We start from the raw sequence: 144,179 nt of genomic DNA on the forward strand, positions 1-144,179 counted from the left end.
GCACAGGAGGATGAATTGCAAACTTAAGGGATACATTCTCATTCTTAGCTCAGCAATTTGTTTTACTGCTCTTCAGGTATGTCCACAGTTATAGTTTTATATTGAACACATATGGGAGACAGATTTTCTGAAGAAAGGAAATTTTTGTAGAATATGAGATGATTTTAGCATGCTATTATTTTAAAATTTCAAAAAACCTTCAGTTGTTGCACAATCATTAAATTAAAGCATGATATGGGTGAAGAGAAAATCCCCAAACCAAGAGTTTCTGATTTGCATCATGTCCAGGAATTGGCTAACCTAAAAATTTGGTGTGTGGTGAGAATGACAGGAACTAGTAATTTACAGTTATCCTCCAAAAGCCCCAATGGTCTTGGCTCTGTCCTCAACTTAGGGAGTTAAGACATGTTAACATACTTCCTCAGAGAAGGAATATAACCATACAATATAAAGATAGATGTCTATAACCCATAGTTCAGTTTTAAAACAAAAGGCTGGGAAGAATGTTATCATAGTTTTTATCTATGTCCAGAGTGACTAAAGAGTCTTCAAACTGGGGTAAAAGAAAAGCTGGAAAAGAATCAAGAGTTAGACACTGGTGGTCCCTCCCAACTCCAGGCTAAGTCCAAGGTTAGGGTAATAGAGAACTCCAAGGTGGGTTTGAAGATCCTCAGAGAGAACACAGGACTGGCTTGTCCTGGGGAACTGCAGGAGGCAGCAGGATGTCAGCACTGCCCCACAACCAGTGGCCTGGTACAGCAAATGTGACTCTGTGAGCACTGAGCTAGGAGACTCCCTGGGTGTCCCAGTGCTACAATGAGACAATGGGAATGGTGAGTCCCAAAGGGGAAAATAAATAGTTTTTGAAGAACCAGACTTCAGAGGCCTCAAGACTGAAGGGAGCAAAGAGCAGCAAATCTGCTTGGACTGGCCTATAGCTGGACTCTAAGTAGCAATGTGGACATTTCAGCATGGATGGGTGATGGCTGAGGACCAGAGAATTCCTCCTTGTGCCTTACATACCATATGCAGCTGCTCCTCACATAGTTGATATTTTATTTTAATAAAACTTTGTTTTTATTTTTGAGTATCATTACACTTGAATATAATTCTTTGAAACTGAATGTATTTATTTATACTTTGTTAAGCTGTAATTCAAATACCATCAAAGGCACTCTTTAAGGTGTATGATTCAATGGTTTTGAATATATTCACAGGCTTGTGTAACCATTACCATTACTTAATTCTAGAATGTTTCCATCACCCACAAAAGAAATCCCATACCCATTGTGGTCAGCTCTATTTCTCCCTCCCCCTAATTTCTAGGAACCACTGATCTACTTTTTGTCTCTATGAATTTGCCTAATTCTGGATATTTCATATAAATGGAAACATACAATATTTATTCTTCTGTGACTGACTTATTTTTTTTAAGGTTTATCTTAAGGTTTTTAAGGTTTATCTACGTTGTAGCATCTATTACTACATTCTTCATTGTGGCAAAAAAATCCATTGAATTGATCTATCACATTTTCTTTATCTATTTATCAATATTAACATTTGGATTATTTCTACTTTTTGACTATTGTAAATAATATTGTGAATGTCATGGACATTCATGCACAAATTTTTATGTGGATAAATATTTATAATTATTTGGAGCATCACATTAGTTTTCTAAGGCTGCTACAACAAATTGCTATAAATAGTTACTTAAAGAAAAAATGTATTGTCTTATAGTTGCATAGCTTAGAAGTCTGAAATGGATCTCATTGGTTTAAAATCCAGGTGTCAGGAAAGCTTCACTCCTTCCTAGAAGTTCTCTGTTCCTGGCCCTTCCCAGCTCTAAGGATGCCCACATACTTTGGCTTATTGCTCTCTTCTTTTACCATCAAGGCAGAAACTGGACAGAGCTTTGCACATAGCCGTCTCACTGGTCTTTCTTATTCATATCTTCCTCTTATTCTTTTAATATCCCTATGGTTACATTAAGCCCACCCTAATCACCCAGGATAAACTACCTATTTTAAAGTTAGCTGAGTAGCAACCTTAATTTCATCTGCAACCTTAATACCCTGTGCAATTTAACATAACATAGTCACAAATTCCAGAGATTAAGAAGATGTAGAGATCTTTAGGGGGCAATTATTCAGCCCACCACAGGTTGTTACATACATAGGATGGAATTACTGAAGTCTTTTGGTTACTGTATCTTTAATTTTTGAGGAATTACCAAACTGGTTTACTAAGCAGATATACCATTTAACATTCCCACTATCAATATTCCTACAATTTTCCTACATTTTCATTAACACTTATTGTCTGATTTTTTTTATTATAGCCATTCTGGTGGGTGTGGGGTGGTATCACATGGTTTTGATTTGTATTTTCCTAATGACTAATGATTTTGAGCATTTTTCATGGGCATAATTCCATTTGTTAATTTTTGTAGAAATATCCATTCAAATCCTTTGTGTGTGTGTGTGTGTGTTTTTCACTTTCTTCATGTCCTTTGAAGCACAAAAGCTTTTAATTTGATGAAATACAGTTTATATATTTTCAGACTTATTATTTCTTCTGCTTGTAAAAATCTGCTCTTGAGCTCTTTTAGCAAATTTTTTATTTTAGATATTATACTCCATAATTGTATTTGTTTTTTAAATAATACCTATATTTGTATTGCTATTATCTATTTTGTGAACAACTGCTCTCACATTTTTATTATTTAGACATAGTTATCTTTAGTTTTTTAAACATATTTATAATAGCCGACTTAAAGAATTTACTAAGTCTAAAATCTGTCTTCCTTGTGGATTTTTTTCTCCTGTATTTGGGCTACAATTTCCTCTTCACTTTATGTCTCATAATTTTTTGTCAAAAACTGGATATTTTAAATAACATGGCACTTCTGGAAGTCAGATTCTCCTCCCTTTACCATGGTTACTTACTTTTGCTATTTGTGTGTTTAGTGACTTTTCTGGACTAATTATCTAAATGCTATATTACTCATTGCATGCAACCTTTGAATACTCTGCTCAATTAGCTTAGTGTTCAGCTAATGATTAGAGAGTGATTTCCTTAAATGCCTTGAACTAACAAATCACTTAGCCTTTGTTGAAGGGTCTATGTGTATGTTGAAGCATGTCTTCAATACCTGTCCTGAGGGTTGGCCACATGTGAGAGATTTGGGCCTTCTCAGGTATTTTCTGCGTGTGCACACTTCCCTGCATGGCTTACCATATTCACAGGAATATATCAGACCTTTTCAAAGCCTGCTATAGACATCTCCTCCCCAGTTTTTGTTTACAAGGTTTTTCGTCAGCCTCTTGTTAGCCCCAACTGAAAAGCTGTCTCAAGCAGATCCAGTGTTAAGCAATTGTTGTTGGTTGTTTTCAACAAATACTCTAAAAGTAGGGCTGATTCAAAATGTATCTGAATCAGGTAAAATGACTATAATCTCTGAGAATGGAGCCTTTCAGTAAGCTTGAAGAAAGGTCAAATAGGGATGCTTCTCTGAGGTTTTGAACAAGCTCAAAAAACTATTTGCACCCTGCAGTGGCTGCTGGCATTCTGGTTTTCAAGCTATGATACTTGTGAGACTGTCGTTGAAGTCTCACATGTGCTGAGGAAAAAGAGACAAGGCAAGTTAAAAGGCTACAAAGCTCGTGATTCTTCCTGACATTTAACCTTTTTTTAAAAAATAAATATTTCTTGGATTGTTACAAGCCCATAGTTAATTTCCTAATGTCTGAAAAATTTAATTTTAACAGTTTATGCCAGCATCCTTGTTTTTATGGAGAAAGTAGCATTACTCTGGAAGGCCTTAGTCTGTCATTTCAGAAGTATTTTTCTGCAGTTCAGAATTTAAACACAACTCTGGAGAAAAAATGGGGTCAAACCCAGGCTTGACCAGAAATATGGCTTTTCATTAATACAAAGATCTGTTTTTCTTCATATTTTATTTATCTGAAGTTGGAGGGTTTGTTGCATTCACTATTTGCCTGTCAGCAGTCCTGAGAAATTTGTTATTGTATAATTGTGGACATTAAAATTGTTCAATGTGTCAGTACCTTAGAGGAAATCCTGAAGACAACAGTAAAGCACTATTTGAAAAGTGGTGTATCACTATTGTTTCTGATAGTGCAGAGGGCAATTTTGGGTGGAAAAAAAAACATAGAAATTAATGACTCAATAAAAAAGTGATTAAGAGGCTAAAGCATCTGAATATGAATGTTTTAATGATAATGAATATGAATACTCTAAATGATTTGTTTCACTTATATTTTCCTTTTCTGTATATACAAAAATAGTATGTAATAAAAATTTGTGTCTAAATTTTCAACAAGTATAGTGTTTTTAAGTTACTATTGTTTACTGGGAAAATGAGCATAGGTAACATCTTAAATCTTCTAGTAAGCATGTTAAAAATGTGAAAAGGAGGTGAAATTAATTTAAAAATATTTTTATTTAAACCAAGATATCTAAAATATCATTTCAACATATCAATATAAAAATTATGGAGATATTTTACATTCATCTTTTTATACTAGTCCCTAGAAACCCAGGGAGTATATATACACTGCACATCTCAATCTGAGGAGCCATGTCCCAAGTGTTCAATATCCACATGTGGCTTGTGGCTAGAATGTTCAATAATGTACCCCTGAGATGTAAGACTCACATTATAGTTTAATTAGAGCATTTTTTTTTGTAATGGTACACAAATAGAAAGGTGCATCTTATTCTTAATGATGTCTTAGATTCGATGAACTATGATAATTTTTAGCTTGTGCTAGAAAAGGAATTCAAGATAAAAATTAAGTTTAGTTATTAAAAAAATTATCAGATTTCTTACTCATCCCTGCAATGTGTTTAGATGAGAATCCTCCAGAACACCACTGCTGGCTCAGTCTTCCCAGATAAGCTCTGTGAGTCACTCCTACATTGGGGCAGCAGAAACACCATTGCTCCTGGCTCCTCTATGGGGCCCAGAGACTGCCAAGGCCTCTGCACGTCTTCCTCTAAGTTTCCCAGTGTTCTTCTGGGCTCTCTCGAACAGCTTTAATAAACGAGAATAAGAGCAGTTCAAAGAACCCTCCCTAATCTCTTGTGTCAGAATGGTTTTCAAAATAGCCAAGGGGCATGCTGCTATTCTAAGTCCACTCTGTGAATATTTGGAAGTCAGCAAAGACAAGGAGAAAATGTATTTTGCAAAGTTATTGATTTTTCTTTTACTTTGAGTTTTGTGATCAGTTTCTCAGCTGTGTCTTATTTTTCAACTTCAGTACTGGTTTTTTCTACAGCAGGATACAATTTAGTGAAGACAGCAGCTAGGGAGAATGCTTATGAACAGCCAAACGTCCTTCACGTCTACTTCCTTCATGCCATGTCAGCAGTACTTTTCACAAATAGAAAGTGCTTTTCACATCACACAGTACTTATCACATTGTGACTTATCAGATTGTGGCAGGGAGACTGGCTTCTAATAACAAAATAAAATTGTACTTGATTGACACGTGTAGTTCAGATACATTTTAATGTTTGGGAATTTAAAAAACCTGAACAGCCTGTTTTAATCTCAATAGATTTCAAAACACTATTTTTAAAAATATAAAAGTGCAATTAGCCTCCAGAATTGACCCCTTGGAGAATGGTGGGGTATACGATTTTTGAGATCAGAGTAGTGTCTCAGGGAGGGGCTTCTTTAAAAAGCCTCACTTAGTCATTCCAAGAATGAGCTTTGAAGTCAGACAAAGACTGCAAACTTGGCTCTGTTATTTCCCAGCTGTGTGATTGCAGGCTGATGAATTAACCAACCTTTCTGACCCCATCTTTCCAGTAGCTAATATAATTGTCTGTCTTGACAATGGTTGTGTGAGGACAGTATGCACACTACCAGAAGACATGACAAAATAGTTCTTGGTAAATTATACTCGAGGGTTGGTGCACCTTCTCTGCAAAAGGCCAGATAATACATTTTAAGCTTGGCAGGCTCTAGCAGGGATGTTCAACCTTTTGGTGTCTCTGGGGCACACTGAAAAAAGAAGAGTTGTTTTTGGCCACACATTAAATACACAAACACTAACAAAAACTGATGAGCAAAAAAAGGTTCTAAATAAATTTATGATTTTGTGTTGGGCCGTATTCATAGTCTTCCTGGACCTCGGGTTGGACACCCCTATGAGTCTAAGGTCTCTGTCACAAGTAACCGACTCTGCCTTTATGTAGTAGTCATAGACAACATGAAAACAAATGGGTGTAGTTACTTGCTAATAAAGCTTTATTTACAAAAATAGGCTATGGGCTATGAATTGCCAACCCCTGCCATAGGCAGTGGGGAGCCAGTGGAGGTTTAGTGCAGAAGAACCTCCCGAGCCCCCTAGATCTGTATATGATGCTTTCCTGGGCAGCGAACTTCAGTATACAGAGCTGGGTCAACAGATGAGCCTTTAGTCTGGAAGCAGTTTTGTATCTGAATTGATGGTTTTGATATGCAAATGGCACTAATTTTTACTCTATCTCACTTCAGCCTTCCTTTTGCCTACTGGGTCCTTCACCCACCCCCTCACCCTTGCACCTTCCCCTTGCTCCTACTTCATGTCTTTGAGTACTACTTGAAGGGCTTCCATTTGATTTCAGAGGTTGCCCAGGCTGTGTGTACTCCATGTCCAGGCAGGCTCCTCCCAGGCTGTTCTCTGAGTTCCACCTCTGGTCCTTCCCAAATGAGGCCATACAGAGCTTGTGTTTTAATTATCTAGAGGCAAGCAGTCATCTTCCAGGGAAAGAAAAATAACTTGAAGGTGGGGGTAGTCCTCTCTGCTTTAGCACAACTGTCAGAGGTGATTTACAGCTCTCTAATTCCCCAGGTGCTCTGATCAGTCCTCACATCAAACACCTTAATGCTTCATTCTAACCAAGATCCCTAAACATTCTAACCAAGAAGTACAAACACCTGAAATTTCTTTTTAGGATCCTAATTATCTGATTTCCCCTCAAATGGCAAGCATGAAAATAGCAAGGCTAATTTGACATGGCAGTGGTTTGAGGTAATTTCACTGTCTCTAGGCTGTCCTCTAGTAACTTACTTATATTTTTTGACTTAAAGCCCTGTTGAACTGAGAAAGTCTCCCAATGCAATAAATTAATCACAATGCTGGGCTAAGTCAACATCAGGATATGTTAGCCTATCTATGCTTTTTCTGCTGGTTTTGTCACTGCCATTTTCCTGTGAGTGGCAATTAATCCATGGACAAAACCCAGCTGTGTCCATACTCAAACTTGGAAGGCATGTTGTTGCTATTTCTTCTACAGACTTCTAATTAGATTCCAGCTTTGTGCCTTTTTTCTAGGGGTGCTCCTTATTTTCCACTCAGTTATCTGTATGTGCAACTTCTACAAATTAAAACAGAGAAACTTTTAGACAAATGAAAACATGTTTTATTTATAAGAAGTCTGTACACTATATGTACATAAAATATACAAAACCAAAATAGAAAATATCAAAATGTTAAAATGTGACTCCTGGAAAACCTCAAGCCTTAATTAGTTTGAATAGTACATGTTTCATTTTAAAAATTATCATACAAAAAAATTCCCAAAGCTGTTTAAAAAGTTCACTGGTTTCCACCAGAAAAAATTCATAAATATTTTTATCTAGGATAGAACAGGATGTGTGATATTATAAATGTTAGGTCTTAATGCTACCAATGCAGTTAATTTACTTGACACTTACCTAATAAGAAGAGTCTTTTCCATAGAACCAATAACTATTTCTTCCCCTAATCTTGTAAAAGCCATGAGCTATAGATTTCTCATCAAAATTTAGAGTGCAATTAGGCTATCTTCAGGTAGTTGGTCCACCTTCATAGTGACTTTTAAATGTCTAATATACTTGTTAATGCAACCAGGATGTGTAAAAGATGAATGTGTACAAGAGTATATTTTTAACAGAAAGACATATAACATTTACCGTATTTAACCATGTATAATGTGTACTTTTCTTTTTTGCCCAAATTTTTGAGGAAAAAATAAGGATGCTCATTATACATGGGTAGTACTGATTCTGTACCTATATAAATGTTTTTAATTCTTTTCTTTATGCTTATGTGTTAAAAGTATAACCACAGAGAGCAATAATGATATCCATATGTTCAAAAATAAATGCTAAAATTCCTTTACAATACAAAAAACAAGTATCTAAATATAAATAAATAAAAATTGAATTAAAAAATTAAAACAAAAGATTTTTTTCCTGAAAGTTTGGGCCAAAAATGTGGGTGCACATTATACATGGCAAAACAAGGTACTTCTTTCTTTTAAAAATTGGTGTTTGTATAATTAAAATAAAGTGTATCATAAAGGTTTCAGAAATAAGGTTTGATGAAAAAAGACAATAAAAAATCAACTATATGTATAGATATGTGTATATACAATATATAACTATACGCACACTTTCTATGACAAGAGTGAGAACTATATCAATCCTTAAATTCTACTAGCCCAAACTTGTAGAGATATATGCTGGATTATGTGTTTTTTTTTTCTAAAAGGCTTCATTCATTTAATAAAACAAGAATCAGCACTTATATCTTTCTTGAATGGACAGAGAAATACCCTTCATTTACCAATTGTGCAGATTATGCCCCAGTGACAGAAACATGCAGAATATTTTCACAATGGAAACACCCAGAATATAAAACACAATTTGAACTCAGGCACATTTTATGTAAGCAATGCATTTGCAGACGTACTTTCTTCAGCTATGTAACCACTGGGTAGAGTTCTAAACTATCAGAAACTGAGAAGTCAAAACAGATAGTATGATAGAATATATTCTTAGACTATTTGGCCTATATATTTAGTTTTATATTTCTCAATAATTCTCCCACCTCATTTCCCTATTTCTTTCCACAGCTAAGAAGAAATGAGACCAGGTTACTTTGGCCACCAGCCAAACATGCATTGTGCCATGATCTCTAAGAAAGGTTGGAAAGAGAACTTGAATCTTGTCATTTGTTCACACTAAATTCTTTCATCTCATGACACAAGTGAGCTTGATCCTACCTAATGTGGCCCAACTGGGCCTAATTAGTTCAGTGGATGGAAGTGCTGTCACCTACAGCACAAGGTATTAATCTGCTCCACCAGAATGACCTGACTCATAAACATGTAACCCCGTGGTAGCTTCAGCTACTTTTATTTCCCAGTTCTGAAAATGCTAATGATTATTTCAGCACTGTTTTGTCCAGATGCTATGGCTACAAGGACACATGATTACCAGAGAGTCCAGTATCAACTGTCTGCCTGAGACACACAGGAGGTGCTGGTGCTTATGCTGGGTTCCTTGAGCTCTGTGTCCAGGCACACAAGAAAAAGACCCAGTAATTGAAAGATGTGAAAAAGTCCTTCACATGGCCCATTTTAATGTACACCCCTGGTATTGCCTAATGCTCACATACAACTTTTGATTGACCACATCCTGGCTCTGTGCACAGTTCTTGAAAAAAGCAGGCCTGTAAGAACTTACAGGGAGGGTCAGATACACAGGGCCAGCACTGTATTCCATGGAACAGTGAGAATGCTACATATATCTAGCACACCTTACTCTGGTACCTGGTGGAGTGACTGGTGAAAGGAGTTTGAAAGAATGTAGATGATGATGAGTTGTCATTCTTGGCCAACATTTGTTTTTTTGTGATTACAATAATGGGAACAAAAATTATCAAGTGAAATTTATCTTGAAATATACAGCAAAGTGACCTTTGTCAGTCCTGAGAGTGAAGAAAAGAGACACCTAATGGCTTCGGGTAGCTCTGTAAGGACTTTATCAGTGTCCCTTCACAGAAGAGGATGAATGGTATTAGAAGGGGCAAAGCTTGGAAGAAATGCAGTGGGGCACCATTTATTATTAACTATGCCACAAAGGGCCTGTGTATTTACTGCAGTTCAGCATATGTAGCATATAAGGACTTAATTAATGTCTGGCCAAATAATACCAAATTTGGCTAATCCTCAAAGCAGTCATCAATGGTAACACTAACTGCTTAATATTTGGTCAGGCTAAACAATTTAAACTTTTAAATAGAAGAATGCCCAACCTGTGCTCTCTTAATATATATATTTCTGGAATGTTTAACAAATCCTGACTCCCAAGAGTCTTTAAGACCATAACAAATTCAAACAATTTAATTAAATTTTCTCTATACTCTTCAGTCTTTCTTATAATTTCAGTGAAACTGAAAGTAATTTTAAAAGTATATGCATTACAACACTATGCAATTTAAAAATCTCTGAAGTGTTTTCTGGGGCTTTTGAACTTGCATGTTTACACTGACTCCAATAAATTTTCCCTGAACCAATTTCTAATGTCATCAAAGGGGGTTGTCCTGTGTGATAAGGATGTGGTAAAGGAATCCACTAGGATGACTACCAAAGATATTTCAATGTTGTGGGCATTTGAAGGCAGAGCCTGGAAGGTCCAGGGAGAAACAGTACTGCAAGAGGAGTACTCACTCTGCATCACAGCTACCTCACCAGCATTCAGAATTACTGCACTTACTACCCACTAAACATGCAGACAAGACCAAGCTCTTTTGGGAGATAAGAAAGAAAAGTGGCTTGACCATGTCTGCTTGGACATAGCTAATGTATAGGACAGAATTATTGATCCCTTATCATAAATCTAGAAACAAAGCTCTCAAAATGGGCTTTCAGTGGACACTGCCATGTTGAAAACTTTTTTCAGTTACTCCTACTTCACTATTATAATGAGCCATAGGAGATGTCTGTTATCCAACTGGATTTCTGCTGCGTAGATTGATCAAATGGCTATAAATCACTCTTGCTTAAGAAAGTAGTCCTTAGAGAACTCAGGAAAAAAAACAATCCTGGACCAAGAAAACTTTCTATAAACTCTTCTGATATTCACACACTTTTGAGGGAGAGCATATTTGATTAAGCTGCTATGGTCTTTGTGAAGAGTGTTGACCAGAAAGCTGAAATGTGTCTTGGCTATATATTGAAATAATACCATGTTTAATTAAGGTATTTCAAATGTTTCTGTTTCACTATGTTCATATCAAATTTTTTTTCAATGTAACAGTGACAAAAATTAAGATAAACCTCCCCTGAAACTATATACGGCTAAGCATTGGGATGACAATTTCACCTCTATCTGCCTTTCCCTCTGACGCAGATATGTGTTGTCCTTGTTAAAGAGCCATACTTTCACACAATTTTATTTAACTATATGGTGGCTTTGTTATATTGCTGATAAAAATCGTATTCATGAAAACAAGGATGGGATTCCTAAATGTCCAACTGTAGGAAGAATTAGTGTCAGGTTTCCAATAGCTGATATTGACCTGCAAGAAATCCTTATAAAAGACACAAGTGTGCATCCCCAGAAGCACAGGGTTACTGCTCTGCAACCTTTCCTTCTGGATTGGAAGGAGACCTCTCCCACAGGTGTGTTTTCCTTGTCAGTGTGTATAACTATGAAGGCTGTGGGGAGGACTGGCAGAGCAGAAGGTACAAGGTGGGAATGCTGGAGTTGGGACTATCTTGTTCAGGGCCACCCTGCAGCCTCATCATTGTGTTACTTGTCAGTGACGTTGCTTTGGGTAATACTCCTAGTTGAGTAATGAAAATCTGCAGGAAAACCAAGTGTCTCCTCAGAGGTGTTAATCTAGGGTTGGCTTGTTCTTGGACTGTTCAAAATGGGTGCTTTATGATTTTATAAATGTGTCCTGATACAAAGAGCAAATCACTCAGTGCATACTAGGAAGCACAGGTGGTGAATGCAATGGTTTGGAAACACAAGCACCTCACAGGATATTCTAAAGATTTTTGCTGTTAAAATGAATACATCTGAGTGCTAATTCAGACAGCCATCATAAACTCTAGGTTCCTTAATGATGAATGCCCATACAAGTGACACACTAGATGTTATACTGTACCTCAGTGTCACTGTTTTGCAGTATAAACTATTTCTTAATATTAGATGTGTCACGAAACTGACCCAGAAAAGCTTAACATTTTTCTTACACATTTTCCTTTTTTCAGCTATTCTTTTTCTTTTTTGCATCTTTCTTGATCTATTTTTTCCTTTTTAATTCCATTATTATATTCAAAGCAGTAATAAATACTCAATGGCTTAGATAAAGAATTCTTGTGGCCATCACTAAACTACAGTTTAAAAGACTCATGACTACATTGCCTAAAATATATCTTCAAGTATTGTTTTGTGACTTAGAGCACAACACTAGTACCTTATTGCACATTGGTTCCCAAGAGTCACTTTTCATGAGCTGGGGTTGGGGCAGTGCACAGCCCGCAGCCCCGGCAGGACCACCTTCCCTTTATGGCGCAGGTCAGCCCCGGCACCCGTGTTCAGGCGCTGCACAAGCAGCTTCTCGTAGAGCAGTGGGTGATATGCTCCCAGTGTGCAGGCTGCATCGTAGTAGGGCTCGTGGTAGTGGCAGAGCTCTGTCTGCCTGATGGATGGGATGTACTCATACACATGCACCTCACTGCACAAGGACATCATGACGAGGATTCCTGACGTGGAGAGAAAAGTGGAACTTGATGAACTCCAAATGGGAGGGGAATGTTGGGATAGTGGTAGTGGGCAATGACAGTGGCAAAAAACCCTTGCTCTGCACTCTTATCTTTACAACTGCAGGGTTCCAACTTCCAGTAAGTGGGTACACTGGTTCATGGGGTGTGGGGCACATTAAGATGTAATGCTAGCATATGTACTTGTTCAGTTGATTACTGTGGGATAGAAAAATAAAAGACATAGTTACTTAACCTAAAGACCTGCAATCTAGTGAGTGACAGATTTATATCCCCTAAGTTAGAAAGTCATGTATCACATTCCACACTCAGGTCCCATCTGATTTGCAATGGTAGAACTGCTATTTTCCAAAGAAACATGTTAAAAAATTGATTATAAAATAATTGCTTGACTATAAATTAAATATAACATAGTTGTCTGAATGAAAAGAAATGGAGTTGTAAACAGTTTAAGATTCATATTAACACAATTACTTTTCTCACTGGAGCTGTATTAAAGTTGCTTTAATTGCTTTATTTTAATGTTTCAGATAGATAGCTAAAACACGTAATCATCATTGAGCAAATCTAGTTTGTGATCTAGGCTAATGGGCTTTTCTTTCCCAGCACCACCTTGTTAACACCCTTTAAACATGAAAAAAAAATGTGCACATCACTTTAAGGGATACCCCTTAAAAAGGTGTCCCTTGTTATGGAAAAACAAAGTCATGCAGTTAGTTCCTATTATAGGCAATATTTGTCTGTAGAGGATGATCATGTTTCTAGTTAATTAACCCTGTTTGCATCATGAAAATCTTACAACCAGAGAAAATCCTGCATGAGGGATAAGAGAAGAGAAAAGGGCCTAAGAAAGAGGAGCCTGATTTTGCACAGGAGATCCAGAAAGCTTGCCCAGGGGAGGGGAGGCCTGACCTTAAAAGGGCAGCCTGGAAGACAAGGGGTGGAAGGGAAGCAAGAGAAAGGGAGCTGCTCCAGAGATGACAATGGTATCTTGGTTAGAAGACTTTAGAAAATGTGACTGACAGCCACGATACAGGTACTATGGCTGAAAGTAAAACATATTCCTAAGAAAGAAAAGATTACTCTGTTCAAATCTATGAAGTAAATTGTTCCCAAAGGCTAATGTCAAAACTCCCAGTTATTGGTCAGTTCCTCTCTATTCTACTGGATTCCTCCTCTTCTTCCATGGCTGACCTATTGCCCAGCTATGGCCCCTTCCTTGAGCTGGCCAAATGTGATAGTAATTCAGGTGGAGCCCAGAGAGAAACACCAAGGACACCCCCTTTTGAAGTCACAAAGGGAGTGGGTACATGAGTATGCAGCACAGGCTAAAAAGAAGTCCCTCACTCCTTTTTAAAGTATATTTTATTGATTATGCTATTACAGTTTCCCCATTTTTTTCTCCCTTTTATCCCCTCCTTTGCCCTGCACCCACCTGCCCTCCAGCATTCCCTCATCCCCTTAGTCCATGTCCATGTGTTGTACATATAAGTTCTTTGGCTTTTCTGTTTCCTATACTATTCTTAATCTCTCCCCATGTATTTTATGCCTACCAATTATACTTCTTATTCACTATACCTTCCCCCCATTCTCCCTCTCCCTCCCCACTGATAACCCTCCATATGATCTCCATTTCTCTGGTCTGTTCCTGTTCTAGTTTTTTGCTTAGTTTTGTTTTTTAGGTTCAGTTGTTGATAGTTATGAATTTGTTGTCATCTTACTGTTTATGGTTTTGATCTTCTATTTCTTAGATAAGTTCCTTTAACATTTCACATAATAAGGGCTTGTAGTGAACTCCTTTAACTTTACCTTATCTGGAAAGCAGTTTATTTGCCCTTCCATTCTAAATGATAGCTTTGCTGGAGAGAGTAATCTTGGATGTAGGTCCTTGCCTTTCATGACTTGGAATATTTCTTTCTAGCCCCCTTCTTGCCTGCAAAATTTGGAGAAATCAGCTGATAAGCTAATGGGAACTACTTTGTGGGTAACTCTCTCCTTTCTTCTTCCTGCTTTTAAGATTCTCTCCTTATCTTTAATCTTGGCTAATGTAATTATGATGTGCCTTGGTGTGTGCTTCCTTGGGTCCAACTTCTTTGGGATTCTCTGAGCTTCCTGGACTTCCTGGAATTCTATTTCTTCCACCAGATTAGGGAAGTTCTCCTTCATTATTTTTTCAAATAAGTTTTCAATTTCTTGCTCTTCCTCTTCTCCTTCTGGCACCCCTATGATTCAGATGGTAGAGTACTTAAAGTTGTCCCATAGGTTCCTAAGCCTCATCTCATTTTTTTTTTGAACTCTTGTTTGTTCATTCTTTTCCGGTTGAATGTTTATTTCTTCTTTTTGTTCACAATTGTTTATTTGAATCATGGTTTCCTTCCCTTCATTGTTGGTTCCCTGTATATTTTGCTTTATTTCACTTTGGGTAGCCTTCATTTCTTCCTTCATTTTGTGACCAAGCTCATCAGTTCTATGAGCATCCTGATTACCAGTGTTTTGTACTCTGCATCAGATAGGTTGGCTATCCTCTCATCACTTAGCTCTTTTCCTGGGGTTTTGATCTGTTCTTTCATTTGGGCCATTTTTTTTGTTTGTTTAGGTGCCCCTGTTATGTTGTTAGGGGATGGAGCCTTAGGTATTTGCCAGGGCAAGGCGATGCTCTTTGCTGCATTGTCATGCTGTCTGTGGGGGAGGGGTAAGAGAGGGAATAGTGCCACTAGCTTGCTCCATCCTAGCCCCATTTGCCAATGAACTTTTTTGTGAGACTAAGAGTTTCTCTTGCCATCACAACCCCCTCAGTAGTTTACAGCTCAAGGTTTTTAGTCTTTAGTTTCCTGTTTACCCAGCCCTGCTTTGCCTGCTTGGTCCATCGCCTGGCTGCACTTCCTCTCTGTTTAGCTGCCTGTCTCCTATTTCCACCCTTCCTACTGGTCTGGATGAATGTTTCTTTAACTCCTTGGATGTGAAGTTTAATTTTTCTGGCACTTCTGTTGTTTATTGTTTTTAAATTGGTCATCATCCTTCTTTGGGTTGTGTGAGAAAGCAAAGCATTTCTACCTACACCTTCATCTAGGCTGCAGTTCCCAACAGCGCCCGTTGAGTGTCCCAAACAGCTATAGCCCAGCCTCTAGCCCAGAACTCAGAAGAGCTGGTGCTTAATTAAAATTCTTCAAACTTCTTGTAGTAATCATTTGTATTGATTTCAAACTAGTAGAGCCAGGATACAAGGGGCAACAGCAACTGCAGCAACTGAAGAACAAGACAGAAGGCAGAAGTCCCTCCTTCTGAGAAGCAATTACTGCTCTATGAACATTTTTTCTGTTCCTCACAAAATAATCTATAAAGAATTGACACAGAGAATGAGAAAGTTAAGTGTCCAGGGAGAATTAAATTCTTTTATTCCCAGTTACTTTAAACCTGCAACAAACTAGCCCTGTGATGTGTACATTCACTCTCCATGAGGGGGACAGGATCTGTGTCTGTGGACAGAGAATGGCTTCAGTGTTTCCTAGAAGAGCTATGTAACAAGTTCTTTGTCATGGTCCAGCACTGACTACTTCCCTCTCCTGAGCCTGGTATGTGTCTGTGCCAGTGCTGCAAAAGGTGGTCAAGGATTCTAGGATGGGGTCAAGTCCAGCACATTATGCATCAGTACATTATTACCATTTGCCTGCAGATGGCAGTCAAGAGGCCTCAAGGGTGTTTGGCACAAAGGCATCTCATAAACTAGCAGTGGAACTGTACTTAGATACCTACCATGGGGACTGCAGTCAATTGTATATGAGCTGCTTTCTTTGAAACTCTGGTTCTCAAAGTGGCTAGCCTTTAAAAGGTAATGTTGTACTTAAGAAATATGTTAGTCAGTTTGTTGCTCCTTCTCTTAAAGCAATTCTCAAACTTCAGCCTGAAGTGAATGGCTTGGGCAGCTTGTTACAATGAAGATTCCTGGGAATTGCACCCATCACCAGAGATTTAGATCCCATTGGCTTATGTTGGTGTCCAGGAAACTGAATTTTTAACAAGCACTACTAAACTATCTGTGGTGAAAGCCCACTTAAGAAAATTTTAGTCCATAACAGAGCAATGCTTTTGTAAAATACAATAACAATTAATTTTTGGAGAAATGATCACATATTTGGATGACATTCTTTGTCAAATTTCTATAAAGATTTCTAAATACTTTCAATTTCTACATTGATCTAGTTGTAGACCAATAACAAGCATTTCTGGCCCAATGCTGGCCCACTGACCATCTTTGGAGGACCATGCTAGCCTAATACACGCACTCTTTGAAAAACTCTGCCTCCCCAGGGATCCCCAGGCTGCCTCAAAGTAGCTTGACATTCTACGTGATAGGCAGCTAACACACCCAAGAAGAACTCTGGGTGGTTTCCCTAGACATCCTTGATGTCTAATATGTTGGTCTCAAAGGTCTATTCAAAGCATCTATTAGATGCTTGAATCTGATTTTTTTTTTAATTTTCCAGAGGAAATTTTTACTCTTGCTGCTAGTTAGTTACATTTAAAATCATGTGTTTGCTAGATATAGAATATAGCTATTGTTATACATCTAGGCAAAAAGTTATGATTTTTCTGTAAGTAAATAGTACATCTGAGCAATTTCATAAATATTTTATATTTGAAAATATCTTCTAGAGCAATGGTTGCAAACCCACAGATCATGGGCTGTGATTGGCCTAGGATGGCTATGAATGTGGCCCAACATTAATTTGTAAATTTACTTAAAATATTATGAGATTTTTGTGTGTGTGATTATGTGTTGCAATGTATTTACTGTGTAGCCCAAAACAAGCCTTCTTCTTTCAGTGTGGCCCAGAGATGCCAAAAGGTTGGTCACCCCGTTACAGCTTCAGAAATATAAGAACTTGTTACTTCATGATAGTCCAAAATGAAGGCCAATAGAGGTTAAGAAAGGGTGGCTTCTCATCTTGAGTTATCTATATAATTCCTCCTAATTTCTACCTATCTGAAACAGAATTAGCAACAATGGTTTCCCACATCATTTTGTGCACTTATATGAATGTGTGGCTTGCTATAACTAAAGCCTTGGCCAAGTATCCTAAAATTTAAATATTAGCAGAATCTGCTCCAAGTATTTAAATAGCAGCCAAATGATGGCAAAATTAGTATGGTAGTACCTTCAAAAAGAAGGGAAAATTAATTTATAACTCATTGGGTACATGTGAAAAATGAACAAGATTTATGGTACCAAAGGAAGAGAATTTATTTATTATTTTGAACTACTTTTCAGACAGCATGGTAAATTCATTTAGCATATGCATACTCTAATTTTTAATTTATTCAGGGCATTATTGCACATGAATTTGAGTTTAGATCCAGACTTTATTATATAATAAATACTAAAAATTGTTCTTAAATGTGGATAAATGTATACATTAGTTTTCTTAAGAATTATTAATAGCACTTGGAAATACATAAAATCTTCAAGATGAAATTTCTTCTCTGGCACAGTTCTGAGTACGTATGTTAGGGTATAGGGGTGTGGGGAGTAAACACTGCAGGGAGACAGGGTTAGGACAGGATTGGGAAAGACCAGAGCCTTCAAGTACTGTTGGAGACCTCTTTAATTAAATCCAACATTTATTAAACTGGGCACAGTGCTAATCATTGGGAATTTAGAAAATACTTCTTTTTTCTTCTTTTTTTAATACTCACCCAAGGATTATTTTTGATTTTTGATGTATGTATGTATGTATGTATGTATATATGTATGTATGTATTTAGAGAGAGGGACATCAGTTGGTTGCATCCTGTATGCGCCCCAACTGGGGATCAAGCCCACAACTTAGGTATGCGCCCTGACTGTGGATCGAACCTGCACTTTGGTGTATGGGATGATGCTCCAATGAATTGAACCACCAAACCAGGGCTAGAAAATGTTTCATTAAGAAAAGCAATTAGGATCCAAGATGGTGGAAGAATGAGTGGAAGTCACACTAACATCCTCCCAGGACTAATACGGAATTACAACTAAATTGTGGACAAATCATGCTGAATAAACAACTGAAAAATAGTGAGAGAGAAGCCTTATAATTATGGAACAGACAGAAGAAACAGCTTTCATACAATGTGACTGGTATGGAGTGTGGTGGAGATGTGAGAAGGCAGGTTGGGCACCCATGAGTGGCAGCTGAAGTGCTGGAGGGATATCTCATCAGCTGGGAGGATCCCCTTGAGAAATATGGGGCCTAAACTTGAACCTGGGCTCCCCATCCTACAGCACCAGTGCTCAAAAAGTACACAGATAACATCCAGCCTCAAAAAGTTGCAGGGTTTCTCTCTGCTAGAGATGGATGGCTAGAGATGCAAAGAGCCATTTAAAGGACAAACACAAAATTTTGATATGCAGCCACTTACCACGGGCTCCAACAAAGGGGGCCAGAGTGGACTAGAGATGCTTGAGGAGAGACTAGGGATGGTGGGTTTGGGGAAAGAACTGAGAGAGCAGCCACCAAGACCCCAGTGCCGAGTCATCCCCCATACTGGAGGAGCCATCTTGCTCAGGCAGACTACTCGCTTCCAAGTGGCATCAGCCTGAGGGGAAGCAATAGTCCCCCCCCCCCCCACCCCCCAAGATACTCTTCCCCATCCTGTGGAGCTTAAGCCTGTCTGCAGAGTGCAGAGTGACTAGATTAACAACTGAAGGAGACAGCCACAGACAGTAGATCCCTGGTAGTTGCAAACAGGTTTCCTAAGGTCAGACTGGGACACCATCTGACATCACCAGAGGCAGATACAGAAAGAAAAAACAGTGGTAAATACTAGATGCAGCTAAGACAAAATCCACCATGGTCTTCCCCATGATTTGTGATATTTTCTTTCCTGTATAGTTTTTTTTTTTAAACATTCATTGTTTGTCCTTTAAGTTTCTACATATTAAGCCACTAGATTTTACATTACAGTTTATTTCAATTCTCATATTTTGCTCTTTCCTTTTCTTACCTCATTTTACCTTCTTCTTTCCTATTATTATTTTCATTTTAAATTTTGTTTTCTCTCTTGCTACAACTTTCACACTCTTGTTATTTCTCCCCTGTCAAGCCTCTCAAAACCAATTTTCTTATCAATGGTCATCTTACATTGTTTTTCCTGCTCTTAAAATACCTGCGTTCTTTCTCCATCTCTAGTAATTTTTCCTCATTGGTTGTGTACAGGGTAGTTATTGTTGCATTTTTCAATTTTTATCTCCAGATCTTCACTACTCTTATAATTCAAATCTCAAGTGTTACTGTTCCTCTCTCCTACTTCATTCAGCATTCATTCTACCTGTTCTTTTTTGTCTCATATTTTAACTTTTCACTGTCTTAATATTTTTTCTTTTCTATATTTTTTCTTTCATCTAGCCCTTTCTTTTTTTTGTCTCAAATTTTTATTTTTTCCTGCCTTAGCCTGGTTCTTGACTCTTAGTATTTCCTCTTCCTCTATCATCTCAAAATATTTCCCTTTCCTCTAGACATCTTTTAAGCTTTTCTTTCTTTTTTCCCTCTTATTCTCACCCCACCTACATTAATCTTAGTTCATTTGCTGTTGATAATGCTGTGGTGGATCTTTTTCTCCAATTTGATTCCTAATTTTTTAATTTACTTTTAAAAATTCTTTTTCTTTCCTTCTCACATTATTTTTTAAAAATTTTCTTTTTAAACCTAATACTATATATTTCCCTTCTGTTAGTCCATTCTGCCTTCTCAATTTTCTTCTTTATTTATGATATAACTTCTACTTTGTTTCTTTGCATTGCTCTGCTTCCCTACTCTTACTAGTGCTGCTCCCGTTACCCTCTCAATATCATTTTTCTTTCAGTCATCTCATATTTCTGTTTCTTTCTTATAATAGTCTTAATGTCTTTACATCCTTATTAATACTGATTCATTTGTTGTTGATAGTGGGACTGTGGGTGGGAATAATTTTTGCAGATATGGATTTGTTTCCTGGGCTGTGTGGTTTTGTTTTGTTCTCCCTGCACAACAGTATATAAGACATGACGGATGAAGGACTCTTAGTCAGCCATGGTGGATGGAGTGACCATCAGTCAACCAAATTAACAAAGAATGATGCAGCAACAATCAAAACCCAATTATATTCCAGAGAGCCAACATAAAGAGTATAAAAGAAAGAGTATCCTAAGAGTATCAAGTCAGGAGATGAAGGAGACTACACCAGTGAACCCCACAAGTTTCCTACCATAGAAGGTCACACCACAAAGACAAAGCATAGTCAAAGCATATCAATTTGAGAACAGAACAAATAAGAAGAGTCTCCCCTAAAGTGGTGAGAGAAAGAAACAACATTCAATCAAAATGAAAGGAGTAATACCCAGAAAGAGTGCTAAAAGAAATAGAGGTAAGTAAGCTATCAGACACTGAGTTCAAAACAATGGTTATAAGAAAGCTCAATGAGCGCAGTGAGAATTACAAAGAACTACAGGGAAGCTACAAGGAACTTACTGTGAACTGCATCAGCATGAAAAAGGACATAGAAATTAATAATAAGAGCCAGGATGAAATGAAGAATACAATTTCTGAATTGAAGAACACAGTAGAAGGAACTAAAAACATGACAGATGAAGCAGAAGATCAAATCAGCAAACAGGAGCACAAGGTAGAAAACAACTCCCAGACAGAGCAAAAAAATGAAAAAGACTCAAAAATAACAAAGAGGGGTTAAAGGAGCTACAGGACAATGTGAAACATGATAATATCTGTATAATAGCGATTCCAGAAGGAGAAAAACATGAGCAAGAGATAGAAAACCTGTTTGGAAAAAGTAATGATGGAAAATTTCCCTAACTTGATGAGAGAAAAAGTCATGCAAGTCCAGGAAGACCAGAAGGTTTGAATCAAGATAAACCCAAAGAGGCCCACTCCAAGACACATCATAATTAAAATGGCAAACTTTACCCTGGCCTGTGTGGCTCAGTGGCTGAGTGCCAGCCTGTGAATCAAAGGGCCACTGGTTCTATTCCCAGTCTGGAGCACATGCCTGGGTTTATGTGGGCCAGGTCCCCAGTAGAGGGCGTGTGAGAGGCAACGACACATTGCTGTTTCTCTCTCTCTCTTTCTTTCTCCCTTTCTCTCTCTCCAAAAATAAATAAATGAAGTCTTTAAAAAAATGGCAAATTTCAAAGACAAAGAGAGAACTTAAAGGCAGCAAGGGAGAAACAGATATTAATATACAAGGGAGCTCCAATAAGACTAGCAGCTGATTTCTAAACAGAAACAGTAGAAACCAGAAGAGAATGGTAAGAGATATTCCAAGTAATGAAAAGCAAAGGCTTGCAACCAAGACTACTCCACCCAGGAAGGCTCCCATTTAAAATGGAAGGCAAAATAAGGAGTTTCTCTAACTAATGAAGGCTAAAAAAATACATATCCACCAAACCAACATTGCAAGCATGCTAAAGGGACTGCTTTAAGAAGATGAAGAAAAAGAGTGAGAGAGGAACACAGGTATAAAGGAGGAAAATGGCAATGAATAAGTACTTATCAATAACAACCTTAAATGTTACTGGATTAAATGCTCCAATCAAAAGACATAGGTTAGTTGAATGGATAAGAAAACATGCCCCACGCATATGCTGCCTACAAGAGACCTATCCCAGAACAAAGGACCTACACAGACTGAAAGTGAAGGGTTGGAAGAAATTTTTCCAAGAAAATGAACAGGAAATAAAAGCTGGGGTTGCAATACTTACATGAGACAAAGTAGATTTCAAAACAAAGGCCATCAAAAGAGACATAGAAAGACCCTTAATAATAGTCAAGGGTAGACTCCATCAAGAATATATAAACATTATAAACATATATGCACCCATAGGAGCACCCAAATATATAAGGAAATCTCGAAGGATTTAAAGAAAGATAAAGACAGCAACACACTTATAATAGGAAATTCTAACACACCACTGTCAACAATGGACAGATCTTTCAAACAAAGAAGCAACAATGATAGTGTGGCACTGACAGGTGCACTATATAAAATTGATTTAATTGAGGCACAGACCCTTTTACCTCAAATAAGCAAAATACACATTTTTCAAATGCACGTGGAACATTTTCAAAGATAGACCACATGAGAGGACACAAAACAAGCCTCAACAAATTCAAGATAGTTGAAATCATATCAAGCATTTTCTCAGACCACAATGGCTTGAAAATAGAAACCAACCTAAAGGAAAAAACTCAAAAACAGTCAAGTTCATGGAGACTGAATAACATGTTATTAAACAATGAGTGGGTTAACAATGAGATCAAGGAAAACAACAAAAAGTTTGTGGAAACAAATGAAAATGAACACACAACAACCCTAAACTTATGGGACACAATGAAGGCAGTCCTGAGAGGGAAGCTCACAGCAATACAGGACTACCAAAAAAGACAGAAAAGTTTCAAATAAACAACCTAACCCTAAATCTGTAAGAAATGGAGGAACAGCAACTAAGCCCAGGGCAAGTAGAAGGAAGGAAATAATCAGGATCAGAGTAGAAATAAATTACATAGAGACTAAAAGAACAATTCAAAGGATCAATAAATCCAGGAGCTGGCACTTTGAAAAGATAAATGAAATCAACAAGACTTTAACCAGACTCATCAAGGAAGAAGAGAGGACCCAAATAATAAAATAAGAAGTGGGAAATTACAATTGATACCACAGAAACACAAAGGATTATAAGAAATTAGTATGAACAAATATATGCCAAGAAATTTGAAAACTGGGGTGAAATGGACAAATTTCTAGAAGCATATAGTCTTCCAAACCTGAATGAAGAAGAAGCAGAAAGTCTGAACAGACCAATAACAGCTAGTGATATTGAAGCAGTAATCAAAAAATTCCCAGCATACAAAAGCCGTGGACTAGACTATTTTACAGGAGAATTTTACAAAAGATTTAAGGAAGAGCTAACCCCTATTCTTCTCAAACTACTCCAAAAAACCCAAGGAGAGGAAAGAATACCAAACTCTTTTTATGACACCAGCATCTTCCTAATCCCAAAATGAGATAAAGACACAACAAAGAAAGAAAACTACAGGCCAATACCATTGATGAACATAGATGCTAAAATCCTGAAAAAAATATTGGCAAACCTCATCCAGCAATACATTAAAAAGATCATACACCATGAGCAAGTGGGGTTCATTCCAGGGATACAAGGATGGTACAATATTTCTAAACCAATAAACGTAATACATCACATAAACAAAATGAAAGACAGAAATCATATGATCATATCAGTAGATGCTAAAAAAGCATTTGATAAGGTACAACACCCGTTTATGATAAAAAATGCTCAGCAAAGTGGGAATAGAGGGAGCACACCTCAATATAATAAAGGCCGTATTTGAGAAACCTCCAAACATCATACTCAATGGGCAAAATCTAGAAGCTTTGACCCTAAGATGAGGCACAAGACAAGGGTGACCACTTTTACCACTTCTCTTCAACATAGTATTGGAAGTTCTAGCCACAGTGATCAGAAAAGAAAAAGAAATAAAAGGCATCCAAATTGCAAAGAAGGAAGTAAAACTGACATTGTTTGTGGCTGACAGATGGTGTACATAGAAAAACCTATAGACTCCATTGAAAAACTACTCCACCCAGTAAGTGAATTTGGAAAAAATAGCAAGATACAAAGTTAATATGCAGAAATCAAAGGCATTTTTAACACCAACAATGAAATATCAGAAACATAAATTAGGAAAAACATCTTATTTATTATAGAAAGAAGAAAAATAAAGGACCTGGGAATAAACCTAACCAAGGAGGTAGATCTGTACTCAGAAAACTACAGAACACTGAAGAAAGAAATTAAGAAAGACACAAATAAATGGAAGCATACACCATGTTCACAGACTGGAAGAATTAGCATCAGTAAAATGTCCATACGGCCCAAAGCAATTTATATAATCCATGTAATTGCTATTAAAATTCCAGTGACATATTTCACAGATATCAAACAAATATTTAAAAAATATATATGGAACCATAAGTGACTGCAGAGAGCCTCAGCAATTTTGAGAAAGAAGAAAAAATAAACAAATGGGACTGCATTGAATTAAAAAGCTCTGCACAGCTAAAGAAAACATCAGCAAAATAAAAAGGGAACAAATGGTATTGGAAAGCATATTTGTCAACAATACCTTGGACAAGGGTTTGATCTCAAAAATATAGGAAAAATTCATATGACTCCACACCAGGAAGACAAACAATACAGTTAAAAATGGGCAAAGGACCTGAAGAGACACTTCTGTAAGAAGGACATACATATGAAAGGATACTCAGCATCACTAGCCATCAGAGAGATGCAAATTAAAACCACAATGAGATACCACTTCACACCAGTGAGAATGGCCATCATAAACAAATCAACAAACAGCTAGTGGTGGTGAGGCTGTAGAGAAAAGGGAACCCCAGTACACTGTTGGTGGTAATGCAGACTGGTTCAGTCACTGTAGAAAACAGTGTGGAACTTCCTCCCAAAACTAAAAATAGTAATGCCTTTTGACCTGACAATTCCACTGCTGGGATTATACCCTAAAAATTCTGAAACACAATTCAAAAGAACCTATGCACCTCAATGTTCATAACAGCATTATTTACAATAGCTGAATGTTGGAAACAGCCTAAATGCCCATCACTAAATGAGCAGATCAAAAAACTTTAGTACATTTACACAGTGGCATACTATACAGCAGAAAGAAAGAAGAAACTCCTTTTTGTGACAGTATGGATGGAACTGGAGAATATTATGCTACGTGAAATAAGCCAGGTGGTGAAAGACAAATACCGTATGATCTTACCTATATGTGGAACCTTACCAACAAAACATACAAGGGAACAAAATAGAACAAGAGACTTGGAAATAAAGAACAAACTTGACAGTGACCAGAAAGGAGAGGGATGGGGCTACTGGGGCAAAGATGGGGAAGGGTCAAGTCAAGGAACATGTAAAAAGGACCCATGGACAAAGACAATGAGGGGAAGGATTGAATGTGGGAGAGGGATGTTAGCATGGCTGGGGAGAGCAATGGGGAAAAAATGGAGACAACTGTAAACAACAGTAAAAACATTTTCTTTTAAAAGAACAATGTTGGTTTAGAAGATGGAGGCTTTACTCTAGGCAGCGTTTTTCTCAGCTTCTGTGAAGAAGGGGGAAACTCAGGGATCGGTGGAGAAACAGAGCAAGTGGGCTAGGTTACGGAATCACTTTTGAAATCAGGACATCAAAAATTATTGCACTCACTGGAAAACCAGACGGTAAGGAGTCTGCTACAGGACAAAGGGGCCCAGGGATCAGCGCGGGGTCTAGGGGTGTGCAGACCCCAGGCCCGCCCGGTGCTCCGGGGTCTGCCCCAAGGCTCCCGGGAGAGGGAAGTCGCTGCTCCCTCCCTTCCCCCCGAATACAGGGGGATGAGCAACTCCAGGGGAGAACGGGTTGCTAGAAGGAACAGATTGGCCAGTTGGACGGAGAAAAAATCGCCCAGGGAATATGAACACCCGCCCAGAGACTGGGAGAAGTGAGAGCCTCTAGCCAACAGGACTAGGGGCAGCCTCAAAAAGCGCCCGCACCCCTAGCCTGGTGGAAGTGCAGATAGGTGGAGAGTACGAGCCAGGCCGCGCTCGGCTCGCGCCCCATAGGGAGGCCAGAATCTTGTGCTGCGATCCTGGGAGGGACATGGCGCTGGGTGCGTTCCTATAGTAGTGGCCCAGAAATTTCCAGCCAGCCAGACCTGGGGAGCCGGGAAAGGCGCCAACACCCGGTCAGAGTGCGGTTCCACGGCGGCGAACGCGGAGCTGGAAACGGGTGGGCTCGCGCACCGTGCGCCAGTGTGTTCAGGAGCGCCCAGGGTACCTGACAGACTTGCTGAGATCTGGCTGGGAGAGAGAGAAGCATTTCAAAGGCCCCTCAAGCAGCTGAAGCCAGCAAGATCAGAAAAACTGGTCTGGCCAGTTAGAAACCAACAAGAGGTTTTTGTTTGTTTGTTTGTTTGTTTGTTTGGTTTGGTTTGGTTTGGTTTCTCTGGTTGTTGTTGGTTGATTGATTTTATCTTGTGTTTTATGAGACTTTTTTTCAATTCTTATTATTTTTATCTCGCAATCCCTTATGTTTCTCTTCCATTCAACCTAATATTATTCTTTCCACTCCAAATTTAGCTCTCCTGCACTACATCTTCTGCTTTTCTTTCCTTTTTTTAATCTTGTAAGTTAATGTAAATTTGTATTATCTTTTTCTCACTTTTCTGACATTTTTTATTTTAATAATATTTTGGTAATCTTTTTCTTTGCGTATAATCTTCTTTGCTTGGCTGGTTATACTGTCATTTGATAGGTTCCCCCTGGTATCTCAGTCACAAGGTGTTGATAAGTTAGTATCCTTCATCTGTGTTCCATTAATACACCTCTCAAGGTTCTATACTCTTTATTCTTGTTATCTAGACCTCATAGATTCTGCCACAAGACTGTCACTTTACTATTACTGCTAGTAAGACCTAGTCTATACAATTGTAAATGCTTCTCAATACCCCTACATGATCTCAGCCCACTTTGGAATTTCCTGAACTGTACTATTGCGGGGGTTGTCTCTATTCTTTTACTCACTACTCCTATATACTAATCTTCAGTCCAACCCTACCTTAGAAGCTGACCTCCCACAGCCTCACGGCTTTCTAGATCCAACTAACAATCCTCTCTTCCCAAATAAGAGTCTTACCTTCTTTCCATCCTTTCTAAAATGTGGATAGTGGGGTGGAGGATCACGGTTAACACTATAAGGAGCCAAAGGATAACCCATCTCTTCTCTACTGGCTGCTAAAGTAAATATCATAGTATACTGTCTTGCTGTTTTAAACCATTTTGCCTTACTCCTCCAACTGATCACAAAAAAGAGTAGGGGGAAGCTGTGAACACCAGGATACACGAAGGAGATTGCACCACTGAAATGCACAAATATTCTACCACAGAAGTTCACACCATAATTACAGGGAATCAGAACAGTTCAAATTAACAAACAAGAAGAAAAAAGAAGAAACCCACGAACAATGAGAAAACAAAGAAACAACCCTCAATTGAAGGGAAACGAGGAAGCCTCAGGAAAAATGCTAAATGAAATAGAGGCAACTCAACTATCAGATAGTGAGTTCAAAACAATGATTACCAGGAAGTTCAATGAACTCACAATGAGCTTTCAGAAATTAGAGGGAAACTACATCAATCTCACTGCAAACTATATAAACATAAAAAAGGAAATAGAAACTCTCAACAAAGGTCAAGAGGAAATGAAGAATACAATTTCTGAACTGAAGAACACAGTAGAAGGAATGAAAAGCAGGACTGATGAAGCAGAAGATTGGATTAGTGAGCTGGAGGACAAAGCAGAAAACAGCATCCAGAAAGAGCAAGAAAAGGAAAACAGGCTCAGACAGAATGAAGAGGGATTAGGAGAAATGCAAGACAATATGAAACGTAATAATATCCGTATAATAGGGATACCAGAAGGAGAAGAAGAGCAAGGGATAGAAAAACTATTTGAAAAAGTAATGAAGGAGAACTTCCCCAGTTTGATGAGAGAAAAAGTCACACAAATCCAGGAAACACAGAGAATCTCAATCAAGAGGAACCCAAAGAGACCCACCCCAAGGCACATCATAATTAAAATGACAAAATTTCAAGACAAAGAGAGAATCTTAAAGGCAGCAAGGGAGAAAAAGGAAGTAACATACAAGGGAGCCCCAGTAAGGCTAACAGCTGACTTCTCAATGAAAACACTTCAAGCCAGAAGAGAATGGCAAGAAATACTCCAGGTAATGAGAACCAGAGGTCTGCAACCAAGGCTACTATATCCAGCAAGGCTCTCAATCAAGATAGAAGGCCAAATAAGAAGCTTCCCAGAAAAAAGAAGTCTAAAAGAATACACCTCGACCAAACCAGCTCTGCAAGAGATTCTAAAAGGACTGCTTTAAGGAAGGAGAGAAGAAAGAGAGAGAGAGAGAGAGGAACACACATATATAAAAGACAATGAATAAGTACCTATCAATAATAACCTTAAACATAAATGGATTAAATGCTCCAATCAAAAGACATAGAATAGTTGATTGGATAAGAAAAAATGACCCACATAACTGCTGTCTACAAGAGACCCACCTCAGGATAAAAGACCTACACAGGCTGAGAGTGAAGGGCTGGAAACAAATCTTCCAAGCAAATGGACAGGAAAAAAAAGCCGGGGTAGCAATACTCATATCAGACAAAATAGACTTCCAAAAAGGTCCATAAAGAGAGACCCAGAAGGTCACTTCATAATACTCAAGGGAAGAATCCATCAGAAAGACATACACATTGTAAATATATATGCACCCAACATAGGAGCACCCAAATACATAAAGAAAATCTTAGAGGACTTCAAGAAAGATATGGACAGCAACACAATTATAGTGGGAGATTTTAACACCTCACTATCAAAAATGGACAGATCTTTCAAACAAAATATCAACAAAGATATTGTGGCATTGAACAATACCCTCGATGAAATGGACTTTACTGATATATACAGAGCCCTCCATGCAAAAGAAGCTAAATATACATTCTTTTCAAATGTACATGGAACATTCTCAAAGATAGACCACATGATAGGACACAAAACAAGCCTCAAGAATTTCAAGAAAATTGAAATCATACCAAGCATTTTCTCAGACCACAAGGGACTGAAGCTAGAAATCAACCCCAAGGAAAAAAACCCCAAACACTCAAAATCATGGAGATTAAATAGCATGCTATTAAACAATGAATGGGTCAAGAATGATATTAGGAAAGAAATCAAAAGGTTTCTGGAAACAAATGAAAATGAACTCACAACAACCCAAAACTTATGGGACACAGCCAAGGCAGTCTTGAGAGGGAAGTTCATAGCAATACAGGCCCACCTAAAAAGGTTAGAAACATTCCAAACAAACAACCTAACCTTACGTCTACAAGAACTTGAGGAACAACAACAAAGACAGCCCAGAGCAAGCAGAAGGAAGGAAATAACCAAGATCAGAGCAGAATTAAATGACATAGAGACTAAAAGCACAATTCTAAGGATCAGTGAATCCAGCAGCTGGTTGTTTGAAAAGATAAACGAAATCGACAAGCCTTTAAGCAGACTCATCAAGAAAAAAAGAGAGAAGACCCAAATAAACACAATCAGAAATGAAAGAGGAGAGATTACACCAGATACCACAGAAATACAAAGGATTGTAAGAAATTACTATGAAGAACTGTATGCCAAGAAATTTGAAAACCTAGGTGAAATGGACAGATTTCTAGAAAAATATAATCTTCCAAACCTCAATGAAAAAGAAGCAGAAAGTCTGAACAGACCAATAACAACAAAAGAAATTGAAGCGGTAAGAAAAAAACTCCCAACACACAAAAGCCCGGGACCAGATAGTTTCACAGGAGAATTCTACAAAGCATTTAAGGAAGAGCTAACCCCTATCCTTCACAGACTATTCCAAAAAATCCAAAAAGATGGGAGTCTCCCAAACTCTTTTTTATGAGGCCAACATCATCCTAATTCCAAAACCAAATAAAGACACAACAAAGAAAGAAAACTTCAGGCCAATATCACTGATGAACATTGACGCTAAAATCCTCAGCAAAATTCTGGCAAACCGCATCCAACAATACATTAAAAAGATCATACACCATGACCAAGTGGGATTCATTCCAGGGATGCAAGGATGGTTCAATATTCGCAAGTCAGTAAATGTAATACATCACATAATCAAAAGCAAAGACAAAAACCACATGATTATATCAATTGATGCAGAAACAGCATTTGACAAGGTATAGCACCCATTCATGATAAAAACACTCAGCAAAGTGGGAATAGAGGGAGCATTCCTCAACATAATAAAGGCCATATATGAGAGACTTTCAGCCAACATCATTCTCAATGGGCAAAACTTAAAACCTTTTACATTAAGATCAGGAACAAGACAAGGCTGTCCACTTTCACCACTTCTATTCAATATAGTACTGAAAGTTTTAGCCACAGCAATCAGACAAGAAAAAGACATAAAAGGCATTCAAATCGGAAAGGAGGAAACAAAACTGTCACTGTTTGCAGATGACATGATAGTAAACATAGAAAATCCTATAGACTCTACCAAAAAACTGCTTGACCAAATAAATGAATTTGGTAAAACAGTGGGATACAAAGTCAATATCCAGAAATCAAAGGCATTTCTGTACACCAACAATGAAACAGCAGAAGCAGAGATCAAGAAAAAAAATCCCATTTGAAATAGCAAAAAAGAAAAAATAAAATATCTAGGAATAAACCTAACCAAAGAGGTAAAAGACCTGTATTCAGAAAACTACACAACACTGAAGAAAGAAATCAAGGAAGACACAAACAAATGGAAACACATACCGTGTTCATGGATTGGAAGAATTAATATCATCAAAATGTCCATACTACCCAAAGCAATTTACACATTCAATGCAATTCCTATTAAAGTACCAATGGCTTATTTCACAGACATAGAACAAACACTTCAACAATTTATATGGAATTATAAACGACCCCGAATAGCTGCTGCAATTTTGAGAAAGAAGAGTAAAGTAGGAGGGATCACAATACCCGACACTAAACTATACTACAAGGCCACTGTAATCAAAACAGCCTGGTACTGGCCTAAAAACAGGCACATAGACCAATGGAACAGAACAGAGAGCCCAGAAATAAGCCCAAGTCTCTATGGTCAATTAATATTTGACAAAGGAGGCAGCAACATAAAATGGAATAAAAATAGCCTCTTCAACAAATGGTGTTGGGAGAACTGGACAGCCACGTGCAAAAAAATGAAACTTGGGCACCAACTTACACCATATACAAAAATAAATTCAAGGTGGATAAAAGACTTAAATATAAAACATAACACCATTAATGTCCTAGAGGAGAACGTAGGTAGGAAAATCTCAGATATTTCACAAAGAAACTTTTTTACTGACTTGTCCCCTAGAGCAAGGGACATAAAGGAGAGAATAAACAAATGGGACCTCATCAAAATATAAAGCTTCTGCACAGCTAAAGAAAACAGTATCAAAATTAAAAGAGAACTAACTGTATGGGAAAACATATTTGCCAATGATACCTCAGACAATGGTTTAATCTCCAAAATATATAAAGAACTTACAGCCCTTGCTGGCGTAGCTCAGTGGATTGAGCGCGGGCTGGGAACCAAAGTGTCCCAGGTTCGATTCCCAGCCAGGGTACATTCCTGGGTTGCAGGCCATAACCCCCAGCAACCACACATTGATGTTTCTCTCTCTCTCTCTATCTCCCTCCTTTCCCTCTCTAAAAATAAATAAATAAAATATTTAAAAAAAAAGAATTTACAAGACTGCACTCTAAGAAGACAAGGAATCCAATTAAAAAGTGGGCAGAGGACTTGAACAGACACTTCTCCAAGGAGGACATACAGAAAATCCAAAGACACATGAAACGATGTTTAATATCGCTAGCTATCAGAGAGATGCAAATTAAAACCACAATGAGATACCACTTCACACCAGACAGAATGGCCATCATAAACAAAGCAACAAACAACAAGTGTTGGAGAGGTTGTGGAGAAAAGGGGACCCTAGCGCACTGCTGGTGGGACTGCAGACTGGTACAACCATTATGGAAAGCAGTATGGAACTTCCTCAGAAAACTAAAAATGGATCTGCCTTTTGACCCTGCAATTCCACTGCTAGGACTCTATCCTAAGAATACTAAAACACCAATCCAAAAGAACCTATGCATCCCAATGTTCATAGCAGCACAATTTACAATAGCTAGATGCTGGAAGCAACCTAGATGCCCATCAGTAAATGAATGGATCAAAAAACTATGGTACATTTACACAATGGAATTCTATGCAGCAGAAAGAAAGAAGGAGCTCCTACTCTTTGCAACAGCGTGGATGGAGCTGGAAAACATTATGCTTAGCAAAACAAGCCAGGCAGTGAAAGACAAATACAATATGATCTCACCTTTAACAGGAAGCTAAATAACAAAACAAAGAAACAAGCAAAATATAACCAAAGACACTGAAATAGAGGACAGGCTGACGGTGACCGGAGGGGAGAGAAGAGGGAATTTAAGGGGACAGTGGGAAGGGTTCACAGAAACAAACTTAAAGGACACATGGTCATAAACTAAGGGGAGGGTGGTAATGGGAGGGAAATGGGGAGGGTGGCAGGGGGGACTGGAGTGGGAGTAAAAAGGAGAAAACTGTATTTGAACAATGATTAAAAAAAAAAGAACAATGTTGGAGAGAAAATGGGGGATGCAATAATATACTCTTTCTGTAAAGACCACTCTACATTTAGGAAATTAAACATCTTCCAATGTTTAAATTAAAAAGAAACAATCAGCAAATTATACTAAAGAATTAACCTTTAAATTGAAAAACAGAGGTTAAGCCTATAACCTAAATTTCTTAGGATGACTTGAAGGAAGTGTATTAAATATTGTACTGAGAAAAATGTTCGGGTATAACTAGCCTCTCTGCTGAAGTGCTATGGCACTGAGACCTGTCAGCCACAAATGACACAGCTACCAACAACACATGGTTTTCAGATGGTCTCTGAATTATCACCAATAGGGTTCCATGTTGGGAGTCCCCAACCAACCCCTAGGTTTTATGATTGGTTGTGATGACTATACAAGCACATAGTCATACTCAGCTATGATTTATTATGGCAAAAGTGTACAAGGCAATATCAGCAAAGGAAAAGTCACATGGGGAGAAAAGTTCAGGGGAACCAGGAGCAAGCTTCCAGAATCCTTTCCTGGTAGTCACATGGGTTTACATAATTACTTCAGGAACACATGTGAAATGCTGCCAACCAAGAAAGCTTCTTAGTGACTCAGTACTCAAGATTTTCACTGGGAACTGGTCATGTAGGCAGTCTTTGTCTGGCATAAACTAAGATCCAGATTCCCAGGAGGAAAGCAGGCGTTCAGTATAAGCCACATTGCTTAAGTAAACAATCCAGGCACAGTGAACCACTCTTCTCTGATGAGTCATGGGCATGGGAACCCTTCCCACATCCAAGTTCCCAGATGCCAACCTTGGAAGCAGGCCTTCCTAAGCATCAGCAGGCAGGCCTACTATGTCAGATTTTTTCTGCACAGATACCATACATGTATAAATTCAAAGTATCATGTTTGTAATAATTTCCCCATGCCAGATCAACATGGGGAATTCACATTTGGTTATGCTAATAACATTATTACTTTTTTCATTTCCTCTTTTATAACTGCTCAGGATTACCCAAAAAGCAAGAAGAATACAAATTACCTAATGCTGTGCTATTCAGTAAAGAATTTTTTAAAACTACTTAAAGACATTTCATATGAAATAATATTGTTTATTGGCTGCCAAAAAGAAACTGCTCTCATCACTAATAAAATTTTATGGCTTCTATGTAGAGCTGCAGTTTTTGAAGGCAGATTAATATTTAGATACCTTTTCATGTATTTTTACAAGCCAATCAAATGGGCAGGTGGCCAGCTTTTTACAATAATTAAATATAATTCAATTAATGTTACATTTCTTTGGCCAGATTTTACAAATGAGTCCATACTAGGGATTCACTTAAGGAAAAAAAAAAGTGTAAATTTTTCCAGGCAATTATGACTCAAGGCATTCATGTGCCCAACTGCATGTTTTAAAATATTGTATAATGCAATATAATTATCAAACCATTTAAAAAGCATCTCAACTGGTCTTTTAACAAAATGTCACATTATATAACTCAACATAACAAGCAGTATATGTACTTACTTATTTGCTCCAAAATGTGGATAAAAAGCAAACTTCATCCCATGTTCTGATTATCACAAATTCAGAATAAATGAGGTTCCTTCTATAAAAGTCTACTTTGTATATATCAATGTATTTGATGTGTTTTCAGAGTCTAGCATAGTTTAATAATTAAACCTTTAACTTTACTGTGATTACAATAAAATTATCCTGCTTTAGCCAGCAATATTTAAAGTAATATCCAAAATTGTTAAAAATAATAGAATTTTCCCCTTGAAAAATATCATATGATCTCACTTATATGTGGAATCTAGTGAACAAAATAGAACCAGAGACATGGAAACATAGAACAGACTGACAGCTGCCGGGGGGTGGGGACTGGATAAAAGAAGGTAAAGGGATTAGCCAAAGGACATATATGTATAACCCATGGACACAGACAACATTGTGGTGATGGCCAGAGGGATGGTGAGATGAGGACAGGAGACAAGCTGGGGAGAAAATGAGGGCATCTGTAATAGTGTAAACAATAAAAATAAAGAAAAAAATAGAATTTTCTCCTTGATGAACATACTCTTTCAACATGTGGTGAAATAAACTATGTATAAATAGAACATAATGCCAGTGACTGGAAAACTACTGGCTTCTATTACTTCCAGTAGCTACTAAATGCAAATTTTATATCAGGTAAATTAGGAATTTCTGAGATTGACCAATAGGACACTGCAAACATATTTCTTAATGAGTGGTGAGGGTGAAAGGCTACAGGTACTGAATATGCCAGTCTAACGGAAATCTAACAGCTGTTTTGTGGTTTCTCCATAAATTCATTTTAAAATGGAAACTTATGACAACTATATTTAAGACTATTTAAGGAACAAAAGTGTTTTTTTTTAGTGAGATTGCCCCAAAACATCAGTAATTAAAAGGTTGTTTGGAAATTTGAACTTCATATAGTAAAAAAATAATTTAAGAAGCATCTACTATATTAAATAAAATTACATAATGAGAAAAATAATACTTGAAGGACAATTTTTAAATCACTTGTTTGATGGTAACACATTCACAATTCATTATTTATAGGGAAATGCAAGAACTTTTCTAACCTACATAACTATGATGCATTTTACACAGTGATAAATGGATATTTTGTGGCTTATTATTTTGTGTTAGTCATGAGTTTCGATGACATATTGAAAACTCAGAACCCAAAAAGCAGCATAAAACAGAAAAAAGAAAGGAAGCTATGACCTGTTAAGCATATTATTCTTGTGTGTATATTAAATAGGCTGAAATTACAGTATTTGCATCTATGATTTTTATTTTTTAAAGATTTTATTTATTCATTTTTAGAGAGAGGGGAAGGGAGGCAGAGGGAGAAGGAGAGAAATATGGACGTGCAAGAGAAACATCAATCAGTTGTCTCTCGCACACCCCCAACTGGGGATTTGGCCCACAACCCAGGCATGTGCCCTGACCGAGTATTGAACCTGTGACCTTTTGGTTTGCAGGATGGCACAGAACCCACTGTGCCACACCAGGCAGGGCTCTATGAATTTTAGAAATAATACTAATAATCAATAGTGGCTGCCTTTTAAAAGGGTGGGGGGAGGTGATGGTGATTTCTACAATAAAGATACTGTTAATGGTAGATTTTAAGTGAGCCCATCTCAGCACTGCTAGTAGAGTCCTGAGCTCCAGGTCTGTCTGCCTGATGGTGCCTGATGGTGCTCTCTCAGCCTATGAGCCTGGGGAGTAAAGCTGGTGCCTCCTGGCTTGGCCAAATGCCCTACTTCATGCAGGTGGCAACCCAACCCTGCCATGCTTTGTGACTACAGGTAAGTTCACCAATCTTTTATAAAAACATCTGTAGCTATTGTACCAGGCACATGATACTTCAAAGATTATTAGTATCTTCATTTTCTAGTTGAAAAAGCTGAGGCTTGGATACATTCAGTAACTTGCTTAAGATCACATATTTAGTTGGCTGTTTGATTCTGGTTTCTGTAAAACCTGAGGTTTTAACCACATGTAAAATGGTACAGAAGGAGGTAGGTATCCTTTCACATGTGAGACCAGATGAAGTGCAGTTGAGGGTCTGTAAGGTGACATAAGTTACAGCTTCCCATCCTTTTGTTCCTCCCTGCATCCATAAAGCTAACTAACATCTATGGTGCACCTGTTGTGTAATGAACCAATGGAGCCTCATTTATTACATTTAGAATAACTAAATCTAGATGAGGTCAAAATTAACTGCTTTGAAAATAATTCATTAATCATTGTGCAACTGAGTTTGGTTTCTTATTTAATTGCAGTAAATATTCATCTCTTTAACAATACTTCAAAATATTTTGTTTGTTAAAATTGTTTGTGATAATATAATGTTAAAAAGGTAGAAAACATGGTTTAAAAATATTCATTTAGAAATTTGAGATGACTAGTTTTAGTATACATCATAGATATTTAAACTAATATGATTGTATTAACATTAAATAGGCTTAATGATATAAAAGTATAGTTTAATTCATTTAATATTAAAATGTATTTATATTGCATCAATATAAATACACTTATGCATTTTTAATTAAGTTCCATTGTAAAAAGCATAATAAATTATGACAAGGTTCTTCCTCAGTGCTAGGTCAATGTGTTCATCAAATCCTACAACTTGCTGCCCTTTCTCTATGAAAGAGTAGTCTTTATATTTGTAGGTAAAACAAGAATAATACTTGCGCCCAAATCTGATTGTACTAGGACATCTTGTTCAAAAGACATCTTCTCCATAGGAACTCAAAACACATAGATCCCACAGAACCCAGGAAAAGCAAAGCCCTGTGACTCAGGCACTGTGACCAAAACATTACTGCTGCAGAAGCATCTCCAGACCCACTCTCACTAAAAACACACTCCGAAAGGTGCACCAAACAGAAACTGCTTGTAGACTCATCTTCCCTTCAATATTATTTGTTTCCCTTTCCCAGCATACCACCCCCTACCCCGGTTTCTATCCAACGAGGCAAGCCCACAAGATTTGTGTGCCACCATGGAGTATGCTGGTGTCAGGTTGCAGGTTGCTAATGAAGGTGCAAAAGGATGTTATACTTCCTGAACAAAAGGCGCTTGCTGAACCATCTGCTCAAATGTTAGTGAGAGGCTGATTTCCTGAAATCCATGAGGAGTTGAGACCTTGCTTTCTGTTTCCCAAACTTATACCCCACTAATCAGTATACCCAAGAACTTGGTTCCTAAGGTAGAAGTAACCAACCACCCAGACTAACAAAAATCCATGGTAAAAAATTATTTTCATTGATTCTAAAGGGAGAGGGAGTGGTAGGGGAGAGAGAAAGAGAGAGAGACAGAGAGAGAGAGAGAGAGAGAGGAAAGAAACATTGATGTGAGAGGGAAGATCAACAGGCTGCCTCCTACATGTGCCCCAAACAGGGATTGAACCTGCAGCCCAGGCATGTGCCCCAACCTGGAACTGAACTCCCAACCCCCCAGTGCATAGGACAAGATTCCAACCAATTGAGCCACACCAGCCAGGGCAAAAATCCACTTTTAAGAAGGTATTTACAGTCAGCCATTACATACGCCATTTACACTAAGTTTTTAAGACATAAAATGAGTTCATCATAGGAGTAAATTTTATGGCTATGTTTTCAAAGAAACAAAAAAGGATAATGTATTGGTAGAATTCTGGGTTCTCCCACTGAGCCAAATGCCTATCACCTGGATGATATGTCTATCAGTACAGACCCTGTGGACGAGATTTTTAAAATTCCCTCCAACTTCAAAATTCTAAAAAGTCAGAAGAGTGGTTCTGAAAGTGCAGTCTCATCAGTTAGCATGACTTAAAAAGCTGTTAGAAATATAAATTCTTGCAACCTCCAACTACTCAGAAATTTTAGGGGTGGGCGCAGGTGATCCCTTCCCACTTTTTTTTTTGAGAGAGAGAGATAGAGAGAGAGAGAGAGATTTGTTGTTCCACTTATTTATGCATTCATTGGTTACTTCTTGTACATGCCCTGACTGGGGATGAAACCTGCAACCTTCTCATATGAAGACAACACTCTAAACAACAAAGCTATTTAGCCAGACTCAGGCATCCCTTTTAAAACACTGTGGTAGCCAGCTACCAGCATGGCCCCAATGATCAGTACCTGGTATTCACATCTTTGCGTAGTTCCATGTCACAGTAATGAGGCTGATTTGTACAGCAAGCAGAAAGTAACCAATGTGATAGTTTATGACACCATGAAAAGTACTGTGGCCTCCTCCACTCTTGCTCTCTCTCTTGTCTGTCACCCACTGTACTGTCACTTCTGGGAGGCAGGATCTTTGCCTGGCTTCCTCATGACCATAGCCCTGGGACCCAGCCTGTGCTTGGCACATAGGAGGTGCTCAACTAATACCCACTTGTGGATGATGTTTCCCCTCCACCTTCACTGCCTTCTTCCTACACAATGAGTTCAGTCTCCAGGATCAGACCTCTAAATAGTACATAATATTACATTTAAGGGTCCAGGTGTATTCCCCTGGGAATCTAACAGCCACTGTGTTGAGGACCGCCCTGCCTGGTCTCAGGAATCTGTAACTGCCTAGAACTATGGCTGAGTAAGAGGCCTCTGAACCAGGAGACGCTAAAGAGACAAAACTTATTTCCCTGGCACAAATGCTGCCTGTTCATATGCCTCATTCCTTTTCATGCTTGAACGGCAGTCAATGATGGGTGACAATTCTCTTGTATAGAGAATGAATCTAAGACAGACGCGTTCACGAAGGAATGACAGGGACGAGACTCATGGGGCTGTGGAAATAACAGGGTGATCGATATCAACCCCTGCCCCCTCGGCTTTGCCAATGCCTGAGTCCTTGAAAAACCCAAGTCACCCATCTGCCTTTGTCTCCTCTGCCCAACTCAGGCCCGTTGGAAGTAACAGAGGCTGTACAGTCCAGACCAGAAACGGTGGACTTCCGAGGTAATCAGGCCTAAGACATAGAATATGAAAGACCCTATGAAATCTGCTTGCTGGAGGATGTTCTTTAATTAGAATATGAAGTCACAGGCAGGAAACAGAACTAAGCTTTAAGTCCTATAGTCTTTTTAAATGATAAAACCCCCAAATCTCTGGCTTAGGATCCCAGTAGGAAATCTGCCAGCACCTTTCAAAAGCTAACTACTTGTAATTTGCAAACTGTATTGGTATTCAAGAATAAAACCCTGCTTGTTCAGGGGGTGGGGCACTCTCCCCACTTGAGAGAGGGTGGCCATTTTGTCCCGATTCCCCCACAGGACCTGGTTGTCTCTGTGTATGTTTTTCTTGTGTTTTGACGAACCATCCACAGTGTTCCGTGCTCACTGCAGGCAGGTGGGCATGTGTCTGTGCTGGCTAAATTTCCATAAAAAGAAATGTTTTTGTGTTCAAAACAGTCCCTCTAGTCCCTTTTAGAATCTAAACATGTACAGGGAAAATGTGTGCAGTGGGTTTAGAGATATAAGACATTAAATGGGAGACAGTTTCACAGCTGGATGAGCAGCACATCAATGAAGAAAGGGGGTCATCTGCTTTGCCTCCAGGTGGAGCCCTGTGCTATTCAATCAGCAAAGCAGAAAGTCAGGGGGCTGCCATGGGGCTCTTCTCTGATGATGAGTGTCTGCTGACCTGACCGTGCACCTAGCCAAACCCACAACTGTGCACACAAAAACAGCCTAACCTCACTGATGGGCTTGATGATGGCTTCTTTTGTTCAGTAACTGACATCACAGGTTAGACTGTTTGGAAATGATGAGATGGTGAGACAATAAGTCAATAGCTTTTCAATATGACTTAGAACACAAAGGGACATTTGGAGAACACTTTTTCTTTTCTTTTTTTCTTTTTTTTTTTCAATGTGTGGTTGCTGGGGGTCATGGCCTGCAACCCAGGCATATACCCTGACTGGGAATCGAACCTGCGACACTTTGGTTTGCAGCCCATGCTCAATCCACTGAGCTATGCCAGCCAGGGCTTGGAGAACACTTTTTGATAAAAGAAAAAACACACTGATCTTTAAATATTCTTCTGGCAGATACATTAAGATGTGGGTGACATCATTTTACTAATATATAAGAATGTCAGATAAATTACAGAATGGACTCTGGTTCTAGCATATTTCTGAACAAGATCAATGAAGGGGTAGAAAGGTTGTAAGATCAGCAGGAGAGTCAGAGGATGATGGGGCTCTGCTGGACACAGCTTGCCCAGGCTGTATCTCTTGCCCATCTTCAGTGAGGGGCTCACACAGAGATATGACTGGGATAAGAGTGGCATGTGAAGTCAGTGATGTCAGGCCTTGCCCTTTACACACCTGCATCCCCACAGACCTCAACCTGCACAGTGGGACTTAATGATGCCTTATCGACTCTCTCTTTTTCATTCCTTTGTGACTAGCAAAAGTTGACAGTGCTGCCTGCAGAACTTTCTGTGATGATGGAGATGTTCTCTATCTGCACTCCCAACGCAGCAGCCACTGGGAGCACATGGCCCTGAAACCTGAAATGGGGTTAGTGACTGAGGAATTTGAGCTTTCCTCTTATTTAGTCCTAATTGATTTAAATGCATATAGGAATTTATGGCTAACAGCTGTCATGTAGGATAGAGTATTGCTACAAAATAACAGCAATTGCAGATTGACCCACTAACTTATCTTTTCAAAGGTTTTATTATTTGCATTTCACATGAGCATATGGAGGCTCACAGGATTGAGCAACTTGCTCATAATAAGAAAGCTAGTAAATGGTAGAGAAGAATTCATACTCAATCTGTCCAATCCAATGACATTCTTATAAAGACATCAAACTACAATCCCCCTTTTCCATGTAAAAGAAGCCTTAAAGGCAAGTATTAGCTCTGAAAATTCCAAAATCTAAGTAAATAGCTATGGAAGGAAGCTGGCTTTATATACATGGCATGATTAGTTTCAACAAAAACAAATGGGAAAAATTTTTCTCCAGCCGTGACTAACTAACCTGAATATCTCAAAGTACATCATAATAAGTATATCTGACAGGCCCTCACTGTGCCCTAAAACTTTTGCTCTAACAAATATTAGTCAAATGATTTCATGAGAAGGCAACAATAAGAAAAAGGCTTTATTAAACTTGTCATATCTTATTATGCTGTCTAAGCATTATATTATTCTATTCTGTTTACCCTTTGTTGATAAACTAGATTATCCTGTCCACCACCCTCCCCCCGCAAAACAACAGGATGCAATGGAACTGCACAAAAGATAAAGAGCTTAGTATTTTAAAATACTGATTTGGAAATAAAGAGTGTCAAAGACATGACTTAGAAAATAAAGAGAGGGGAGCCATGCTTAAGGAAAATAATATGCAGAGTCATAGTGCAAATTTTGTTTTGAATTCTGTATAAAATAGTCACATTATTACAATACCAGAAAACCCACTCCAACATCTGCAAGCCCCCACTCAGATATTGTGTATGTACCGTGTATCCCATAGGTGGCAAACACAAGGTCCATGGGCCAAATCTGGCTCTTCCCCTTGTTTTATCCGGCCAGGCACTTTGTTTCTATCTGGCAGCAGTGCTGAGCTCCTTGCCCCTAGTTAAGCAGTAGTTACATTTATACAGTCCTAAGATTATATTCGGCCCTTTGAAGGCAACCTTGAGGCTGATGTGGACCCCAGTGAAAATGAATTTGACACTTCTGCTGTATCCATAATAAAACCAGCACTATCTTCTTAAATCTCTCCTTTATTCATAGGGATCCATTATGCAGCCAAAGTTAAGGTGCAGGGTTATACATTCAAAACTAGGGTGAGGAATAGAATAGTTTCTTATGCACAAAACTAATATCCTTTGGTTCTATTATAGCTTTCATATTGCTAAGGATATCTAAGAAATTCTTTAATGTTACTCAACTCAGTAAAATCAAAGAAATAATGGGGCAATAAGCTGAAACATAGGTAAAGAAATAGAGTAAGACCACAAATTTTGAGGATCAAAGCCTGGATGACAAAAATAATAATAAGCCAAGTATTATAATCTTATTATGTAAAATCTATTTTTGGAATAGAGACTCTAGTGGTGAGAATGTATAAGGTGCTGGCATTAGTCTCATCAAAGCCTGAAACAACAAACCTGGTACTATCCTGTGGTCATATATTCAGCTGCCCAGCCTGGCTTCACATGGGCAATGTGCACAAAGATGGCTGAGGTGGGGTCTGTGTGTCCCTGCCTTGAATCTAATAGGACCTTAAATGCTCTGACCAACAAAGCACAGCACAGAGATGCTATGCATGTCTCCAGGCCTTGCCTTAAGAAATTGGCAGCTTCTATTTCCTGTCTTTGGAACAATTGCCAGGAGACCATGTAAGAAATTCAGTTACCCTGAGACCACCATGTAAGAGACCACATGCAACCACAGGTGGAGAGTTCCAGCTGCACTGAGCCTCCTAGCTGTCCCTGCCAAAGGGCCAGATGTGGGAGTGACACCATCCAATGACACAGCTGAATATAACCAAGTGACCCCCATCAATGCCTGTGGAACAATAGAATTGCCCAGACAAGTCCATCCTGACCCACAAAATCATGAGAGAACATAAAGTAGTTCTTGCTTAGACCTTGAAATTTGGGGGTAATAGGTTGCATAGCAACAGAAACTGGAACACAATGTTTCTTCTTTAGTTAGTCTATTTTCCCTCTACAACCACCTATTAATTGCTCTTATTATATAACATGAATATATATTTATTAAGTATCAGGCTTAACCCTCCCTGTGCACCTAATCTTCCCAATTTTCATATATACCTACCAATGAAGCCAGAAGATGGTGGGTTGGGCTGAATCTTCTCCTTAGTGTTCTCCTGGATAATGTCCCAAAGCTGCCATATAAATTTAGGATGAAGAATGTAAAATGGCTGATTTGGGTTTCTCTGACGATGCTGCACATATGGAGTAAACAGGTTGTAATCTGGCTTCTTGTACCACTAAGAGAAAAAAAATCAACACAGTCAAGTACTGAGGACCACACTGTGAAAAAGGCACAGGACAGCACCTGGAGGGAGGGATTCAGAGGTAGAGGAGGGACTGAGTACAAAGAGAGCAGCAGGGTTCTAGCCCCAAGGGACTGACACTATTCTTTAGTAAAGTGAGGGAGCAGTCAGCAGACTTTCTGAATAGGACCAGATAGTAAACATGTTTGCCTTTTTGGGTTATACAGTCTCTGCAGCAAGACTCAACTATGCTGTTGTATTGGGAAAGCAGCCACACAAGATACAAAGTGAATGGCATGACTTTGTTCCCATAAAACTCATCTTACACAAGAAAAAAATTCAAGATAGATTAAAGACTTAAATATTAGACCCAAAACCATAAAAATCCTAGAAGAAAACATAGTAAAATCTTGGACATTGGTCGCAGCAATATTTTATCTGATATATCTACCCAGGTAAGGGAAACAAAAGAAAAACTAATGGGACTACATCAAACTAAAATGTTTTTGCACAGCAAAGAAGACCATCAATAAAATAAGAAGACAACCCATGGAATGGGAAAACATATTTGCCAATAGTTGATGAGGGATCAATATTCAAAATTTATAAAGAACACCAAACAAACAATTAAATTAAAAAAAGGGCAAAGGACTTGAGTAGACACTTCTCCAAAGAGGATACACAGATGGCCAATAGACATATGAAAAGATGCTCAACATCACTAATCATAAGAGAAATGCAAATTAAAATCACAATGAGATATCACCTTGCACCTGTCAGAATGACTATCATCAATAAATCAACAAACAATAAGTGCTGGTGAGGATGTGGAGAAAAGGGAACCTTTTTGCACTGTTGGTGGGAATGCAGACTGGTGCAGCCACTGTGGAAAGCAGTATGGAGATATCTCAAAAAAATTAAAATTGGAACTGCCTTATGATCCAGTGATCCCAGTTCTGGGAATATATCAAAAGAAACCCAAAACACTAATTTGAAGGAACATAAGCACCCCTATGTTCATTGCAGCACTATGTACAGTCACCAAAATATGGAAGCAGCCCAAGGGTCCATCAGTAGATGAATGGATAAAACAACTATGCAATATTTACACAATGGAATTCTACTCGGCTGCAAAAAAGGAAGACAATTTTACCCTTTGTGACAGTATGGATGGACCTGGATAACATTATGTTAAGTGAACAATATCAGTCAGAGAAAGACAAATACCATAAGATTTTACTTATATGTAGAATCTAATGAACAAACTGAACTAACAAGCAAATTACAGACAGACTCATAGATGGAGAGCAGGATGACAGCTCTGGTGGGGGGAGGTTAGGGAGTGGAGGGATTGAGCAAAAAGGAAAAAGGACTCATGGACATGAACAACAGTGTGGTGATCGGGGGGGAAGGGGATACATGGGGTTAAATGGCAGTGGAAAAAATACATTTTTTTAAAAAAGCTTTATTTAAAAAACAGTGTCAGATTTGGCTCACAGCTATAGTTTGCTGACCTCGGGCTAAAAAATAATGTTTTCCAAATCTAATCTATAGTGACAAAACAAATCAGTTAAAGCCTAGGCCTGGGGTTGGGGGTGGGAAGACTGATAGGTGGGGCACAAGGGAACTCTGTGGAGTGATTAAAAAATTCTATTTCTTAATTGTAGGGGTAGATACATGATTATATGTATTTGCTAATACTCATCAAAATGTATACTTACATTGACTGTACATAAATTATGTTATGAAAAAATAAACTATAGGTTTGTTTTAAAAAATGTTTGCAGAAGTGTCTCAGGTGATGCTATGAAATGAAATTTGGAGAAGGTATGGGGGAACAGGCTCAGTTCGAAAGGCTCAGGCCACTTGCTCCCTTCAAACAGATTCTCTGGTCTACTGTAATGTCCCAAAGAATATACAAATGTTGAATGTGTTCTGTTTTTAAAAATGTTGGGAATGACTGGGCCAGATCATCTTAAGTGAACTATGGGCCCAAGCCCTGAGGCAGTGGGAAGGGAGCCAGAGGAATGCGGACTTGCTTCTCCATTCCTCCCAGTCCTGACACAGAAGGATTGAAGGACAGGCCCTGTAGGCAGCAGCCTTGTCACTTAGATTCAGTACCACCACCCATGGGGTTGGACAACTCTGGGCCTTAGGTTTGGATGCTTCCAACAGCTAGAAGCTTTCAGTCTGTCCTCAAACAGCAAGAAAGCTATCAAAACTTAAAGCCAGAGGACCTCAGTCTGGGAAGGAAGCTGAAAAGTTCAAATACCCATTTGATGCTTGATTCTCAATAGAGGGTCCATATGAGAATCAACCAGGCTTCCTAAAAAAACATACATCAATGCTGGATGCTACAGAAATGGGGCTGTGACAGATATAGTTGAAAAATACTCTGCAAATGGTTTTGATTTGCAATCCTGGTGAAAAGCTGGTTGGTAATCAGCTAGGTAAAGGTCCAACCTCAGTGTCAAGGTGAGCATAGACAGAACACTCCTTTCACTCTTGGACAGCTCTCTTAGAAAGCTGCCTTTTGCTGGAGCCAAGAGAGGTTCCATCTGACAAGACTGCATTCTATTGAGTCATAGCAGAACAGGTCAAAAAATGCTCATTGGCGCAGCTGACAGCATCTTTCACAAGGCTAAATAACCATCCATCTTCCCAGCCTTCTTTAAAAAAACACTGATGCTGGCTTTTCACCCAAGTGAAAAGTAATTAGCTGCTTGTTTAGATAGGTAGTGATTTACCAGAAAGTCATGAATATAACTTGCTTACATTTTGATGGCTAGAAATAATTTTGTTTATGGTCTATCATGAGAATAAATAGGTATAGAAGCTGGAGCCAAAGAGGGACACATTCAAGGAAAGCCTGTAACAGGTTCATTTAAATAACAGTAAGCTGTTGATATGCAAGTTTAGATGTTTTTTGCCATGCACTTCCAATTTATTTCAAAAGGTGTTGTAACTTCTTGGAAGGTGATGTAACCCTATCATAATGGGAACATTTTCAGTTTAATTAGCCCAAACTCCAGGATAACTAGGAATTTCTGGACATTAGGACATTTTACATTTAAAAAAAATCCTGCGGAGCAAAGCCCCCTTTAGACAGACAATGTTCACCAAGTATGCTATTAGGAGTAGGTATCAAGATGGTATAAATACACAGGTATTTAAATGGCAATCACAATCAGTTTCATTATCTCTATCAAAGCTTAATCTTTGACTTGCTCCCAGGAGTAATCAATCAAAGGCACCTTCTGACCATTAGGGTTAGGATACAGGCAACAAAGGAAAAACTTACCAGGTTAAGATTTGCAGAATAAGGAGCAGGGTCCCAGGCCACCAAAATGACATTTTTATATAATGAATTTTCAATGAAGTGATGGTTGGGGTTGGTCAGAATCTGCAAATACACAGAAAAATCATTTCAAAGCAAGTGTTTGTTTCTTCAAAATCATATTTTAAAGAGAAATGAAATTTTTTTCCGTGTTCTGACTCATTTTTAAAACATTCCTGACGTTGTTTTCTTCTGGGGGAGGGAAGAGAGGCTGCCATCTTGTGTTAAAGCACTTAAAAGAAATGTCTGGGGAAATGGAATTTTTAAAAAAATTATTTATTTATTTATTTATAGAGAGGGAAGGGAGGGAGAAAGAGAGAGAGAAACATCAATGTGCGGTTGCTGGGGGCCGTAGCCTGCAACCCAGGCATGTGCCCTGACTGGGAATCGAACCTGCGATGCTTTGGTTCACAGCCCATGCTCAATCCACTGAGCTACACCAGCCAGGGGGAAATGGAATTTTTAAAAAATCTACCAGTTCTTAATATTTTTACCAAGCACTGCACTCATATCTAGTGGTTTCGAATCAGCTCCTGAAAGATGTAATCCCCCTGCTAATTCAGGCCCCCACAACCTTCTACAACTGTCTTCATAAGTAATTTGGAGAAAGAGTGGCAGGTGGGGACAAACTGAGTTACAAAGGTGCCTCTAGAGCACCAGCCTCGGGACAAAGGGAACACAGCGAGCCAGTCAACCTGAGTCAGCCCTGGTATAACTGTTCTCCCTCTGCGATCCCATCTAGTTCTGGATGAGTTTTTCAATCTCACCTGCCAATCATATTTTTTTAAAGTACAGTTTTGGGAAAAGTAACGTATTATTTTCCTCAGTTTTAAGGTGCAATATTTTACAGTTTTTTCCTCATATTTTAATGTCTCTGAAGTTAAAGTGTATCTTACAGATGACATCTATTTAATTTGATGGGATTTATCATCTCCTCTCTGAAAAGCTCTTATTAAATGAATGGTGAATCTTATCATCAATGACATCTATAAAATAAGGAAATGCAGTAACTGTTTTTTATCTTGCTGTATGACACCTGGATCAGGGTAATAGGTAGAAATCTAATCTTTTGCAAGCAATTCATCATAAATCATTTATCACCTCATATTTTTCTATATAGTTTGAACCTCTAGAAATTGTTGTAGCTTGTTCTAATTTCGCCACAAGGGAAAACATTAAGAATACAAAGAATAGAGATATTTTCAATTCAACAATCCATTTTAATTTAAAAATTTTTTAAATAACAGACTGAAGTTTTCAAGCTACCATATTGACCTTAAGTTTTGTATCGTGCTTTTCTCTCCTTCATGCCCTGCTTCTTGTGGCCACAACAACTTCTAAGTTTAACAGCTTTTTAAGTCCACAGAATACAACATGGTAAATCTATCTATCTATCTACCTATATGTATATATGAATATATATATACAAATTTTTCCCTTTGATCTTACTCATTTTTCCTGTTCATGTCACACATGAATTCCCATTTCTCTACCTTTTTTCTTCATTAATTCTTTATAATCATAAGATCCGTACAAATAAAGATTATGATCATGGGAAACTAGGTAATTTCTTTTCACTCATCTAGTTAAACTATTTACCTATAGTATGCACATCCATGAAACATTCCATCCATCTTACCTGGGAATTAATGATGCGCACAGTGGTTTTATTTCCAACGTCCTTCTCATAGCCACGTGTAGGAGCAGCATTAAATCTCAAAACTGCATCATGAGAATCTAAGGGCACGTAAATGATAAACTCACTTTTTTTCCCTGTAGAATAAACATAATCTAGCATATCTTAAAGCAAATCTTTCAATATCCAAAGCTAATTAGACACCGACAATTAAGAGATCCATACATATTTTTCAGTACACTGTTTAGAATGAAATCCTGCCTAGGGGCAAATCAACACAGAAATACAAATAGACTCACTTACAATCCTACATCATTTAAGTTATACATCATTTTGGTCCTACATAATTTAAGTTAATAGAGATACTTAGGGGTTCACAATGTTTAAAAGGGGTGTGCTCTTTGCAGCCATTCTTCTAAAGATCCCAAAACATTTTGAAGATGGAATCTATGGGAACAGGCAAGGATGCTATAACCAGGCTGTTCACTGGCAGCTTCTCACTGCTTGTAGATGGAGGCTGCTCCTAGTACTTCTAATGCTGCTCTCTGAACCAAGATCAAGTGTGTCTCTCACACAGTGAGAGCCCCAACCTTCAACGCAACTTTACCACTTCTGTGCATCTCTACATACTGCTGACAATGCCAAGCAGACACATGTGAGAACAATCTTAGGGCATTTTTTGCTTCTAGCAATGGCCTGACTTACTGCCTCAACAGGAGGAAGGGAGAGACCACCAATGATTCAGCTACCAAGGCTATTTATGGTCCATAAGGGCAACCGTGGCTCACAGACGTTCAACCACAACCTAAGTCTATGTCTCTCGTCATTTGACTTGACAAACTTTCTCAACTTCTCCAAGGTCCCAAAAACAAGACATCATAAGGTAGAGGTTGACAAGGGAGACAAGAGCTAGTGGAAGAGGGAAATGGGTTCACCTAACTAAGGGATGAACATGGGAGATATGTTCTCTTGCCACAAAGCAGTCTACATATTGGGTTGGCCAAAAAGTCTGTTTAGTTTTTTTCCATAAAATAAAATACATATTTTTATTTTTACCAATAACTTTATTGATTTGGGTATTTTATGTTGGCTACTCCCACATGGTATAATGTTGACTGCTCTCATTTTATGTCTGAATTTGATTATTATCAACTCAGCTGGACCACACATCCATGGAGCATTGTCCAGGGAGAAATCTCCAGCATGAAACTTTGCAAACCACTCTTGAAATGTTTAATCAGTCACAGCATCTTCTCTGTACACTGCACAAATCTTTTTATGTGTTTCAGTTGCATTTTTACTTTTCTTTAAATAATGAAGCATAATATACTGAAAATGTTGCCTATTTTCTTCCATCTTCAATGTTAAAATGGCCACACAAAAATTCACCATTTTTTTAAATGCACGCTGATATGACACCTGTCACAATACAACCAAACGAAATTGTTTCAAATGAAGTTAAAGACAACTAAGTGCTACTGGAGCCGTCTTATAGAAAACAAACAAACAAACCTTCTGGCTAACCCGATAAATACATATGTGTTGAAATTTCCTGTGTCAGCTCATGGGTTTCTCAGAAACCAGCCTGAAACCAGAGTTAATCATCAATAAGGAAATTTCCATGGGTATCTTTAGCTTCAAAAATTCTATGTACATTTCAAGTTCAACTTGGAGAAATGAAAATACCTGTTTATGAGAATAAGAAGTAAAATTATTCATTTCTGATTTGCCAAAGAACCTTGTGGATACATGCCACACTTACAGTGACCACACTCCACTCAAGTCACTAAAGGAGTTTGCTTTTTGCACCTGAGTCCTGCTATCCCTTCCTGGGGAGCATCCTTTCGAGAGATCTTGGTACTCCCTACGTACTAGAAACTTGGCATGTGTGTCACCATTAAAACCACACTACAAAAGGTGTCTCTCTTAACAAGCACTGAACTCAGAAGAATTCAGATTCCAGATTTGAGAACCAAACTGACGCACTTCTGGAACACATAATGAAGCATACAGGATACCTGGCTATGCCATCAAAAAGTCCTATCAATGTTTTTTTAGGGGAAATTTTGCAATAGTCAGCAAGCTATTACTTGCCACCAGTTTTAGTAAATAAAGCTGTAGGGTAACACAGATATACTTATTTATTTATCTATTGTTTCTAACAGCAGAGTTGAGTTGTGAGACCCTATGGCTCACAGAGCCTAAAACATTGGCTCTTAAAAACAAGAAGTTTGCCACTCTCCAGATTCTTATTTTTTGTTTTCAGGACCCTTTTACATTCTTGAAAATATGACAACTCAAAGACGTTGCATTTATTTGGATGATATCTATTGATATATACTATATTAGAGTGTAAAACAGAAGCAATTTAAATGTTTATTAATTTAAAATAACATTTATTATTAAAATACATTAACGAGTGACTTTTTAGAAGACCGTCGGTTTCTCTCAATTGCTTCTGCATCCAATCTGCTGCAATGTTTTGCTTTAGTTGAAGTACATGAAGACTCAGATGTATCATTGAAAATTGAAGGAATATTTGAAGTCTTTCCAGATTAGTAGGAAGCCTTCTTTGATTCTTCATAAAAAACTTGATAAGTGCTAGTTTTGTAAAAGGTAGTTGCAATGAGGAATGTTACACAATATCAACAAATTTTTCATACTGTTACATCAAAGCCCATTAGTTTATCTGGCTCTTGAAATAGGTAATTCACCTGTGTATAATTTTGTAACACTGCACAATGGTCATCTGGAACTATCACTTTAATAAGTGAACCAGATCTCCCAAATATTGATGTATCTTGTTATAAAATGAATAAAACTCGTGTTTGAAAGCCTGAATTTTATCATTGGCAACAAATAATGTTAGTTATTTTCCTAAAAGTGACAGATTCACTTAATTCCTTTTTGAGAGAATATCTGCCAATGCCCAAGACTGAATAAAGTCCATCAGTCACTTGTTTCAAGTGAAACTTGTGTTTCATGATAAAAATTGCTAGTTCTGCTCACAACTCACACAAATGCTTTTCAGTGGAAAACACTGTGTGTTGGTATGCAGAATGCTTTTCAAGTTATTTTGCCCTCTGTCTTAAAAACGCAGTTACTTATAGACTGAGATTTAATGATACTAACAACTTTTAGTGCTTCATCAAGGGCATCTGTTAACTGAAACTGGCACTTTTTTCTCTTATTGATATGCTTGGCAGTGAAAAATACCATGTCTAGTAGAGTTGGGTCCTGCTGCCTTGATTTATGCTAAGCAGCAATTTTATCTATCATTGCTTTTGTAACATCATTGCAAATGTCAACAGTTAAAAAAACCTTTGAGTATTATAAAAATAGTTTTCACTTTGTGAATCCATGAAAGGGTCTTGGACTCCCCAAGTATAAGCTAACCATCCTGTGTAAACTCTGACCTCAGGCAACCCTGTCTGACAGGGCAGAGCATGAGAAGAGGCTGCAAGCAATGAGGGAAACTGCAGGCACTCAGAGGTAGTCCGGAGGTACTGCCAGTTCTCCCATGAAACCATGCTGCTCTCAGACACAGCTCTGTCTAAGGGTAAGGTGAACAAGCTGAGTACCCTAAGCAGTGGCTGCATTTCAAATTAATTAGGCAATTCTAAATTCATCATACCACTCCTGAAAACTGCACAGCTTTTAAGTGCCAGAGTTCACACCAAGGTGTGTCTTAGGCCTTCAGCAACACCAGAAGGCACTTCTGTGATCTAGCTGACCTCCTTTAGAAGTGGTACAAGTCTGAAGAATTAAAAGGCCAAATTTGTGGTAGAGGCAGGGAGGTAGAGCTGAGGCTGAGTGGATGTAGACTGAAGCTCTTAAAGCTGTCTGTGAGCAGAATCTGGCAAGCCGGGAGGGCAATGTGGGGAGGACTAGTTGAGACTGTGCCCATCAGACAGACTTTTTTTGTAAATGTATGTCTGGTTATGTGTGCACCACCATGATAATGAACCTTAAAAATGAAGCTGTCCATTCACATTTAGAAAAGAAGAAACAGGACAGCAAGCACAAGGGGAATAAAGTAAGGCACCATTTCTGGAAAAGGAATTTATTTCTAGGTTGGAGCCAGTTTATGTTGACTTGAGAACCAAGTCAGTCTAAGTGCACACACTGAAGGAAGATTAAAGCCCTTCAAGGAGCAGTCAGACAGGAAGCCCACAAGCAGTCACTGCCCTGCTGTGAGCACTGTGCCCACGCCCTCTTCCTCCTCTCCTACGCTCAACCAGAAAACAAAATTGGCAAAAGTAAGGTAGCAAAAGCCTGCCTTCCTTAGGGAATTTATCTGTCTTTTGACTCCACCACCCTGGTCTGGCCTGGTCATCTTTCTTGGGACTCCTGCAGTATGACTTACTTTCTTCATGCCATCAAATCTAGGCTCTGGAGTGATCTCTCTAAAATAAAAAGTTGATCCATCACTTGTCTTCCTCAAAGATTGCAATGTCTGTCACCATGAGCCCAGGGGTCAGAGCTGGAGTTTCTGGAGACCCAGATTTGGGTTGGATGAAATCCAGGATCCATCCACTAGGCCTTCTAGGTGCCTACATTTCCTTATCCATAAGATAGGAATAATCAATCTATTACTTAGGTTTGCAAGACTCCAGCAGTTACCACATAAAAGCATTTGGTACTGTAACACCCTACCTATGATTATAACCATTGAATGAAATCTAACTTCTGGAGAAGGATGCACAAGCATATCTGGGAGCTGACCTCCTGCCCACTTATCCAGCTTTCTTTCCTCTCCTCCTAGCCCCATGCTGCCCCTCCAGCTCTCTTCTCCTGAATGCTGCATCTGTGACATGGATTTTCCTCTTCTGGGTGGTGTTTGCTAACCTCCTCTGTCCCCCTAGGCACCAGCCCTTACCATGGGTTAGGATTCTGCTGTCTTCCTTATCAGTTTATGTCTCTTTCAGTCCTTCTTCTAACCATGGTATTTCCATTGCCAGTTCTCAGTCTATTATCCCCATTAGACTATGGAGGAGGATTTGAGGTTTATGTCTGTTCCCTATTCATCTTTGGGTCACTAATCACTAGCATAGTTATCAGGCCTCAGAGATGGGGATCAATAAATACTCAATGCTTGTTGAATGACTATATGAGCTTTCTTGCTTTTATTTATTTGTTGGTTGGTTTGTTTATTTTTGTAAGAGGAGATGGCAAATCCAGACTCTGCCCCCTGGGGAGTACTACATGCTCCACTCCCTACATATTTTCTCCCCCCTTTTCTCACACACTTGCCAGAATTTGAGTTTCAAGTACACAGGTCCTGATCTCCCATATTAAGGCCACCACTGTTAGATCAGAGTAAACAGTTCTCTGAAGTGTGTTTCCACAGGACTGCTGGCAGATGAACTCACTACCAAATTGTTGTTTATATGTATGGATGAAAAAATATCTCACTGATTCCAGGAAAGAATGTCCCATATTTCCAAAACAGTTCAGTTTGCTTTTCAATAACATATTCAAAGTGGAGGTGTTGACAACTGTTACAATGTTTTTAAAAACAATTACAGAGTATGACTCAGTCTAACAGAGCTGGGAAACAGGACTGCACTGACAATAGAACCAGCAGAGGGAGCTAGAGGGAAGCCAGCCAAAACAGAAACCTGAGGGCAATTGAGTTTCCTCTGTGGGTGAGGGATGGTGATTGCTAAGTATTCAGGGCCAGTTCACTGGCAGGGGGCCTGCTGGCTGCACTGACATGAAGCTAGCTAGCCCCAGGTACTTTCCTAGCTCTGCCCTCAGTTTTTCTTAATAAGACTATGTTTTTGAGTCTTTTTGATCTTCACTTAGCAAACCCACAAGAGATTTTTAGGGGTCAAGATGAATTTAGCTAAATAGTACAGCATGCCTCAATATTCCAGGTTGCCTGGAGGAATCCACTGGTGACTTTGTATTTATTAAGAGAACCATTAACAACTATATGTTGATAAGCATGTACACATTCTTATCAAGGTGGTGAGTAGGAAGGAGAAACTCACCACCTCACATGGGCAAGTGCTGATGCTAAGAGATAGTATCTTATAAAAGTGAAGGAGTTTTCATTTTTACAATTGTATTATGCTTTGATAATATATTCTTAAAATGGTAGGTACAAAACTGGATTCAAAGGAACCTAAGCAAAACAACACAAAACTGTAAATACTTGTGTTTTTCAGTTAAGATTCTACAATTCTAATCGCAAAGCCTCATGAGAGTGCATACAATATAAATTAAATCTGGATACTAGAAATTAACAAAGATATAAGTGACATTTCCTGTTCCTCCAAAGCATGTAATGTCCAGTGTCTTTCACACTCTGTTCCAAATTCTGAAGAGTTTATGAGACTCTGGTCAGAGACATTTATGGCAGAATAAAGAGCAGGGCAATTCTCACTAACAGGCAAGAGCAATCCAATTTGCAGCTATAATTCAGAGGTGTTTAAAACACTGCAAAACAAAACCAGAAGCCAGTTACTGCCTGCTTTACAGCATAATACTTAAATTCCTTCTTACATTATTAACAATGGTCCTGGAAACGAGAAAGAACTGTGGCATTACTTCACTCCAGGGACCTGTACACCACTGTTTTCCCTCATCAATTGCAGGCTGCTCTGCTCCAGCTTTGGCTACACATTTATGTGACACATGGACAGTGTTATTATAAGACTGCTGTAATGTCAGCACAGGGATCCTGGGACTCCAGACCTCAAGTCTAGACTTGTATTATTTTTTTAACTTTAAAAATATTTCACTTTCAGTCTCATTCCCAAGAACATCTGAGATGAGGTCTGGGTGGTGAAGCCTGATTAGGATGTCATCCCTCCATCTAAAAAATGGCTGATATTCAGAATGTCAACCACTCCTAAAGGATACAGAACAGCTAATGGGTCCAGGAAACAAAAGGTATTCCTTTCTAATGAGTAGGTTATGCCCCCTGAATGTCACTTCCAGATTAATTACAAGCAACACTACCTATTGTGAGAATGAATTAGATTCGGTTGTTTTACATTGGCACTTCAGGCTGAGTCTGTGTCTGATTCACATTTATCCTTTGGCACTGAGCACAGAAACTGGTACATAGTGGGGGCTAAATACTTGTTTGTTAAATAAGTTAATGGGCTTAAAGGGCCAAGCTGCTTGCTCACTGGTACAGCAACAGAATTAGCCTGAGAATGGAGGGAAGCTGAAGTCCTTAGAGCAAAGACTGAAGTTTCCTGAAGAAGGAATTCTACGTCGAGGCTGTAACCCTGAGTTTCCCACCTGCCAGCCTGTCCTACAGATTTTGAGCTCCCGATATTAACTCTTACATGAATTTCCAGACCACCTGCTTGCCCTAGAAATTACAGAATTATCAGTCCCAACAACCACAAGAGCAAGCCCTTAAAATAAATCTCTTTCTCTCTACATATATATCCCATCAGTATGTTTCTCTGGATAGGCTTAATTACAGGAACTATGAAACAGACTGTCCTCAAGGCTCTTGACATGGATTTGAAGATGGGAGTCTGGGATGTAGTCCTGTGATTTACCATTTGAGAGAAGATCCCTGCTAGGTGCACCAGCTATGACCAAAGGTGAGATTGGTACCAAGGGGTCAAAGGTCAGAACTCACTTTAGCAATAGGAAACATGTTTTCTCAACAGCAATCGGGCTGTCCTCAAAGCCCACACATCGGTTTAGTGACCAATTACAATCATCATGAATACTACTCTGTGGAGGTGGCATGCCTAACCACCTTTGCCCCGTGGGAATTTTCTTTCCTTTCTCACCCTCTTATTTATGTCCCATAATTCTTCCACACTACAGGTTCATCAGGCTTTTGAAGATCAGGCTGGGAGACTATCAACTTAGAACATGGCTTCTAAGGGAGCTGAATCCAGAGACCGGGCAGCGAGGAAGGTCACAGCTGCAAAAGGTGGGGGTGCTGGCCTTCCATGCCTCCTGGCACCCAGCAATGGGGAGCACATCTCTGCTCTAAAACTGCCTGCCTCAAAGGATACCTCTGCTAGGATCCCAAACAGGGTCTTTCAGACCCAACTACGAAAACAAACAAACAAACAAATAATAAATAAAGAAAGAAGAAGAAAGAAAGAAAGAAGAAAGGAAAAAAGAAAGAAAGGAAAAAGAACTCTTCAGCTAACGTCCAGAACACTCAGCGCTAAGCCCCAAGTGTGCCCTGCCAGTGGGAATCAGAGGAAAGTGGAGACACAGCCAGCTCTACTGAAGCACCAAGCCCAGCAGAATCCCTATGACCACACCCACCTATCTCCTCCCCCAAGGAGGAGTTGAGGATGGCGCCGGCAGACATGACAACAGCGCAGGAGCGCAAGCCGCGCGGGTGTAGCTGGCTGAGTGGCACGGTGGGGACTAGAGCTCGCCAGCCCAGGGCAGAGAAGGGGGGCTCCGTGCCATCGAGAGTACGCACTCGCACCCGGCGCCGCAGGGCGCACAGCAGAGCCGATCGGCTCCGCCCGGCCGCCCGCCTCCCGCGGAAACGCACGCCGTGCTTATTAGCGGTCATGTAGTCTCTCATGGCCTTCTGCAGGCGCGGGTTGAGCATCTTGGAGGAGACGTTTCCCTTCCACAGCCGGTGCAGGAAGGTCCTAGACATGGGGGAATACAGCCTGTCTCCATCGTCGCCCTCCTCCAGCAAATGGCTGCTCCTCTGATGCAGGTGCCTTTTCTTCACCGTTGATAACCCCTCCCGCTGGCCAGGGTGTCTGGGGGAAAGCGACTCCCATGTCCCCTGAGTATGGCTGTGAGGCCCTCGCTGACCAGCAGCAAAAATATAGTCGTTGTCCTCCGAGTAGAAAGTACTTTGAGATTTTCTTCCAATCTGGGATGAAAAGAACTCGTCTTTATTTTCAACCACACTTTGCACCTGGGCCCATTTCTGCCGGTGGAGAGGCCCTGTGGCGTGTCCATCAAGCAGCCCCTTGTTTGCCTCCACGCTTTCTGGCAAGGAGGGCTCCTGCATAGCACCCATGATGGCCCTCTGCTTCCCCTGCATGGGCAGGACCCTCCTGGTCTCCAGGAAGGCAAAGGAGCTGGGTGCAGGCTCAGCAGGGTTGCTGTCAGTGAAGTAAACAAATATCACCAGGAAGAAGATCCCCCAAGCAAATATCCCACAAAGCGTTCGTAGTCTCCACTGCTTCAAGTGAGGTTTCATGGCAGGGCTCTGAGGTCAGCAGCTGGCATCCTAAAGCAGCAAGGAGAGAATGACCCTGTAAAACAGTTAGGTTTACAGTTAGCCAATGTGGACATCTGCCAGACATCACTGGGGATGATCTATCTTTGCAGTGTTCCTGTTGAGGAGGGTCAGAATGGGCACCAGAAACCGGGATCATTGGGAAGCTTTTGCTAAATTCAGCTGTCATATTTCCCCCAACCTCCAACTTCTGCAAAGGGTCCCACCATCTCAGCTGAGAGTCTTGGGAGAGAGGAGGTGGAGTAGATGTATATTTAGAAATCCTGTCCTGGTCACTCAGTGATGGGTTTGTCTCCCCACTTTTATAGCTGCTTAAAATAGGGACCATCCCAACAACCTCTCCCTGGAACTGGGTTTATGGAATTATAATTTGATTAAACAAAACAGGAGAGTTGAGCAGAGTTTGCCAACTCTTACCTGCTGAGCTTTAAGTTTTTGGTCATCTGATGACCAAAAACTTAAAGCTCATATATTGTACAGCAATATTGCTGTGTGAAATTCCTAAGGGACGGCAACCATATCTGATTTCCCATGGTTTCCCACAGGCCTAGGAGGCTGCCTGAAACACACCAGAAGTCCACCCATGGTTCTGAATTGCCAGTGCTTCAGTATATGTTGCTGAAGGGGGATGTTATGCCAAGGTGTCTGTGGACTTCAATAGTGCCTCAAATAATCCTACCTACTTCATCCTCAACTTGAGTTTCTTAGGGAATAAGAGTGAAGTGTGTTAAGATTTTACATAAGGGAGGAGATGAGGAGAGAGCTGGCTGATTCTAGATGAACCTTCATCCAAGAAAGGGTGAAAAATGGGCAGAGATGAGAAGTATAAGATGAAATGTAAGGGAGAAGGAACCTCTTTTCCATACTGTATTGCAACTGTATTATTGCTACACTGATACCTGAGTGGTACAGTGCTTGGTATTAAGAGAAACAATAAAAACATTAATAAGAAATGTAACTAAACTTCAGTAATGTAAGCCAAGCACCAGAAAGGCAAAAACATACAGCATGTTTGTGGAATAATAATTGAGCCTGCTGCACTTAAAGCAGAGAGCACAGCACTCAGCACCAGCAGACAATTAATGTGAGCTGAAAGAATGACATGAGGCTGTGTGTGTGCATGTCAGCATTTGCAAGCATGCATGGCTGTGTCTTTGGGGGACACTGTTGATAGAAGTAGGGAGACTATTTGTTGAAAACAACTGGAAAGCTAGGGCCTTTCAAGCCATGGGGACCTCGAGGGCATACCTGGATATCTGGGCTGTATGCGACATGGGAAGAGTGAAGTTCTACGAGCAAGGGCATGCTGTTTGCCTGGGCTTTAGGAAGATGTCATTGTAGCAGGTAAGACAGGACAGGGAGGTGTGTTAAGAGGAGGTCATTAGTACAGATCAGACAGGGCTAGTGAGAGGAGCTCATGGGGAAATCAGTGACCTGTGTCATACTTCCCTAACATAGGCTGCCCGCTACTACAACACCAAGGCATGTGAGGGGTAGCCATAATACACAACAATGCTGGGAGTTTTACTCAGATAAACACAAATAAAAATGAGTCATACCTATGTCAGAGTAGTCCCCATACGAAGCTATAAACAGCCTCTGGTGGAAAAAAAAAAGCCAAAGTGAGAAAACACATTTGCCTTAAAGATGGATACAAATTCTTTGACTCTTGTCCTGTGGTGAGATGGGGTCTATGCCTTCTTGCCTTGAATAAGGGTTGGGGGAGGGTCTGTGACTTCTTTGATTTGTTATCAGGCCTAGATCTAGCTGATGCCACTTTATGTCTCTTAAACAGCTCACTGTAGGGGAATCCAGACACCCACAAAGATGTCTCTGTAACTTCAGTCCACCATGCATTGAGGAAGCCCAAGCTAGCCATGTGGAAAGCCCACATGGACTGAGAGGTAGATGCCCAACCTTCCCTGAGCTATTGCAGCCTTCCCTGCCAAATCCTGGATGGCCAGCCCAGTAGAGCTTTCAGATGTTTCTAGTCTCAGCCACCTCTGACTATAGCCTCATGGAAAACCCTGAGTAAGAACCTAGCTGAACCAGTCAACACACAGAACCACGAATGATAATGACAGATTGTTGTTCCAAGCCACTGAATTTTGAGGTGATTTGAATTTTGAGAAGATCAGAAGAGTTTATTGGAACAGGCTCTAATAAAAATGCCAAATGAGAAGTGTCCAGAATGAGTCCAACAATTGTGGCATCTTTGAGGTAGGTGAGAGTGTAGTCTCTCAGAGGGATTATATAAAATGCAACATTCATTCAAATGCATAAATTATGGCTTTTCAAAAAGTGTTTGCTTTACTTTGTCTTCTTATGAAAGTAAGTCTATAGATTTCACATACAGTCATAAATTAAGTACACATACATAGAATGTGCTTTCACCAAGCCAGAGATTCTGATGCCAAGAAATGAACACAGAAGAAATAATACCAGCAGTTAACTTTCTATATACCAGACCCTGTGCTCAGTTAGCACTTTCCCTGGATTATCTCACTTAGCTTCTAAGCACCTGGTAAGGTAGGAAATACTGCTATGTTCATTTTAGAGATGAAAAACTGAACCTCAGAGAGACTAAGTAACCTGCCCAAAGCCCCAGAGAAAGCAAGAGATAGTGCATGCAAACCCATCTGCTTGACTTTGGGGCTCTTGACACTTTTGACCCTAATTTCTGATTCTATCTGATCATACCAACTGAAGTGTTATTTTCTTTTTTTTAATATATTTTATTGATTATGCTATTACAGTTGTCCCATTTCCCCCCTTCACTCCCCTCCACCCTGTATACCCTTTCCCACCCACATTCCCCCCTTTAGTTCATGTCCATGTGTCATACTTATGAGTTCTTTAGCTTCTACATTTCCCGTACTATTCTTGCCCTCCCCCTATCTATTTTCAACCTACATTCTATGCTACTTATTCTCTGTAACATTTCCCCCTCTCCCCTCCTCCCACCCCCCTGTTGCTAACCCTACATGTGACCTCCTTTTCTGTGATTCTGTTCCTGTACTAGCTGTTCGCTTAGTTTCTTTTGGTTTTGCTTTAGGTGTGGTTGTTAATAATTGTGAGTTTGCTGCCCTTTTACTATATGTTTTTTCTTTATCTTCTTTTCTTAGATAAGTCCCTTCATAAGGGATAAGCATTCCATAAAATAAGGGCTTGGTGATGATGAACTCCTTTAATTTGACCTTATCTGAAAAGCACTTTATCTGCCCTTCCATTCTAAATGAGAGCTTTGCTGGATAGAGCAATCTGGGATGTAGGTCCTTGCTTTTCATGACTTGGAATATTTCTTTCCAGCCCCTTCTTGCCTGTAAGGTCTCTTTGGAGAAATCAGCTGACAGTCTGATGGGAACTCCTTTGTAGGTTACTGTCTCCTTTTCTCTTGCTGCTTCTAGGATTCTCTCCTTCGTTTTTACCTTGGCTAATGTAATTATGATGTGCCTTGGTGTGTTTCTTCTTGGGTCCAACTTCTTTGGGGCTCTCTGAGCTTCCTGGATTTCTTGGAAGGCTGTTCCCTTTGCCAGATTGGGGAAGTTCTCCTTTATTATTTGTTCAAATACATGCTCAATCTGTTGCTTTTCCCCTTCCCCTTCTGGTACCCCTACAATACGGATGTTGGAACGTTTAAAGATGTCCTGGATGCTCTTAAGCTTCTCCTCATTTTTTTGAATTCTTATTTCATCATGCTATCCTGCTTGGTTGATTCTATCTTCCTCTGGTTCACTGTATTGTTTTGAGACCCAGTTTCCTTCCCTTCACTATTGGCTCTCTTCTGTGTATCTTCCTTCATCTCTTTTATAGTAACCTGCATCTTTTCATCTAATTTGCACCCAAAATTGTTGGGAACCGCCCTGCCTGGTATCAGAAGCTGTAACCCCCACCTAGGCTAAGGCTAAGGGAATGCCCTTGGAACCGTAAGCCAGCAAGGAGACAAAAGCTTATCTCCCTGACAGGAGCGCTGTTTTTGCTGCTTCATTCATAAGTGAACCCCAAAGCTTGGTCGGTTAGCCAAAGACGGGTAAGATTTCCCAAGGGGGGAATTACCTAAGACAGGCATGATCACTTTGGGAGGCCCCCCAAAAGAAGGACTTTGTGGGCTGCAGCAAAAGGGGGTGATGGACCCTCGCTCCTCGGCTTTGGCATAGCCTGAGTTCTCATGTCTGGGAGAAAATCTCCTTATCTCTTGGTTGCCTTAGTTCCCATGCTCCACCTAAGCCTGAAATAATGACAGGGTGGTGCAGCTCTGTGCTGAAAAGAGCAGATTCCCCGGTGATCAGGCCTAAGAAAGAACATGTAAATTACCGTGAAACCTCCTTTGTTTAGAATGCTCTCAATTGAATGAGAATGCTCCAAGGAGGAAGTTAGTTTGTTCCTCAAAGTCTTACAGCTCTTTGACCCTGACTCAAAATAGACCCTCGGACTTCCTTGTTTTCTATGGTTCCTTACTTCCCTCTAATGAGTACTGTACTTTACCTGAATTATGCAAAACAAGCCCAATAAAAGCAGGTTTGGACGGTAAATTGGCATGCTCCCCACTAGAGGGGGTGGCCATTTCGTCCCTACTTCTCCACAGAAACTAGTTTGTCTCTGTGCATGTTTTTTCTCGCGTGTTTTCGACGAGCCATCCACAGCGTTTCGTGATCACTGCTGGCTGGTGACCCACACGTCACAAAATCAACCAATTCCATGAGCTTTCTGATCACCAGTGTTTTGAACTGTGCATCTGATAGATTGGCTATTTCTTAGTTGCTCAAAAGGATGAGTCCTGGAGGACTGATCTGTTCTTCTGTTGGAAACATGTCTCTCCCTGTCCTTTTTTTCCCTTTTTTTTCTGGTCTGGTCGCTCTTGTTACAGTGGGGGGTGGAGCCTTAGGTGTTAACCAGGGCTGGGCACCCCAGTCGCTAGATTGTGACATTATACGTGGGGGCGGGGGCGGGAGGCAACAATGGCAGTAGTTCCATTCTCCTGGGATCTCAGTCCCTTCTCTGTGATCCTGGGCTGCGAGCTCTGCCCTGGTCCACAATCGCCGCCTCCCTGGGTCCGCCAGCCGCAGCTTGTGTACTCAGGGTCCACCACTGCATTCTTGGTGCCAAGTTTTCCCTGACCTCCGCGTGCCGCCAACCTGCCCCTGCCCGGCTCATCCTCTTGGCCCCTCCTACTAGTCTGGATGTACAGGTCTACTTCAACTTCTTGGCTGTCCGACTTCCATTCAGATAAATCCTCTATCAGTTCTGGGTGTTATTCTAGTTCTAAATTGTTGTTGTTCTAATCTTGGTTGTGTGTGGAGGTACAGTGCATCCACATATTCCTCCATCTTGCCGGAAGTCTCCTCTGAAGTGTTATTTTCTAAATAAACCATATTAAACTATCTGTGGGGAAGGATTTTTTCCTATAAATTGTCACAGTCTGATGATTTTATATTTCCATTCCTGAATGGCTTGACAGTGTCCTAGTTTCTAGATGCTTATCATCATTTTATGCATATTTCAATCAGGGACTGAGACCAGTTTATAGATGCCACACTTGGAGTAGAATCTGCTAAATGATCTTTCTAAACCTGCCCACTCAGGAGACAGTGCTTCAAACTGTAATGCCCAACATGAAGATATAAAACTGATATCAGTATTTTAACATTTGTATTAGAAATAAGAAAAGTATCCTTAATAACAGTTATTCTGCTTCCCCTCCCACTGAGCACATTGCAACACAATTCTAAGTCTAACCACTAGGGTCAGCACAGTTCCACAAGATTGCCCCCACTTTAGACACCAGCCTTAATTTATATCCCCAAAGTCACCTGCACTTCTCACCATTTGGTGACTGGCCTGGGAGGTCCCCACAATATCCTTCAGGTTGGATCATTTGCTAGAATGACTTACAGAACTCAGGAAAATTATGCTATACTAATGATTAAAGTTTTGTCTTTTGAAGGGATATATGTAGTTCAAGGTGTGTGTGTATGAAATGGAGAGAGATTCCATGCTTCCATGTCCACTCTCCATGGTCAGGCAGCATCATTCTCTTGGGACATCTATGTGTTTACCAATCGTGAATATTCACTGAGCCTGGGCATTCAGAGTTTTTATTGGGGTTCCATTATATAGGCATGACTGATTGAATCATCAGCCATGTGATGGTTCATTATGTGATGCTCCATGTGATGGAACATTATGCTAAGTGAAATGAGCCAGGCAGTGGAAGACAAATGCCATATGATTTCACCTATAAGTGGAACCTAATCAGCAAAACAAACAAGTGAGCAAAATAGAACCAGAGACATGGAAAAAAAGAACAAATTGACAGTGACCAGAGGGGAGGAGGGGGGAATAACGGGGGAAAGAAAGGTAGGGGTCAAGTCAAGGTACATGTATAAAGGACCCATGGACAAGGACAATGGAGTGGAGGATTGAATATGGGAGGTGGGGGTGGGTAGGGCAGGGAAGAGTAATGGGGACAACTGTAATTGAACAAGAATATATAAAAAAAAGGAAAAAATAAAATAAAGTTGGAAACAAATAAGAATCATTGACCATGTGATTGAATTCAATTTCCAGTCTTCTCCTCTCCCCAGAGGTCAGGTTGGCCTAAAGTCCCCTGCCCTCTAATCACAGTATAAATCATTCTGGTGACCAGCCTCTATTCTGACACTATCTAGGGGCCCACTAAGATTCACCATGTTAGCATAATAAAGACACTCCTATCACTGAAGAAAATGTAAGGGTTTTAGAAACTCCATTCCAGGGATCTAGGACAAAGAGCAGACAAAAGATTAAACTACCATAAACTCCAGTAGTTAATTTAAAAGGCAGTCTTTCTGTTTCTGGTGGAAATCATCATCTCTGGATTATGCTGCAAGAGCTCTGGGGACTTATTCCAGTGGATTACTAATAAACAGAAACTGGAGCTCTGGCCAGATGGCTCAGTTGGTTGGGGGCATTGTCCCATGCACTAAGGGGTTGCCAGTTTGATCCCTAGTCAGAGAACATACCTAGGTTGTGTGTTCAATCCCAGGTCTGGGTGCATGTGGGAGACAAGAGATTACTGTTTCTCCTTCACATCAATGTCTCTCTCTCTCTCTCTCTCAATAAAAACATATCCTCTAGTGAGGATTAAAATAATTTTAAAAAATATAATGGGAAATGGAGGCTCCTTCAGCATTTGCTTGAGAGAATATTTTTAAAATACAAAGTAAAAAAGAGTATGTGCATATAATTGCAGTAGATGAAATAATGAACAGGAAACCTTGGTAGGTTGGGGAGGAACTAGAAACCTATGGCCTTGTGGACTGGGACTGAGGACCTGCGTCTTGCATGGCAGATAGCTCTTAGCTGCCTCAGTTCAGCAGAACCAAGAAGCCACAGAAGCAAGAGCTGAGAACGTGAACCTGCTAAATTTCACATCCAGAACAGAGCTTCAGACATATATATATATATATAAAATCATTATACAGAAACATCTAGTTCCCAACCCAATACATATAAAGTCTTTTTCTCCCCCTATGGGGAGAATACAGACACAAAAGGGAGGGAGAAGAATGGGAGAAAGTCTTTGGACACAGAGAAAGTTCAGAAAAAGCCTAGCTGGGAAGAGGGAGCTGCTGTGGGGCCAGGGCCCTGGGAAAGATTTTGTCCTCCCTACCTTCTTTTCTGGGAAGTAGAAAGGGTGGGATTTTTGAAGCTCTCCAAGCACCGTGAAAGGAGTTAACTATTACAATGCAAAGAGTGGGGAGGCTAAGATGGCATCAGAGTAGGAAGGAGCAGATTCAGTTTCCCTCTGCTCAGGGGAGAAAATCCTGGCTGATCTATGGAGTAGAGAAGCAAGCAACCAACATACTTCAGCGTCTGTGAAAATAGGGAACCAAGGATTGTGGCGGAACCATAAAACTGGACCCTAAGAAGAGTGCTGCAACAGGGTAGGGTCCCAGGGACCAGTGTGGGGTCCAGGGGCTGCAGCCCCAGGCCCAGTGCCCGCTGCCAGGGTTGCCACAGAGTCCTTGGGAGAGAGCCTGGACAACTGCTCCCTCCCCAGGCAAACAAGGTCTGAACAGCACTGAGAGGAATCCAGGTGCTAGCAAACACACAAGGGCTCTGAGCACCTTTGGAGGCTGTGGACACTGGAGGGGCTGGGTCGTGCAGTGGGCCCTGATCCCCATAGTCACCAGTCTGGCTGGAGAGTTTGGCTGCAGGAGAAGCCAGGCGATTGTGTGGAGTGGCAGGCTTGAATAGGAAGAATTTCTCAAGAGGAAGGAGTGAAAAGACAGACACTGTTTGGGGAATTCTCCTAAAGTAATTAATCACTCCAGCCTCCCTGCCACCCAGCCGTGGGCGCACTCGGGCACGCGCACGTGGGGAGAGCATCCCCGCACTTCAGTCCACAACGGTAACCCTGGGGAAAGACCTGATTCCCACACCCAGGGCGCAAGGCTGAGGACCCACTTTAGCCTCCCAGACAGTGCGGGAGCCAGTGTGAGCTCCAATGAACAAGCAAGAAAAGCCATACCAATCACCCCTCAGCCTGCCGCAGCCAGCAAGAGCAGAAACACCAGTTTGGCCACTTTGAAGCGGAGAGATTTTTAATTTTATTCTATTTTTTAACAAGTCTTAATTTTTAAATTTTTATTGTTTTTATTCTCTTTTGATTTCTTTTTCTTCTCTTTCCTGCTTTCTTGTTTTATTCCTTCCTCCTTTCTTTCCTCCTATTTTATCTCTTCTTCTTTCCTTCATCTGCCCTTTTATTTTTACTTTTTAAATTTTTTTCTAAATACCTACAAATGAGACAAAATCCTGGATCTGTGAAGGGACCAAAGTTGAACCCAAAGAAGGGGCATCACAACAGCTGGGACAGTGAGACAAATTTTACTCTGCTATTACAGAGAACCTGCAAATTATTGCATATTTGTATTATTATTATTTTTCCAGTATTCTTACATATTTTTTAATAGTGTTTTTTTATCCCTCTTCTTCCTGTATAGTCTTCTTTGCCTAGCTGGTTATACTGTATCATTTGACAGGTTTCCCCTGTTCTCTCTTTCATAGTGCATTGCTAATTTACTGTCTTTCATGTCACCTGTGTTTCTTTAGCACACTACTCAAGGTCCTATACTCCCTATTCTTATTATCCAGATCATATAGATTTTGTCATATGATTGTTGCTCTAATATTATTGTAAGTAATAGCTGTTCCACACAATTGTAAGTACTTCACAACAGCCTTCTCGGATCTTAGCCCACTTCAGTTCCCTGAACTCTATTACTGCAGTTGTTAACTCTATTCTCTCACACACTACACCTATTTACTATCCTTTACCCTCACCTTACCTCAGAATCTGACCTCCCACAACCTCACTGCTTTATAGATCCAACTCACAATCCTTCCTTCCCAAACAAGAGTCTTATCTTCTTTCCATCCTTTCTAAAAATCAGCTAGCTGGGTGGAAGATCACAGTTAACACTATACATAGTCAAAGGATCTCCTATCTCTTCTCTACTTGCTGCTAATGTAAATATTATAGAATACGCTCCTGCTGTCTTTTTTAAATGTATTCTTTTTAAAAAGATTATTTATTTATTTATTCTTAGAGAGGGAAGGGACGGAGAAGAGAGATCGAGAGAAACATCAATGTGTGGTTACTGGGGGCCGTAGCCTACAACCCAGGCATGTGCCCTGACTTGGAATCAAACCTGTGACACTTTGGTCCTCAGCCCGTGCTCAATCCACTGAGCCACGCCAGCCAGGGCTCTCCTGCTGTCTTAAACCATTTTGCCTTCCCCCTCCAACTGACCACAAAAAAGAGTAGGTGGAGGCAGTGAATACCAGGATACCCACTGGAAGAGGAAGCCCAACAACAAAGGAACCACTAACAGATAACACAGAAGAAGGGGAAGGAGGGAGTGCTAACCACACAAACCTCAATCCAGGACCTATCTGGAAATACAGCTAAACAGTAGAGACAGTACTCAATACAAACAACTGAACAAGAGCAAGAGAGAATTCTCAAAACCTTATACACATGGAAGAACCAGCTTCAACACAGCCTGCCCTCACCAGCACAACAAAATACAGGAGGTGGTGGACAGAGTGACCCTCATTTAACCAGTTGGTGGGAAGGAACCACCAAAGAAAGACCCAACAACAATAAAAACCCAAAGGCAAACACAAAGCCAACATAAAAGACAACCCAAGACCAGTGAGCTTGGGAGATCAAGGAAACTGCACCACTGAATCTCACAGGTATTCTATCACAGAAGTTCACACCATACCCCAGGGAGCCAGAACAGATCAATTTAAGAAGCTGAGGCTAACAAGAAGAGTCTCACAAACAATGGGAAGACAAAGAAACAATCCCCAAATGAAAGGAAAGGAGGAAGCCTCAGAAAGTATGCTAAATGAAATAGAAGCAATTCAACTATCAAATATTGAGTTCAAAGCAATGATTGTCAGGAAGCTCAATGAGCTCACAATGAGCTACCAGAAACTACAGGGAAGCTACAATGATCTCACTGAAAACTATATCAACATGAAAAAGGAAATAGAAACTATCAACAAGGGCCAAGAGGAAATGAAGAATACAATTTCTGAACTGAAGAACACAGTAGAAGGAATGAAAAGCAGGATTGATGAAGCAGAAGATCAGATTACTGAGCTAGAGGACAAAGTAGAAGAAAACACCCAGAAAGAGCAAGAAAAGGAAAAGAGGCTCAGAAAGAATGAAGAGGGATTAAGAGAAATGCAAGACAATATGAAACGCAATAATATCTGTATAATAGGGATACCAGAAGGAGAAGAAGAGCAAGGGATAGAAAACGTATTTGAAAAAGTAATAATGGAAAACTTCCCTAATTTGATGAGAGAAAAAGTCACACAAATCCAGGAAACACAGAGAGTTCCAGTCAAGAGGAACCCAAAGAGGGTCACAACAAGACACATCATAATTAAAATGGCAAAATACCAAGACAAAGAGAGAATCTTAAAAGCAGCAAGGGAGAAACAGGAAGTAACATACAAGGGAGCCCCAATAAGGTCAGCAGCTGACTTCTCAATGGAAACACTCCAAGCCAGAAGAGAACGGCAAAAAATATTCCAAGTAATGAGAAAAAGAGGTCTACAACCAAGGCTACTTTACCCAACAAGGCTCTCAATCAAGATAGAAGGCCAAATAAGAAGCTTCCCAGACAAAAGAAGTCTAAAAGAATAAACCTCCACCCAACCAGCTCTGCAAGAGATGCTAAAGGGCCTGCTCTAAGGAAAGAAAGGGAAAGAGAGGGAGAGGGAGAGGGAGAGGGAGAGGGAGAGGGAGAGAGAGAGAGATGGAGGAGAACACAGGTATGAAAATGGCAATGAATAAGTACCTATCAGTAATAACCTTAAATGTAAATGGATTAAATGCTCCAATCAAAAGACACAGAATAGCTGAATGGATAAGAAAACATGACCCACACATATGCTGCCTACAAGAGACCAACCTCAGGACAAAAGATCTACACAGATTAAAAGTGAAGGGCTAGAAACAAATTTTCCAAGCAAATGGACAGGAAAAAAAAGCCAGGGTAGCAATACTCATATCAGACAACATAGGCTTCCAAAAAACGTCCATAAAAAGAGACCCAGAAGGTCACTTCATAATACTCAAGGGAAGAATCCATCAGAAAGACATACACATTGTAAATATATATGCACCCAACATAGGAGCACCCAAATACATACAGAAAATCTTAGAGGACTTTAAGAAGGATATTGACAGCAACACAATTATAGTAGGGGATTTTAACACCACACTATCAAAAATGGACAGATCTTCCAAACAAATGATCAAAAAAGATATTGTGGCATTGAACAATGTCACAGAGGAAATGGACTTAACTGATTTACATAGAGCCCTTCATCCCAATAAAGCAAAATACACATTCTTTCAAACACACATGGAACATTTTCAAAGATAGACCACATGACAGGACACAGAGCAAGCCTCAACAAATTTAAGAAAATTGAAATTATACCAAGCATTTTCTCTGACCACAGGGAACTGAAACTAGAAATCAATCCCCTGGGAAGAAACCCAAAACACTCAAAATCATGGAGAATGAATAGCATGCTATTAAACCATGAATGGGTCAAGAATGAAATAAGGGAAGAAAACAAAAAGTTTCTGGAAACAAATGAAAATGAACTCACAACAACCGAAAATTTATGGGACACAGCCAAGGCAGTCCTGAGAAGGAAGTTCATAGCAATACAAGCCTACCTAAAAAAGATAGAAATATTTCAAACATACAACCTAGCCCTACGTCTAAAAGAACTCAAGGAACAACAACAAAGACAGCCCAGAGCAAGCAGAAGGAAGGAAATAACCAAGATCAGAGCAGAATTAAATGACATAGAGACTAAAAGCACAATTCTAACGATCAATGAATCCAAGAGCTGGTTCTCTGAAAAGATAAACAAAATTGACAAGCCTTTAAGCAGGCTCTTCAAGAAAAAAAGAGAAAGGATCCAAATAAACACGATCAGATATGAAAGAGGAGAGATTACAACTTCTACCACAGAAATACAAAGGATTGCAAGAAATTACTATGAAGAACTGTCTGCCAAGAAATTTGAAAACCTAGGTGAAATGAACAAATTTCTAGAAAAATATAATCTCCCAAAACTCAATGAAAAAGAAGCAGACAGCCTGAACAGACCGATAACAGCAGATGAAATTGAAGCAGTAATAAAAAAATTACCGACACACAAAAGCCCGGGTCCAGATGGTTTCACAGGATAATTCTACAAAGCATTTAAGGAAGAGCTAATCCCTATCCTTCACAGACTATTCCAAAAAATCCAAAATGTGGAAGACTCCCAAACTCTTTTTATGAAGCCAGCATCATCCTAATCCCAAAACCAGATAAAGACAGAACAAAGAAAGAAAACTTCAGGCCAAAATCACTGATGAACATAGATGCTAAAATCCTCAACAAAATATTGGAAAACCGCGTCCAACAATACATTAAAAAGATCATACACCATGACCAAGTGGGATTCATCCCAGGGATGCAAGGATGGTTCAATATTCAGAAATCAGTAAATGTAATACATCACATAGACAAAAGAAAAGACAAAAATCACATGATCATGTCAATAGATGTGGAAAAAGCATTTGATAAGGTGCAGCACTCATTTATTATAAAAACACTCAGCAAAGTGGGAATACAGGGGGCATTCCTCAACATAATAAAGACCATATACGAGAGACCTACAGCCAACATCATACTCAATGGGTAAAAACTAAAATCTTTTCAACTAAGATCAGGAACAAGACAAGGTTGTCCACTTTCACCACTTCTATTCAATACAGTATTGGAAGTTTTAGCCACAGGGATCAGACAAGAAAAGGAAATAAAAGGCATCCAGATTGGAAAGGAGGGAACAAAACTGTCACTGTTTGCAGATGACATGATAGTGTATATAGAAATTCCTATAGACTCCGCTAAAAAACTGCTTGACCTAATAAACAAATTTGGCAAAACTGCAGGATACAAAGTCAATATCCAGAAATCAAAGGCATTTCTGTACACCAGCAATGAAACAGCAGAAACAGAAATCATGAAAATAATCCCATTTGACATAGCAAAAAGAAAAATAAAATACCTAGGAATAAATCTAACCAAGGAAGTAAAAGACCTGTATAAAGAAAACTACACAACACTGAAGAAATTAAGGAAGACACAAACAAATGGAAACATATGCCGTGTTCATGGATTGGAAGAACTAACATCATCAAAATGTCCATACTACCCAAAAGAATTTACAAATTCAATGCAATACCTATTAAAGTACTAATGACATATTTCAGAGACATGGAACAAACACTTCAAAAATTTATATGGAACCATAAACAACCCTGAATAGCTGCTTCAATTTTGAGAAAGAAGTGCAAAGTAGGAGGGATGACAATACCCGACACTAAACTGTACTACAAGGCCACTGTAATCAAAACAGCCTGGTACTGGCATAAAAACTGGCACATGGACCAATGGAACAGAACAGAGAGCCCAGAAATAAGCCCAAATCTTTGTGGTCAATTAATATTTGACAAAGGGGGAAGCAACATAAAATGGAGTAAAAACAGTCTCTTCAACAAATGGTGTTGGGAAAACTGGACAGCTACATGCAAACAAATGAAACTCGAGCACCAACTTACACCTTACACAAAAATAAATTCAAGGTGGATAAAAGACTTAAATATAAGCCATGTCACCATTACAGTCCTAGAGGAAAACATAGGCAGGAACATCTCAGATATTTCACGCAGCAACATTTTTACTGATACATCCCCCAGAGCAAGGGACATAAAGGGAAGAATAAACAAATGGGACCTCATCAAAATAAAAAGCTTCTGCACAGCTAAAGAAAACAGTATTAAAATAAAAAGAGAACCAACTGCATGGGAAAACATATTGCCAATGATAGCTCAGACAAGGGCTTAGTCTCCAAAATATATAAAGAACTTACACAACTCCACTCTAAGAAGACAAGCAACCCAATTAAAAAATGGGCAAAGGACTTGAACAGACACTTCTCTAAGGAGGACATACAGAGGATCCAGAAACATGTGAAAAGATGCTCAATATCACTAGCTATCAGAGAGATGCAAATTAAAACCACAGTGAGATACCACTTCACACCAGTCACAATGGCCATCATAAACAAAGCAACAAACAACAAGTGTTGGAGAGGTTGTGGAGAAAAGGGAACCCTAGTGCACTGTTGGTGGGATTTCAGACTAGTACATCCACTATGGAAAACAGTATGGAATTTTCTCAGAAAACTAAAAATGGATCTGCCTTTTCACCCAGCAATTCCACTAATAGGATTATATCCTAAGAACCCTAAAACACCAGTCCAAAAGAACCTATGCACCCCAATGTTTATAGCAGAACAATTTACAATAGCCAAGTGTTGGAAGCAACCTAGGTGCCCATCAGTAAATGAATGGATCAAAATACTATGCTACATTTACACAATGGAATTCTATGCAGCAGAAAGAAAGAAGGAGCTCCTACCCTTTGCAACAGCATGGATGCACCTGGAAAGTATTATGCTATGTGAAATAAGCCAGGCAGTGAAATTCAAATACCATATGATCTCACCTTTGATAGAAACCTAAACAATAAAACAAAGAAACAAGCAAAATATAATCAAAGACCCTGAAATAGAGAACAGAGTGACAGAGTTCAGAGGGGAGAGGAGATGGAATTTCAGGGGAAAAGGGGAAGTGTTTGCAGGAACGAGTATAAGGACACATGGATAAAAACTAGGGGTGTGTGGAAATGGGAGGGAGGAGGGGAAGGTTAGGTGGGTGGGTTGGGATGGGAGTAAAAGATAGAAAATTGTACTGCCAGAGCAATTTAAATAAGATTAAAAAATAAAAAAAAATCACCAAAAACAAAAACCCCCAATGCAAAGAGTGAGGATTTTCACTTGGTAAGACTGATGTGGCTCCTCATCTACAGTAATGAGAGAATGTGGTGAGGTCCTGCCTCAACTCATGCTTAGGCTTTAACTTTTAGTGATCCAAAAGCTCCCCTGCAACTTCTGGCACTGCTGACCTGCTGCTACCTATTACAGGAACATGCTCAAAAATTATTCAATCTCAAGGCAACAGTAAATTCTTTGCTAGCAAAATGCTACAAAAATCATTGCATGTATCTTGAGTCCCTGTCATCAGTATAGTTATAAAAATCCAGGTTAGAGAGGTAGAGGATATGCTTAACATCACAGCTTGAGATCATTCTCTTTTGTAGAATGACCTACACAGCCTAATAGGAAGGAATGTTTATCTAAGCAGTGGGGGAAAATACACATTTGTCTCTAATACAGTACATGAATTATTAAATAAAGTGGTTCTGAACTACTTGCTGCTATGTCCCATCACTAGCTAGTGTGAGATAAATTGCATCGAGGACATACAGTGGCACATCAGGGAGGTGATCTGTCCCCAGGCACCAATAAATAAGTGCTCCCTCATCATAGGTCTGCATGTGCTTTGTCAGGGATGGTCTCTAAGTGACTGTGGCTGCTGAGTTCTTGCCAGTTTTCACTTGGGAAGAGAACTGGGAAGATTATATGCATAGTTTGTGTGGTGTGGCTTTGTCTTTTTTCCCATGGTGATTCCGACATTATCACCTGGCCGTGTTAAGGTTTAAGTTGAAAGTGGATGTTCTCTGCCTATTTGAACTGCACTTCTCCATTCCCACCCTTCTCCCACTTTTTGTTGCCTGTACAGCCAATGATGACAGGCAAAATAAAACAAACAATGACCCACTACTAGAAATTATTCTGATTAACAGTCAAAATACCTTCTCAGGAATTTTGGTGTCTCTATCTTAGATACTAATGCTTAAACAAAGAAATACATAACATTTCCATGTGGTTATTCAAAATAGTACAAAAGAGTGTCTGTCTAATTTCTCCTTCAAATTATTCAAAAAATCACATCTTCCAAAAAGCACAATTTATTACAAATTGTTAGATGAAATTATGAAGTGTAAGTACTGCAACAGATAAACACTGCAGCACAGCTTAGTGTAAACACAGCTGCCTTTACATTTTGTTCAAGGGTAGAGAGAAGTTGATTCTGGGTTTTTCCACTTTAATGATGTTGCTTGTAAGCCCTTGTAGGAGACCATTCTGCATGGTGTGGGCCCAGCTCCCACTGGGATGCACAGGACCCACACCCACGGATAGGTTCTCCTGTGGGGAGTCAAGCCTGCAATGTACCTAGGCAGCTATGAGCCTTGCTTTTTGCTCAAACTCCCTCACCCTGAATTGAGGACATTTATTGCAAAGTAACTTCCTAAAATCCATGCTAAACCTTCCAAGGATGAGTGTAACCGGTTCAACCACTTTTGCCTTTTCATTTGCAAATATCCCTCTTCTGTGATGTGATTAGCAGCATTGGCTCCTTTGTTTTCCATAAAAGGTAACCACCTAAAGCAAACCATGCATAGTAAATGAGGACCATCATGGAATGTACTGAGAGATAGAAATAAAGGCCTGTCATGGCAGAGGCCGAGGCTTTGCTCCCCTTGAGAGAAAAGCCATGCTGTCCCTTTTCCTCCACCAGACTTGGTAGTCTGTGTGAATGTCTCATTTCATCCATAATGACACAGACACTGTGGGCCAGTGTCTGGATCAAGCCCTGAGGTTGACAAGTTTTGATCACCAGTTTTCTCGAATGGAGAGTATTTTTTAACACACTTTGATTGATGTGTCTGCTACAACAGCCTTCTGTCCAGGTTTTCTGTGGCATGAGAAACATTTGTGTTTTTTTTTGTGTGTGTGTGTGTACACGTTGTCTGAACTGAACTTAAATCTACATATTTATTTTTAACTTTGAGATAATAAAGAAAATTTAGTGTGTGAACAGTGAGACACTCATGTATCTTAGTAGCCTTCAGGAGTAATTTTCTTTCAAAAATCATCTAAAATTAGTTGTTGTCACATAACCAAGAAAACAGTCAGTCTGCATAAAAGAGGAACGTACCACTCCCCACTGAAATTCTCCTGTCTTCACAACCACAAAGGCTCCTTTATCAAATGACCTCTTCATTTCCTTTTTCCAGTTTTTATAAAACGAAGAAAGCCTCCAGACTGCTAAATGCATGACACTGAAGGTCCAGTCCCTAATTCATTCCCTCTCTGATCCCAGCCCATTCTTAAGCTAATGTCCAGAAAAGCAAAGAGGAAAAGATCAGCCCCAGTCCAGTAGAGCTTGACGATGAGAGAGCACCACCCTTTCTCAGGCAGGGGTGGGGAGCGGGGCAGAACTGCCAATTCATGGTTCTGGAAGAGCAGCCCCACTGCCAGTGGTGTAAGCCCTGAGGGCCAGGCAGCTCCTCCAGGCTCAGGCCAAGTCTCTAGGAGCCTCTTGACTCCAGAATGGACGTAGAACCTCACGTGTGAGGAAGGACTCTGCCAGGGTGGGTGAACTCAAATGAGCTTGCTTGGCAAAGACATGAGTTTAAAAAACATGTGCCAGGGCTTCCTGTTAATTTAAAATTTGGATGTTTGAGCCATCTCAGTGGGGAAGAGGGTAAGTTTCTTGAAGGTGGGACCACATTGTTCCTAGTAAAAACAAAGTAGGTTGTTCCATGGAACAATGGAAGGTTCCATGGAAGGTTCCCAATTTATATTTCTGAAGTAAATGAAATGAATGACTGGCCTGCATGGGGCTCTTGGCTAGGTTAGGAGGGAGGGATGCAATGCTTGCTGTGCTCCCAGGCCACTGGGAGTGTCTGGACAGCTGCAAGCAAATGGAGCCAGTTGTCATATGATTAGGTTTGTGTCATGAATGTTGGTCACAGCAGCAGCCAGGGCAGTGAAGGGAACTAACAAGCAGTCCTATCAGACCCTGCAATTTACCAGATGCCTGCTATATGCCAGGCACTGCACCTTCCACTTTGAATTTACTCTCATTTTAATTTTCTATTTTGTTTAATCTTTACAGCAATCCTTCAGAAACATTATTCTCCTTCAACATATAAAAAAAGTGAACCTCTATGTGGTCCCCTTCTTGTAGGCTGTTACAAAACCCCATCTTCTTGTGCTATGCCATGAAACCAGGACAGGTTGCACCATGCCTAAAAACTTAATGAGGTATTTTTTTCTCTTTGCCACAAAATACAACACTGAATTTCAGGCAAGCTCTCTAAATTGACTAGACGAAGTGATACCCTAACATTCCATTTCCCCTAATACCTGTGTAATTGTTTGTCGGAGAAACTAATCTTCCAAGTTAGGCCTCAGAATCCAGAATCCACACCTCCCTATGCTTAGCATTCCCCCAAGAGAGCTTAGACTTGGCACCACTACCAAATGGCTTTTGCCAGTCAGAAAGAGCTGCCAATTCACTGACATTTCCAGAGAAGTCATAGGGGTAAGGGGCCATAATCTCAAGGAGTTTGTTATCTAGGTAGAAAGGCAAAACAATTCTGACTGCTTTGTTTCTCTCCCCTAGGATGGGTGAATGTACAAAAGAGTGATGTGGATTAAAGTAATCCCGAGGAGGGGTACTAGAGTTGGACAGTGAAGGACATATCAATATGGAAGGGAGATAGTCACTTCCAGTCAGTGGGATACCTGAGCCAGGTGTGCCTGAGATGAGCGTATGAAGAATATGGTACACAGACTGGTGACTAGGAATGAATGGGCTCAAGCTGGACAAGGGTGGGCTACTCTTATTAAGAAGATGGCATTCATTTCTAGGCAAATAATTTCAGCTGCATAAGATTTCTCCTAGAGTGGCAGGGCAGATGGAAAATAATTTCAAAGGCAGACTCACATATGGGAGCTACTCTGGGTAGCTTTTGGAGATCAGAACTTTCTGCAATGAGGTGGCAGGTGTTACTGGGGCAGGAGAAGATGTGAATGATTCCAGATGTCTATTATTGGTTGCACAGGGACAACACAGCTGCCTTCTGGTCAGGGTCTGCTGGCTTCTGGAATCAGCAACCATCTGCTTTGGACACAGTGGCCTGTTTGTTTTATAATAATTAACATTCAAATATTTATACTCTATACCAATAATATGCCAAGGCTCATAATTGAAGCTGTAAATTAGCTTTAGCATGGATGCTTAATAGTCAAAAAGATGGAAGATTGCATACCTGCCATTGTGATTTGGAAGTTGTACTCTAATTTCTCAAATGGAACTAGGTTTTGTGGTAAAAGTGTAGGTGCCTGGCAGGTGGCTCTTACAAGGAGGCCTCTGTATCAGCAGAAGCCACCTTCTCTTAGGAAAAGCATACCTCTCCATCATAGCCCAAGAGGAGCACTGAGCATCAATGTGGACCACATTGATGGGCATGCGATGGCATCTGACTGGCACCAGTCAGGTAGCAAGTCAGAGCCACCATCCCTGACCTATATGTGGGGGTCATAGATTGAGACAGAGGACTATTCATTAGGAGGAGTAAAGGTGATAAACGGTTGACCAGAAATCCCTGTGGTCAGACAGCCTCTTCAGATCCTTATCAGCTGTGTGATTTTGGAAAAATCCTTTGAGTCTCCGTTTTCTTCATCCAGTGTGAGTCATGGCACTGCCTAAATCATCACTGCTTTATGAGATGAATGAATGAGGTTATTGTAATTAAGTATTGTGACTGGCATGGTGCCTGGGCCCAAACGGGGAGCTTTGTGGATAGGATTTTTCAGTCCAAAATTTGAAATTCTATAAAACTTAAGAAGTGGTATGACAAGCATGGATTTCACTGCATCAGTATTGGTCCCACGTGTATATACTTAACAGTTTTCCAACAGGCATCCCTCTCTTTCAATGACCCCAATTGATGAGCTGTGGTTTAGATGAACACTAACACCCGATTCAAGCTAATAAACACTAAATAAACCCTGCCTTAACAAAGACTTCTCTCTGGTATTTCTATATAAAAAAAGTACACCTGTCATAGTCTCAGTGCCTGGTAAGTATCTTTTTTTTTTAAGTTAAGTAACACACAGAGGTAAGTATTTACTGGTTTGTTTTTTTTTAAGATTTTATTTATTTAATTTTAGAGAGGGGGGAAGCGAGGGAGAAAGAGAGAGAAACATCAACGTGTGGTTGCCTCTCACGTGGCCCCCACTGGGGACCTGGTCCGCATCCCAGGCATGTGCCCTGACTAGGAATTGAATTGGCAACCCTTTGGTTCGCAGCCTGCGCTCGATCCACTGAGCTACACCAGCCAGGCTGATAAGTATCTTTTGATGGCCTTATTGTGTTAATCAACTTATTATAATTTATGCAACAAATACTTAGTAAGCCTAATGTAAAGCTGAATATATATTATTTGACACTTTGCACTCAAGGAATGGAATTAAATTCTTGGGATAATTTAAAATTTTGAGTAACAAAATTACACCATAGATTCAAGTTCCAAAATCTCTCTTTAGTCAAGACAATAAGACCTCTGACAAAAATCCCAGAGAAGAAAGGGTACTTAGGAGAACTGCTTTCCTGTTTCAGAAGACTTGAGTCCCTGTGAGGCACTGGTTTTTCCATCAGACAGAAAGTGTTTTGTCAACTGTAATTGAAAAGTAAAAAAATTATTAAAAAAGAGTGTTTCATGTAGCAAGAGTCACATCTTAAAAACATAGCTCAATGCATTGGGTTCATCTTCATGTATCAGCAGGAGTAAGTCTCAAATGTAATGCTGAGGGAAAGAGAACTGTAGAGGCAAACCCACAGAGTCGTATCATTTATGTAAAATTTTAAAACACCAGTATACACTTTAGTCAGTAGCCACTTCTGAGGAAGGAGGAAAGAGATTGGATTGAGTGAAAAGTAGGGAGGATGTTTATGTCATTGCTAAAATATTTATTTATAAAGAAAAGAACTGAATCAAATAAGAAAATATTAACTTGCATGAAATCTTATATATAAACTCATTTAATATATTATTTTCCCCATTTGACACAAATGTAAATCATTTATCATTTTAAACATAACAAAATTTGTAAAAATAATAAAAGTTGCAAAAATAAGAAAAAGAAATTATTAATTGTGTTAATATGTACATCTCTATTTCCTTACCTCTTTGGGTAATGATTCCTAATACATTAGTAGAAAATATAAATCTAACATTTTACACTGAATTACAGCTTTGATGAAAACTTTCATGTGACCACATTATCAGTCTAGAAAAGAATAACTTAGAGCCACAGTGATTTATGAAAGCATAGAAGAACCCTGAGCTATAGTAGAATAGGATTCTGTCTCCTACTCTTAACTATCCATATGAATTTGAGCAAGTTACTTTACCTGTAGCCTCAGCTTCATCTTCTGTAAAATACAGATAATCCTGACTTTAAAGGGTTGTTATAGGGCAACATATTTTAAAGGAGAAAATGCAAATAAAGTACCTATTGTTAGTACCAAAAATATCATCTAGGCTGGTAGTTACAGGCTCTGAGTAAAGCACTTATGAGTGCCATCTTGTTTACCCCTAGCTGGCTGGGAAGATTGAGTCTTATCCAGTCTTGTGCTTCCATATTAAGGGATATCTTCAGAGTAACACATCTGGTCTCTGTTTCCACTTTTTAATCCTCCACACAGAAAAGGAGTCCCCAGTCCAATCATGGCATGGATTCCTGTTGACCCAAGCTAAGTTAACCCAAAACATAGATTTGGGTGTCTGGGGGAAAAAGAGGAAGACTGGCAATCCACTTTGTTCTCACAGCCAGGCTGTGCATGTCTTTAACAGTAATACAGACATTATTTTAGTTTCCATCTGTCTGACAGTCATAGTACCAACTGAAGTGCCAAGCAGTTATTTCAGTGTCCTTCAAGTCTATGATTTGGGAAAGATTTGGATGCCCAATTTATGGATGAGAAACAAGAGTCACAGTGAGGTTACCTAAAAGTCCCACTGTTAATATGTGTTGGAGTTTAGATAGTACCTGAAATATTTGTAGTCAGTCAAAATGAGGACGGTGTGAATGTATGTTCTCCTTACCTCCCAGGGATGTTGAAAATAGTCAAGAAAAAATATATTAGTAAATTGAGATAGCCTACAAATTAATTCAGTTTTCACGATATGAGTAATTATCGATATTTAGATTGAATTGTCAGGTAAAAGTAGTCTTAGTTGATTGATTGTTTTATGAAATAAGGGTAAGTAAAAAGTTGATTTCATTATACATTAAAAAATCACTCTGGAAAATGGAAAGATACCAGGGAGAATTGTATACAGATGACGATGATTCTGGGCAAGTAAAGATGGTAGAAGTTTGTTTCACAAGGCTGTTTAGTGGCTTTAGTAATACAGCCTTAATACTTCTGAGGACTGGTTTTTAGATGGCAATTTTAAAACCTTACTAAGATAAAATTTCAATTTGTTAAATGACTCAACATCACGTTCCTTACATTTGCCACAGAAGAAGATATACCAGCAAGGTCTTCTTGGGGTACTATTTTCAATAGAAGAATTGGGATGAAAAAAATAACACTAATTTTTATATTGAAACACATATAGACACATATTATGGAGTCAAATACAAAAACAACTTGAAGATTTAATATAAAACATAAGATTTCAAAAAATTTCTCACTGTGGAGCTTTCAACTCTTCCCTCTGACCTTTCAAACCTGAATGTCCTTCTCCATCATCAGAACTCCCCCTATAAAAAAGTTCAAGCAGCTGGTGTGAGACTTAGGAAAAAGCCCCTCTCCTGGTCCCCCAGTGGATATTAGAGTAATCTAGAAATAGTTCAGATATTTTTTCTCCAGTCTGCTTCTCCAATTTTCATTTCTCAAAGCCATTAAAAAGTTACCAGATTATGAAATAATTTCTAAAGTTTCTAACTCTAAGAGTTAGCTCACCTTTATAATACCATCAAATTGCCAACAAACCCTAGTTATGGCCAGTCACTGAGTCATAATTCCCATGTGAACAGCAGCAAAATATTTTTTGTGTCTGTTTGCATTTTTACATATGAGCACAGTGGTGATATTGCATTATACACTCACCCATTACTTTACCTATTCACAAATTCTATAGATATTTGGACACCTACTACATATTCAATTCTAGGTATACGATGCTGAGCAAGTCAAATATAACTTCTTCCCCCTTTGAGCTTACAGTGATGTGGAAAAATAGAAATTAAGTATTCAAATCTTGCAGCATATTGTGCTGTCTTAATTGATTTTTTCACCACAAATCTTTGCCCCTTGGAAACACATAAAATCCCAAGACTAACTGAACATGTTTATAACTCACTCTTGAGTTGGTGTGTGTCCACTCGGATGTGTACTTTTTGCTTCTTTTGTCACCGTACCCATGGCCTGGCCTCTTTCTTTTTCTCTACCTGAATACAAATAGCTTTATTTTTATTCTGATTCATCTTTAAAATCTTTCCTGGGTGAGTCAAAGACCTGGAGGTTGCCTGACACAAAAAAGGTCGTGGACCATGTGGAGGCAGGGCCAGCCCCCAGTGTGGAAGCTGTCTGGTAAACAGTGTGACTTCTGAACTTTATTTCTAGACTAGGAAGAGAAGAGAAAAGTGGAAATAATGATGTATACCCAACCACCCAGCCTTAAATGATTGCACATACTTTTTCAGGGCTTCTGCAGAATCAAATATTTACAGTCAACACACTGAGAAGGCACCTATGCCAAATGCCAGAAATGCAGACCTGCTCTTGAGAGTGGCCAGCCCAATTCTTGAAATGTCAGAGACAGAAATTAAAAGGGGGATAGAAAGGTAAAACCATAGTCATGTCTACATGATCAGAAGTTGAACTTACAGCTAACCAGGATGACACAGGAAAACAGCACATCAAAGGAGATGGAAGATGTTTGAAAATTGTGTTTCTGAGATGATATCATGAATCATAAATTGTTCTGTTGAATTCTGGTTCAATACCTATGCTAAGAGGGTTATTCAAGATGGAGGTGGAGTTAGTGGATCTTGCTTTCACCTCTACCCAAAACCAAACTGGAAATTCAACTAAATTGGGGAAACATTATTCTGAATGACCATCTGAAGGCTGGCAGAAGAAGAGATGTAGAACCAAAGAGCTGTAAAAGAGGCCACATGGAGACTGGTAGGAAGAGCAGAGAAGTGAAAGGGGCTGGCCCTGTTCTCACAGACTATGGCTGAGGTGCTGGAGGTCAGCTGTGCGGGGTTCCTCCTGAGACACACAGGGTCTAAACCCCAGCACTGGCTTCCCAGCCCAGAGCACCAGAGTTGGGAAGAGTGTCCATATAGCACTGGGCAGTAAAAAGTGAGGGGTTTCCACCCACCAGGAGAGGTGAGGTCCACTAGAAGCACAGGCACACTCTAGTGGGACACCCTCTAATGTCCCTCTTAAAGGGACAATGCATAAAACTGCATTTGAAGCCACTCACCCTCGATGCTGGTAGAGGGAAGGTATTGTAGCCTGGAGTCTCCTGAGGACAGTCTGGGGGGTTGGCTCTGGAAAGAGACTTGGGGGAATAGTCACCAGGATCTTGGTGCTGAATCATTCTTAAATGCTGCAGTAGACAACTTTAGGAGAATTAGTGACTGGCTGTGTGGAGGGTTTATTTTCCCCAATTTCCCATGAACCTGACTGGCACTAATCCCCTCATGGAAGATACGATAGAAATTCCTTCTTGGTGTTTGTCAAACCAACCTGTGAACTCAGGAGGTCCCACCCATCTGAATACCAGGGGTTCAGCCCTGCCAAAGTCAGGGGAAAATACAGGACAGACTCAATGGCTCTGGGGTTGGGTGCTGTTCAATTTCCCTGAAGCCTGAACACCACTTATCCCTCATGAGAGACCCATTAGTGTTATCCTCTCAATTCTGCCAGAGGCTCTCTCAGTGACTAAACCTAGCCGGCAGCTGGCAGCCTGGTGGACACAGATTGGGACAGACCCCCGGGTACCTTGGGATGTTTGGCCCATCCTGAGGCTTCATATTGGTAAGAGTCAGCCTTGGAGAGTAGCTTGGTCTTTCCCAGGTGCAGCAGGTCCAGGAAAGGCAGCCACAAACTGTGGAATGCTTGTAGCTTCAAGTAAGTTGTCCAGGGCAAGGCATGGACTATATTTGGTGTTGGCCTGTGCCAGAGTCCCATCCTAGGGGCCCAGAACCAACAGGAAAACAGGCTGGTGCCAGAAAGCAATGGAATGAGATCCAACAAACTTTAAAAACAGTATATCCAAAGAGAGATCGCAGAAGGCACTAAAGTCTGCGAAGTGGAATTGTTTTTCTCTTTTTCAAAATTTTTAATTTTTTGCTTCTCTCTTTTCAATATATTTTTATTTTCTTCTTTTACATTTTCTCTTTTCCTTTTTTGTTTTTCCTTTCTGCTTTTCTTATCCTTTCACTTTTAAAATTTTACTTTGTATTATTTCTTTTTAATTATTTATATTTTTATATTTATTTTTTATTTATATATGTTTTATATACTATTAATTCTTATTATTTTTTTCTATCTTGCTTTTTTTTTCTTTGAATCAACACATGCAAAGCAGCTGCGCAGGGCTATCTCATAGTCAGCCAGTCTGAGGGTCGATCCCATGCATGAACGGGCAAACAGCAATAACAACTCAATTACAATAGGAGGGTCCACAAAATCCAAAACAAGAGATATTTCTAGAGCACCCAGCTCAGAAAATCAAAGAGATCATATGACTGGGTCCTACTGGACACCTACTACATACAGCCACCCCACGAAGACTGGGTGTCATAGAAAATCTAATATACAGAAACAAGCTTAAAGAGACACCAAAAATGAAGAGACAAAAAAACAGACCCCAAATGAAAGAACAGGAGAAATCTCCAGAAAAAGAGCTAAATGAAATGAAGATAAGCAATTTATCAGATATGGAGTTCAAAGTAATGGTTATATAGATGCACAAGGAAATTACTGAAAATTACAACAGCATGAAAAAGGACATAGAAACCATGAAAAAAGGCCAGTTGGAAATGAAGAATAGTATATCTGACATCAAGAATATACTGGAAAAGACAAAAAGTAGGCTGGATGATGCAGAGGATTGCATCAGCAATTTGGAAGACAAGGTAGAGAAAAATTCCCAATAAGAGCAGCACAAAGGAAAAAGACTTAAAAATAATGAGGGTAGTTTACTTTAAGGGAAGTTTGGGGATAGTTTACTTTAAGGGAACTTGGGGAAAACATGAAATGTAACAACATCCATATTATAAGGTTACCAGAAAGAGACAAAAGTGAGCAAGGATAGAGAAACCGTTTGAAGGAATACTGGCAGAAAACTTCCTTAACTTGGTGAAAGAAATGCCGCAGATATTGAGGAAGCATAGAGGGCCCTAAAAAGATGAACCCAAAGAGACCCATATTAATACTCATCATGATTCAGATGTCAAAGTTTAAAGACAAAGAGAGACTCTAAAGGTAGAAAGAGAGAGATAGTTGGTTACTTACAAGTGAGTTTCTATAAGACTGTCAGCTGATTTCTCAAAAAAGGGAGGAAAAAACCCACACTTCACACCAGAAGGGAGTGGCATGATGTATTCATAGTAAAGAAAAGCAAGGACCTGCAATCAAGACTACTCTACCTAGCAAGGCTATCATTTAAAATTGAAGAAGTTAAAAAACTTCCCAGAGAAATAGTGCCTAAATGAGTTCATTACCACCAAACCAGTATTGCAAGAAATGTTAAATGGTCTGATTTAAGAAGAAGAAATAGGAGAGAGTGCAACATAGGCATAGAGAAAAAATGGCTATAGATAAATTCCTATCAATACTAACCTTAAATGTAAGTGGATTAAATGCTTTAGTCAAAAGAAATAGGGTAATTGAATGAATAAGCAAACATGACCCATATGTACACTGGCTACAGGAGACTAACCTTGGAACAAAAGATATGCAGAGGCTAAAAGTGAAGGGATGGAAAAAAGTATTCCATGCAAATGGAAACAAAAAAGAGATGGGGAAGCAATACTTACATCAGAAAAAATAGACTTCAAACAAAGTCCATAATAAGAGACAAAGTAGATCATTACATAATACTAAAGGGATTGACCTAACAAGAGGATATAACTCTTGGAAATATATATGCACCCAATATAGGACCATCTACATTGGAGACAATCAAATATAATATAGTAATACAATCATATTAGGGGATTTTAATACCCCCCTATCATCAATGGATAGATCATCCAGACAAAAAATCAACATGGAAACAGCAACCTTAAATGACAAACTAGATCAGATGGATTTAATTTATATTTACAGAACATTCCATCCCAAGGTAGCAGAATATTCAATCTTCTCAAGAGCACATGGAATAGTCTCAAAGACAGACCACATGTTAGAACACAAAATAAGTCTTAACAAAAAGCATATCAAACATTTTCTCAGATCACAATGGCATGAAACTAGAAATTAAAACATTGTCATAAAAAATTTCTTCATTAAAGCTCATCTTCATTAAAAACACTCAAAAGCATTCAAATATATGAAGGCTAAATAGCATATTATTAAATAATGAATGGGTTATCAATAAGGTTGAGGAAGAAATCAAAGATTACCTGGAAACAAATGAAATGAACACACAACAACCCTAAATCTGTAAAATACAGTGAAAGCAGTCCTGAGAAGGAAGTTCATAGCATTATAAGCCTACCTCAAGAAGCAAGAAAAATCTCAAAGAAACAATCTAGCTCTACACCTAAAATAACTAGATACACAACAAATAAACAAAGCCCAAAGTAAATAGAAGGAAGGAAATAATAAAGATCAGAGTGGAAATAAATGGCATAGAGACTAAAAAACACAATACAATTTTTAAAAAAGATAAATAAGAATTAACTAACCTTTAACCAAAATCAAGAAAAAAAGAGAGAGGACCCAAATAAATAAAATCAGAAGTGAAAGAGAAGTAACAATTGATAACACAGGAAAATAAAGGATTGTAAGAACATACTATGAACAACTAAATGACAAGAAATTAGACAACTGGGAAAAATGGGTAAATTTCTAGAAACATACAATCTTCCAAAACTAAATCGGGAAAAGTCACACAATCTGAATAGACTAAAAACAACTAGTAAAACTGAAATAGTAATAAAAAAACTTGCAGCAAACAAATGTCCTAGGCTAATTTTACCATTCAAAGAAGAACTAACCCCTATCCTCAAACTATTCCAAAAAGAGTTCAAGAGGAAGACTTCTAAACTCTTTTTATGAGGTCAGCATTATCCTAATTCCATAATCAGATAAAGACACTATAGAGAAAAAAATAATATCGACCAATATCCCTGATGAATACAGATACTAAAATCCTCAACAAAATATTAGCAAATCAATTCCAGCAATACATTAAAAAGATCATACACCATGATCAAGTAGGATTTATTCAGAGGATGCAAGATTGGTACACTATTCTGAAATCAATAAATATGATACATCACAAAAAAGGAAATGAAAAATAAAACTCACATGATCATATAAATACATGCAGAAAAAGCATTTGATAAATTTCAGTACCTATTCATAAAAACAAAATCTCAGAAAAGTGGGAATAGAGGGATCATTCCTCAACACAACAAAGGCCATATATGAAAAACATACAGTCGACATCATGCTTAATGGGAAAAAACTAAAAAACGTTTCCTTTAAAATCAGGAACAAGACAGGGGTGTCCACTTTCACCACTCTTATTCAACATAGTACTGGAAATTCTAGCCATAGCAGTCAGACAAGAAGAAGAAATAAAAAGCATCCAAATTGGAAAGGCAGAAGTAAAACTGTCATTATTTGTAAATGACATGATAGTGTACATAAAAAACCCTGAAGATGCCACCAAAAAACTATTAGATCTAATAAATGAATTTATCAAAGTAGCAGGATACAAAATTAATACTCAGAAATCAGCGGCATTTATACACCAATAATGAACTAATAAATAGAACTGCCTTTTGACCCAGTGATCTCACTTCTGGGAATATATTCTAATAATCCTGAAACACTAATCAGAAAGAATATATATACACTATGTTCATAGCAGCATTATTTACAATATCCAAGGTTTGGAAACAGCCCAAGTACCCATCAGTAGATGAGTGGATAAAAAAGCTGTGGTACATTTACAAAATGAAATTCTACACATTTGTAAAATAGAAGGAAGGAACTCTTACCTTTTGCAACAGCATGGATGTACCTGTAGAATACAATGCCAAGCGAAATAAGTCGGAGAAAGACAAATACCATATGATCTCATACATATGTAGAATCTAATAAAAAAATAAACTGAACAAAATAAAACCAGAGTAATGGAAACATGTAACATACTGACAGATCCCAGAGGAAAGGCAGGTGTGGGATACTGGAAGAGTTGAGCCAAAGAACATACATGCATGTGTGTGTGTGTGTGTGTGTGTGTGTGAGTATATATGCATGGCCCATGGACACAAATAACAATGTGATGAGGGCTGGGAAGGAGGCAGCTTATTGGAGGAAGGAAAGGGTGGGGGAAATGGGGACATCTGTAATAAACAATAAAAAAATGTATATTACACAAATACTCTGTTTACCTGCCCAGCTGACCCTAGCCCCTTTTCCTTACTGCTCTAATTTCTATCTGGCCTGCAAAAAACTCTCTGTCTAATTTGTAAATGAGTCAGGGCATATAAGATGCTCACTTCCTCCTAAGGGGTATATACATGCACACAAATAAATCATATGTATCAAGCATTTGCTAAATGTCCAGGCACTGTGTTAGACGGAGTGATTTAAAACAACAATACAACAGTCTTATCTTTCATGATTCTAATATTTAGTAGTGGAAATACCTACTAAAGTTGTCTTAATGGTAACTGTCAGCCAGGAATACTCTATAATTAAATCAAATTGTTATCCATTATTCATATTTCTTACTCATGTAAATATACAAATAATATTATAAAGTATCTGTATTTCATTTTCATGCCAAGTAAGTGAAAATTCTGTAACAGAAAAAAAATCACTGATCTCCCATTTATTCACTCACCAAATATCTCTTATAAGGCACACACTCAGACTTAAATTTATTAGTCATCATACCATTTATTTATTACATGCTGTTAATGACAGGCTATCGTAAAACAGTAATAAAATAGTGCCCATTTTTATGTTGTCTTTCACTTCAGTGTGCATTTGCTCACTTTATTTCTGCTCCTGGTAAATTTAAATAAAGGCTTTTTTCCTTTTGCTCTACAAATGTTTGCTGCAGCTTTGTCGCACTGACTTAATACAGCATTAACTATAGTACAAGTACACACTCTCCAGACTGCATTTTGAAAAAAAAAAATGGTTATGTTCTCTATCTCAGAAACACTAAATTCATCATTCTAAAATTATTTAAAATGTCAGATGAGTTTGATTTAAAAATATCTAGCTGGAATTTATTTCTAAACAGTGCAGTTATTACTTTGAAGTCAAAAGAAAAGAATATACTCTACAATATGTTTTGCTTTGAGGTTAAGCCATGTACAGCTACTGTGTTTATATTACATTGTGGTCTAAAGAAGCATTTCTGACACTGTTGCCCTTCTCATTTTAGTAAAAATTTTAGCACCAATTCTACAATGAACCAAGATATCACTTCTAATGGAAAAGAACTGAGAAGCATGTGCCAAGATGAATGTAATTTTACTATGTGTTACTTTTTGATCCTAGCATTCAACAGAGGCAGGTTATATATGAAAAACACATTTCTAGATGCTCAGCACTTGGGAGAAGTGACTGAACACTAGAGAAAACACAAAGTTGAACTATTTTAAATCTAACTAATTTGTTGGGTAAAATAGATTTCTATTTTTCCAAACCCCAAATAAAGGAACATAATACTTGAATCACAAGTTCTTTTTTTAATATATTTTATTGATTATGCTATTACATTTGTCCCATTTCCCCCCTTCCCTCCCCTCCACCCTGTACCCCCCCTCTCCCACCCACGTTCCCCCCCTTTAGTTCACATCCATGTGTCTTTCTTATGAGTTCTTTAGCTTCTACCTTTCCCGTACTATTCTTGCCCTCCCCCTATCTATTTTCAACCTACATTCTATGCTACTTATTCTCTATACCTTTCCACCCCCTCCTCTCCTTCCACCCCCCTGCTGCTAGCCCTCCATGTGCCCTCCATTTCTGTGGTTCTGTTCCTGTTCTGGTTGTTTACTTAGTTTCTTTTGGTTTTGCTTTAGGTGTGGTTGTTAACAATTGTGAGTTTGCTGCCCTTTTACTATCCATGTCTTTTCTTTATCTTCTTTTCTTAGATAAGTCCCTTTAGCATTTCATAAAATAAGGGCTTGGTGATGATGAACTCCTTTAATTTGACCTTATCTGAAAAGCACTTTATCTGCCCTTCCATTCTAAATGAGAGCTTTGCTGGATAGAGCAATCTGGGATGTAGGTCCTTGCCTTTCATGACTTGGAATATTTCTTTCCAGCCCCTTCTTGCCTGTAAGGTCTCTTTGGAGAAATCAGCTGACAGTCTGATGGGAACTCCTTTGTAGGTTACTGTCCCCTTATCTCTTGCTGCTTCTAGGATTCTCTCCTTCGTTTTTACCTTGGCTAATGTAATTATGATGTGCCTTGGTGTGTTTCTTCTTGGGTCCAACTTCTTTGGGGCTCTCTGAGCTTCCTGGATTTCTTGGAAGACTGTTCCCTTTGCCAGATTGGGGAAGTTCTCCTTTATTATTTGTTCAAATAACTTTTCCACTTGTTGCTCCTCCCCTTCTGGTACCCCCTATAATTCAAATGTTGGAACGTTTAAAGGTGTCCTGGATGCTCCCAAGGCTCTCCTCGATTTTTTTGAATTCTTATTTCATCATGCTTTCCTGCTTGATTGATTCTATCTTCCTTCTGGTCCACTGTATTGTTTTGAGACTCAGATACCTTCCTGTCTCTATTGGCTCTCCTCCGCATATCTTCCTGCATCTCTTTTATGGTAACCTGCATCCTTTCATGTAAATTGCACCCAAAATCAACCAGTTCCGTGAACTTTCTGATCACCAGCGTTTTGAACTGTGCATCTGATAGATTGGCTATTTCTTGGTCGCTCAAAAGGATGAGTCCTGGGGGACTGATCTGCTCTGTTGTACACATGTCTTATGTCTTTCCCTGTCTCTCCTATTTTTTTTTCCGGTCTGGTCGCTCTTGTTACGGTGGGGGGGCAGAGCCTTAGGTGTTCACCGGGGCTGGGCGCCCCAGTCGCTAGATTGTGACGTTATATGTGGGGGTGGGGGTGGGGGTGGGGGTGGGAGCGGGGAGAGGAGGGAATCAATGGCGGCAGTTCAGTTCTCCTGGGCCCAGACCCTTCCCCGGGCTCCTGGGCTGTGAGCTCTGCCCCGGTCCACAATCGCTGCCCCACTGTGTCCGGCAGCCGCAGCTTGCATACTCAGGGATCACCGCTGCATTCTTGCGCCCTGGATGGCTGTCGCGCCGATTCCGCGCCAAACTTTCCCTGACCTCTGCACGCCGCCAACCTGCGCCAGCCCCGCGCCTGCCCGGCTCGTCGTCTCCTACCAGTCTGGATGTACGGGTCTACTTCAACTTCTTGGCTGCCCGACTTCCATTCAGATAAATCCTCTATCAGTTCTATGTGTTATGCTGACCGTAATTCATTGTTATTCTAATCTTGGTTGTGCGAGGAGGTACGGTGCGTCCACCTATTCCTCCATCTTGCCGGAAGTCCAAGTCATAAGTTCTTTGCTCACAATGTAAACATGTTCTGTTTGTCTTCAAAAAGCCAAAGAACATGAAATCAATGGTGACATTTCCTCCCTCCATCCTACAGACTTGGGGGCCCTAACCAGAGCTGGGACAGACCAATGAAGAGCCCAGAGTCTGGGGAAAGAAAGTGTGCTACCTGTGATAATGAAACTGGTTAGAGACAGACACAGAATGAGAGTATAGGTTTCCTGGCCAAAGCTCCCTCTCTTGTTCTGTTTTGTTCTCTTCATTAAGTGATGGAAAGAGACTGAATATTTAAAATCTATAGAAATCTAGTTTACTGGCAATATCCTCCTTGTTATCTAATGATACTAACTAGGTTGGATCATGGATTTTACTTATAGAGTATTTTAAAGTTCTGTAGCTGAACAAAACTCTGTAGAAATTAAGAATGGGAGGCCTTAAGAATACAATGATTTTACATTGTAAAGTGTGTAGAGTTATTCCAATAAAGTTAAAAACATTTGGGGAGAATAGGTGGTTCTCTGTTTAAGTAACAATGTTTCTGAGATTGGCCCCAGAGCAGATCACCATGACTGGCATCCTGGACATGTGGGCAGCACTCCCTGTGGGCACTGTGCACACACAGAAAATACACTGGCAAATGCAGGAAATCTGGGTCCTCCATTTGCCAGCACTGGGACCTGGTGCTACTTAATTAACCTCTGCCATCCTCAGTTCCCTCAACTATAAAATGAGAAAAGTAATGAACTGCTCTGAACATCTCACAGGGTAATTGTGGGGAAGTAGAGACACAGGGTATAAGGTACCCAGGGTACAGCTTGGAATAGCTATTACGATTATGCATGTGTCCTTTCTTCCCACTGGTAAAGATAGCACAGAAACTAGAGAACAGTAACATTTTTCAGTGTGTGGTATCTGGCACTGCCTCTGAACCTTTACGGATATATAAAAAAATGAAACTTCCTGGGGTCTACCCCAGACTTGCTGAACAAAACCTGAGGGGCAGGGCCCATAAGCAAGCATCATAGAAGCTTCCCTCTGACTGTGTACCTTGAAAGGGCTGCTACTAAATGAGTAAAAGACAGAATTAGTGAGAATGGATACTGCCTTCAACATGTGCCTCAGGTAGCAGTGTGGAAGAATCCCCCAGACTGCCCACAGATGCCATCTAACCATAATGCTCTCATTTCTGTTACCTCTACCAAGCCAATGTCCACCACACATTACACTCTAGAGAGTGCATGCAATGCTGGGCACATGTGGACAAGCCCTGCCAGGGCTGTGTTCTCTATGCAAAAACTGGAGCTATCACTCATAAAGAACCAGCTTAGCCCTGGCTGGTGTGGCTCAGTAAGTTGGACATCATCCTGCAAACCAAAACATTGCTGGTTTGATTCCCAGTCAGGGCATTTTCCTGGTTTGCAGGCCAGGTCCCTGGTTGGGGCCTTGGGAGAGGCAACTGATTGATGTTTTTCTCACACATCAGTGTTTCTCTTCATCTCTTTCTCCTCCCTTCTCCTCTCTCTATAATAAACAAACAAATAAGTAAAATCTTAAAAAAAGAACCAGCTTAGTATCCTTCTCCGATATTCCCTGGTCATTTCCTGGGCTGCGTCATCACTGCATACATACCTATTCCTCCCTCAGGTAGAACCTTTAAATGATCAATGGCTGGCACATATTTGACTTTAAATGCTCAATGTACAAAAAAATGATTGAAAGAAAAATATAGTATCATATAAGTTCATGTTTAAGAAACTTAAACATAGGTTTCTTCATTTATTAGCTGTAGCAAAGTGGGCAAGTTATTAAACCACAGATAAGTTTCAACTGCAAGACTGAGGTAATATCATGCTGCTTAGCAAGACTTTAAGAGAATTTTAATTGACCTGTATATGAAAGTCAATTAATGTATTGCCAGCCACAGATATAAAGAATATTCATTCTCTTCTGTTTTTCTTTTTTCATACATTCTAATGAGTTCTATAATGGTCTGTAATAGCCACAGCTTGTAACAAATCTTCCAAAAGGAATCTCTACATGAAATTTCATTCCTACTCAGTTCTTTGGTGATAAATGTTTTACAATTGGCTCTCAGGGAAAGGGGTTGGGGGGAGGAAACCTGATTTTTCCCCTTTACTCATTTCAATGGTGTAACTAGTTCCATCCAGGCCAATTCAAACTACCAATGTGATACTGCTGAACACAGAATTGGGGAGAGATGAGCAGAAGCCCATCACTACATAGTATTTGCACCACACAGACACAGTATATGAGAACCATATCAAGACAACAGACAGAGTAAAATGTAATAAAACAATTATAAAGTTATGCTTTTTGAGAATTTACTGCCTTTATTAATATAATTTAATAATTGGCCCACAAAATTCCTGAAAATTTACAAGCCAGCTCAACACATTACTGTATTTCACCCCACTGAGAAAATGCTGAATACAGAATGGTATAATTTGAAGGCCTATGGTTTTCCTGCCTGATTAGAGAAATTCTTCTGCAGGACCCTTTGAAAAGATGCAGAAAGTAGGTGCTCAGACTTTCTACAAGGGTGAAATATGAAAACAAAATAGCATATGTCTGTACAGCACATAGCACATGTGTGCATAGTCCTGCAGGACAAAGGCCTTGGCCGTGGAGTGAAAGGTCTGTAGTGCTCAGTATGCTACCAACACCCAGCCAATGTGAGTGGTGACAATGAAACTGATTTATTGTAGCTCTTCTCTCCATGATGCCCTTATTATATATATTTGTATGTCTTTGTTTTTTATCTCAGGTTCATTGTAGTCATTAGACGTCAGGCTAAGATGTGACAATGTCGAATATCCATGTCAGACATCTGACATTACTGCTTTACACATGAAGAAATTGAGATTCAGAGGAAGATAGTAGGTTGGCTGTAAGTAAAGAGATATGGACAGGATGCTATGACTTATATCTTTAAATCATACTTTGCTCTTCAAAGCCCTTAAAATACTATACAGTATTTTATTAGCTGAGTCACTTGTACAGACACAGACTGATTTCCAAAAGATAATAGGATATATTTGTAACTTACAAAATTTGGTTTGCATCCTGCTCAATTCAGGAAGTGAGATTCAATGACTCTGGCTTGCATCTGCATTAGATTGTCTTTCCAACAACAGAGGTGTCTTGTTTGAAGACTTGCTCAGTAGTGGAAGTGTAGGAAGGACATTTTAGTAAAGACTGCGTGGTACTATGTAAACCATAAACAGGGGTTCATTTAAACAACAACCTGTGAGTCTGGTAACAGTGTTGCCTGAATTTAATGATAAGAAACAGAGGCTCCTTGAAGTAAGAACCCATTAGACATCACTAAGACCAGCATGTGCATGTGACTTATACAGTCCCACAGGACCCCACAGTCAGCAGGACCACACCTCCTTTAATGCTTCCCTGTCTCTCTTTGAGTCTGTGTTATAAGTGAAGTCCTATGGGACAATGAAGCTTGTGTGTAAGCACAGCAGATACATATGATACATGTGCAGTATGGTGTCCACCACTCTTTAATGCCCCATACACATATAGCTACAGCATTTGTGATAGTCCATGAGAGTAGAATTCCAGTGAACCCATAGTGCGTGGGAGTTCAGCAGGATTCAGCATGAGGACACTGAGCATGTTCTTTTGCAGCTGAGTGGGAGTTCTGATAGCCCCAGGGGCCATGCTTTCTGTTAGAACCAGAACTTGCTCCCAAAGCCAGTAAACAAACAGATAAACAAGTAAATAAAATAAAAAAGAAAAAAAGAAGGCAATGGTGTTCTCAGAAATACACTTGACAAAGGATCCTGATGGTGTCCTTTTTATTTCTGTTAGCAATCCACATGTGCTTGAAAATGATGACATAGAAGGAAGATTGAGTGTTTGTAGAATGTGCATATATCATGAAATATGGTAAACAGAGTTACCATAACTAAACCTGAGTTAGTTCTGAGCAGTGGTTCCACTGTTCTGGTGAGAACAAAATACATAGGCATGTGCCAGCTACAAAGTACATGTTGTGTAATTTTGGTGATTCTTCATGGGAGTTAAGCACTCTTATATTTGGTTTTATAACCAACCTACCCCAATATAAGAATGAATAGTAAAATGCATGCTAATAATTAATTTTTATTTTTTATTTTCTTAGGACAACATTGAAAACAACATAATCAAGAGAAAAAAGAGAGGGAAAAGCATTTTGTTTAGTACCATTAAGAGTATTGTTATTCCTGCTTTTTGAACACTAGGCCTATTTTAGTTTTGCCTAGGGTCCTTCAGCCAGTCCTGGATGTCACACAGCTTGTCAGTGGCAGAATCAGCACCTGAACCCAGGCTGACTGCAAAGTGCCTTTGCTTTGACACCACCTGATTCAGCCTCCCATTAAAAGCAACAGGGTTCATATAATTTCAGAACAATTTTGTTACTATTCTGCTGTCAGCAATCTAGATACCTGACAATTAATTATTTATTCCCTTTGACTTTACTTGTTTTTTTCCTTGCTTTCTCTCAATCATTTAAGCTGTATTTTCTCCATTCACTAACTATTCACTTGGTGCCAGAAGTATTCCCTTTGTTACCCAACAGTGTATCAGCAAAACCTACAATTTTAAAGACAGTGAATGGCTAAGTTATTTCTAAAATCCTTAATAAAGACAAATAAATGACGAGTTCTATGTAAATGAAAAGTTTTCAAGCTTCTTTCCGCAATACTTAATTACCTCTATAACCATGTATAGTAGGTGTAATCTTTGAAAGTGTGGACTCTCTAGGAAGAAAGAAAGTTGGATAAAATGAGCATGTGGCCGCTAAGCAGGCATTCTATTTCAAAGGGGGCTTGTTCAGCTGAATAGCAAGCCATGGGCTAGAAGTAACAGATTAAAATTCTGTGTACTTGAGTCCAAAAGGGGACTCAAAGTCAGAAAATTTTCTTCCTACAACCCTTCTGCATCCTCATGATCCACAAACCACTGTCTGGATTGTAAGTTATATGAACGATAAGTCATTTCAAAGAGCACAGTATTATAGAAGAAGGTAAGCAGTGACAAACAAACATTTATGAGGACCACTGAAAAGAAGGGCCAAAAAACACTGCTAGAAATGTAGCAAGTCCATTTCCTTTGATGACTGTGCTGTGTTCTAATAATAATAGCTACTGAGTGCAAATGCCACCTTTGAGCAAAGTACAGATGTGCTGATTAGCATATAAAAATAGTTTGTAAAAAAAAAAAAAGAACCAGATCATTTACTCTCATTTTACAGAGGAAGAAACTGAAACCTAGAATATGGTTAACTTTTCCCTATTTTGTTAAAACAAAAAGTAGGGAAAAAAATCACAAACCTAAATGTAAAATGCAAAACTATAAAACTTCTAGAAGATGACAAGAAAAATATCTGAGATGTTTAACATTAAATGATTCCTGCTGGAGAGGGAGAGAAAGAACAGTTAGCCTGTTAAGAGCTTTGGACAAGCTGGCAAGCAAGAGGTGCTTACATTCTTGTTTGGTTGTAGAACTTTGGATTAACTCCCAGGTGGCTATTTCCAAAATTATCTAAAGAGAATGACTAGACACCACTGCATCCCAGGTGCTTCTGCTTCTTGCTTACACTCAAACTGTCCAGACTGTTGCCGACAACAAAGGAACAAGCACTCTTTCTTACAGTTTGCATCTATCCCAGAACTAGCTCTGCTGCACCTTCACCCACTCCTTTATTTATAGATAATGTAAATTCTTTCTAAATAACTTACATCTTTTTTCCTCTACTTGATGTATAAGAGTTCCCTCCAACTCCAGTGTAGCGGCATGCTTGTCTTTTCAAGTAGTCATGTGCTGGCGGTTAAGACTTTATACCCCAAGTCATTTTCTTGCTAGCAATGTCCTAATGAATCCTTTCTTTAAAAAATACTTTCAGGTACAACCACTATGGAAAACAGTATGGAACTTCCTCAGAAAACTAAAATTGGATCTGCCTTTTGACCCAGCAATTCCACTCCTGGGACTATATCCTAAGAACCCTGAAACACCAATCCAAAAGAACCTATGCACCCCAATGTTCATAGCAGCACAATTTACAATGGCTAAGTACTGGAAGCAACCTAGGTGCCTATCAGTAAATGAATGGATCAAACAACTATGGTACATTTACACAATGGAATTCTATGCAGCAGAAAGAAAGAAGGAGATCCTACCCTTTGCAACAGCATGGATGGAGCTGGAAAGCATTATGCTAAGCAAAATAAGCCAGGCAGTGAAAGATAAATACCATATGATCTCACCTTCCTTTATCAGGAACCTAAACAATAAAACAAAGAAACAAGCAAAATATAGTCAAAGACACTGAAATAGAGGACAAACTGACAGTGACCAGAGAGGAGAGGGGAGGGAATTTCAGGGGAGAATGAGAAGGGTTTACAGGAACAAATATAAAGGACACATGGACAAAAACTAGGGCAGGTGGAAATGGGAAGGAGGTGGGAAGAGATGGGTGGGTGGGCTGGAATGGGAGTAAAGGACAGAAAAATGTACTTGAATAATGATTAAAATTAAATTAAAAAATAAAATAAATAAAAAATAGTAAACAATTCATACACAAAGAGTTATATCAATATAGTTTATAATGGTAAAAAACTGAAAAGAAACTAAATATACAGTTGTAAGAGAATAGTTGAAAAGCTTATATTCATTTCATAGAAAATAGGCAAATGTTTAAACTAACATGAAAATTATTTATTGTTAGGAAAAACATTTTGAAAAAAATACTTTCAGCTCTGGAAGTTAAAATTTATGTATATCAAAGGTAACATAGTAGAAAACGTAGATGACCTTGGGTATGGTGAAGACTTTTTAGATACAACACTAAAGGCATGCTCCATGAAAGAAATAACTGATAAGTTGGACTTCATTAAAACTAAAAACTTCTGCCCTCTGAAAGACAATGTCAAGAGAATGAGAAGACAAGCCACAGACTGGAAAAAGTTTGGAAAAGACACATCTGGTAAAGGACTGTTATCAAAAATATATAAAGAACTCTTAAAACTCAACAATCAGAAAACAACCTGATTGAAAAATGGCCAAGATCTCAACACACACCTCGTCAAAGAAAATAAATGAGTGGCAAATAAGCACATAGAAAAGGTATTCCACATCATAATTCATTAGGGAAATGCTAATGAAAACAATGCGATATCACTACACACCTATCAAAATGACTTAAATTCAGAACACTGACAACACCAAATTGTGGTGCTAAAGGAATTCTCCTCTTTCAATGCTGGAGGGAATGCAAAATGGTAAAGCTACTTTGTTCGTTAAAGATAGGTTGTCCGTTTCTTACAAAACTAAACATCCTCTTACCATACTGTAATCCAGCAGTCATACTCCTTGGTATCCAAAGGAGTTGAAAACTCATATCCACACAAAAACCTGCACGCTGATATTTATAGAAACTTTAATTATTATTGCCAAAACTCAGAAGCAATCAAGATGTCTTTCAGTAGGTGGATGCATAAATAAACTAGAGTGCATCAAGAGACAAAATCAAGAGAATGGAATATTATTCGGTGCTAAAAAGAAAGGAGCTAGCTATTAAGCCATGAAAAGACATGGAGGAAACTTAAATGCATATCACTAAGTGAAAGAAACCCATCTGAAAAGCTTACACATTGCATGATTCTAACTGTATGACATTCTGGAAAAGGTAAACTTTTCCAGGAGACAGTGGAAGATCAGTGGTTATGGGAGCCATGGAGGGAAGGGATGAATAGTTGAGCACAGTGGAAATACTCTGTGGAAGTATTAGGCAAGTGGAAATACTGTGTATGATATTATAATGATGGATACAAGTCATTAGACATTTGTCCAGTCTCAGAGAATATGGAACAATAAGTGAACCTTAAGGTAAACCATGGACTTTGTAACAAATGCACCACTTTCTGGTTAGGGGGAAAACTGTGCATGTGTGGGGGCAGAAGGTATGTGGGAAATCTTTACATGTTTTGCTCCATTTTTGCTATAAACCTAAAATCTAAAAGTTTTAATTAAAAAAAAAGTAAGGGAAGAAAAAGAGAGAAGGAATAACTCACACAAATCTTCCCAAAGTGGAGGCCCTGAAATTCCAGTCTGTTGACTCCAGAGCCCATGTCTCTTCTCAGGCTGCCCTTTGCAGTTTACAAAGAGCTTTCACCTGTTGTGCAACTCAGAGCCATATGGACTTCAGATAAATGTCCAATTCTGACCTTAGTTACACTGAAAATAAACTTTTCATAGGCCACAAATTTTTAGTAACTGAAATACTAAACTAAATATCTGTATACAATTCCCAAAGCAAAGAGAACTGTCCTGAAAACCTTGAGCAGTGCTTCACTAGTACTTGCTGTTAATGTCATGTGCCTACATGTGCAGAGAAAGGGATGGGAGACTGGATGCTGAAGAAAGGCCAGGAGAGAATCCAATGTTTTAAAAAATGTCATCAATCTAGTGTAAATATAGAATTTGGGAGCTTATGTGACAATTATAATAAGCAAGCTTGCTTCCATTTTTAAGAAGAAAATTTCTAATCTCAGAATGTTCCTTCTGTAAATTTCTGCCTCCATGTTTGTTAATTATGGCTTAAGAACAAGAATAAGAAAGTACAATTAAAAAGCCCTATTAAATACACTATTTTTTGAAGGAGTGCCATTATAGTCTATGAAAGTTAGTAGTAAGAGATAAAAAAGTAGATGGCTGGTAATCCATTGCTAGGTTTCCACAAACCTGTGACTACCATGCAATAAGTTTCTTTCATTCAACAAATATCTAAGGAAGGAATTTGCTAGCCTCTGGGGACACAAAGGTAAATTAGATAAGCTCCCAGATGTTTGAATTTGGGAAGAAGGGTTAGAGAGGATTTAGGGGTGATAACCAGAATATTCACAAATACAAGACAAGTATCCTAGGACATAAAAGCAGCACTGAGGAGGTCCCGGTGAGGGATCTCCAGACTCCACAGAATGAGCTATCTGGAAGGGCATCTTTCACCAGGTACAGCCAGTGAGCAAGGGTGAAAGGCATTGGACCCCAGCTGTTTCCTTTGGTACAGAGCTTTACCTCTTTCACTCAGATTTTGCAGGAAAAACCAAACTTGGATGACTTTGTTAATTTTCTCCAGCAAGCAGAAAATATCATTTCATCTTTTTTCCAGAAGCCCCCAAGCAACAACTTCCCTTTGAACTCAAGAGGAACTGTTCCTATCCTAGAAAGCCTGCTGAGATCAGGAGCAGCTGGACCCCCATACTGTTTTCTAGGTCAGGGAGGGATGAGTCTTCTAGATACAAAGTGCATACTACCACCCTTCATGTTGATAGGCATAATTCCTTCAACTCTTCCCTCCAAGTGAAAGGTGGGAAGATCTCATTTCCCAGTGTCTTGGCTCTCTGGACAAAAGTGGGGTCTTCAAAGCTGTCCATCAGGACGTTCTAGAATGATGAAGAACCCTTGAGAGGTGAGAAAGAATTTTGGTTTTAAGTCCTTCTCATTAACTTGAATGATAGTTGTATTGCACACTGCACCCAGCAATGGAGGGATCCCAGGCTGAGGTTGAGGGCCCAGCCAGGAGGCTCCTGACCTTTGAGCTTGGGGGACAAATTTTCCTTTAGTTATTCATTTGTGAGATTATACTCAAGCAGACCTCTGTGTTGAGCCAAGTCTCATTTTTACCAGGCTGACTGATACAGGGTCCTGGGGTGACTGCTAGGAGGTCTGTCTGCAAAACAGCCAGTGAAAGGAGGGCAGGGAGAGCCAGCTCTGTACAGACGGGGGAGCACTGTGCTCAGCCACCATTTGCAGGAAGGACTTTTCCCACCACCACATAGTGAGATCTTCCCTACTTTTCATTTGGTGGGGACAATTGAAAGCATTAAGCACATCACCCTGAAGGATGGTAGTTTCTCTTCTTAGAGGCTGTTGGGGACCGCCCTGCCTAGTCTCAGGAAGCTGTAACCCTCTGTGACTTAGGCTGAGTGAAAAACCTTCAGACCAGAAGCCACTAAGGAGACAAAACTTATTTCCCTGGCATGAGCGCTGCCTGTTCTAATGCCTGGCTCCATTGCATGATCGGCAGTCAAAGACGGGTAACAATTCTCTAAGAAAGAAAATGAATCTAAGACAGACATGATCATGTGGGTATACCCTAAGGGAAGATACTCACCGGGCTGTGGAAATGAAGGGGTGATCGACATCAACCCCTGTCCCCTCGGCTTTGTGAAAGTCTGAGTCCTTGTGAGAAATTGAAGTCTCCTGGCTGCCTTTGTCTTCTCCGTTAACTCAGTTAACTCAGACGTGCAGGGGCGATGCAGTCCAGACCAGAAATGGCGAACCCCCAGGGTAATCAGGCTTGGGACATAGAATATACAAGATCCTGTGAGATCTGTTTGCTGGAGGATATTATTAACTTGGAATTTAAAGGCACAGACAGGAAACCTTTGGAACCTATAGTCCTTTCATATGTTAAAACTCCAATCTCTGCCCAGAATCACGGCAGGAGTTCTGTCTGCACCTTTGTAAGTCACCTACTTCTTTTGATCTTTTCTGCCAGACTGTGAATCCACAAACTAAGTCTGTTTTCTCAATAAAAATCTGCTTGGGAATGGAGACAAGGTGCTCTCTCCACTAGAGAGAGAGTGGTCATTCCACTTTTACTTCCCCACAGAAACTGCTTGTCTCTGTGTATGTCTTTCTCATGTTTCGACGAGCCATCTGCAGCATTCTGTGCACACTGCAGGCAGGTGAGCATGTGTCAAGGGGCCCCAAGAGAAGGGCTTTCTTTCCAAAATAAGAATAAGTACAATTATTTTGGTGTGAAAACTGAATGTTTGATAGTAATTCACCAACATGGTCTAAAATGTTAAAATTTCTAATTACTTCAGACTTTCATGACATGTAAAGAAAGGTAAATGTAAGATTTCTTGCTAGATCCTTATTATTTACTACCAGTTTCTAGGAAATCACAGAATTGCCTGAGAATAAACCTTCAAAGAGTCTAAAACAGTTGAAGAAAAGAAAACCAAAAAAATAAACAAGCAAAACACCAACCCCATTACTGCAGGTCCAGACCAAATTTACCTCCTTCCCAAAAGCTTGGGATCCATTTGAAACCAGTTCCTATACCTAAGGATAATGAGTTTCCTGAAAAGTACAGCATAAGTTGGTGGGTTGGTTTTATCACAGAGTTAGGCCTTCCTGGCTGGCAAGAGAATTCTAAAACATAGTAATAGAATTTTCTTACCACATCCAGTTATCAAAAACCTTGTCCAGGATAACATAATTAAAAAGTGCAGTGAAACCAACTGGCAATGCAAACCTTATTAAGCTATGATAGCAGGACTCATAAGGAAAACTAAAAGGCCTTGAGGGCATGCAGAGATCTAAAGTCATTAAGAAAAATGAAATGATTTTCACAGATTTTCAAAATGTAATATAAGTACCAACAACCTGGGACCTGATGCCCTGGGACCCAAGCCAGACTTGTCACAGTAGACTGAGTTTTCTGACTTAAAGAGGTTCCTTTGCCTGGTGTGTGATCCAGTGATCCAGGTGAGCTGGTGCTGATGCGGAGATCCCCCACAACCTGGGAGGCAGTGGGTCACCGAACAGAACTGCCAGAGCGCCACTGTCAGCAGCACAACTGCAAATAGCTAACACACACAAAGACATTAAAATCCACTTAACTTGATCATGACAGTGATTTAAAATTATTTCCATGGGTGAGAAGAAATCCATAGTTAGGTTTACTCTGCACTTAAGAGTGAAATCTTATGCAAAAGATTTCAAAAGATGCAAAATCTTATGCATTTGTAAACAGAGCAATAAAATTGTTTGATATAGCCCTGGCTGGTGTGGCTCAGTGGATTGAACGCTGGACTGTGAACAGAAAGGTCATGGGTTCATTTCCTGGTCAGGGCACATGATTGGGTTGTGGTAGGGTCCCTGGTTGGGGATGAGGTGACGTATCGATGTATATATCTCACACATGGGTATTTCTTTCTGTTTCTCTCTCCCTTTCACTCTCTCTGAAAGTAAATAAATGAAATTTTTAAAAAAACTGTTTGATATGTATTTGAACTTGGCATGCTTTCATTAAATTTCTGCAATGTTCTATTTACCACTGAGAATCACTAAAGTTCCCTAACTTCAACTACTGGTAACATTTAAAATTTTTTTTATTCTACTATGGATTCAGAGCAAGGGCAAAAGTCCCTTTGGTTACAGACACATCCCAGACATGTCCCTATCTCTAACTCGACCTTTTTGGAAGACTGCAACATTGAAAGAAAACTCTCTTAGATGGTACGGAGAGATGCACAGCATTTAGCACTCCAGAGGATATGAATCCAGGAAAATACTTGAAAATGCACAAAGTTCCACATAAACTCTGATGACGCCAAACAAAAGCTGACCCTCCTGTGTCCTTGGAAGGTTCATCTCAGCCCTGAAAACTGTCTGCTGAAGGAAGCACTGGGAGAAGGGGGTCACTGTCATATCAAGTCACTGCACTGAAGGCAGCACAGCTCCTTCCCCAGGCTTTCCACTGACTGTGTGTGTGAGCTTTCCCACCTGCACATTGGGTCAAGGCATTGCATTTACAATTCTTCCTGCAGAGTTAATATTTCATATCCTCCCTGGTCTAGAAGTGCCTTTCTAAATTTTAGTGTCTATCCATGGGTGATTTGTGGATAGGCAGAAAAGAAGGCAGCACAACAAAATGCTGCCTTGCCTATTCACTGTGGAAGGGTCTTAATTATCACACAAGGTACTAACAATATATGTAGCTCTAATTATTAGAATTTGATAAACATTTAAGAGTCCAAGACAAAGTGTTTTTATAAACTCTCCCAGGACAGATCCTACCTAATTTATTTACTAATTATTTATCAATTACATGTATACCTCACTTCTGAATGCTTTAAGACATGAACAAAGATGCCCAACCACATTGGTAATAATTATGAAAGGAAATGTGAGTTTTAGGTTTTCTCAGTGAGATTCACAAATTATAATGAACTGTTTAACTTTGGTTTGATAAATTCTGTGACTTCAAGCACTTCAAGCTGCAGAACCTATGAATGACACTGAGGACTTCCTGTACTAGCAGTTAGAAAGTCAAAGTTAAACATGCAGCTAATTTTACCACAGGTGAATTGTATGAACAAGAGTTCAGTTCTTACAGCATCCCATCAATGTTATAACAAAGCCATGTTGAATGAAATGAGGACATTTGAGGACCTGCTATAAGTATGTTTCTCTAAAGTGATTAACTACAAGATAATATAGCTACAGAATGGGTCATCTGGACCACAGTTCCTGGTCTTTAGAATGTCCTGTTTATAAAGGGATCACTAGAATTGAGGGAACTGTATAGACAGGAGTTCAAGTCAACAGAAATACAGAAAAGACCTTCCCTCTACCTTTATTTGGGGAGTGGAGTAGTCACTTAAGTCTCATAGTACTCTTAGCTTCATTGATTCAATACTCATCAAGCATCTAGTGTCTTGAGGTGTGCTAAGTAGCTAAGGTATGGAGTCTCAGGGATGAGAGAGAAGTAAACAGTGCATTATAATATACAATAGTAAGTGCAGCAACGGAGGGATAATGCTTTGGCACAGAAGACCATTAATTTATCGTGTGTGTGTGTGTGTGTGTGTGTCTGTGTGTGTCTGTGTGTGTTTAAGTAGAGGAATGTTGCTGATTGAAGGAAAAGGAACCAGATTAATCCTTAGATTCAGCCTGATATGGTCAGAAAAGAGAGCCTAAATATTGGAAAGTAGAAACAATAAACTGGAGCCCAATGCAGAATCGCATGATGTTCTAAGGCAAGACTGTGTCCTGTATGTAGTGGAGGGCAGCTGGAGCATCCAAGGAGAGGACACTTCAGATGGACAAGCTCAGGGTTTGGAATGATGACTGTCTGCCAATAGGGAGAATAGGTGGGGTTTCAGGAGATGAACGAGAGTAGATGGAGACGTCTATAAGATAAATGTCTTGTATAAAATATCCCTCTGGCTACTAACGGTGCAGGGGTTCCCTCCATTTTTTCCTGTTAAGAATATGATAAACACTAGTAGCTGAAGCCCAAGCAACAACTTGCCCTCCAGGAACTGTAGATGTCCTTGTCTCCATCAGGAAAGAGACTCTGGACAGGCACAAGAAGTATAAATACATATTTTCAAGCCACTTACATAACATCTGGAAAGGATATGTTGCAGAAAAGCCACTTTGTTAGAGGTAGCTGAGAGACATAATTTCCTTGTCAGGATACAGAAGCTGAGTCGTGACATTCTCAATGCTATGTGTGAACCATGTCTGTCAAGCCTGCAACTCCATAGTACTTGGTTCCATTTGTGTCTGGCTTTGGGTTTAAGCCAATTCTTTGACTTTAGTAAAATTCTGAATGTATACAAATAATCTGAGTACATCGGATCTTTATTAAGCAATCTCGTTGTTATCCTTTTAATTTTTTAAGTCACATTTCCATTTCTTATTTTCTTCCTATCTACTAAATTTTAAATACATCCCAGCTTTTCATTATATCCCTTTGAACTTTAGTTTTTGGTACAGTGGAAATCTCCCTCAAAGCTGGTTAGTGTACTCCAAGTACCAGGCAACGCATAGCCTAGACTGATGTTTTAGATTTTAGCTTTTAGATTTTTATTCATTACTTCCAAATTGCAGTGCAGAATTTCTCTATGAAGATGGAAACTCTAAAGAATACACATGACTTTAACCTTCCCTGTTCTGCTGAATGTTTGTATCAGCTAGTTCCTTAAAAACATCTCCTGGCCCCGGCTGGTGTAGCTCAGTGGATTGAGCGCAGGCTGCGAACCAAAGTGTCACAGTTTTGATTCCCAGTCAGGATACATGCCTGGGTTGCAGGCCATGACCCCCAGCAACCGCACACTGATGTTTCTCCCTCTCTCTCTCTCTCTCTCTATCTCCCTTGGATAGAGTGACACTACTTCCTGCCTATATACATAGACACAAGAAGCCCATAATTGGTACAGACATGTTTAGAGAGAATGAAGAAGACACTAAAACTCACAGACTTGCTGGTGGGAAAAAACACTGGCAACTGGGGGTGTATTGGGTAGGAAGGGTGAGGATGGCCTGTTTCCATGCACCTCTTTTCTCCTCTGATTCTCTTCAACATCATTCGCTTCTGGATGGTGGACTATCAGGGAAAGAGGCAGGACACAGGCCTGTCCTTTCTGACCCTATGCACCAGCCTGAGATGAGTTAGCAAATCCTCAAACGACATCTTTGATTGGCAAGCTGGGGATAGCTAAGTTTGCTTCTCCACAACCTTCTGAGATTCCAGAAGGTGGTTTGGAGGCTTTGTTCCATCTCTATCTTTTGTATTTGAGGTAGATGAAATCTAGTATGTGAGCATATATGTAGCTGAAAAGAATTATGTTACATGAAAGTAAATACAGTCTTGTGAATTAAAAACAACAACAACAACAACAACAAACAGTTGAAAACAAAAGACATGCTCCAACAACAACAACAACAACAACAACAACAAACAGTTGAAAACAAAAGACATGCTCCAGACTTATTTTGTTCAGTGATGTCCCTCCTCCAAGCACCTGGAGTTCCACAAATACTGTGGCAGGAATTTCTTTTGTTAAATTTGAACATCTACCTCCCAACATTCTACCAGGAGAAGGAGTGGAGTTCATGACTCATCCCTGCTTTCCTCTACCCTACAAACCACCCACATCAAATAAAGAGGTCATTCTGGTATACGCAGGTGAATCGACTACCAAGGGATTTTTCACCTTATCTCCAAAAGAAGATGAGCTTACAAACTACACTGGATAAACTACAGGACTATTTAAATACAGAATGGCATGATCAGTCCTTGTGTCTTATGCACAATACAAAAAAAATATATAAAGGAAACAAAAACACACATGATGGGAATTCCTCCTATAATCCTGCCCTATGCCCACCTCTCCCCTGCCCCCACCCCACGACTTGAATTTTTACTTCCAAGAAAAGAACAGGTGGGCAAATTAACCAATCTGAGTATGCATTTGAGTCCAGCCAGGAAGGAATTCTAAGGAATGGCTCTCCTACCAAGCTGCTAGGGTCTGGGTGGAGCAGGCACCTGACAGACAGTGCCTCTTGCTGCCTGCTACAAGGATCACATGGAGCATTTAGGGTACTGCTGTGAATCACTTGGACCAAAAGTGCTAGCCATTATGCAGGATCAGTTTATATATTTTTACACTCTAAATTCACCTTTCATCTTCAAATATGGTGTGGTAAGTTTAAGATAGATTTAATTTGGACATCTGGAAGGCAGCAGGTCCCAGGGAGGAGATCTCAGGTGAGTTTAGTTTTGCCAGTAAAACATGCACATCATGCTTTAATTATATGCACAAAACTTCATATTATAATTGGTTTATAGACAGACCTTGTAGGAACAACAAAAGTTCCTCGGTCTAGGATTCTTGTGATACCTTTTAAAAGGCACATCATTTAATAAAATCTGAAGCTTTTCTTTTGACCACTTCTGGTTTTACATCTAATACTATGCTTATCAGTCATGAAAAAATTGAAAAAAAAAACCCAAACAAACCACAAACCAAAAAGATTCATTATGCTCTTTTTTCATATGTATCAAACAGTGATATGTGGGGTATTATTGGGGTATGACTATACTACAGTATGATATGTTTTAATTAATTGGTGGAAAGTGTAGAGTGAAGCAAGTGTAAAAAATATTTAGATTTAACTTATGGAAGCAATCACATTATTTTAAAACCACACCTTACAGACATTTTCCTATTCCCATCCAGGCAATTTCTGAAATTCTCCCACCTGAAATAATGATATAATCTATTTAATGTCACCTCTGAATGTTACTATAAAGCACCAAGTATTGAGCTAGGCCAATTAATTAATTAGTTAAATTCTCCTAGCTACCAATTGTGAACACAGGGCAAAGGAATATAGTTTGTAACTACACTGTGACTCAAAGAGGGAAAACTTTCTTTTGTAAAATGGAAATTATATGTTGTACCTATACACATTATATGCATATTTATATACACACCATGTTTTACCTGTCATGTTCTCATTTAGTCATAAATTACTTAAAAAATTTCTTGGGAATTAGAAGGTATAGTAAAATAAAACTCTGGAGCTTATTTATTGTCTTAATTCTTTTACCTAAAGAATTAAGTGATTTGAGAGCACCATAATTCAGGGTAACTTCAAATAGTAAACTGTTCTCCATCAGAGATACTGAGTAACCTACAGTATTTGGTCAAATTCAGGTTGACTTGAAACATCTAGGAAGATTCAACCTCTTTCAATTCCAATGAATAGCTAACTAATATATTGGACTCAGTCATTCTGCAAACCACCAAAGGTATCCTGAAGATGCTGCTGTTATAAAGAACATTAATAAATACACACACATACACACACTAATAAAAGTGCTCTCTCTCTATATATATGTATACACACACACATACACACACACAACCTATTTATATTAAATTAAGATTAAAGCTTAAACCCAAACCATCTTTGATATCTTCTCACAAATCACATATAATATAGAACATATAATTCTCTCAGAGGTCAGTGTTCTGGTCTTGGTTTTGTTACAAACAAATGGGAACCCCAACAGTTAATGTTTTGGTATCCTAATTCAAGCTCTTATTCCTAATCACAAATGTAAAAACACATTAGTGCATATTCCTCCTGTATTTGTTTGTGTGTGTGTGTGTGTGTGTGAGAGAGAGAGAGAGAGAGAGAGAGAGAGAGAACACGTTATTTTTAAGGTCAGTCTTCTTCCTTTTCATATTGGGATTTCTTATGAGATATAATTTTTATGATTTTAAAATATAATTTACATAGCAAGATCCTTATTTCTAATTGTAGAATCAAATTCATTCATTTAATCATGCACCTATAGTTTCATATTGTAAATGGGTTAACTGTATCATTTGGAGAACAGCCCACATTAACTGTATTTTTTTCTACCCATTTGTGGTCAGAGGTACAGACAAACATTTTTAACATATAATAATAGACTTATATTTCAGAAAAAGCATCACTATACTTTCAAGGAAACTACTTTTCAAATATTACTGAATAGTAAAAGCTACTTGATTATCTAAGACATTTACTCTTTCCCACGTTTAATTCCCACATGGCTAAGTAATTTTGGAAGCCATGACAATTACCAACATGCAAATACCTCCACTTGAAAAATTTGTGTAATTTGAACATAGAAAATTAATTGTTTTATTTTTTTCATCAGGCTCAAACACTAGAAGCAGCAGCCTAGAGCAGAATTCAATGCATGAATTATAAACTTCTGAAAACAGAGACTTATAATCAAAATATTCAGGATTTTTCTTCACAGTGTATTCCCCAATGGTTTAGCCAATGTATTTCTGAATGCCCAAAGAGACTACTTTCTGAGCTTGCTCTCTTTGCCAATCCAATAAGTCAAAGCATAAGGATAATTTTCTCAAATCTTAGCTTAAATTTTTCCTTGGAAATTGCACTTGCTATGAGACCATTCATATGAACCTGAATTTCATTCTAGTACTGACTGCCTGGATTTTCCAAATTTCAGGGGCCATTTGTAAGTTGCTACTCAAGCCTCTTTCAGCTTCCAGTGGGGCGGATCCCGGATCCTGGGGTCCGCAGCGTTATGTATGAGATGAGATGAGGCAAATTCACATGGACTACTGAGTCTTGTGGAGGAAAAGGGAGGGTGCGGCTTCTTTCTCAAGGGGAGAGCACCTTAGCCCATGTCTTGACAGACTTTTATTGGGTTCAATTTGCACAGGAATACAGGGTGTATACGTAAAGCTCATCAATCATTGTCAGGCAGAAATGATTAAACAATAGGTAACATTTAAAGAACTCTGAGGGCTTATTCTGAGTCGGAGTCAGACAGTTAAAGGGCCATAAAATCCAGTTTCTGATAGACACATGGACTTTCTGTCTACATGCCACCCTTGTCATCCCCTTCTATCCTGTACAATCTTCCTGATCCAATAGGCTCATCCATGCTATGAACAAGTGAAAGCTCACAGTTATAGTTGTTCTCTGGCTCTGACATAAGAACAGGAGGAGTCATTCCTGTTTCTCTGTAGACTCAGGTCTCAGTCTAACAGCATGGACTTTTGAGACAAAGGAACCCAAGTTCAAATCACAGCTCTGCCACTTTCTTATCATGAGGCTTTTGAGGAAGGCACTTCACCTTACTGAGGCTGCCTCCTCACTTGTAAAAAGGGGATGATAATGGTATGTCCCAGGGTTGTGGCTAAGATGCACTTTGATAAATTACTTGAGCAAACAGCAGGGTAATGACATAGGACGTTTGAATCAGTCGTTATTGTTCTTTGAACTACTACTCTTACCTGTACTGTATGGTGTTTGAAGAGATGTCCAGCATGTTAACTAAAGGTTAATTCTCTTTTTAGTATATAAATTAGCTTTGTATCGTGTTAGATTATATAATTATATGTTTTATGGCACCCCAGCACCATTGGACAGAATATAATTGAAGTCCTCATTTTACACCCCTGAAGTTGAGCCCTGGTGAGGCCTAGACTCCTTCAGCACTGGTTTCTGCAGGAGCTACACTCCCTTGGACTCAGGTCTGAGGCCTGCCAGGACTTTCCTTGAGGCAGTATTCTGTGAGATATGGGCTGTTTTGTGAAAGTCCAGTGCAAACTGCAAACCTACTCTCCATACCTCCTAGCTTATGAAAGCCAATGTCTGCCTTGAGTTCAGAATTCTTTCCTAGAGAAGATCACAGGAGCAGCAGAAACCAGAAGGGCCATGCACAGTTCTGTGCAAACAAACTCCCCAAGAATGAGCAGCATTTCTCTGATGGTGCTTCCACCCATGCACTTGATATTGTGGGGCCTATAGGTGGCCAAGTGAAGACAGTAGCTGGGTCACTGCTGGGACCCAGCTTTTAGCAAGTGTCAGGTCTAGGACAAATACTAGGCTCAAACCACCAGCTTCTGTAAAACCTTATGACTGCTCAGTTCCCACCTCATACCCTTTAAAGGTATGACTGCCATTTTGCCACAGGCTAGGTGGGTTCCAAGCATTTGAATTAGGTACTACTGCTCCCCATCAGTTCTGGGGTTGGAGTAGGCCCAGCCACTTGCAATTTCAGATCAGGATGGGATTTAGTAAGAAGCATAATAAGTCCATGTTTTTCTGATGCTTCTGCCTGTGCCCTATATACTCAATAATGTTTATAAACAAATATTTTAAAAGAGGAAGGAGGGCTTTCAGAAAAATGGTAGATGTGTTAAATTGAAAGTCTGATGTTTATTTGCTAACAGAGCTGGTCATCTATACCACACACTGTCCTTGACCTTGGCATCAACCTAAGAACATTTAAAATTTCTGTGTAAATGTGCACCTGTACCTTCTGGGTTTAAAAATTAGTATCTGAGTTATGTAATTATTTTTCTTATAGTCAGTTCTGAATTTCACCCCACAGGTCTTTTTAAGGAGAAGCTTTCAGGGCTTAAAAACTCACAACTTAACATATACCTACCATGAGGACACTATCTTTTGCTTAGACATTTAAGCAAGTCAAATAAAGTACTTCATTTAAATTAAACAATTAAATTTAGGATCATGAAATAGAAGATCTGGGAGTGGGGGGAACAAGCATACTTAAAGAGAACATTGTATGTTAAAAAAAGACTATCATCACGTACGTGTAAGATATTTTTATTCAAAAATATCAAGTGAGATACCAAATCTGCAAATTAATTGAAAGTATATGCAAATTAATTCAAGTTAATTGAGAAGGATACATATCTCTAACTTTTGGAACAAAATCCATCATTTGGAAAGGAACCCTAAGCAGAAGTTGAAGAAGCCTAGGAATGAGATTGTCATTTTAGAGAAGACTTAACCACTTGAGAAATGCCTGAATAAATTCTAGACCAAGAGTATAAAATTTTAGTTACTGTAAACAGATGATCAGAGACTCATGCACTTAAATCATCTTAGAAAGAAAATAATCTTAGAAAAAATATTCAGAAACAAGTATCTACAGGAAATTCTCAGCAACCACTTCCCAAATTAACTAATCTCCCTAGATGGCCACAAATCCTCCCCTAGATGCAACTTAAGTCTTCATCCTAGAGGAAACTCTTTCACTCTTAATTATCCTCATCAGAAACCAAGCATAGTTGATTACTCTACTCTGCATAATAAATCCATTTATATAATTTCAAATATTAAATTATCTCAGCCTTGAATCCTTCAGTCTCAGTATCCTCATTTCTTTATCACAACTTCTTGGATTGTGTACAACATATAATAGACTCACCCACTGCTGGTCTGCACTCTGAACTCTCCACAAACTCCACCTCATCTCGGGTTCACAACTCCATTAACAGTTGAGGCTTATATTATCACAGTTTCTACAAGAGACTGAGCTCCAAATTCCAGAAGTTTCTAGTGCACCAAGCAAAATGTAAAATACTACAATTTTATCAATCACAGTAAAAACTGAATCAAGAATTCAAAATGTTTGAGTGCCTTTTTTAAAACCTAGCTATGCCCTGGGTGGCGTAGCTCAGTGGATTGAGCACCGCCTGAGAACCCAAGTGTCGCAGGTTTGATTCCCAGTAAGGGCACATACCTGGCTTGCAGGCCACGGCCCCCAGCAACCGCACATTAATGTTTCTCTCTCTCTCTCTTTCTCCCTTCCTTCCCTCTCTAAAAATAAATAAATAAAACCTTAAAAAAAAGATGCATTGATTAAAAAAATAAAAAATAAAACCTAGCTATAACATTTAAGGCAATTCACCATTATTGAATATTTTAGGTTTAACACCATTTTGATCATAATATCCATCCATACACTATTGTCAACAGTTTTTTGTAACTCATTAGCAGGGAATGAAAATCTTCAAGTGTAAACATTTGGGTTATGGGTTGCATTGCAGAAAAGAATGGGGAAAGGAGAGTAGGTAAAAAATAGCTTCGAGACCATTGTTTTTCTTTTAAAAGAAGTGTTGATCCTAGTTCTTAACAACTGGATGACATACAGTATTTTAACTTATTGAAATTCTCATTAGTCACAAATTTTATTTCAAAAGGGCAAAATATGTTGACCAAAACTTCAAAAAATTTTAAGTATCAAGTAACTTGCATGAAGCTTTTTAAACCTGCAGAAAGTACTTAAAACACCAAGCATGTTTCTAGTCCACCAACGCCACCCTCACACCAGCAGAGTCCAGGGCTGAGTTTCCGCGTGTTCCTTCTGGGTTAGAATGCTAACAGCACGGAAAACAAAGATTTCAAAGTAACATTTGCCTCTCGCCCGATTTTCAGCATGACCAATAAAAATAAGCTCACGAAAATCCAGCAGGCACTAATTTTCTCTCACAGTGTTTCTCGAATTACAAAACAGCTTTGAAAGTTTGGCCTGACCAAACAGGGTGCTACAGAGACCTGGGAGGCATTCGTAAAAGTCGCACTTGAATTCCTAGAAAGCACGCTGCTGGCTCTGGAACACAGCCCTTGCTGGGAGCTCCGGCTTGACCTTTTCACTTGGTTCCCTGGCACCGTCAAATGGGAAGGTAGTGGATGTTCCTTTCCGTATCTGAAATGCACTAACGGTTCTCTCTCTATATGGTGGAAAGTAAAACATCTCGAAAGCAGGAGCTGTCCCCGTGCAAATGCATAAAAATGAAAAAACCTGGTGTTTAGGATCCTCAAGGCCCCTCCTGTCCCTAAACCGGTACAGCTAGCAGAAAACAAGAAATCGATAGAACGTACTAAATTTAAGCTTATGAAGTGCACTTTCGCAAGGAGGTGGGGTCGAGAAATACAATTAAAAATCTAGATTCCTTTCCAGAGCCAAAATGAAATAATAAATCACCATGAATGAGCCACAGTGACAAAACAATCCCTTCTCATAGCGCGAACCCTCCAGTTAGCTCACCCTTTCCGAATTCCTTTTTCTCCCCCCAAAATCACCTTTAATATCCTCTCCATACACACAGGTCAGGCTCCTTGTCGCCGAGTCTAACTCCATACTGAACACCACCCGACTGCGGTGACACCCAGGAAGACGTCACCCCACCTTGCGACCCCCGTGTCCTCCCTCACTAACCTTCTCCACACACTGTGCCTTGAAGCGCCCAACACAGCGGTGCTAGGCGTTCCCTGGCTCACGGCGCCGCAATCCCGGCTGTGTATGTCACATTTTATTCTCTTGCAGCCCCTCGGGCGCGCGTGCCACGCGCTCCCGCACTCACAAGGACACCCCTGGAGCTGGGGACTCGGGCCTGAGGGCGCCTGACGCACGCCTCGGAACTTGGGGGCTGCGGATGCCAAGGGAGCTGCTAAGATTCTCCTGCTTGAGGCCGCCGGCTCCTGTGCTACCTCCGGAGCCCGGAGCGACCCACGCTCCTGTCTCGAGCGTGCGGAGCCATGCGGGATCATCTCCTAGGGGCCAGAGCTGCTTGGAGCTTGGCGGCAGCCACTGGGGTGCGGATTGGCGCGGCCTCTGGGCGGATTCCGGGCTGCAGTCCGCACCGCACTGCACTGCGAGCCTCATTGTTCCCAGCAGCTCGCGGATGGTTAGAGCGGCGAAAGGAAAGGCGGCCCTGAGTTGCGGGGCTAGGAAGAGAGGGCTCCAGATCTCCAAGTAGAGCCTACGCCGCGCCCCGCCCTGCCCGGAGCTCCTCGAGTCCCTTCCACCCTGCACGGGGGGCCCCCTCTCGCTCTGCGGTCGGCTGCATCCTCACCTCTCCGTGCCTGGGTTCACCTAGCAGGCGAGCTCCCGACACTAGGAAGTTGCGCTCTTCGCTGTCCGCTCCCCGGGCCCCCAGCTCGTCTGGCCCGCAGCTGGCCAGCGCAGGCGGGGTCCACGGCGAGCTGCTCCCCAGCGGCGCTCTGAGCCCTGCCTCTGGTAGAGTGATTGCAGGCTTAGGCTGCGTGGAGCTGCGTTGCTGCCTATAAAGGCATGCCTCTCCCAGCTACTACCGGCAGCCCGCGCTGGTTTCCCCAAAGGTCACCTGCAGGGGCTCCGCCTGGCACCGCACCTAGCACCCAGCGGGCACTCAGGTCTCAGAGGCGGCAGAGATGCAGAAATATAAATGGACTATGGGTGACGAGGAGGGGAGTCTGGACCCATGGCCCCGCGAAAGTGAGTCTTTGTGTAGCTTATTCAACACACTCTTCTGCAGCACCCAAGACCGAGCTACCTGTGTGTGAGGCAGCGCCCGAGAGTAAGCGCCCGCGAGCCGGCCGGGTGGGCGCAGCATCCTTTCAGGCCTGCTGGTTCTCTTTGTTCCTCCAGCACCGCAGGCTCCGCGCTGCCCCTTGGCCTTCGCTCCCGGGAGCTTCTCCGAGGCTGCAGATGGTCGGGATTGGACTTCAGAGGGGCCACCTTCCATCTGGGGGAGGCCTCTCGCCGAATCCAGTGAAAAAACTCCACAGAGGCCCCCACCTGACCGTCCCTAGCTCCAGAGAGACGGGAAAATTCTCGGAATGGTGCTGCTGGAGGCGGCTCTCCGGTAATGTGGAGAGAACCAGCTGCGGGAGTGTAGCTAGAGGGGGCGGTAGCGGCCGCCAGGAGCCGCACATGGAGTTTCTGTCTGCTAGAGTGAATGTCCATTTGTCAATGTGGCTCTCTCTTGCTCTTCCCAGGCGGTCACAGCTGGCCCTGGGCCCAAGACCATTCTGCCCTTTTGTTTGCTGATAAACACACTCCTTTTAAATTCAACGTGCGTGCGCTAAGGTGGCAGTGGGGTGGGACCTTGCCTCCTTACCGGGGGTGGTCCTTAGGAACACAGAGACCTATTCAGCTGTAGGGGGAGCCCCCAGGTGGAGCAAGGTTGAGTAGTGCTCATCTCAGAGGAAAAAGAAGTTACCTGCCTCCTGTCCCCAGCCCCAATCATCCCAGGTTCTAAAATTTTGGAGATACAAACCATTCACTAAATCTATATTTTAAAATTCGAATGTAAGTTCATTTAGCTAATTGAGGCTTTTAAGAAAAAGCAAACAAACTATTAACTGGATACCCAATTCATTAGATATCTGAGTGCCCACTATCTGCTGGGGACTCTGGGTTCAACAGTAAATATGTGAAGGGATTTAGAACAGGCCTCTCCAAGACAGGCCACTTGGTATGTGTATTATTTTGAGCTGAAGGCAATGGAGACCCTGTGGTCTCATGAGAAAATTTCCCACTCCCTTAAAGAATTTAAATTAGAGGCCTTGCCCATAGTAAGAGCTATCACCAAAAATAACTTCTTATGGCCTATCCACAGGGCAGGGCAAAATACTAATTACTGAACATCTGCTCTTCTTTTCATCCTGCAACCAACCTTCTACCCCTCTAAAGCCCCAAAGTGAAGAGGTAAGGACCTCATCCTCAAGTTAGAATGCCATATATGCCTCATTTTCTCTTTCTGTCTGAGATCTCTCTCTCATGTATATGGGTTCCCATACTACATATGTAATTAAATGTGTTTCTTTCCTCTCATTAATCTGTTTTACTTAGATTTAATTGCTAAACCAATATCAGAGGGGTTCATCTAAAACTCACTTAGTAAAATTCACTGTACTCAATTACATGTGGGCCAGAAACACTCTGTTTCCCTAATTCTGTTAAATGCTTCTAACATCAGGGATTCTGCAGAACTGCATGAAGGGACAATGTGTCATACCTGTTTAAAAAAGCAACTGTACTTCAGAAATGTGAAATATGTTCAGTTGCTAAAAGTACAGTAAGTTTCTAAAGAAGTGACATGTTAGAGTCCCAAGGCTAGTGGGATCAAGAGAAGGAAGTTTTCACTGTAAGAATGTTCAAACCTCTAAGAATTTGTATGAGTTTATTTGAGCCAAACTGACAACAATTGCCAGAAGCAAAATCTCAATGTATTAAGAAAATGCTCTGGAGAATGGCAGTTTTGCACCTTATTTTATACATTAGAATCCAAGGAGAAGGCATAAGAGGGGTTACATGAAATCCATTTGTGGTAGATTAGGGAGGTGGGAGAAAGCAAAGCAGGGAAATCTCTGAGACTGGATAACAAGTAAAACAGATAGACACATACTTTTACTTTGGTGGGTATAGGATAGTCCACACTTAACATGTACAGCACTAGAGATGGGGAACAAGATAACAATGAGGGGCCCTGTGGTCTCTGCTCTGGCAGGAGGCTGTGCCCTGAAGGTCTGGAAAAAGGGGATTACTCTGACATTCCAAAAGCGTGTTATCTGAGATGCAAAAGACAACAGATAGGCTCAGGTAAGGTAAGGCTGACCTTTGTCAAGGAAGATAAAGTCCTAGGACATGTCTCCCTGTCATGTCATGACTCTCTTTTAGTTAAGAAGTTTTAATTTTACACCATCTTATGTAGTTACTTTAGGTCTCTGAGTTTGTAAGGCCACCCCTGAGTTTCTCAGATTTAGTGTGTAGTCCCTTTTTCCTCCACAAAGATATGCAGAAAAACTTACCTCCAGGGTAGCTGAGGGGTCCTGAGCAGGTTGCAAACACAATTGGCTTTGTTTTTCTCCTGTGTAATACATATAACACTACCTACAGTTAGAGTTTGTCTTAAGAAGTAGAGTTCACATGTGAAAAGCCTCTGCCCTAGTGCCTGGAATATGACACTTAATAAATTGTAGTAATTAATAAATAATAGTAGGTATTATTTAAACACTTAACTGTGAAATAAAAATAATTTTTAGACATTTCTAATAGCATATTTGTATTTTGTACACTTTCTGTTCCTTTTGTATAAATGCTGCAAAGTTGATGTCTTGACAACCTTAAGACATTTTAATAGGAAATTAAATGAATGGCCAAATAACAATTAACTTTATGCTTGTAAAAAATTACCACCTGAAGGTTATATACAAACCATTGGTGTAAGATTTTAAGTGGATTGAGTTTATTATTTATGATTGGGGTAACAAATATAGTGGGGCTAAACTGACTTAATCTCTTGCTTCCTAAAGAAATTAGAGAGACAGCTGACATGCATAAAGCTACCACCTATTGATTGTTTCTGTCAAAGTCTAATGATAAATAAAATATTTGATATCCTTTACTTTAACTGCTTCAAGGCAATCCAAATAGGAGCATATTATTTACTTTTTTTATTAGTCTACAGATTTGTGAAAACTTCCTGGACTCTTCTGGCACTTCCCTTAAACAATACAAAACAGAACAAAACAAAACAGAATAAGCATTCCTACAAATAGAAAACACCAAAATGTGGTTGCAGTTATCCGTTTGTTCATAATAACATGAACTTTCTTTTCTGTTTTTAAATTTGGGGGTCCTCCCTGTCCTTTCTCATGTTCACTGTTGACCAGTGGGCTATGTTTCACAAGGAACATTCTTTCCATTTTCAGGAATTTATCATTGGTAAGCAGTCAACAAAAACCTCTGTGAGTCTTCCAGCTGAAAAGTATTTGGGCTTGGATGGGGAATGAAGAGAAAACACTTTCTAACTGTACCATGGTTGAATCTGGGGTATTTGTTTTCACTTAACTACTATTTATAGAAAATATTCCCCTACTCTTTGTTGTGCCTTTCAGCTCTCATAATAAATCCTTAGTTTATTTTACTGATGGGGAAACTAAGGCCAACAGATATACAGGGTCTTGCAGAAGTAATGCCTGCTTGAATGTGGTTGGTAGGGTAATAATATGGATATAATAATTTATAGCATTAATTTGAACATTTCACCTAAAATGTCATATAGTGTGCTTGAGTGTGATATTGTTATGTTACAGAATTGCATGCTTATGATTTTGTAATAAAGGATTTTGTAATAAAAAAGGGGGTGTTCTTTTTGCCAGGCTCTTGTCTTTAGCACCATATTCTTTACACATAATGACTTCTGGTGCTATTTACCTAAGATTGCCATTGTGTAAATGAAATTAGCACCTCCTGGAAGGAAATGACTTATAGATGTGTTTTCCTAATTATTCAGTGAAACATATTTGCATGAGATCAGTGTAAAAAGTGAATTTCCAATACAACCTTATTTGGAACTCATTATACAATGCTAATATTAGGAAGAAATGTGTTTTTCCTGGTTAACCCATAGATATTTTTAAAAGTTTGTGGGTGAACTCTGTCCAGCAGAGCTCTCCCAGCCACTGTGGATCTACCAAGACATGATCTGTTTGGGAAAGAAAGGTGGCCAATCTCTCAGAGGAGAAGGGCCTCGAGCCTCCTTCTCAATGGGCTTTTACTGAGTTTAGTTTGTGTAGATATACATAGCAGGCATGTAAAGCTCATCAATCAATGTCAGATAGTAATGATAAAGGAAAGGAGATAAGGTTAACAGATACCATTTCTGGGATCCTGGGGGTCCTTTTGAGTCAAGGTCTGGTAGATAGGGTGATGCTAATTGATCATAAAACCTGGGGAAACAAACTTATTTTGTGTTTGGACCCCTAACATTTAAATTGAAGTCATTCTTAACAAAGCAGGTTTCACAAGATTTTAGGCATTCTCTCTCAGGTCCGATTGTTCCCAGAAACTGTTGTCCCTGCACAGGGCTGCACCACCCTTTAGTTTTAGGCCTGAATCAGGTTGGGGAGGCAAGGCAGCCAAGAGATTAGGACACTTTTTACAGATAGAATGAGGACTCAGGCTATGGCAAAGCCAAAGGATGAAGGTCTTTTGCCCCTTCTCTATAATCCCCTAAATCCTTCCCTGATAGCCCCTTCACAACTGTGTCTGCCTTAGGTTGTTCCTTCCTTGAGGAATCTTACCCGTCATTGACTATACAGTCATCCTCCAGGGGCCAAGCAGGGTGAAGTAAAGGGGGCAGAGGCTGCACTGCCGGGAGATAAGTTTTGTCTCCTTAGTGGCTTATGGTCCCAAGGTCCCCTAGCCGTTGGGCCTTTTTGACTGCTGGCAAAGTTATAGCTTCTAAAAGCATGCAGGATGGTTCCCAACAAAAATTAATCCATTTAGTTTTTTAAATGTTAATAAGGAAACAGATCATTATTGAGAAGCAACAACCTCAGCTATTTGGAATTCTAGGTCAGGACCTCCCCACCTCCTTTTATCCTTTAATATTTCCAAGTGGAGAGAAGAAATAGTTTTAGCATCAAATATAAGAAAGATGCAATTTTAGTATCAAACACAGATGAGAGGACACTGATGGGATCAATTTCCCTTTAGCTTGCTGAGATCCACAGTCTTCTACCTTGTCCCTGGGCCCCTCAGTGAGATAGAGCTATCTCAGGGGATCATGGCCTGACCTCTAGATTGGCAACCAGGACAAAAACATGTCAGGGTATGAGAGAAAATTTCCTTTACTCAACTCTTCCATGTAATCCATAATCTAATGTTAAGGATAGGACTGAAGTCAAGGAGATCTAGGATTTAGTTCTGACCTTGTTCCCCTAGTGAATTTATATATGAAATAAATCCATTTTGTAGTTAGTTCTAAAAATCTGAGCTCATATCACAAGCTTACAGTCACAAGGGCACAACACTTCACAGTTTATGCAATGTCTTTGCTGTCTGCTATCTCACTGGATTTTCCCCAACTCTAAATCATGAAGTGAAGGTTTGAGGAGATTAACACCATATAGAGGTGGTCCTGCCATTTCTTAATTGTGTGTTATTAATGACAATACCTAACACCAATATTTTATGGCCTAAGTTCTAAATCCTCTATAATAAGTATTAACTCAATCCTTATAACAAGGTTTTTTTTTTTAACCTTTTATATTTGACATAGATTCAGACTCACAGAAGAATTGGATAAATAATTCCTTCCTCCAAATTCTGCAAATATTGACCCTTTACTGTGGTTGCTTTATCATTCCTTTACCACCTGTTGATGATTTTTCCTGAATTGTTGGAGAATAAGCTGCATATGTCATGCCCTTTCTCCCCTAACTAATTTATTGCATTTTCCTAAGAACAGAGACATTCTCTTCCATAACCAGAATACAACTATCATGATTAGGAAAACAACATTGATTATACTAGTATCTAAAATCTCAGACTTCACTTAAATTTCAAAAGTTGTTCCACTAATGGCCATTACAGAAGATGATAATAAATAATAAGGCCCCAAATCCAGGCCCAAATCATCTGTTGTATTTAGTTGTCATGTTTCTTTGGTCTCTTTAATCTGGAATTAAAGAGTTTCTGTAATCTGTACATTGTTGATTTGTTCAGACTATTTGTTTTGTTAAATGCCCACAATTTGGGTTTGTCCATTGTTTCCTCGTGATTAAATTCAGATAAGATTCTGGTTATGCTTTTTTTCCTTTTTCCTTCAGCCAGGAATACCACAGCTGTATGTCCTTCTCAGAGTATCAGTTCAAAATAATACATTCAGTACTGTAAACTTCTATTACTTGATTAAGGTGGTGTCTGCCAGTTGCTCCACAAAGGAAGTTAATATTCCTTCTTGTTGGGGACCACCCTGCCTGGTCTCAGGAAGCTGTAACCCGCCATGACTTAGGCTGAGTGAAAGACCTCCGGACCAGGAGCCACTGAAAGAGACAAAACTTATTTCCCTGGCATGATCGGCAGTCAATGATGGGTAACAATTCTCTAAGAAAGAGAATGAATCTAAGACAGATGCGATCACGTGGGATGCCCTGAGAGTAGGGGCTGTGGAAATGAAGGGGTGATGGACATCAACCCCTGCCCCCTTGGCTTTGTCAAAGCCTGAGTCTTTGCTCTTGGATGTGAGAAATCCAAGTCTCCTGGCTGCCTTTGTCTTCTCAGACATGCAGGGGCGAAACAGCCCAGACCAGAAATGGCAGACCCCGGGGCAATCAGGCCTGGGACATAGAATATGCAAGATCCTGTGAGATCTGTTTGCTGGAGGATGTTATTACCTTGGGATTTAAAAGAACAGGCAGGAAACTTTTGGAACCTGTAGCTCTTTCATATGTTAAAAACCCCAAACATTGCCCAGAATCACAGCAGGGATTCTGTCTGTACCTTTGTTAGTCACCTACTTCTTTTGATCTTTTCTGCCAGACTGTGAATCCACAAACTAAGTCTGTTTTCTTAATAAAAATCTGCTTGGGTATGGACACGGGGTGCTCCCCATGAGAGGGAGTGGCCATGGCGCCCTCCAGGAGAGGGGGTGTCCAAGGCGCTTCCCACGTGAGGAGTGGCCCTTCTGTTCCTATTCCTCCACAGGACCTGGCTGTCTCTGTGTATGTTTTTAGCATGTTTCGATGAACATCCACAGCCGAGATGGATACTGCTGGCTGGTATTATCCACACCTTCTTTTATAATAACATAGTAAGTTGTGTGGAGATACTTGGAAGCTATGTAAATACTCTGTTTTCCTCAAACTTTACTCCCTAGTTTGAGCCTCCATTCATGGCTCTCATTATAGTGATTTTCTAGTCCCATTATTCCTTCACACTTAGTGGTTTGCATGTTGTCATAGAAAGGGCCTTTTCCTTTTCCCCATTTATTAATTTCATAACAAGATCTTGATGCAAATGTTTTTGTCACCCTTTATCTAAAGAAGAGGAAACTGTAGGGTCACAGACAAAGGAAGCAAATTGTCCCTGATCACACATCTAGTAATTGTAAGTAAGTTGAGCAAGAAAATGACTTAGAATCTGTCTCCTCATCTGTAAAATGAGAGCAATGATCCCTGTCACAGGGCTCTTCACAGGCTTAAATGAGAGAGTGAATTCAAGGTGCTTACTCCAATTGAACATACAGTAATGTGCCAAGTAAAGATATTTCAGTGAATGACAGACCCCATGTATGACAGTGGTCCAATGCATTAAAATGGAGCTGAAACCTAGTGACATTGTAGGTGTTGTAGTATAAGACATTACCCATGTGTCTGTGTTGATGCTGGTGTAAACTAACCTACTGTGCTATCAGTTGTATAAAAGTATAGGACATATACTTATGTATAGTACATAATACTTGGTAATAATAAATAACTGTTACTGGTTTATGTGTTTACTATACTATACTATACTTTTATCATTATTTTGGAGCATACTTTTTCTACTCATAAAAAATGTTTGCTGTAAAACAGTATGCTGAAAGCAGCCTCATACATCTCATGTTTACTACCTGACTTAATTGTATCATTTTATCTCATGTTTGATTTAATCTCATGTTATTTTGTACAGTAACATGCTATACAGGCTTATAGCCTACAAAAAATAGGCTATGCCATGTAGCCTCAATGTGCAGTAGGCTATGCCATGTAAGTTTGTGTATGTTCAATCTGTTATGTTCCCACGGTGACAAAATCACTTAAGGGCTCATTTCGAAGATAGCTTCTTATTGTTAAGTGGCACATAACTATGGTAATTATTTAACAAATAATGCCTATTATTAAATAATTAGAGCATGCCCATTTGTACATAAGAAAATCTACTTATATAGGTTAAGAGAGGTCATAAGGCTATATATTACTGAGGACCACTATGACCCTGAATTCATTCCTTCATCAACTGTTGAGTGTCAGCTATCTGTGAGGTTCAGTTCTAGGATCTAAAGATATAGAAGTCAGTGAGAGAACAGGTACTTGCTCCTAACACCTTTTATTTTTCCCAGGTGAGACTGAATATACAAATCAACAGCAACACCAGACCACATATGACAATAAAATTCTGACCCTCAATCTGTAGCAAGCAGAACAGGAAGCCAAACCACAGTCTATGTACAATTTACCCCACTTCCAACCTGAAACCATACATACAAATTCAAATATAGTCCCTGACCAACCACAAAGTTTGCACCATTTCCAGTTAACCCATGGATATGGGATAAATTATGTCCCTAATATTCGTATGTTGAAGGCCTAACACCCTCTTCCTGAGAATATGACTATTTAGAGTTAGAATTTTTCAAGAGGTGATTAAGTTAAAATGAAATCATTAGAGTGGGCCCTAACACAACATGACTGGTGTCCCTATAAGAAGTTGAGATTAGGACACAGGGAGGCAGCAGAAATACTCCCACGGAGAAAAGAGAATGAGGACACAGTGAGAACCATCTGCAAACCAAGCCTCATTCTTAGAAGGCACCAGCCCTGCCAACACTTTGATCTTAGACTTCCAGGTTCCAGAACCCAATATGTAATATGTTGTTATGGCAGCCCCAGCACACGCATACACCCACCTACCTGTAGCTTCCCCAGGCCAACTGTCTCTAATGAGGACATACCTGAAACATTCCTTTTTATATTCTACAAGGCTTTCCCACTCCCTGGCCTGCTTTTGAGTCTCTGCCAAATGCAAGTTGCCAAGTGCAAGTGATGGTGGCTGACTCCCTTGCTATAGCCAAATCTGAATAAATAGTCTTTTTGTGTTCTCATTTGGGTGGTCTGTGTTTATTTCCATGTATAGAGAGGGAAGACCAATCAGAAAGTTACCAGAAGGACACCTAATTCCACTCCCAATCCTTGGAAAGAATTAACATGAACCGAAGACTAGTAAAGACATTTCATTTTTAAAAATAGTCCTATAAGAACAAACAGCCCTTTTGTGATGTTTCTTTGATTATTTTCAAAGACCTGTTTTTGAACAAGCTTACAATAAAATTAATTAAACTGTACCTCAACTGCTGGGTAATTTTCCCATTGATTAGTCCTTCAATGTGTTATACATCTCTCACGAAACCCTAATTATTTTGAAGTGAAGCAGCCTGTAGCATACATAGTTACAATGAAGTTTAAAACAACCAGGCCATTTCAGAAGTCTAAATCCTATGGCAATTTAATTTGTTTTCAGTCAGTGATAAAAATGATAGAAAATAACTTTAGTTATATAAACAAATGGATCCTAATGGCACAAATTTAAGTGACATCAGAAGCATGAATAAAAAGTGAAAGCTTTGGACCAAATTTTTTTTTAAATCCCTACATTTTACTGTTTTAAAAGAAGCACTAAGTTATGTGATATTTCTTATGTTCAGTTCAAGTTATTCTCCCCAACAAGTGCATATATTTCTAGGTCTCATGTCATGCAGTTTAAAATGAACACATACGTCAGAAGAAAATTCTTACATGATGGGGGTTGATTATAAATTATATATGAAATAGCACAATTTAGATAGCCATAAATTTGTTAATTCAAAGCTCAACAAAAACTAAAAAGAATTGCCAAAGTAAGTTATATTCAATTACATGAAAGAAATAATTTTTAAATTTTTGAGTGACTTGGCTAAGGGGAGCCAATTATCCTGTGATGTATAAAAACATTACAGGGACAGAACTGATAGCTTTTGCCCTTTCAGTTTAGCTGTAACTTGCTGTGGCAGCATTGATGAGATACAGGAATAATTTGTTTTCCTGGAAAGGTTAGCACTTTAAATTTTTTACCTTCTTTTTCTTTCTAATTTAGATTGGTTGTGGAAGATGCACCTATCCATTAAGTCATTAAGAATTGATAAAAGGAAAAATATATACCCATTACTTTTTTTGAGAATAATAATATTCACTTAGGAACACTCTTGAAGGGAGAATTCAAAAATGTCAGCATGGACTGTCCTCACACTGAAAGGTGAATTCTGCAGACATCCTCCTGAATGAGAGAGCAGCACAGAGCTAAGTAAGGGCCAGGGCCCTGAGGGTCCTCATGATAGTCTTTAAAAAAATACCTGAATCCAAACCAATTTAATAATAATATTAGGTAATATTTTTCCTTTTGAGTCTCACTCTGTCATGAAGGCATAGTGGCATCTTTTATAGGCTGTGTGACATGTGATATTACAACAGATTAATTGCAGCAGCAGCTATGAGAATTCACCTGCATTTCAACACAGACATTAGAGCAGTTTGCAAAACTATGAGGCAATGTGATTCTCATTTCTAGATATTTTTGCTTTGTTTTGAAAATGTGGTTTTTTTCACAAAATAAGTGACTTATGTTAACATGTAATAGCTTATTATTTTTAAAATAAATTAAATACTTAAAATTGTTTTAATTTTCATGAATATGCATAGATATAACCCACATAAATAAAAGCTCATTGGGGTTCTCAATAGTTTGTGAGTAGAAAAGAATGCAGGGATGAAAAATTTGAAAACCGTCATGGTAGAGGGTTAAAGAACATTTGACCCAGAAAAATGCTCTAACTACATGTGGTGAGGTTCCCTGTTCAGCTGACAATAGCTGAGTTCCATCAGTCTGGGTTCTTTTTAAACCTGGTAAAAAATTGCCAAGAACACTTGCCCATATCCTCCAGGGTTTTTGTGACCTGGCTATCCTGCTGTGTTCCTCCTCTTTATACCAGAACTTCCCCTCACTCCAGGTCTCAGAGCCTTCCCACCCCAGAGCCATTGTTTGCTCTTGTTTTTCTTCCCAGTGGCTACCCTCTGCCTCCTTCAGCTCACTTCTCATCCTTCACATTCAGCTTAAATCTCATTTTCTTAAGAAAACCTACTGCTTCCTCAGACATGTTAAATCCTTTTTAAATATAACATCATGGCACATATGCTTTTCTCTTGTTGCACTTAACAAAATTGTAATGACATCCAACAATGTATTGAGGGTCAGGACCTGTTCTGTGTGCCAGAACCTGTTCTAGGTGCTGGAAACACCAGAAACATACAATAAAAGAATCTTAGGCCTCATGGGACTTACATTCTGGAGGTGAAGGTGGGGAGAGAGACAATAAGCAAATAAATACATAAATTATATAGTATGCTAGGTGATAACAAGAGCAATGGGGAAAAGTAAAACAGGGGAGGCAGAGAATGCTGACTGGTCATGTTGTTATTTTTAAAAGGCTGATCAGGGAAAGCCTCACTTGAGAAGGTAATAAAGCTATGTGCAACTGGAGCAGACCTCAGGACAGTAGAAGGTGGGAGAGTAAATAGCAAGGATTGTGAATATCATTCATTTGTTAAATAGTATAAGAAAGTCTGTACTTTTCAAGGATAATGATATATTTTCTGTGGCATCTCTTTTCCTTGCTTGAATCAGTCAATGCAAGGTCGTCATCTTCTGTGTTCAGTGTTCTGTAAATAGTTGTTAGGTGAATCCCTAATGAACATGTTAGCTCTGTCTCCACTTCATCCCAAATTCATTCTTCAGTCTAGCACAATGTCACTTTTATCTAACTATGCATTCTCCTTCTTCTAAAAATCTGGGCCCTTTCCCTCAACTTATCCTTTTATGGAGGCTTTCCTCAGGGTTAGGCTCAGAGTCTCTGCATCCATCCTCAGAGTAGGATGATGTCCACCAGCATAAGGCACTTACTGACCTATGTCCCAGGCCAGCCCCCACAAGCACCTGTCTGTTGGGCATCAAAAACTCATCATACTTGCCTTGGTTAGCTTGGGCTGCTATAACACAAATACCATAGACTGGAGTCTTAACAAAAGAAATGTATTTTTCACAGTTCTGGAGCCTTCAAGTCTAAGATTAGTGTGCTGGAAGGTGCAGTTCCTGGTAAAGACTCTCTCCCTGGCTTTCAAATAGTGGCCTTATTGCTGTGTCCTCACATGGTGGAGTGAGGAAGCTCTGGTGACTCTTCCTCTTCATAGATGGACCTTAACTAATCCCCTCATGGGGGCTGCACCCTCATGACTTCATCTAAACCTAATTACCTCCACCTGACCCTACTGCCAAATACGATGACACTGGGGATTAGGGGCTTCGATGTATGGATTTTGGGTGTCACGAATGTTCAGTGTATAACAATCATACCCCTCCCCATAGCCTACTTATTCCCCAAGAAGCCCTATCTATGATTTTAATGGGCAGTGTTTGTGATTCTAAGGGAAAATGGATAATAATTGTAACCTTTGTGTTGCCTGGGTACATTTACCAAAGGGCATAGGATTGACTTAGTAAAGCTTGATTTAGAAGGAAAATATGAAAATAGTCTGGAATGCACAGGTATAGAACTCTCAGGTTCTAAAGACAGCAACATTTCAGACCATCAGGACTCAACATGGTTTGGCATTGACAGAAAAATGAAACAATGATGCACACCAGCATAGTCTTGTACATTAGCTGGAATATACACTACAGTGGAGCTTTATCCATCTCACCTAACACTACTGAAAATAATTTTAAACTCAAATTTGAATAGAGCTTTGTTAATAGCATTACTTTCTACCTGGTTACCCATGCTAGGAAGCTGGAAGTCAAAAAGGCACATACACTACAGGAGATTGTTCTGCGTTGGGTGGCCCAGATAGGACCCACTCTCATGGATAGGTTTTCCCTTGGGAATCAGGCCTGCATTGTACTTAGACTGCTATGAGACTTGCTTTTTCTCAAACTCCCTCACCCTGAATTGAGGCAGCAAACGTTTACTGCATATCTTTAAAGTAATGTCCTAAAATCCATGCTAAACCTTCCAAGGACCAGTGTAACCAGTTTAACCACCTTTCCCCTTGTTCTACCCTTCTTTGAAGTAATTAGCAACGTCCTTTCCTTTGTTTCCTTTAAAAGGTAACTACCTAAAGGGAACGTGTACATAGTAAATGAGGACATCATGTAATATGTCCAGAAAAACAAAAGCTTGTCAAGGCAAGGGCCGAGGCTTTTTCTCCTCTTGAGAGAGAAGCCAAGCCGACCCTTTTCCTCCACAGGACTCAGTAGTCCATGTGAATTTGTCATATCTCATCCACAATTTGCAGATCCCACGAGCTGGGGTCTGCATCAACACACACCTGATCCCAAATAGCTAATTAACTTCCTTAACTCCTATATTTGCACCAACTCTTAAAAATCTTTCTTTCTACTTCTGTCACTTTGGGTCAGATTCTTATTATCTCTCACCAATACTATTGTACAGTTTGGTCTTCCTATGTCTAATTTCTCCCCAATTCCAGCCATCCATCATGGCTACCATATTGTGTTCCTAAAATAAATAAGTACATAGATGCATACATATATACATATGTTCATCCATACAGGGTAGGGAAAGAGTAGATTTAGAGTTGTGAGTATGTGAAACATAGAGTTTATTATTATTATTTATTATATTATTTTCCATATGAATAAGTGTAAACCTACTTATACATACATACATATTCACTTATATCTATTTGTTTATATATTTATTTAGAACATACTATATGCTATTGATAAATAAATGTAAATATATAATGAGTTTATCTCTGTTCATAGATATATCTGCAAATTATATAAACATATGTATATACAGATTTGCCAGTCTGCCTTCACCTTTTTAAAACCTTCTTTGTCTCTCTAATGACTTCAGAGTAAAAGCTGAACACTTTTAAATTGTTATTTAAAGTAGTCACCTGCTAGTTTCCAGCCTTATTTTCTGAAGAAAAAGAAAACATGAAATTTTTCCCCTATTAGAAAAATTACCAAATTGGTTATATCTTTAAAAAAATTTTTCACTTTATCTTTCTTCTTCCTTTAATTATATCCATAGTTCTCAGACAGTGTGTGAAAGTGCCCAGGATGCCACAGCAAACTCACTGAAATGCTGTAGGGTATTTTAAGTTTTCAAGGGAAAAACAGTGTACTTGATACCTATGAAATAATGTAGTTTGACAGTCTCAACATTAGACTGCCACATTATTACTGATTATAGCATATCTCTTTGAAATTGTGTTTCTGACAATTGCTGTGATTGAAAGTACCATGTGAAATTCAAAGTTGAGCCAAGGAATGATGGCAGCAGTGTTCAATCTGATTCCAAGTTTGAGAAGTTGTACAGTGTTCACCAGGCACACACATTATTAAATAATTTTGGTTACTTAAGAACAAAGTAATAGTATTTCATTCCTTCAATTTGTTATTTTGTATTTAAAATAGTTACAGTCAACTCATTATTTGCAACAGTTATGTTCTGGAATGTTCCCTCAAACTGTGAATTAGCAATATGGAATAATTGCTCCTAGGGAAAATACTGAATTGGATCTTGCAAGCTCCTGCCTGACACATATTTTTATCAACTATCCAAGTCACAATCTTATTTTAATAGTGTTTCTGTTTAAAGACATTTTCCTTAATGTAATTGTTGCTCATGAACACTGAAATCACAGCTGGCAGCATTGTATGTAACACATGCCTGAAGGAAGCTGACCTATCACATGATTTCCTCCTGTACTCAGGAGCACAGACAGCATTTCACTGCCATGCTTGAGGATGTTCTAAACAGTGAAATCACCAGCAAAAAGCACAAAGATGTGAGAAATACGGCACTTCATATAACACAAAAGACATTTGTTTACAGTGTGAAAGTTAAGAAGTCAGAATGTCCCCTTGTTTGACCTCTATTGGAACTGTATTTATCACATTACTCAAAATTTCAAAACTGTGTATCTGCAAATGACCATGAAAGTGCCATGGGTACTGCTTTTAGGGTTATAAACACATTTTAGCATGCAGAATTTGCAAATTTGGAATCCAGTAATGATGAAGATGGGCTGTATTAAGCTGTTATAACATACATACTTTTAAAGTTATTTAGACCCAATTAATTAATAAATGGACTAAACTATTAGACGTTTCTTTGAGCCTAGAGGCCCTTGAAAAATTTCTGAGACACTGAGGATGCCATAGACTAAAGCAGAATCTTTGGTTTTTACTGTTCTTTCCTCTCTAAGTTATTGATATCTTAGTTTTCTTTCCTAACCCAATTTGGTGATCTCTTCTTTTCTGATACCTCCTCTGTGTCTCCAGTTAACATTAGCCACTTCTTCTTTTGGCTCCTACATCCTAAGTGTTAGTGACACCCTGATGCTGTGACAGGATAGTAAGAAGCTAGGAAAGTCCCTAGGCAAGTAAAATGGGAAAACAGAAAAGAAAATTAAACAAGGTCAAACAAGGACACTTAAGAACAAATTGTGCATACCTCTCTTCCCTAACCGGAGAATATATAGCTTAAATCTCCCTGGCCTGGGAAATGGAGAACAGAAACCCAATTAATGTCATTTGTATCAGCTAAACCCAAGAACAAATGAAGTCAAAAGAGCAAATAACAAAAGTCCCAGTAAAAGCTAGACAGACCCAAAATAAAACTAAACCAGTATAGCAGACCAAAGAATATTCTGAAATACCCCTTTGCACTCATCTTGATGTATCAGCATATTAAAAAGTCACCTGGAAAATGGATAGGTATTCTGGTGAAACCATCCCCTAAGATTCTTACCCTCAGGAGAACAATAAAAAGCCCTCAGTACAAAACTTGAGGCAAGATCAGGACAGGCTCACTCTACAGCTTGCCCATGCCCCTTCCAGGGCATGAACTTTTTACTTCCTCCTAAACTCTAAGGGTCCCCACAAGACTTTTAGCCAGGGGGACAGCAGGCAATGGCAACTCCATCTGTGTTTACCACCTGATCCTGTCTCCAAGGCCCACTTTCTTCTCTGACTTTCCAGTGAGCCAAAGCAGCTTCGACTTGGCTCACTCCTTTCCTGTAACATTTCTAGGAAGCCAAAGCCGAGTACCACCTAAGCTCTCTCCTGTTGCTTCTTCTACTCTAAGTTCTTCCTTTTTTTCTGTCCCCAGCCTGAAAATCACCTGCAATTGTGTTGTAATATCTTTCCTACATGAGGTCAACTACACGCTACAGGCCAGCCTGAGGCAGACCCACTCTAGGCTGGTCCCTGTCCAGTAACAATGCTACTCATCACAGGACAGAGGGATGCTACTCATCACAGGACAAAGGGATGCACCTCAATGATGAGATTGGTGACTGAAATCCAGGGAAATATTTTATTCTTTGCCCACCTTCTTTTTTTCTCAAGCCACAATATTTTGTTCCACCAACAGCAACAGCTAGAATTTTGCAAGCTCTTTTTCTAGCTCTCCATTGCTAGGCACTCTAAATTGTCTCACAGTCTTTCACATTTTATATCCAGGATCCCTAGCTTTGGAGGAATGGAGGAAGGGGTAAGATTTCATTTGTGTTAAAAAAGAAATCTTTCCTGTGCTTCAGTCCTTGCTGAATATAGTACTATCTGCATCTCAAGTGCTTGGTGCCTGCTGTGGGTTCCAGGGCTGGCACAATTTGAGGCCACTGCTTGTTGCTGCTTCAGTGCACCTAAGCTGTACCTTAGCTTCTTGTCTTATGGACTTCATTCTTCACCCCAGACTATGCCTTTGTATGGGAACAAGACAGCTTCTTAGCCTCTCTCTTGGCATAAGAAATTTCTGTGTGATGTATGAAAAGAGGTTCATCCAAAGACATTATTAAGAGAATGAAAGTACAATTCACTTACAAATGAGTAATAAGTGGATACAACCCTGTAGAAAACAAACAAGAGAATCAGATACTTTGTAAAAGAGTGTATACAAAGGACCAATACATTTGAAAAAGTGTTTAACCTTTCCTGTAATCACAGAAATGCAAATTAAATCTGTAATTATTCTCTATACCAGAATGGCTGAAAATACCAATAACAAATACATTAAGAATTTTTGTAGCAGTATTATTTTTATTACCCTAATCTGGAAACAGTCCAATATTCAGTCCAAGGGCAGTTTGAAAAAACTACCCTTCCTCTATCGAATTGCATTTTACACGTTTGTCAAATATTAGTTGGTCATAATTGAATGGAGTTATTTCTGGATTTTCTAACTGAGACCATTGACCTATGTATCTTGACCATCCCTAATGACATATAATTTTGATTACTGTAGCTATATATGTGCATATATATTACTGTAGCTATATATGTATCTATATTTTAATAGCAATTAAAATTGCAATGCAGCTCCTTTATATTTCCATATAAATTTTAAAAGAATTCTACTTATATCTCATAAATTCTTCCTGAAATTTTGGTAGGAATTTTGTTAAACTTGTACATCATATTTAAAGGAATTGACTTCTTTACCATGTTGAGGCTTTCTTCAATCTATGAATCTGGTTCATAATGCTTTATAATCAGCATTATAAGATTTCTCAGGACAGGTCTTGTTTTAGGTTTATTTCTAAGAATTTTATTTTTAAATATCATGCATTCATTTTTAATTCCATATGTTCATTGCTAGTATGGAGCAATACAACAGGTTTTTGGATGCTGGTCTTGTCTATACTAATGTTGCTATTGCTTTCACTACACGTCATGAATTTTGATAAGTTGTATATTCATTTTCTTTCAGTTATATGTATTCAGTTTATTTTTTGAGATTTCTTCTTTGGCTAATGGATTATTTAGAAGTATTTTATTTAGTTTCTAGAATTTGATACTATTTCTGTTATATCTCTGTTATTGATTTCTAGTTTGATTTCATTATAGTCAGACAACATGTTCCTCATGGTTTTAATACTTTTAAACTTGTTGCAGCTGGTTTTATGGCCCAGGGTATGATCCATCTTGATATATGATCCTTGAGTACTTGGAAATAATATATTCTGCTATTGTTAGGTGAAGTGTTTTATAAATGTCAATTAGAGTCTGTTGATTAAAAGAATAGTTGAATTCTTTCAAATCTTTTTTGACTTTCTGTTTAGAGGTTTATCAATTCCAGAAAGTTGTTTAAATTTCCAGTGATAATTATGTATTTGTCTATTTCTGCTTTCAGTTAAAGTCACATATTTTGGAGCTCTCTTGTTTGACTCACAGACTTTTAGAATTACTATCTATTCTTCATGAGTTGGCTTTTTTATTATTATGTGATATCCCTCTTTTTCTCTGATTTTTTTTGCTGTGAAAGCTACTTTATTTGATATTAATACAACCACCTTTATTTTCTTTTGTTTAATGTTGGCAGGGCATATAAACATTCATCCTTTTACTTTCAAATATGCATGTCATTGTATTTGAAGTGAATTTCTTATAGACAGTGTATTTTTAGATCACATTTTAATCCATTCTGCCAATCTCTGACTTTTAATTAGTGTATTTAGATTACTTTCATTTAGTGTAATTAATATGTGAAGGCTTAAGTCTGACATTTTATATTTTGTTTTCTGTTATCTGTTTTTCATTTCTGTTTCTCTTTTACTTTTTTCACTATAAAAATTACTACCGTGCTTTTTTAGAATTTTATTTTAATTTGTATATACTGTTTTTGAGTGTATCTCACTTATAGCTTATTTAATGATTGCTTTAGATATTATATTACAGGTACATACTTATCTATACTGGTATTGATATTTTATCAGATTGAATGAAGTATATATATCTTATTTCTCTTTATATCCATGTATTTCCTTCATTTATAATAGTGTTAAATATTTCCTTTGTATACTAGAACACCATAATGTAGACATTGTTACAATTTTTCTTCCACTAGCCAATATAATTTAGAAAATGCAAGGAAAGAAATTCTATTGTACTTATCTACATTTTTCCACTTACACCTTCTTTTGTCCATGTTAATGTTCCAAGATTATCTTTTACAACTAATTTTCTTTCTTTTTAGAGAACTTCTGTTAACCATTTTTTTAAGGGTAGATCTGTCAGTGATAAATTCTCTTACTCTTCCTTCAACTGAGAATGTCTGGATTTCCCCGTTATTTCTAAAGGATATTTTCACTAGATATTGAATTATGGAATTGAATTACTAAAGAAAAGAACTATCAATTTCTTTTCTTTAAGCCTTTGAATGATGTTGTCTTACTCACTTCCTGACCACCATGATTTCTGGTCAGAAATTCTGTTATTTGAATTTTTCCTCCCTGTTAGTAACATGTCATTTCTCTCTGGCTGTTTTTAAGATTTTTTTTTTTAGTATATTTTATTGATTATGCTACTATAGTTGTCCATTTTTGTCCCCCTTTTTCCCCTCCCCCTGCACCCTCATCCCTCCAACATTGCCCCTCTTAGTTCATGTCCATGGGTCACACATATAAGTTCTTTGGCTTCTCCATTTCTTATACTGTTCTTAGCTTCTCCCTGACTATTTTGTGCCTACAAATTATACTTCTTATTCCCTGTACCTTTTCTTCCCATTCTCCCCCTCCTTCTCCCTACTTATAACCTTCCATGTGATCTCCATTTCTGTGTTTCTATTCCTGTTCTCATAATTTGCTTAGTTTTTGTTTTAGTTTTTAGTTTTTTGTTTTTTTTAGGTACAGTTGTTGATAGTAGTGAGTTTGTTGTCATTTTGCTGTTCATAGTTTTGATCTTCTTTTTCTTAGATAAGTTCCTTTAACATTTCATATAATAAGAGCTTGGTGATGAGGAACTCCCTGAACTTAACCTTATCTGGGAAGCACTTTACCTGCCTTTCCATTCTAAATGATAGCTTTTCTGAATAGAGTCATCTTGGATGTCGGTCCTTGCTTTTCATGACTTTGAATACTTCTTTCCAGCCCCTTTTTGTCTGTAAGGTTTATTTTTGGAAATCAGCTGATAGTCTAATGGGAACTCCTTTGTAGGTAAGGGTCTCCTTTTCTCTTTATGCTTTTAAGATTTTCTCCTTACCTTTAATGTTGGGTAATTTAACTATGATGTGCCTTGTTGTGTTTCTCCTTGTATCCAACTTCTTTGGGACTCTATGAGCTTCCTGGACTTGCACGCGTATTTCCTTGGTCAGGTTGGGGAAGCTTCCCTTCATTATTTGTTCAGATAAATTTTTTGTTTCTTGCTCTTCCTCTTTTCCTTCTGACACCCCCATGATCAGATGTGGGAAGGTTTAAAATTGTCCCAAAGGTTCCGAAGTCTCTCCTCATATTTTGGAATTCTTGTTTCTTCATTCTGTTCCAGTTGGGTGTTTATTTCTTCCTTTTATTCCCAATCATTGACTTGAGTCCCAGTTTCCTTCCCTTCACTGTTGATTACCTGTATATTTTTCTTTGTTTCCCTTTGCACAGCTTTTACTTCTTACTTTATTCTGCTGCTGTAGTCAATAATTTCTGTGAGCATCCTAATTACCAGTGTTTTGAAGTCTACATCTGATAAGTTAGCTATCTCCTTGTCGCTTAGTTCTTTTTCTGGAGTTTCAATCTGTTCTTTCATTTGGGTCATATTTCTTTGTCTCAGGGCATCTGTTACATTGTTAGGGGAGGAGTCTTAGGTATTCACCATGGTGGGGCAACCCACTCTGCTGTGTTGTGGCACTGTTTGTGGGAGAGGATTCAGAGAGGAAACAATGCCACTTCCTAGGCTTTTGTCCCGCGCTCAAGAGACTGTCAATTTCTTCTACCACTACAGCCCCAACAGGTTTTTACAGTCAGAGGTTCTGAGGCTTTGTTTTCCCTATGCTGGAACTTTGGGTTTCATGGTCTGTCTCACTACCCAGTTGTTCCTCCTGGTTTATCTGCATATGAATATGGAAATGCCTGGTTCCCCAGTGGCTGCCTCACACACCTGGTCTGCCAGCCAGCACTTTGCTGTGAGTCCTCTCTGTCCTGGCTTCCCATTTCTGCCCCTCCTAGCTATGCCTCATCTTGGCCAGAAGTCTCTGTTTTCACTTTTGAAAAATTTGCCTGTAATGTGTCTTAGCATGGATATATTTGTTTTTTTTTTCTATTTGGAGATTGCTCACTTCTTGATCTGCAAGTTTATGCATTTTGACAAATTTAGGAAATATTCAGTTATATCCTAGGAATTAGGAATTATTTCTTTGAATGTTTTTCATTCCTACTCTCTTTCTGATCTTCTTCTGGAATTCTAATGGCATAAATGTCAGATCTTTTGTTGTAATCACAGCTGTTTGAGATGCTGTTCAATTTTTAAGCCTATTTTCTTTCTCTATTTTTCAGTTTGGTAATTTTCATTGTTGTGTCCTCAAGTTCACCAGTACTTTTTTCTCAGCTGTTACAGTTTTTCATTCTAAACTTTTAATTTGGTTCTTATTTATATTTTCTATACTTTTTCAGAGATTTTCTATTTTAAAATTTGTTTCTTTTCAAATTTGGACATGAAAGTATTTTTATGGTTGCTGTTTTAAACCCTTGTAAAGTAATCTAACATCTGTGTAATTTTGATGTCAATATCTATTGATTGTCTTTTCTCATTTAGTGTGAGATCTTTCTGATGATTTGTCTGACAAGTGTTTTATTTTTTTTATTGAAACATGGATTTTATAAGATTCAGGAACTTATTTAAATCCCGTGTTTTGGTAGTGCTCATCTGACACCACTCCAGTGAGGGGGTAAAGGGATGTCACCTTATTACTCCCATGTGGTAGTGGAAGTCTAGGTTCTCCACTTAGCCTCTGCTGGATGGAATAGGATGGGACTCCTTGATATTGCTGGACAGGGGTGGGAGTTAGGTACCCCTCTAGGCATCTGCTTATACCACATTGGTACACTGGAATACTTCTCTTTTTTTGGTGTACTGAAAAAGATAGATCTAAAAGTATTTCTCTGTCAGCAATCACATCATAAGGCAAGAAGGAAACTATGTATTTAAAAAAGATAACTATTTTGGCTGATCCTTACTTTGGAGAATGAGATAACACCACTGACAGAGAAAACTTTGTGAATGTAAGGCCAGCAGTCATTTAGGAAAGGTTCTGGTTACAGGTAACTTTGACAATTTTCTTTTTTTTTTACTTTGGTCTTCCCATAAGCAGACCTTGAGATAAGTTCAAGTTTGTTTGGAGGTGAATCTAGGAAACATCAGTAGGAGAAGAGTGGGGAAAGAAAGTCTATAAGCAGAGACAGTCAATATAAGGAGTGCATTGTGAAGCAAATAACTAGTGTGGGCATTCAGAGTTCAAGCCTGTTGGGGTTCTCTGGACACCAGCATAGCACACACAGCTAGGACTGTGATGGAATCAGGGCTGCTTGGGGCATGGAAATAGCATGGGGGGCATTAGTTCTTTGATGCTAAGAGGACTTTAGCTACCAGAGAATGTTCCCAGGCACAGAGATAAAATGATGGCAGTTGGAAGTCAGCTTAGTGCACTACTATGATCAGACCTGACAGAATATGAAAAGAGCACCAACAGCATCAGTAACACTAATCACCAAACAGGTACCTAGGAAACACTTATACTTTCAAGTAAGATGGTACCTATAATGCTCCACTGGAAGTTTTTGATACACAGTCTAAGTACCTGGATGAAAAAAAATGCCTCCTTTAGCTGGAGTCCTCTCTTCATGATATTTGCTTTTCTTCTGTGTCATGTTTCAGCATCTTCTCTGCCCTTTTGGATAATTTTCCCTATTCCAACCTCTCTCAAGAACAGTCCCCTGGGCTCATGAGCCACATCTCATCTTTCTAAGACAGAAGCAAACCAATCCACAATGAGATGTTAGCAACTGATTTTATTACTATTTCAGGCAGAGTTACATTCTAATAGGAGAAAAAATGAGTGTCTAATGGGCAATTTCAGGCATCTAAACCTCTAAGTAGCTACTTGTTGTGGGATGGGAGGAGAATCCAGGTTTGCTTTTCTCTGACTTTGATAACATACATCTTCAAATGAGTTGCCACTCACATCTGGAGCCAGTCCACATCTGATTTTCGCTTAAGGACAAAAAGGACTCCTCTGAATTTACCCACATGGATGGGTAAATTAATAGGTAGGACCTGGTGTTTTAATGTAGATGCCTGGGAGGCAGAAGTCTGTCATTTCCTGAGCCACAATACTTTGGGGACAATAATTTAACACCTTTTCCTTCAACTGTCAAGAGATTAGAAATAAGATTGAAGTACTACACTGGGGCATTGCAAGAAGCAATCAAAAGTATAATTGTTTTATTTTTCCTAAGCATCACAAGGATGCTTTCTTTTTTCCTGGAGACCCTATGATGGTTCATAAGAAAGAAGTGCCATTTCTGCTCCTTGCTTGCTGTAAGCCATAGAAAAATGTAAAAATATGAAGAAACCAATTTAAATGTGTGGAGGAGAATGTGTCCTTTAGTTCTTGAAGGATAATAGCAATTTTACCTTTTCTTTATGTTTTATCTTGGCCTAAAATGTAAAACTGTGGAAAACTCTTTTAAATGTATCATGTGTGCCTTTCAAAATGCTGACATGGTTAGAAACATCCTGTTCCATAAGAATTTGAAATTTATTTAAAGACAAAGATCCCCTTTAAAATTGTCTTCTCTGCCACTTCTAATGGCAGTCAAAAATGACATAGCTTTTGATGTGTGTGAAAGAAACACCAAGCATATTGTTTAATATTCTTTTAATACAAATAAGAATTAACGTGAATAAGAAATTGGTTTTAGGTGTACACCTCCTGTAGCAAACTATTGAATAATTCAGCAAACTCTTTGTATTTAGCATTTGTGTTAGACACCTAGGGCTTCTCTAACACATCACCACAAACATGGTGTCTTACAAAAGAATTTTATTATTTCTCGGTGCTGGAGGCAAGAAGTCTGAAATTTAGGTTCTAGTAGAGTCAAAGGTGTGATTCTTTCCTCATGTCTTTCAGCTTTTAGTAGCTCCAGGTGTTCCTTGGTTTTGTGACTGCATCTCTCCAATCTCTTCCATAGCCAGAATTCACAGGTCCAGGAATCGAGGGATGGAAATGGAACAGCATCACTTACTGTTACTTCTAGTGACCCATGAGCAACATTTTTGCTTTCTCTCCCCACATCCTTATGTTCTATTGGCCTACAGGACTGATTTCCAAAGGCAGGACTGTTTCCTCCAGGAAACACAACAATAATTCCATTGAACTGAAAGTTAGCACTGCCACCCAGCCACTTTTTACTTGTCTTGACGTTGAACCAACAGGCAAAGAAGGGATTTATAAGCACTGACTGGGGCATTTGGGAAATTGATTGGGAAATTGGACTGTGACTCCACAATGGAGGCAAAGGAGTTTAAGTCTAGGATCCTCTAGGTCATCTCTTAGTATGACTATGTATGATTTAGTATGACTTAGTATTAAAGTCAGTGGAAAACTACATCCATCTCAGCCAGGACTAGTACTGGCTCAGGATTTTCATAAATACAGGGTTGGGTAACCACACCAGGTAAAAAGCCACAACTGGCTGAAGTAGTTGATGAAGACAGATAATATAGAATGAGTAGTGAAAGAAGATAATTATCAATACCAGCTAGGACCACAGGACCAATTATAGAAATAAGGACTGTAATGGTCATTCCCTCCTTATTTTGTTGTGAATGTGTGTTTGTGTGTGCATATTAAGCAAATATCTTTCATTTTTTCCCTCTCTTATTTCCTTGTGATATAATATAAATTATATTAATATTATATCATGTTATTTAAGTATTTTTAGTTTTATATCATAGCATTTAAGCTGTGCGATACAAGGAACAGTGAATACAACATCCAAAGCCTTTGCAAATATTTCTGGCAAAAATGAGTTTTTGAATGTTTCAGGCATGTTAGTTGGACCTGTAACCTTGTTGTTATCTTTGTTTAGAAATTAAAAATAATTTGAGGAGGTGTGTATGGGTGCCAAATTGATAAGGAGTTAACTTGTGATGACAAATTTTTTGTGTCAACTTGGAAGGTGTTTTTGGATGAGATCATCATTTAAATTGGTGAACTTTGAATAAGTGTATTGTGATCCACAATGTGAATGAATCTCATCCAATCAGTTGAAGTCTTGAATAGAACAAAAATAACTGTCTCTCCTAGCAAGGGAAAATCCTCCATCATTTGCCTTTGGGCTAGAGCTGCACCACAACAGGTCTCCAGCCTACTGGCTCACACTACAGATTTTAGACTTACTTCTCTCCATAAACATGTGACCATATTTTTATTATATGTGTAAACATGTACACACATACATACACTACACACACATCACTTATTGGTTGGTTTATCTGGAGAGAGAACTCTGACCTGAATAATATGTCAGATGATTCCAGTGTTGGAAGAGGTTCGAAAATCAATAGTCAGAACCAGTTATGATTATTTCATTCCTTTTATCAGAGATTGATATAACAATGCAAATGCACTTCTGTCCATTTCTATAGCAATTAGTGGTAAGAGAAATGAAATAACAATAGTTTTAAAATGAAAAACTATAAAACTTCTGAAAGATAATATTGCAGAAATTCTAGATGGCTGTGGGTTTGGTGATGAATTTTTAGATACAGCACTAAAAGCATGACCCATGAAAGAAAAAACAATAATTTAGACCTAATTAAAATGAAAGAGACTGTAAAGAGTACTAATGACAACCACTGCCAGGGAGAAAATCTCTGCAAAACACATACCTGATAAAGGACTCGTATCCAGACTAGTCAAGGAACTTTTCAAATTCAACAATAAGACAGACACCAAAGCATCCAATTTAAAAATGGGCCTAAAATTTGAAAAGGATTTATTATTGGTGCTAGTGGTGGTGGGCAATCTCTTAAAAGGGTTTCTTTCCTATTAAAAGGTGATGCAAACAAGGACCCTTCTCTCCCCAACTCCTAGATAATTGCTATGTGAAGATGGGATACTCAGGCTTGCTTCAGCCTTCTCGTAGATATGAGGTATCAAACATGGGGGAAAAAGCCAACCAAATGGTAAAACAAAGGTAGAGAGAACATAGATCTTTGGGGAATTTGTAACTCTCAGTTTTCTGATTGTTCAAACCATGTGGTGCTGGATTTTCTCATTATGTGGCATAATAAATTCAATTTATTGTTTAAGATAAGCAATTTAAAACATTCTGATTTGGACCACTTAAAATGCTGTGCTGCTTTGGTTTTAACATTTAAGTTAGAAAGTCATTATAACCATATACTAGCAGGTTCAGAGCTCTGAGGTGTTGGAGCATTTGCTGGCTTTGGTTTTGCTTGCAACTCTTTCTCTAATGGATGATTCTAGGTATCATTCCCCTGTCATGCTCCTACTTTATTCACAAATGGGTGGTCAGGTGATAGTCTTAAACTTTGGTAATTCTAATCAAAGCTCTTTACTTGCATTGTTTTCATTGTCTGATTGGTGATAGTGAGTTGAAATAGTCACCTTGTCCAGGCAGATTAACCCCTATTCTTAAGATATACAGAAGTTGTGAAAATCTAAGGATGGTATTAAAATACTTGAAAGGCACTTGCAGTTTGTGTAAACCTGAAAAGATCTACAGTTAAGATATTATAATGAAGTATTATGGTTTTCTCTGAAAGGTCAAGCCAGAAGAGCTCATCTTTAGCATGTAGAGACTTGTGTAATGTAGTTGAGACTAAAACACATAACTAGTAAATATTAGAGTAGAACATACTAACATTTAAAGATGTGTGAATTGCAAGGATTATAATAAATAAAGTACTAGAATTATTCTCTTTTTTCTTTTTCTTCTGTTCTTTTCAATTTATTCAGTATTGCTAATAACTAAGCCATGGGTCTCTAACTTCTGAGATATATCAAGACAGGAAGCAGAGGAAGGGAACAGCTGAAAATGCTCAGAATCATCAGATGGTTTGCATGTGCATAGGGACCATGAAAAAAATTCAACACTAATGTCCAGGACCTAAAGAGTTCATGGCTCTGTCAGAGAAGACACAGAGATGCTTTTAAAAAGTCCAACTCTAACTTTACTCACTTTAAACTTCCATCTTCTTGGGGACAGGTAGAACAAGTAACTCTGGTTCTGTTATTGGAGGAAGATTCTTATGCTCATTTATGCCTCGGGATACAGAGCTAGGAGTAAGAGTGTAAAAGGACATGTGAGCATAAACAAATGCATAATTTGTAGACAGTCTAGCAGTTTTTAAAATAAAACAATTTTTTAAATGTTGCAATGCTGAAATTGACTTATGGACATATATAGTATATAAACACATGTGGAAGAAGGTATAAATGCCAAGAAGAACCTTTAAAACTAGAGATCTATATCACAGACAACACTAAAGCAGCGTGAAGAGCAATGACTGAAGAGAGATTTGCTCTTATCTTTGCTTTTTAAAACATAATTAATTGGTTTAAATCAATACACTGTATTTGTAAAATAAATTTATAGAAAAATTGGGCAGAAAGTGCAGAGTGTTCCCATATGCTATGTTCCCTTCTCTGTTCCTCATAATGTTCCATATTAACACCTCACAATAGCATGGTATATTCAATATAATTAATAAACAAATATCAATGCATTACATTACCTAAAGTCCCTAGGATACATAAGGAATCATTCTTTAAATTATATATTCTATGGTCTTAACAAATTTGTAATGATATGTGCCCAGCATTTTTATTACACAGAATAGTTTCATTGTCCTGAATATAACCTATGATCCAATTATTCCTCTATCTACATCTCTCTCCCAAACCCAAGCAATCATTAATAGGAAAAAAAAAGGGTTGGGATGGGAGTAAAAGATAGAAAATTGTACTGCAACAACAATTTAAATAAAATTAAAAAAAGAAAAAATAGGAAAAAATGGTGATAAAAAATGCATGACATAAAATTTACCATCTTAGTCATTTTTCAATGTGTAGTTTTGTAATTTTAAGTGTATCCATACTATGAATAGATCTCAGAATATTTTCTTTTTGCAAAACTGAATTGCTATACCCATTAATCAGTTAACCCCATTTTCCTTCTGCCCCCGTAATTAGCAATCATTATTTTATTTTCTGTTTCTATGAATATGACTTTTTTAGGTACTTCATATAAGTGGAATAATGCAGTATTTATTTTTATGTGACTGGCTTATTTCACTTAGCATAATATCCCAAAAGTTCATGTATGTTGTAGCAAGTGACAGAATTAACTTCTCCATTGTATGTATTTGCACATTTGGATTATTCATTCATTCATTCATTCGCAGACATTTGGGTTTTATCCAGTTAGTGATGGTATGAACTTGGGTGTGCAAATATATCTTTGAGATTCTGATTTCAATTCTTTTGAACATATATATAGAAGTGGGGTTGTTAGATTATATGGTAGTTCATTTTTCAGTTTTTGAGAAACTGTCATACTGTTTACCATTTTATTGTTGCACCATTTTATAATTTGACCAACAGTGCATACGTTTTTAACCTTCTTCGCATCTTCTCACCCCCACCAACATGTATTTTTAAAAATTTTATTTATTTATCTTTTAGAGACGGTAAAGGAAAGAGAAAAAGAGGGAGAGAAACATCAGTGTGTGGTTTCCTCTCAAGCACCCACTGGAGGCCAGGCTGGCAACCCAGGCATGTGCCCTGACTGGGAGCAAAAACAGTGACCTTTGCTTTGCAGGCTGGCACTTAACTACTGAGCCACACCAACCAGGACCCACCAACACTTTTTAAAAAAACAACAGTCATCCTAATGGGTGTAGGGTGGTCTTTCATCATGGCTTTGACTTGTATTTCCCTAATATTTAGTGAAGTTGAACATCTTTTCATATACTTGTTGGCCATTTTTGTATCATCTTTGGGGAAATGTCTATTCAAGTCACTTGCCCTTTTAAAAAAATTGGATTCTTTGATTTATTTGTTGCTGAGTTGTAGGAGTTCTTTATACATCTTGATATTAACCCCTTATCAGATATATAATTTGAAACATTTCTGTTTTATGTTTATTTTTCACTCTGCTGATTGTGACCTTTAATGCACATGAGTTTTTAAATTTTTGTAGTTTCCAT

General features: G+C 39.1%; 1 protein-coding gene across 1 annotated transcript; it reads right to left on the reverse strand.

Moving 5' to 3' along the window:
- Positions 1 to 12,301: 12,301 nt before the first annotated feature.
- On the reverse strand, positions 12,302 to 115,167 carry ST6GAL2 (ST6 beta-galactoside alpha-2,6-sialyltransferase 2). Its single transcript, XM_045835237.1, has 7 exons — positions 115,057 to 115,167; positions 59,145 to 59,184; positions 56,640 to 57,601; positions 48,384 to 48,481; positions 46,709 to 46,810; positions 43,227 to 43,401; positions 12,302 to 12,558 (listed from the first exon to the last, which is right to left on the reverse strand). Exons 3-7 carry the CDS (start codon positions 57,544 to 57,546, stop codon positions 12,302 to 12,304), a joined length of 1,539 nt encoding a protein of 512 aa, XP_045691193.1. The 5' UTR covers positions 57,547 to 57,601; positions 59,145 to 59,184; positions 115,057 to 115,167.
- Positions 115,168 to 144,179: the final 29,012 nt, after the last annotated feature.

Source organism: Phyllostomus hastatus, unplaced genomic scaffold (assembly GCF_019186645.2).
Source record: "Phyllostomus hastatus isolate PE091 unplaced genomic scaffold, TTU_PhHast_1.1 phas_contig_2, whole genome shotgun sequence".
Taxonomy (NCBI): Eukaryota; Metazoa; Chordata; class Mammalia; order Chiroptera; family Phyllostomidae; genus Phyllostomus; species Phyllostomus hastatus.

What these genes read in the sequence shown, in the direction of transcription:
- ST6GAL2 (XM_045835237.1), bottom strand. Translation starts at nt 57,546, where the DNA reads ATGAAACCTCACTTGAAGCAGTGGAGACTACGAACGCTTTGTGGGATA. An exon ending in ATTCTGCAAATCTTAACCTG is followed by an intron (nt 43,402 to 46,708) that starts GTAAGTTTTTCC and finishes TTTTTCTCTTAG; the next exon opens with TGGTACAAGAAGCCAGATTA. An exon ending in ACCATCTTCTGGCTTCATTG is followed by an intron (nt 12,559 to 43,226) that starts GTAGGTATATAT and finishes TCTCCACGTCAG; the next exon opens with GAATCCTCGTCATGATGTCC.